The 144,179-nt window shown below is 47.0% G+C and overlaps 2 protein-coding genes across 5 annotated transcripts; one reads left to right on the top strand and one right to left on the bottom strand.

Moving 5' to 3' along the window:
* Positions 1 to 42,733: 42,733 nt before the first annotated feature.
* zgc:152830 (uncharacterized protein LOC767682 homolog) lies at positions 42,734 to 95,444 on the bottom strand. Its single transcript, XM_038785164.1, has 17 exons — positions 95,278 to 95,444; positions 87,013 to 87,054; positions 85,960 to 86,056; positions 84,338 to 84,403; positions 80,183 to 80,265; positions 79,656 to 79,764; positions 72,177 to 72,301; positions 71,666 to 71,765; positions 69,789 to 69,864; positions 68,067 to 68,152; positions 64,779 to 64,883; positions 63,504 to 63,579; positions 62,952 to 63,070; positions 51,134 to 51,226; positions 47,218 to 47,275; positions 45,350 to 45,531; positions 42,734 to 43,322 (listed from the first exon to the last, which is right to left on the bottom strand). Exons 1-17 carry the CDS (start codon positions 95,295 to 95,297, stop codon positions 43,188 to 43,190), a joined length of 1,572 nt encoding a protein of 523 aa, XP_038641092.1. The 5' UTR covers positions 95,298 to 95,444; the 3' UTR covers positions 42,734 to 43,187.
* A 338-nt stretch (positions 95,445 to 95,782) lies between these two features.
* On the top strand, positions 95,783 to 141,090 carry fahd2a (fumarylacetoacetate hydrolase domain containing 2A). 4 transcript variants are annotated; one of them, XM_038785169.1, is made up of 9 exons: positions 95,783 to 95,867; positions 107,856 to 108,152; positions 113,341 to 113,557; positions 114,012 to 114,071; positions 116,333 to 116,432; positions 127,072 to 127,180; positions 130,701 to 130,788; positions 132,163 to 132,249; positions 140,824 to 141,090. In XM_038785169.1, the coding sequence occupies exons 1-8, from the start codon at positions 95,845 to 95,847 to the stop codon at positions 132,223 to 132,225; spliced, it is 957 nt and encodes a 318-aa protein (XP_038641097.1). In that variant the 5' UTR covers positions 95,783 to 95,844; the 3' UTR covers positions 132,226 to 132,249; positions 140,824 to 141,090. The 4 variants fall into 4 exon arrangements, with proteins under 4 accessions (XP_038641097.1, XP_038641094.1, XP_038641095.1 ...); XM_038785166.1 differs by having other exon boundaries at positions 116,333 to 116,495; XM_038785167.1 differs by lacking the exon at positions 132,163 to 132,249 and having other exon boundaries at positions 140,824 to 141,087.
* Positions 141,091 to 144,179: the final 3,089 nt, after the last annotated feature.

The following is a 144,179-nucleotide window of genomic DNA, read 5'->3' as shown; positions in this document are numbered from 1 at the left end:
TATCATCTGCACATTTTGCTAAGTTACACTCTGTCCCTGCTTGCAGATCATTAATATAGATTGTTAACAGTTGAGGTCCAAGGACTGACCTCTGCACCACCCCGCTAATTACAGTTCACCAGCGAGAGGAGGACCCATCTATCCTGACCCTCTGCTTTCTGTTAGGCAGCCAATCCTCAATCCAATCTAGCACTGTATTACTAACATATTGCGAAAAGATTAATACTGAATCAGTAGAATCAAATTCAATTAATTGATTAATTGTTATTGTATAACATTAATTTGTTGAGAATTTTAATAATTTTTGCTGTAATGCTTGAAATGCAATGCTTACCGGCTCCATTGTTGAAGGTTGTTTTCAAACAAAGAAACCATCAAAGACAATGTGAATGAGTTCCTCTTCGCGCTTTTACCTATCCTATCGCATTTCTGCTTCCTTTTTATTTTATTGTGATACAACTCACCGAATCTTTCGATCTATCAAAAGGGTAAAAGAAGGGAACCAACTATTTCTGATAGGTAAAAGGGTCATTAATTTAGTCATTTTAATGTAAATACTAAAGCCCAGTTTGAAATTCATTTTAAAATAGATTTCATCATAAAACTTCAAGCATAACTTAGATTACAAAAACACACAGCTTGCAGTACGAAAGCACAGAATTTGAAATATCTAAAGGCTAGCTAGAAGTTATGCGACATTTTTACTGACAGGTAAATTGATCCATTGTTCTAATGAACAGAATTTCAGATAATATTGCAGTCAGCAGAAAAACCAGTAAAAACTAGAATTGATTAAAAGAATATATCACATTCCAACACAGGATAAGCATCTAAAAAGCAACATGCCTTCAGAAATGTTTATTATTGATGATTGACAACTGACCATCCAACCAAATGCATTTGAAACCCATCCAAGCCAATGAGCACATTGCAGGGGTAGGGACAGGTGGAGTCAGACTGATAAATCTCCTTAAACATAGAGGTCTGGGCAGCCATTTTCCATCCAGGATCACTCTATACCTTTTACCTAACTACTCGCTATCCTTATTTCGTATTTTCATATTTCCACTCTACCTCTTGAACTTTGCGCAAGCTGTTTTGCTTTGAGCAAGAACCATTACTGTATTTTGAAAGTTAAATCTGTTTAAACCATGAAGCCAATTATTTCTCTTAAAGTCTTTTGCTGGCAAGGGCTTTATTGAGAACATTTGATTTTTATCCACAAGAAGATCTTAGTCTCTCAATTATAATCAATAGGCATACTAAAAGATTTTTATTTTGCATCCGAGAAGTGTAAATTAAATTCTACTGAGTTTTGAAATTATACTGAGTTATACGAGACTACACTTAAACTTCACGGTAGATTCCTGCAGTCACCACCCACACATGGACACTACCCCAAACCATCCAAGTGAGGATACCCCACTGTGGGGTCTCTGGGGGAATCCCCCCCTCTTTTGCTCCCCATAGTACCCCACACCCTCCCAGGACCCCCACCAATCATCCCTGCAACCTCCCAGAAGCCCCTACTTATCTGCCCTGTGCTCCCCCACCCTTCAAACTCCCCTCCACATGGGCCTGCCCTTCCCTCAGACCCTAACCCATGGCAGTGCTACCCTTGCGCTCGGGAACAGTAAAAGTCAAGGGATTTGAGCGAGCTCCGCTTTTTTACAGCAATTATGATCTGGGTTTTTGAATGGAGTGAGAATTTTTAATTTGTTCTTTTTTCCACCCAGGCAGAGCTCCTGACCTTGGCAGTGTCAAGGTGCCAGCTGGGTAGTGCCAAGGAGTCTGGGTTCCGGAGGGGCCAGGGAGCCATGCTGAATGTACCCTGAGTACCCAGGGGTCTCCAATGGCCCGGGAGACCCGTTGGGTGTTGTACCGCCTGGTCCATGTTTGTGTGGACTAGCACTGATCGGCGCCCGGCTGCAACCTCCCTGGGTAGGCCAGAGATTCTATGGAAGCCAGTGGATCCCGGGCAGGTAGGTCAAAAACCTATTTACGACCTACTTCCATGAGCGTCATTTGGTCCTGCCTATTCTGGGCGGAGTTTAGACTCTGACATCTCACAGGACTTCGGTGAAGCCCGTGAGGCACCGAGGCTGTCAGGAGGTCCGATGGAAGCCTCTCCTGGTATCATCCAGCCACGTTGTACTCTCACTTGAGCACAATGTGGCAAGAGAATCGCCCCCAGAGTTTTTGCTGGTCCTTGAGCCAACTTTGGTCCTTGTAGTTCTTTGGAGCTAATTTCTACAATTGAAACAGTGATGCACTTTAGAATCTACAGTTGACAGGGTGGGTGGATTCTCCTTTGGCCGATGCCGCGATCGGGATTCACGATCAGATGGAAAATAGAGGGCGCAATTCTCCGCACTCACGACGGGTCGTAAATTTTTACGGCCACGCTAGTCTGACGCCCTCCCGCTATTCTCCCCCCCACGCCCGACTCCCGACACGAATCGCTACCGCCGTTTTTTACGGCGAGCAGCGATTCTCAGCTGGCCGATGGGCCGAAGTCCAAGCCCTTTACGGCCGTTTTTATGAACGGCAAACACACCTGGTCTGGCCGTTCGTAAAAACGGCCGTAAAGTTCGGATCTTGGCAACCATGGCACCGATTGGCACGGCAGTACCACGGCCGTGCCAAGGGTGCCATGGGCCCGCGATCGGTGGGCACCGATCGCGGGCAGCGGGTCCGATTCCCGCGCACTTTGTCCTTCTGCCGCCCCGCTGTATCTATTCGCGGGGCGGCTGAGGGGCATCCCGGCCCGCGCATGCGCGGGTTTCGCGCAAATGCGCGATGACGTCATCCGCGCATGCGCGGGTTGGAGTCTTCCAATCCGCGCATGCGCGGCTGACATCATGTGACGCGTCAGCCGTCGCAAACTCTGGCAAGCGGGCTTAACGAAATTCGTTAAGCCCGCGATGCCGGAGTTCACGGCCGCGGCATGCTAGCCCCAACCGGGGACCAGAATCGGTTCCCGGTCCGGGGGGGGGGGGGGGGGGGGGGGGGGGGGGAGGCTGGCGTCAAACCCGCCCGTTTTTGACGCCAGCCTTACGATTTCTCCCTGTTTGGGAGAATCGCGGCCAGAGCATCCCTCGACAAACGGGAGCAAACCCAGTGTGATTGTCTAATCCCCTGTGGTTGCGAACGACCCCCCCCTCCAACTGGCAGCATCATGAAAATCTGATTAACGGACTGGAAGTTCAATTTCCCACCTGCCCCCGTTGTGCTTCACCCCTCAGAGCTGGAAGTCACACGGGTGACATTTGGTAAGCAAACCTTTAAAACATTTTAGGCTTTCTGGGGCGTCTAAGCCTGGACCTTCAGGAAGTGGTGGGAAATGACTTGGTGGCAAGTGCATGGACTCAGAGTGTCCCACTCAGGGTTGGGGTTCCCAGGCTGAGACCAACATTGCTCCTTTAAATTCATTTAAAGCCACCCCCCAGCTGCAACCTATAGGCTCCTAGCTGTTGAGACTGCCGACTGCTCACATTACCTGCAAATCCTCTGAGGGCTACTGGCAGCCTACCTAGCCCACCCTCTGGACACCCACATATCTCAGCAGTGGATGGGTGTGGCCATGGTCAATCACCGGCCCATCAGGTGTTGGCACTCCTCAGTGCACTCCTTAGAAGTGTATCCCTACAGTAGAGGAAGCAGGGGATGAGCAGAGATCACCCCAAACAAAGGATACATGCATCCTTTGAGAACCATCCCCTCTCAAAGTAAAAGCCTCACCAGTGATGCTATTAGCTGACCCACTCCTGAGGATCACACAATGTCTCTAAGCCCTGGCTGTCCATTGCACCAGTGATCTCATCCATCTTGTCCTCAAATGTGACCAGTTCACTGTCACAACCTGTGTTGTACCCAAATGAAACACTTTGATCTGACCAAAATGTGGCAACTACAGGTTCGCACCAGGCACGATGGAAGTCTTTAAGAGGTGGAGACAGGACACTGACAATTAGGGGTTTCTACACAGAAAAAGACCAGCTGAGGTGATATGTCTGTGCACAGTTTTCTAGATAGTTAATGATGCAACCTCCAACCAACAGGTGGTGCAAGACATCCTTCACATGACTTGAGATACCCGCCAGTTGGTAGTAGGACATTTGAGAGGATAGTCAGTTTTGAGTAGTTCCAGTAGAATTAATCGAGTTCATAGGGTCTTCTTGGAGCGGGGTAGAGATGGGGGGGGGGGGGGGGGGGGGGGCTGACGTTACCCAATCTCTCGGGGTATTATTGGGCGGCCAATGTGTCGATGGTGCGCAAGTGGGTAATGGAGGGAGAGGGGGCAGCATGGAAACGGATGGAGATGGCGTCCTGTGGAGATACAAGCCTGGGGGCCCTGGTAACGGCGCCGTGGCCGCTCCCTCCTATGAGGTATACCACGAGTCCGGTGGTGGCGGCTACCCTCAAGATTTGGGGGCAGTGGAGGCGACATAGGGGAGAAGTGGGGGGCTCGATGGAGGCTCCGTTAAGGGGGAACCATAGGTTCGTCCCGGGGAACATTGATGGGGGATTTCAGGGTTGGTACAGAGCGGGCATCAGACAGCTGAGGGACCTGTTTATTGATGGGAGGTTTGCGAGCCTGGGGGAGTTGGAGGAGAAATGTGGGCTCCCCTGGGGAACATGTTCAGGTATCTGCAGGTAAAGGCATTTGCTAGGCGGCAGGTGGAGGGATTCCCTTCGCTTCCCGCGAGGGGGGTGAGCGACAGGGTGCTTTCGGGGGTCTGGGTCGGAGAGGGGAAGATATCTGATATTTACAAGGTTATGCAGGAGGCGGAGGAGGCGTCAGTAGAGGAGCTGAAAGCTAAGTGGGAGGGGGAACTGGGGGAACAGATCGAAGACGGGACATGGGCTGATGCCCTGGAGAGGGTTAATTCTTCCTCCTCGTGTGCGCGGCTTAGCCTCATCCAATTCAAGGTGCTGCACCGGGCCCACATGACTGGAACGAGGATGAGTAGGTTCTTTGGGGGTGAAGACAGGTGTGTCAGGTGCTCGGGGAGTCCAGCGAACCATGACCATATGTTCTGGGCATGCCCGGCACTGGAGGAGTTCTGGAAGGGGGTGGCGAGGACGGTGTCGAGGGTGGTGGGATCCAGGGTCAAGCCAGGATGGGGACTCGCGATTTGTGGGGTTGGGGTGGAGCCAGGAGTGCAGGAGGCGAAAGAGGCCGGTGTGCTGGCCTTTGCGTCCCGAGTAGCCGGCGAAGGATCTTGCTACAATGGAGGGATGCGAGGCCCCCAAGCGGGGAGACCTGGATCAATGACATGGCTGGTTTCATTAAGCTAGAGAAGGTCAAATTCGCCCTGAGAGGGTCGGTACAAGGGTTCTTTAGGCGGTGGCAACCTTTTCTCGACTTTCTGGCTCGACGATAGGGTACGGGGACAGTAGCAGCAGCAACCCGGGGGGGTGGGGGGGAAGGGGGAGGGAAAAGGTGGGGGGGGGGGGTTGGCTGTAGGACCTGCAGGAGAATGGACTTGTGGGAGGCCAGTGGGAGTGATGGGTCAGTCAGCTAGGCAATAACAACTCACAGGTCCCCCTGGTGGAGCCTGGTGGTTTCTCATCTCTGCGGCCTCCGCTAGCTTCCACGAGGCTGAGTGATCTATCCTCGGCCACACTAGTCACCTCCATGGCATGCTCCACGAAGGTTGTGAGGACCCTGATATCTGGCACCCCTCCGCCAGTCTGGGCCCTCTCCCAACGATTATGGGAGAGCTTTTCCTGAGGAGATACAGAGAGGGCATCGTTCACGTGTGGTGCATAGTGATGGGGGAAGAAGTTCGAAGGAGGGGTTGGAGGGGTTTGAGAGGGGTGAAGGGTGAAGGGTTGCATGGGAAGTGGATGCTCCCTTGGGGGGAGGGTTTTTGGTGGGTGTGGCGGCATTGGTGTCCACACACTCGTGCTGCCCGGTGTAGGTCTTTGCCTTTTTTTCAGCACTGAAGGCCAGTTCTCCTGGTCATACTCCTTGAGCTGACAGCTGCCGGCAACTCACTCCAGGCAGCACTGGGTGCCTTGTGGCTGACTCTCCAGGATCCTCAGAGGAACGGGGCATCCTTCCTGGCCTCCAAGGCATCTAGCAGCCTCCCCAGGTCAACATCTCCGAATCTTAGGGCGGGTTTCCTGAGCGCCATTGGGGTTGGCTGAGCAAGTGCAGCTTCCACTCGCTACCACACAGGGAAATTTTTCCGGAGAATTGCACCCATAGTGAGACGCTGGGAGGCGAGTTTTGGGGCTGGGGGACTGGTTTGTAGCTGGTGGCATTGTAGGGTGGGTTGTAAGGGAGATGCATGCATGCGGGGTGTCATTGGCCTCCAGGGAATTGGGGGCAGATGTGAGAAGTGAGGGATGGGATTGATGCCAAGTAACAGAAATGTTACTCACCCAAGTTGCTCAAAGGAGGTAGTTTATATTCTTTGGGTATTGCACGCCAGTCCTCTTTCTGAGGCTGCCAGTACTCACAGCTCCTGCCACCTCATCCCAGGCCTCATTCAGGATCGCAGGCTTGAGTCTCTGCGCCACCCTGAGAAAGAGGGTGTACATCCTTTCCTCAATGGGTTCCAGCATTCGGTCAATATCAGCATCCAGGTATCCTGGTGCAGGCAGGTCTTATAGAGCCATCTTCTTGGCTGGAATGATAGTCTGTGAGAAAGGTTTCTTTGGTTTCCCCCTATTGAATCATTTTAACATTTAAAACTCCTCAATTGGACCACCTTATAAATTAGATTTTGGCCAAGGGTAGTATCATGACCAGCACAGGCTTGGAGGGCCGAAGGTCCTGTTCCTTTGCTGTATTGTTCTTTGTTCTGTTTGTTCTTTGAAATACAAGGTACAGTTTCTGTCCTTCTATTTTAAACTTCTGATCCCCATTATGAATATTACCAATAGATCCAGCTCCACAAAGGGTCTGAGGCTGCTCGATTAGCTTGTGAGGATGTGCAAAGGTCCAACTCTTGATAACCAAACTGTGTTTCTCATCTAACCTTCATCCAAGGTCGGAAAAAAAACAATGGCCAATTCTGGCATCAGAGATTATCCGAAAGAACTTTCATACACAAGGTCTGAATGGGTTCCACCCGTTGTTAAACAGACTATACATTCTTGCTGATCCCTGGGATGAATATTGCCAACAGATCAAGCTCTTCTTAAGTGTCTCAGGGTATTGGTTAGCTTGTCAAGATGCATAACAGTCCAACACTGAAATACTGAAAGCAGGGTTTGCTGCTTTGAATTTCAGCCTGTTGCTTTTGTGCAGTTACGGCATCCAAAAAAACCTAATATTTTATTTCTATTGTCAATTCTTGGGATATGGGTGACACAAGCAAGTCCAGCCATTACTACACATACAGTTACTCTTGAGCAGGTGGTGAGCTGGCTTTCTAACAGCTGCAATGTGTGGTGAAAGTGTTTCTTTGGTAACTGGGGTAGCCAGTGGTGGAACAAGGATTTATTAGAACCATGTACAATACTTGGCCCACAACAGAATCATGTATTTACAGTGCAGAAGGAGGCCATTCGGCCCATCAAGTCTGCACCTTGGAAAGACCACCCTACTTAGCCCATGGCTCCACCCTATCCCCGTAACCCCACCTAATTTTTTGTTCACTAAGGGGAAATTTTACATGGCCAATCCACCAAACCTGCACATTTTTAGACTGTGGGAGGAAACCGGAGCACCCTGAGGAATCCCACGCAGACATGGGAGAAAGTGCAGACTCCACACAGACAGTCACCCGAGGCAGAAATTGAACACAGGTTCCTGGAGCTGTGAGGCGGCAGTGCCACCCTGCTACCAATATATAAGCCACCCTGAACACCTTGATTCTAACAGGACTAGACAGGGTAAATGCAGGGAAGATGTTACCAATGATGGATGTGTCCAGCACCATGGGTCACAGTCTGAGGATTCAGGGTAAACCATTTCGGACAGCGATAAGTTGACATTTCTTCACACAAAGAGTGGTGAGCCTGAGGAATTCATTACCACAGGATATAGTTGATGCTAAAATTTTGAATATATTCAAGAGGCGGCTGATATAGCACTTGGGGAGAATGGGATCAAAGGCTATGGGGAGAAAGCAGGATTAGGCTATTGAGTTGGATGATCAGCCATGATCGTGATGAATGGCGGAGCAGGCTCGAAGGGCCAAAAGGCCTCCTCTTGCTCCCATCTTCCATGTATCTGTGTATCGATGATATCATCCTTGAGTATCCTGTAATGGTTCCCTCTGATCAATAATGCAATTCCTCCTCCTCTTTTACCTCCCCTTGTATCATGCCTGAAACATCTGTACCCTGGAACGTTTAGCTGCTCATCCGTCCTTCTTTCAACTAAGTTTCTGTGATTGCGATAATGTCATAATTCCATGTGCTGATCGACACGGATTTCAACAGTCTTGACCGTCAGACTCCTTGCATTGAAATAAATGCAGTATAGCTGAGAATTCTAGCAGAGATTTGTTCACTTTGTCCCTACATTCTTTAGCAGTCTTCTTTGTCAAGTAAATATCTAATTTCCTTTCAGTAGAATTATGGAGCCTGATTTTGGAAAAAAAATGAAATGAAAATCGCTTATTGTCACAAGTAGGCTTCAAATTAAGTTACTGTGAAAAGCCCCAAGTTGCCACATTCTGTTCGGGGAGGTACGGGAATTGAACCGTGCTGCTGGCCTGCCTTGGTCTGCTTTCAAAGCCAGCGATTTAGCCCTATGCTAAACCAGCCCCATTATTTTTCTTCCCTCACTCCCACTTTCCCTGCACCAATTGTATACACCCGGCCAAATATCTATTTATTAGATTCCAGTATGTAATTCACTTCTGGGTATTTGTTACTCTGGGTCCCCTTCTCTCTGGGTTGCTCTGTCTCTTAATGTGTGTGTGTCTCTCTCTGTCCCTCTTCGCTCAGGGTCCCTCTCTTTCGATGTGTCTCTCCCTCTGTGTCCGCCTATCTCTTTGTCCCTCTCTGTATCCCCCCTCTCGCTCAGTTTATATTTTTTAAATTTAGAGTACCCAATTATTGTTTTCCAGTTAAGAGGCAATTTTGTGTGGCCAATTCACCAAACCTGCACATCTTTGGGTTTTGGGGGTGAAACCCACAAAGACACGGGGAGAATGTGCAAACTCCACACAGACAGTGACCCGGGGCCGGGATCGAACATGGGTCCTCAGCACTGTAGACAGCAATGCTAACCATTGGGCCACTGTGCTGCCCACAGTCGCTCTCTCCCAATCAGGTCCCTGTTCTGACAACAACAACTCCGGACCCTGCTTGGGCCGGCTTTATAACGAGCTACAGCTGGGTGACGTCCGCCCCCCCCCCCAACCTGGGAAGCTCATACTCCCAGGGAGAGATCGATAATGACTTCACCGTTGTTATGACAGTTTACAAGTGCTTTGAGGGAATAAGTTTAACTGCAAAGACGAAAGACGGTACTTTAACACACTGGCATATTTGATGCTTCACAAATGTGCAGCACAGCACGTATTTAGGCATTGAAGGTGAAGTCCTCTTCGGTCTTAATAAGTTATTGCATGAACAGAAAATTCAAGGAATGGTAAGAAATGTCAAACATGAAAAGTTAACTGGGTAATAAAAATACATTTCATATCATTCAGAACTTAGATTTTAGCTTCCACTGAGAAATGTGAAGATTGTTTCTTTATTGATAATAAAATTAAAACATAAAATACCCAGATGAAGTCTTCAGTCTTCTCTATTAACTAGAAGCATTCATTACAGATGTTGTAATAAGGAAACTCAATGTTCATGTTAAATATCTGAAATGCTACTTTGAGACTTGGAAATAAGCAAGTCCTATGCTCCCTGGAAAGGCACTTGGGTTGATGAACTCTTGTATATTTTAGAAATTAATGTGGGCTCCAAACAAAAATAAAGAATTAATAACTGGAAGTGAACTTAATCCTTCTTTTCCTGGCAGGTCCTGGGAAATTGCTGTCTCCCAGGGTCAACCAGTTTTTAAGCCATGCACTGTGCTTTTGAAGCAGTGGTTTTAGGAGCAGATACATTTTTGTAACCACTAAATTAAGCACTTTATTTACAATTTTACTTAAAAACTCATTTTGCTCACCTTGTTGTCCGCTGGTCCCATGCTTTCATTCTCCTTAAGAAGTCTTACAACACCAGGTTAAAGTCCAACAGGTTTGTTTCAAACACGAGCTTTCGGAGCACGGCTCCGAAAGCTCGTGTTTGAAACAAACCTGTTGGACTTTAACCTGGTGTTGTAAGACTTCTTACTGTGCTCACCCCAGTCCAACGCCGGCATCTCCACTTCATTCTCCTTCTACATTATTTTACCAAAATCAGCATGCAAATTATTGCTTTAAAAATCCTTGCTGCAATTCTGTCATGCATGTTACTTCTTTGTTCTGGATGTCATCAGGCATCAACAATATGTTCAGCATACTGCATCAGGAAATCCCACTGACAGCCAGCTGCACCAAAGCTGAACCAAAACACCCTGCATCATTCACAGTGCCCACAATTAAAACAAATGGGCAGGATTCTCTGTTAGCTAATGCCGAAATAGGGAAACGCGATTGGGCGGAGATTTGGTTCCGACGCCAAATCACGGCAGGCGCCAATTTGACACTAAAATCATAATTCTCCATCACGTCAACAGCGGTGTCAATGCGTTCCAGAATGCATTTACACTAGGCACCATTTGCATATCATTAACAAGCCCGACCCAGTATTCACCGGGGCCTCCACGATTCTCCGCCTCCGATGGGCTGAGTTCCCAACGTTCATTTGTGCTTTTAAAATTTGTGAAACTAGCGTGGCGGCTGCTGAGGAAGAGAGAAGGGGTATGGAAAGTGTCCAACATCGCCATAGTGTGCTGACAGTTGTACTGCTGGCCGGGGGTCTTCTGCCAGGGCTGGGGAGTAGTGGGGGGGGGGGGGGGTCATGAGGTGGGCTGTGGAGTCGGAGTGGACGGGCACAGAACACCATTGTCGCAGCTGGCAAGGAAGCCATGCAGCTGCGCACACGGCTAACTGCCCACTTTGAACTTAGTGCCACAGGTCGTATAGTTGTCTTCCAGGGGAACTCCCCTGGGTGACCTCTGGCCCAGCCAGCCCATCAGCTGTCTGGGCGTGGTCCAGCACAACTAGTAACATTTTGTTGGCTGAGATGACTGTGTGTAGGGAATATAATGTGTATGTGCGGCTGCAGCTCGTCAGCCTCCCGAGTGTCAATCATGGAACCGGCGAATCCCACACCATTTTTCATTGGAATCGATTGTGTTCCATGCGGCACCAGTGCTAGCCCATTAATAGTAGCGGAATCAGTCCAGGTGTGGCGCCAGTTTTCCAAGTCATGAAAGTCCATTCTTCATTGGCATCAACACTTAGTCTCAGAAACAGAGAATCTCACTCTTGTAAAAAGCAAGAGAATGGCCAGGGAAAGGATTGGGTCACTTAAGGACAGTGGGAGAATCGATGTGTTGAGTCAAAGGAAATGAGTGAGGTACTAAATAGTATTTTGCATCAGTGTTCACCAAAGAAAAGGACTTTGTGGAAGATGATTCTTGGGTAAGGTGTGTAGACAGTCTGGGTCATGTTGACATTGAAAAGGAGGTACTGGGTCTTTCGAAAGACATTAAGATAGATAAGTCTCCTGGGCTGGATGAGATTTACCCCAGAATACTGAGGGAAGCAAGGGAGGAAATTGCTGGGGCTTAATTGACATCTTTGTATCCTCATTGGATACAGGTGAGATCCCAGAGAACTGGAGAATATCGCTGTTTAAGAAAGGTAGCAGGGATAATCCAAGAAAATATAGGCCGGTGAGTCGCACATTGGTAGTCGGTAAATTATTGGAGAATTCTCAGGGATTGGATTTTACTATTTGGAAACAAATGGACTCATTAGCGATAGACAGCATGGTTTTGTAAAGCGGAGGTCGTGCCTCACTGATCAAGTTTTTTGAGGAGGTGACAAAGATGATTGATATGGGGTGGGCGGTGGATGTTGTTTACATGGACTTCAGTAAAGCCTTTGACAAGGTGCCTCATGGCAGACTGGTCCAAAAGGAGAAGTCACACGGGATCAGAGGTGAGGTGGTAAGATGGATACAGAACTGGCTCAGTCACAGAAGGCAAAGGGAAGCTGTAGAAGGGTGTTTTTCTGAATGGAAGGGTGTGACTAGTGGTGTTCCACAGGATTCTGTGCTGGGGCCTCTGTTGTTTGTAGTATACATAAACGATTTGGAGGAAAATGTAGCTGGTCTGATTAGTAAGCTCACGGAAGACACTAAGGTTGGGGGAGTGGCAGATAGTGTTGAGGATTATCAGAGGATACAGCAGGACATAGATAGGTTGGAGACTTGGGCAGAGAAATGGTAAATGTACGGTACGCTTGCCTTCATTGGATTGGGACATCGAAGATAAAAACTGGCAAGTCATCCGACAGTTGAAAAGAACCTTGGTTAGGCCGTACTTGGAATATTGCGCACAATTCTGATCACCACACTACCAGAAGGATGTGGAGGCTTTGGAGAGGGTGCAGAGAAGGTTTACGAGGTTGTTGCCTGGTCTGGAGGGTGTTAGCTATGCAGAGTCTGAATAGATTTGGACTGTTTTCATTAAAACGACGGAGGTTGAGGGGTGTGCTGATAGAGGTCAACAAGATTATGAGGGGCATGGATAGAGTGGATGGGCAGGCACTCTTTCCCACGGTGAAGGGATCAGTCACCAGGGGGCATAGGTTTAAGGTCCGTGGGGCAAAGTTTAGAGGAGATGTTTTATGTAGAGGTTGGTGACTGCCTGGAATGCGTTTCCAGGGGAGGTTTTAGAAGCAGATACATTAATGGCGTTCAAAAGGCATCTCGACAAATACATGGAAAGGATGGGAGAGAGGGATATAGCACACGGAAGTGCTGAGGGTCTTGGCCAAGGATGGTATCAGGACCGATACAGGCTTGGAGGACCGAAAGGCCCGTTCCTGTGCTGTATTGTTCTTTATTCTCTAATAGATTCCTGAATGACTTTACATCTGCAATATGTCACAATGAATTTCAGATGACAGCTATGTTCTCACAATTTGTTATCAGTATTCTTGAATTAGAAGCCAGCCTGTAACTCAGTCCCACATATTTGTTATTTCAATATTGCCCATTTGAACTCACGAGTTAAAATCTACCCTGCAACTAACTCTCATAAATCTGTTGTTCTCATCTATAAATCGGATGATTGCAGATTCAAAACCCACTACTTACTTTTGCACATAGTGAGGGGTCAAATTTGTTGAACGAGTCGAGTGCTGGGGCCTGGGTGAGGGGGCGGTGACAGAAGCTTTGATGAGGGCGGGAAACAGGAGTTGAGAATGTTGGGGGAGGAGATGAAAAGGTAGGATTTCTCCAAAGAAAAACAAACAACTATTTCTTCACAGGCTTTTTTTTTGCAGCAGAAATTGGTCATCGGAGAGCAGTCATTAGGCCCTTCCTAGCACCAAAAAAAGCAAAGCAGCTGTCAGAAATCAGTCTGAGCTCCACAGCAGCCACTGTTGCCTCAGAGATCACGACCACAAAATCCCATCTCATGGCCCCACCAGCCCATTGTTTAGGAAACCCTGGTCTAGGCCGTCAATTCAGTGCAGCACTGAAGGAGTGCTGAATGATCAAACATGTTCAAATTTATTATTTGCCTTTAAAATCAAAGCTCCGCCTGTCTTTTCAAGCGATATGAAAGATCCCATCACATTATTCAAAGAAACATCTGGCTTGATTACTCCTTAAATGGTCACTCCCTCCACTATCAGCACAAGTGGATTTTTTATGACAGCCTTCCAATTCGAAAGACCGTGGTTTGCATCATGGTGATCAACTGCATGAAACATTGTATAGTGTGGCTCAGGAGCCCCATTCTGACCTGGCAGCCTCTGCTGTATTTGTTACAGAGGAAGACAGTGGTTTAGAAAGTGCACGTCTTGCTGCCCTCAATTTTCTCTGGGCCCTATTCTCGGCTTGCTGAGTTTTTTATTTCTGCTCACCTCTTCCAATACCCTTCCACTCAGCCTCCAGAGATAACAGCTGCAAGGGACTGTATCCTAGTTGTCAGTGCCAAAACCCGCCATAATCATCATACCATATTTGTAGCAAAGTTATTTATGTCCAGAAGCTCATGACCCAGTGACCAGTTCACTGTACAAATGGTCTTTGGGTATACGGTTACCATTCATCCGGTGAATGTGACTCAGCCAGCACATACTTCGTTAGCTCAGCAATGAGTGTAATCTAATAGAATTAGCATCCTCCAAGACCTCTAATTCGGTGACCTTGTCTTGCCAAGAGATGCCGAGAAAATGTCTAAGACAGCGAAGGTGAAAACCTTTCAGCCTTTTCATCTACCTAGCATGTTGTTCAGGTCTCACCATTGTAAAGGAGTGCACTGAGAACTTGGTAGACTTGGTTTGGTGTTCTCAGTCAGGTTGTTGTTCTACAACAGCTTGGGCATACCAGCTGCAGCTTTTGGAATGCATTTGTTGATTTCAGCATCAAATGAAAAAAAATGATAGATAATTGACAGATTGCTTATGATTGTGAAAAAGATGAGGCTGTTAACAAACTCCCACGTCACATTGTTAATGCTGATATTTAGTAGTATCGTAACATCCTGCACCATGGCATTTGTCTTTCGGATGCTGATGGTCAAAGAGTCTATACGAGTCTATTTGCCATTGAAAATGCTCCTGAGGAAGGAATGTTATTCCAACATCGTCAGCACAGAGCAACTCTGTGATTTCGACTTGGCTCACCTTTATCTTGGATCCCAAGCAAGCAAGGCCGAACAGATTTCTGTCAGGACTGAAGGCATATGACAGCAGCAAAGAAAGGAATATGCTATAAGAATGTCGATGCCAAAACACAACCCTGTCTCATTGTGACTTTCAAAGAATTCTGATGCTTCCCCATCATGTCAATAAGACATGAAAACAAAACAAAACTGTGTCAAATTTTAATCTTTTTGCTAATTTTTATTTCATTGGACTTTTACTGAACGAAAAAGATTGTTGCGTCAAGTCACATGACATTATATACCAAATGAATACATGGCTGAAGAAATGGAGTAGGAGGGAGGGATTCAGTTTTTTTGGAATTTGAGATTGGTTCTGGGAAAGATGGGAATGATACAAACGGGACGGGTTGTATTGACCCGAAACATGGTTGGAGAATCGCCGAGGGGGGGGGGGGGGGGGGGGGTGAATCCCGCCTCGCCGCCGGCTGCGAATTCTCCGGCGCTGGAACAGGAACTGCACTACGCCGGTCGGGGGTCGTTGGCAACTGCCCCCCCCCGGCAATTCTCTTGGCCCCAATGGGCCGAGCGGCCACCCATTTTCAGCCAGTCCCACCGGCGTGAAGTGGACATGGGCCTTCCCGGTGGGAACTGGCTGGTCGGCCGTCGAGCGGGGTCTTCGGGGGGATCCGGCCCCAGGGGGCCCACCGATCTGCGAGCGGGCCTGTGCCGTGGGGGCACAGTAAGGCTCTGTAAGGCTCCACCATGGCCGGCGCGGAGAAGAATCCCCCTGCGCATGCGCAGGAAACATGCCAGCGGTTCTTGGCAGTCCTGCGCATTCGGCAACTCGTGCCAGTCCGGTCGGCGGCAGCCCTTTGGCGCCGGTTGGTGCGGCGCCAACCCCTCCAATGCCGGCCTATTTCCCCGGAAGTGCGGAGGATTCCGCAGCCCGACGCCGGAGTGATTCACGCCGCTCTTGGCGCCGATATGGGCTGCCCCACCATTTCCGGGAGAATTCCGGCCACTGTTTCTCTGCACAGGTGCTGCCTGATCTGTCAAGTACTTTCAGCATTTTCGGTTTTCACTTCAGACTTCCAGCGTCTGCAGCATTTTGCATTTGTAAGGTTTCTCTTAAAGTTCCAGTGGGAAATATAAAATTGATGAAGTTCCAGAAGATAATTCCTTCTCAGTCCATTTGAATTTCATCAGGCATCTCCTATAATTTGAGGTGAAATTATAGGCTTGAGTATTCAACTAAACATGGAACAAAAGTCCCAATAAGACCAAAGTGGACTGGGGAGTATTCCAAAAGAGGGTTAATATGTTTGCTGATTATAAGAACATAAGAACATACGAACTAGGAGCAGGAGTAGGCCATCTGGCCCCTCGAGCCTGCTCCGCCATTCAATGAGATCATGGCTGATCTTTTGTGGACTCAGCTCCACTTTCCGGCCCGAACACCATAACCCTTAATCCCTTTATTCTTCAAAAAACTATCTATCTTTACCTTAAAAACATGTAATGAAGGAGCCTCAACTGCTTCACTGGGCAAGGAATTCCATAGAATCACAACCCTTTGGGTGAAGAAGTTCCTCCTAAACTCAGTCCTAAATCTACTTCCCCTTATTTTGAGGCTATGCCCCCTAGTTCTGCTGTCACCCGCCAGTGGAAACAACCTGCCCGCATCTATCCTATCTATTCCCTTCATAATTTTAAATGTTTCTATAAGATCCCCCCTCATCCTTCTAAATTCCAACGAGTACAGTCCCAGTCTACTCAACCTCTCCTCATAATCCAACCCCTTCAGCTCTGGGATTAACCTAGTGAATCTCCTCTGCACACCCTCCAGTGCCAGTACGTCCTTTCTCAAGTAAGGAGACCAAAACTGAACACAATACTCCAGGTGTGGCCGCACTAACACCTTATACAATTGCAACATAACCTCCCTAGTCTTAAACTCCATCCCTCTAGCAATGAAGGACAAAATTCCATTTGCCTTCTTAATCACCTGTTGCACTTGTAAACCAACCTTCTGTGACTCATGCACTAGCACACCCAAGTCTCTCTGAACAGCGGCATGCTTTAATATTTTATCGTTTAAATAATAATCCCGTTTGCTGTTATTCCTACCAAAATGGATAACCTCACATTTGTCAACATTGTATTCCATCTGCCAGACCCGAGCCCATTCACTTAACCTATCCAAATCCCTCTGCAGACTTCCAGTATCCTCTGCACTTTTCGCTTTACCACTCATCTTAGTGTCATCTGCAAACTTGGACACATTGCCCTTGGTCCCCAACTCCAAATCATCAATGTAAATTGTGAACAATTGTGGGCCCAACACGGATCCCTGAGGGACACCACTAGCTACTGATTGCCAACCAGAGAAACACCCATTTATCCCAACTCTTTGCTTTCTATTAGTTAACCAATCCTCTATCCATGCTACTACTTTACCCTTAATGCCATGCATCTTTATCTTATGCAGCAACCTTTTGTGTGGCACCTTGTCAAAGGCTTTCTGGAAATCCAGATATACCACATCCATCGGCTCCCCGTTATCTACTGCACTGGTAATGTCCTCAAAAAATTCCACTAAATTAGTTAGGCATGACCTGCCTTTAACGAACCCATGCTGCGTCTGCCCAATGGGACAATTTCTATCCAGATGCCTCGCAATTTCTTCCTTGATGATAGATTCCAGCATCTTCCCTATTACCGAAGTTAAACTCACTGGCCTATAATTTCCTGCTTTCTGCCTACCTCCTTTTTTAAACAGTGGCGTCACGTTTGCTAATTTCCAATCCACCGGGACCACCCCAGAGTCTAGTGAATTTCGGTAAATTATCACTAGTGCATCTGCAATTTCCCTAGCCATCTCTTTTAGCACTCTGGGATGCATTCCATCAGGGCCAGGAGACTTGTCTACCTTTAGCCCCATTAGCTTGCCCATCACTCCCTCCTTAGTGATAACAATCCTCTCAAGGTCCTCACCTGTCATAGCCTCATTTCTATCAGTCGCTGGCATGTTATTTGTGTCTTCCACTGTGAAGACCGACCCAAAAAACCTGTTCAGTTCCTCAGCCATTTCCTCATTTCCCATTATTAAAACTCCCTTCTCATCCTCTAAAGGACCAATATTTACCTTAGCCACTCTTTTTTGTCTTATATATTTGTAAAAACTTTTACTGTCTGTTTTTATATTCTGAGCAAGTTTACTCTCATACTCTATCTTACTCTTCTTTATAGCTTTTTTAGTAGCTTTCTGTTGCCCCCTAAAGATTTCCCAGTCCTCTAATCTCCCAGCAATCTTTGCCACTTTATATGCTTTTTCCTTCAATTTGATACTCTCCCTTATTTCCTTAGATATCCACGGTCGATTTTCCCTCTTTCTTCCGTCCTTCCTTTTTGTTGGTATAAACCTTTGCTGAGCACTGTGAAAAATCGCTTGGAAGGTTCTCCACTGTTCCTCAACTGTTCCACCATAAAGTCTTAGCTCCCAGTCTACCTTAGCTAGTTCTTCTCTCATCCCCTTGTAATCTCCTTTGTTTAAACACAAAACACTAGTATTTGATTTTACTTTCTCACCCTCCATCTGTATTTTAAATTCACCATATTGTGATCGCTCCTTCCGAGAGGATCCCTAACTATGAGATCATGAATCAATCCTGTCTCATTACACAGGACAAGATCTAGGACCGCTTGTTCCCGCGTAGGTTCCATTACATACTGTTCTAGGAAACTATCGCGGATACATTCTATAAACTCCTCCTCACGGTTGCCTTGACCGACCTGGTTAAACCAATCGACATGTAGATTAAAATCCCCCATGATAACTGCTGTACCATTTATACATGCATCAGTTATTTCTTTGTTTATTGCCTGCCCCACCATCTCGGTACTATTTGGTGGCCGATAGACTACTCCTATCAGTGACTTTTTCGCCTTACTATTCCTGATTTCCACCCAAATGGATTCAACCTTATCCTCCATAGCACCGATGTCATCCCTTACTATTGCCCGGATGTCATCCTTAAATAACAGAGCAACACCACCTCCCTTACCATCCACTCTGTCCTTCCGAATAGTTTGATACCCTCCTATATTTAACTCCCAGTCGTGACCATCCTTTAACCATGTTTCAGTAATGGCCACTAAATCATAGTCATTTACGATGATTTGTGCCACCAACTCATTTACTTTATTCCGAATACTACGAGCATTCAGGTAAAGTACACTTATGTTGGTTTTTTTACCTCTGTTTTGAATCTTAACATCTCCAGTTTTATTCCTTTTGTTATTACTGGGCCTATTCACTGTGCTCCCCTCAGTCACTGTACCTTGTACTGTCGCCCTTATGGATTTCTGACTATGTCTTCTCTGCCTTGCACTTTTCCCCTTACTTCCTTTTGTTTCTGTCCCTGTTTTACTACCTTCCAACTTCCAGCATTGGTTCCCATCATTGGTTCCCATTATGACATCATTAAGTCGCAAGCAATGTCCATGTGACTTGGGTTGCTATGTAGATGAACATCAAAGAAGCAAAGGGTAAATAGAAAGCTAATTGCAGTGGTGTTGCGCCAGCCAGTTTTTCCTGCTTGGAAATGCAGAACACACTGAGAATTTGTGTGAAGAATAAACGAGCAAGGTCCTCGCTGAATGGAACAAAATTCTGATTAGCAGTCTTTGAACAGAAGCAAGTGACAGAGAATAAACTGTTATTGAATATGTTGTACGGTTGTATACAGCAGACAGTGGAAGACAGGAAGTGCAAGGGATTGTGGATTGAATAAAAACCTACTGTTGCTGTCTCAGTGTTGCTAGAACCCACCAGACATCTCAAGAGTTGGGGAAAGAAGTCTCATGGGATGTTATGTCGTGAGGATGGTTTTGACCCGAGTCACAGAGGGTTTGTAGACACATACCTTTGTTGTGTTTGCCATGACTCAGGACTTTGGCTGGAACATAACTGCTGGAAAATGCAACTCAAGTGCAAAATGATGGGAAGTAAAAAAATCTTACACAGCAGATGGACGTAAAAAAGATGGTTAGATTATATGTGGTCCCACTTTTGCACAGGAAGTGATGTGAAAGCTTTTAACTACTTCTTTACTTTTCTACAAATAATTTAATCCTTCGTTTGAAAAATTTGTCGCCTGCCAGTTTATGTTTCATTTGTTATTTTAGTTGGTTTATTACAATAAAAGTTCTAAAGAGTGAAAACTTGTCCAGTAGTTTTGTCAGAGTCATATTACAAATTGGACAGATTGCATTTGCTGGGGCCAGAAATAGCGCTGGAGAGCCAGACAAGCTGGATCTGCTTACAAGCGTTCCACTCACTACACACTCTCATCCCAACCAAGAAGATGCCTCCAAGTAGAGCTGCTCTCCACTACCTCCGCTTTCTGGGACGTGAGCTAGACCGGATGCTAGACACGGTAGAGGAGAGGAGGGACACCCTCTTCCTCAGGGTGGGCCTCAAACACAGGCCAACTGCAGTCAACAGTACCAGGGAGCAGGTGGCAGAGGCAGTCAGTGCTGCCAACATCACGAGGACAGGAACCTAGTGCTGCAAAAATATGAATAAGCCCCTCAGGGCAGCTCAGGTGAGTCACCACCTCTATGCCCCTGGTATCAGTCCCGTCCTTCGCTCCTCACATCAACCCCCAATCCCTTAGAGGCTAACCACACCCACCTGACTGCATCTCCCTTCCAACCCACCCTCTACCATACCCCAAAACATGTATTGCCCTCCTTGGCCAGGAGCCTTGCACACACATGCCACCAGCTACAAACCCCCCCCCCCTCCCCCCCTGTAGAACTTACGTCCATGTATCCCACCATGTCTTTTCAGTTTCCCCTAGGATAAAGTGGCCCATAACAGACGACCATGGCAGAAGACGAGACGGGACATCACTGACCTCTGTGCCCAAATCCCTACAAAGGAGAGTGCAATGCAGCTAGGGGGAGAGGCCGACAAAAGGGCAGTGGCTGACATGGCATGTGGTAAACAAGTGAGAGCCTAATGTCATGCCAATGTCCCTATAGCAAGTGAGTTACCCCTCTTCCACAGCCCACTCCATCCCAAGATCTCACCATGTATTTTGTCTTGCAGGATCATCATCAGATGAGGCCGGGCCGCCCGTCTGTATTCTCCCTGCCAGGGAGAGTGGGAGTGTTTTCCAACTCTGCAGGTAATTTTTGACTTCCTCTGTCAGACTGGTCAGGTTCCATTTGTGGATCCCCGTCAAGTCATGAGCAATTTGGATTGGGCTTGTTTAGATGGCAGTCCCACCAGTGCAGCCCCTCCCCCTTGCGGGTTTACCGGGAAGATCTCACTTTTGCTTATGTTGTGTTTGTAGCCCGAGAATGCACCAAACTCTTTCAGGAGTGTAATGATTCCTTCGATGCTGCTTTGTGGGTCCAATATGTAGAGGAGCAGGTCATCCGCACAGAGCAAGACTCCATGTTCTCTGCCTTCTCTTTGGATCCTCCTTCAGTTCTTTGCTGTTCTGAGTGCGATCGCTAATGGTTTGATCGCTAGGGCAAACAGCAGCGGCGACAGCGGGCATCCCTGCCTGATGCCCCTGTGCAGCTGGAAGTACTGGGAGCTGGTGTGGTTTGTCCAAGAAAACAAAATCCCCACTGAGAAAAAAAAGAACCCCCCCCCACGCACAAGAAGAAAAACCAAAAAAGAGATAAAACACAAAAACAAAGTCACCACTGAGAAAAAGAGCCCTCCGCCCAAGAAACAAAAAAAACCCTGAAAGAGGTGAACTAAGAAAACAACGTCCCCACTGAGAAAAAAGAGTCCTCTCATCCAAGAAACGCACCCCCTCCAACCGAAAAACAGAGGTGAACGAAGAAAACAAAATCCCCACTGCACAAAAAGAGCCGACCTGCAAAAAAAGAGTCCACGTGTTTAATTTTTTTTAAAAACCCTGCGAGGAGAACACGGACTGGAGTTCTGCTTCTTCGATGGGTTTAAAGTGCCAGTACCTGCCTGGGAGGCTTCTCACAATACAGTCAGCAGTCCCACCGCCCTGAAGAGAGAGGAAGGTAAAAAAACATTTAGAGAAAGGGACCCACGAGACAAACGAAAATGGAGAGAGAGGAAAAGGGGACCAAGGAGTGAGAGTGAAATAAAGACCCACGGGGGGGGGGGGGGGGGGGGGGAGACACCAGAGGAAAGAAAAGAAGAAAAAAACACCTCCAAGAAGACGGTGTTCTTCTTTGGTCAGCCCAAACTGCCGGCACCAGTGCGGGGGTCGCCCACGATGCCGGCACTGTGTCTGCTCCTACATTTCTTTCTCACTCAATAGCCCTTTTTTTTCTTCCCCAGTACTTTGGTAAGTGCCTTCTTATACAAAGTTCTGAGCTTTTCAAAATATTTCAATTATTGCACTTAAAACTTATTTTTGATTGTAGTGGAGAGCCTTCACGTGCTTGCTACCCATTCTGAACTCAGGCCCAGGCCCTGCCCCCGCAAATGACGGTTTTGCATGGACCCTCCATAACCGGGCACAACAAATCAGAACAGCGCTAACATGTTTTACTTTGTATTCGCGTAGTTTTATTTTAAGATGCTTTTCGCTGAAGCTCAATTTATTCCATGTCAGGTTTACACTGCAATCACTTTTTCCTATCTACTGTGCCAGTTCTAATCTCTCGTGTGGCTTTATCTGCACTCTACTCAGCTATCAAACAATAAAAATGATATGTCAGGGTACAGATTTTCAAGGAGATTAATTATAAAATTATAACTGGTTTCCAAACTCTCCGCCAATATCTCCTGGTAGAATACTAAAGCTATGCATTGCTGTTTTGAAACTAATAGCTGTTGTGCCATAGTTGGAGCTAACAGCATCACATTTACACAAAAAGTGAAACATTTTAGATGCTAGAAATCTGGAACAAAAACTGAAAATGCTGGAAATACTCAGAAAATTAGACAGCATCTGCGAAGAGGTCAATGACCTTGTATCAGAACTGGGAGATGTTTGAAAATCAACGTTCTATAAGCAAATGTGGAAACAAGGAAAAAGTGGGGAGGGAGGGAAGGAAAGAACAAAGGGGAACTGAATATGTTCTGAATGGAAAGCAGTAGTGATTAAACAACAAATGGAATGATGACGCAAGCAATAAGGAGGTGGTAATTGTAGTAAAGCCATAAAAGGATCTAACGTGAGGATGGGTGGGGGAGAGCAAGAAATTCAAAGATTTGTTCCCAAATTGCAGCTGTGTTTCTTTCTTGGCTGCATGGATTTGTGCAAAACTTGTGCCTTTCTTTGCGTTGGAAAACTCCGCAGTGCTGCGAGCCGAGAGTTGCCAAATTGACTCTTTGGAAGATGATTTGTGCCTGCCCTGCCATCTCGTGGCAGAAAGTGCTCATGCAGAAATGCCGGTGGTTTAATCCTTCATTGCTTAAATCTCATTCTTAGTCACTGACCATGTATCCGTCTGTCAGATTGTGGTGAATGTGATTAACACGGGATTATAATCTGTATATATATGTGTCTATATTGTAAGTGCAGTTGCACTACCTGACCACCAGGGGGAGTATCTCTGGGAATACTCGAGAGTTGTACTGGGCTTCTCCCTTGGCTCCGCCCAGGACTCCTCCCCCGGGAGCTGCTGTATAAAGATCAGTGCCACAGGGTCAGCCGGCCAGTTCACCGAAAGTTCAACGGCTAACAGGCTGGCTCTGTTGTAAGTATATTAAAACCGCTATTCTAATCCTACAAGCACGTGTCCGTAGAATTGTTGGTTCCAACACAGATATAGGTCAACAGGCTTGAATCATACAATAGCTACAGTGCAGAAGGAGGTCATTCGGCCCATCGAGTCTGCACCAACCCTCTAAAAGAGCATACTACCTATGCCCACTCCTCGCCCCATCCCTGAAACCTCACATAACCTCTGGACATTAAGGGGAAATTTAGCATGGCCAATTCACCTAACCTACACACATGGAAGGCTCACTGTAAACATCAAATTCAAGTACTTTGGCAACAGTAAGTAGGGCCTTAACGCAAGATAAGGCCATTTTGGGGCCAGGAGCTCCAACTGTTTGAAAGACTCGTGTACCAATGCAGTTGGATTCAATTATAGTGTTGGATTGGTGCAGTTTTTTTTTAAATATAATTTTTATTGGAATTTTTTACAGAAAATATAAAACATAACGACAAACAATGAAATGCAACAAAATAACCCATAATAACTGTAACACCCCCAGACCGTATCGACGCATGTATCACATCCCCCCACCCCCCCCCAACCCCAATGAACAACAAAAGAACTTAAAAATAAATTAAAATTAAATAAACAAACATAGTCATTTTCCGCCCCCCCCTTTCCCCTCCCTTTTCCCCTCTCCCCTCCCCCCCTCCGGGTTGCTGCTGCTACTGTCCCTGTACCCTATCGTTGAGCCAGAAAGTCGAGAAAAGGTTTGCCACCGCCTAAAGAACCCTTGTACCGACCCTCTCAGGGCGAATTTGACCTTCTCTAGGTTAATGAAACCCGCCATGTCATTGATCCAGGTCTCCACGCTTGGGGGCCTCGCATCCTTCCATTGTAGCAAGATCCTTCGCCGGGCTAGTAGGGACGCAAAGGCCAGGGATTGGTGCAGTTTTTAAAGGACAGCAGCACAGAAACAGAACTATAACCGATTCGGACCTTGACTGACTGTGTGGAGTTTGCACATTCTACCTGTATCTACGTAGGTTTCCTCCGGGTGCTCCAATTTCCTCCCGAAGTCCAAAGATGTGCAGGTTAGGAGGACTGGCCATGCTAAATTGCCCCTTTGTGTCCAATGGTTAGGTTGGGAGGCATTGGTGGGGTGCGCTTTCAGAGGGTCGGTGTGATTCGATGGGCTGAATGGCATCCTTCTGCACTGTCAAGATTCTATAATTCTACACAGTGTCTTTCACTATCTCAAGACTAAATTGCACGAGTCTCATGCATCTATCACCCGTTGCTTGCTAACCTGCACTTGATCCTGGCTAAGCCACTCCTGCTTTTCAAAATTCTCATCAAGTGAGCTCATAATTTAGGACTTCTCATTTGAAGCTTGTTCATAAAAATGTACATTTTTGTTGCTTTGCTACATTTCTAATGCAAGATACATTTCTAATGATTTAAACTCACAATTTACTCACCTGCTCCTTGAGTGAGAAAAGGTTGGACACAATCTTGAAAAATGCAAATGGCAAAAGCAGAAAAATTCCCAGCGCACCCTGTTCACAAAAATAAGAACAGTGATTATGATCCAAAGTTATTCAAACGTTACTGAATTAAAATATCTATTGACTGGAAATTCAGGTTCATGCTTGTTGACTAAGTGAAGGTATTCAGCAAATTGATCAGTTAACTGCATTTGGTTTACAAAGAAAAATTATACAATAACTTGAAACATGTACAAGTAAACTACCATTCCACCTGCAAGGAGTAATTGAGGCCCTGAATGACAGGAAATTAGTAAAGGAGATAAAAAGATAGGTCCTACTGTTACGACCCCCTGGGCTAATATGCAGTCAGTTCCAGTCCCAATTGACCCAAAGTCACGGCACCATTGAATTAACCAATCATTCTTTTGAAAAATACCTCAAGTCTTTGGCCCTTAGCTGCCCAATAATTACAGTCACTAGGTTTGTAAATGTAAACACAATTAAGTTTTTATGTACAATAAGAACTATAACAACATATGCAACAAATAGTTCAGGTTAACAAGTATTATCAGAGGGAAGTGCAGTGAAATCACACGCTTGAGTGCTTGGAATGCACTAAGATGTGGGGCGGGATTCTCCGAAATGGAGGCAGAGTGTCCGTGCCATCGTGAACACCGTCGTGTTTCACGATGCCGTGAAACGGACGCTGGCACTACCGATTCTGGCCCCGGTGCTGGAGCGGTTCAAGCCGCTCCAGCCTCCCTTCCTAGCGCCAACTGGGTGATGCGCCAACCCACGCATGCACAGTGGCGCCGTGCCAACCCGCAAATGCGCGGGGGACGTCCTCAACGCGCGGCCCCGACGCAACATGGCGCGGGGGTTCAGGGTCCGGTAGCATACCAGAATAGGGCCGGGCTGGAGATCGGCGGGCCCTGATCGCGGGCCAGACCCCATTGGAAGCCCCCCCCCCCCGCCACAGGCCGCCACCCGACCCGGCATGCAGAGTTCCCGCCGGCTGCGAGCAGGTGTGAATGGCGCCTGCGGGACGCTGCCGTTTCTGCGTGGCGGCTCGGCCCATCAAGGCCGAAGAATCGGCAGCCCATCCGCGGACAGCAGCCCACGACCGGCGGTGCGCCAAATGCGCCGGCGTAAATTGCGCTGATTCTCCGCTCCTCGGGACGGCGTGGCGCGGTTGCGGCGATTCTCCAGCCTGGCGCGGGGCTCGGAGAATCCCGCCCGAGGTCTATGTTTACAGACATTTTCAAGGTTCCTCTTCCTGTTCAGATTCATACCGATCTACATCTCCAAGGCCTTTTTCAACTCAGTGGAAAAATTAATCCTGGCATTTCTGTGGTTGGGGGGAGCAGTGGAGAAGAAATCTAGGATCCACAAAAACGTCTTGCCTGACCTTCCGAAACCTGCAATATTATCACTGGGCAGCAACAGAGGAAAGAGTAATGGATGGATAAAAGAACCGGAGGCCGAGTGGGTAAGAATGGAGGACGTCTCCTGCATGAGGTCGCTGGACCCTGGCAGCATTCCCTCCTTGCCGACCAAGCAGTTAACGAGCCCAGTGGTGATAGCCACATTCAGGTCGTGGAATGAACTACAACAGCATTTTACTCCAAGCGAGATGTCCATCTGACAATTGGGGACTTCTGCACAGACAACAGACTGACAACATTAGAGGACTGACAGAGGTTCCAACTGACCGGGGGAAACATACATACTGACCTTTATGCAAGTCAAAAACTTCCTATGTAGGGAAACAAAGACAAACCCGTGGGGACCGCAATCATCGCTATTAGAGGACTTACTGGATGCGGACATTCTAGGGGGAGAAACTACAGGGACCTGAATGGACAACTACTGGGAAGGACATGCTCACCACTGGATGAGACAAGGGTAAAATGTGAGGAGGGCCGAGGGTTTGAAACAGTAAAGCACAGGGCCAATTCCACCTCCACGTGCAAGGCTGAGCCTAATGTAGCTGAAAGTGGTGCACAAAGTGTGCTTAACCTACTCACTCGGGTTTGTCCGGATGTGGAGGACAAATGGGAACGGTGCCAAGGAGGCCTGGTCAAGCACACCCACATGTTCTAGCCATGCCCCAGACTTGTCAGGTTCTGGACAGCTTTCATCAAGGCAATGTCCAAGATGGCTGGATGAGGGTGAAGCCGTGTCTGAAAGTGGAAGTCTTTGGGGTATCAGAACAGCCAGAACTCTTTGTGGGGAGGAGGGTCGACGCCCTTGCCTCCCTAATCGCCCGCCGGAGAATCCTGCTTGGTCGGCAATCAGCAGCACCACCCCAAGCTGCGGACTGGCTGTCCGACCTTTCGGAATTTCTCTAATGGAGAGAATCAAATTCGCCATCTGGGAGTTGGAACGGGGCTTCCACAAATCGTGGGAGCCATTTACCACTCTGTTCCAAGACCTGCTTGTAGCCAACAACCCAGAAGCCATGGGAGGGTCGATTGAGAAATATAAATTGTAACTTATGTATATAGTCTTTGTATATGTTGACGTTCATCTTTGCTTGTATAAAAAGAAAAACTCTAATAAAATCATTTTTAAAATGTTGATAGCCATTGGGGTTTCACAACTGAGGCCACTGAAGTATATGCAGAATATATACAGAGCAAAGCTGCAGCTGATTTTTACAAGCTGTCAATCACAAACCACTCCGTGAAAGCTATGGCTTGCAGATAGCAGATCTGTGGGAACCAGATGCAGGCACAGTTGCTGCCCTTTGAGGAATGGACACCTGGAGCTGCAAGGTAAACATTACAGCTATAATGCTTTCCACTGTCCGTCCAGAATGCTCTTTCGCTTCCAGACACTTTTCTGGTGGTGGAAGGGGTTCCTGTCGGTTATTCCTATTACAGGGGTGCCCGGAGTAGTCCTCCATGACAGGGTCCCAAGGGGTCCTCTATAGGGGTCCCGGGGGGGGGTGTCCATCTATTATAGGGGTCCCGGGGGGGGGTGTCCATCTATTACAGGGGTCCCTGTGGGGGTGGCACGGGGGGAATCTACTCGAGGAAGTGGGGGCAGGCAGTGCTTTGTTCGGAGGGGGTGGCCCTCGGATGGTCTGGACCAGTGGTGGACCTCGTAACCGTTGCCCACTTGGATTACCACGCCAGGGCCACGCTGGCCGAAACTACAAGTGATCCGTGCTCACGTGATTCCCCGCAACGGGGACCGGAAACTCACGGGAGGCCGGAACATAGGGCGCCAGACCTTCTAACTAGATGCAAATAGGTCGCACGGGACAGAGACACTGACTCGGATTGCCTCAACAGCTGCTCACCAACTGATGTTTCAATTTCTTCTATTGAGACTACCCTCCGCAGGATTCAGAAATCGAGTTCTTGGCTCTCATCACATGCACACTTACAACTCTTCTGCAGAGCGCTAGTTTCACTATGCTGTCCCTGCCCCTGGGTTTCTCCAAAATCCAGTTTCCCAACTGCACAAAATGACAAATGGCTCCCAGGTCTTTCTCTCAGCCTTTGCCTTCTCCACCACATGACCAGCAACCTACCACCTTCTTAGGTCCCCAGGACTCCTCCTGAGCCCTAACTACTCCAAACTGCAACTAAGACCCTCTCCCAGCACACACAGATTAGTTGAAACTCGAGAAACGCATTAAGCTCCCCCACTGACATCACTTCTCAGGATTTCCCAAATGCTTTTAAACTAATTTAACTGTAATGCCCAAAACAATATATCTGTTTGGACCCCACATCTTTGGAAGCAGTGTGGACAGCACATCCCTAGTTCGAGAACATAGAACATACAGTGCAGAAGGAGGCCATTTGGCCCATCGAGTTTTGCACCAACCCACTTCAGCCCTCACTTCCACCTTATCCCCGGAACCCAATAAACCCTCCTAACCTTTTTGGTCACTAAGGGCAATTTATCTTGGCCAATCCACCTAACCTGCACATCTTTGGACTGTAGGAGGAAACCGGAGCACTCGGAGGAACCCCATGCAGATATGGGGAGAACGTGCAGACTCTGCACAGAGACCCAACGGGGAATCGAACCTCGGACCCTGCGCTGTGAAGCCACAGTGCTATCCACTTGTGCTACCGTGCTGCCCTTAGCTCTTTCTAAGTAAGCCAATCAGCTGCATGGGCAAAACCTCAGGAGGCAGCCTACCAGTGGCAGACTGAGTGGGAAAGTGGAGAGCTGGTGCTTTCTCCACACCTGACTTCACAATTACTGTCAGGCCATTCCTGCAGCTCTCGTCGTGTTTTTCAGTGAAAATCTTTTTACTTCTTTTCAAAGGACATTTCCACTGTGAGGTGCCTTCTCTCTCTCTCTCATCTGCATTGATAGCTGACTGAACACTGCGTGCCTGTCAAATTGCCATTGCTATTGGACTTCCAGCCTTCAGAATACTCTCTGTCCTTAATTTGAAGGTAAAAACACTCACTGGCCACTAATTAGCCACCCGGCAGAAATCACATTGGTCATCTGAAGCCGACAGGACCCAGAATCCGATTGCAAAACAAATATCCCGTTCACTAATTTGAGGGCTGTTAGAATTTACATAGGTAGGTAGGAGCAGCAGTGACCTGTACTGATTTTTGAAAAATATATTTTTATTTAGTTTTTTCAGTTTATAAAGTACAAAAATATAAACAGCAGTAAAAGAAAACAAGCTATGTTACATAACCCCCACGCCCTAGCAGCTAACAGTAACCAACTCTTTGAAGAAGACGATAAATGGTCGCCATTTACGGTAGAACCCTTCAGTTGACCCCCTCACAGTGTATTTGACCTTCTCTAGATGTAGAAACTCCAGGAAGTCACCTGGCCAAGCCGAGGCACTAGGTCGAGTTGCCAACTTCCATTCCAACGGGACTCGCTACAAGCGATCAGCAAAGCGAAGGCAAGAACATCTGTCCCTACCGTCCGATGTGTAGCTCCAGCGTCTGATACCCTAAATATGGCTACTAAGGGACAGGGTTCCGACTTGATGTTCAAAATCGCCTATATGGTGTCAAAAAAGGAAACCCAAGGACTCAGCAGTTTGGGACAGGACCAAAGCACGTGCTGGCCTCCTTGAAAAGCACTCGCACCTGTCCTCAAATCCTGCAAAGAAGCGACTCATTACAACTCTGGTCAGGTTCGCCCTAAACACCAGCTGAAGCTGGATCAAGCTCAGCCTCACACGAGGAATTAGCGTTCACTCTGCAAAGGGCCTCACTCTACACCTCATTCTTCAATGCCTCAGTTTCCAGGGCCCTAGTTTCCCTCCGACTTGCTTTCACCCCCTCCACCGAGACCGGGTCATCTGCCAGAATCCACCCATATATACCGGATGTTCTACCCTCCTCCAAAACCATGCACGAAAGGATCCTCCCGATCATGCATAAATGCTTCACAGCTCCAGGGTCCCAGGTTCGATTCCCGGCTGGGTCACTGTCTGTGCGGAGTCTGCACGTCCTCCCCGTGTGTGCGTGGGTTTCCTCCGGGTGCTCCGGTTTCCTCCCACAGTCCAAAGATGTGCGGGTTAGGTGGATTGGCCATGCTAAATTGCCCGTAGTGTCCTAAAAAGTAAGGTTGGGGGGGGGGGGGGGGGGGAGGTGGGGGGGGGGGGGTTGTTGGGTTACGGGTATAGGGTGGATATGTGGGTTTGAGTAGGGTGATCATTGCTCGGCACAACATCGAGGGCCAAAGGGCCTGTTCTGTGCTGTACTGTTCTAAAGACGAGAGTGGTCCTAAAGGAAGAGTGCTAAATTGGGGAAAGGCCAAGTATAACAAAATTCGGCAGGAGCTAGGGAATGTGGATTGGGAGCAGCTGTTTAAGGGTAAATCCACATTTGAAATGTGGGAATCTTTTAAGGAAAGGTTGATTAGAGTGCAGGACAGACATGTTCCTGTGAAAATGAGAGATAGAAATGGCAAGATTAGGGAACCATGGATGACGGGTGGAATTGTGAGACTAGCTAAAATGAAAAAGGAAGCATACATAAGATTGAGGCGACTCAAAACTGATGAAGCTTTGGAGGAATATCGGGAAAGTAGGACAAATCCCAAACGCGCAATAAAGAGGGCTAAAAGGGGTCATGAAATATCTTTGGCTAACAGGGTTAAGGAAAATTCAAAGCCTTTTATTCGTATATAAGGAGCAAGAGGGTAACTAGAGAAAGGATCGGCCCACTCAAAGACAAAAGAGGGAATTTATACATGGAGTCAGAGGAAATGAGTGAGCTTCTTAATGAGTACTTTGCATCGGTATTCACCAAGTAGAGAGACATGACGGGTGTTGAGGCGAGGGATGGATGTTTAAATACCCTAGGTCATGTCGGCATAAGGAAGGGGGAGGTTTTGGGTATTCTAAAAGGCATTAAGGTGGACAAGTCCCCAGGACCGGATGGGATCTATCCCAGGTTTCTGAGGGAAACGAGGGACGAAATAGCTGGGGCCTTAACCGATATCTTTGCAGCATCCTTGAGCACGGGTGAGGTCCCGGAGGGCTGGAGAATTGCTAATGTTGTCCCTTTGTTTAAGGAGGGTAGCAGGGATAATCCAGGGAATTATAGACCTGTGAGCTTGACGTCAGTAGTAGGCAAACTGTTGGATAAGATACTGAGGGATAGGATCTATTCACATTTGGAAGAAAATTGACTTATCAGTGATAGGCAGCATGGTTTTGTGCAGGGAAGGTCATGTCTTACAAACCTAATAGAATTCTTTGAGGAAGTGACAAAGTTAATTGATGAGGGAAGGGCTGTAGATGTCATATACATGGACTTCAGTAAGGTGTTTGATAAAGTTTCCCATGGCAGGTTGATGGAAAAAGTGGTCGTATGGGGTGCAGGGTGTACTAGCTAGGTGGATAAAGAACTGGCTGGGCAACAGGAGACAGAGAGTAGTGGTGGAAGGGAGTGTCTCAAAATGGAGAAAGGTGACTAGTGGTGTTCCACTGGGATCCGTGCTCGGACCACTGTTGTTTGTGATATACATAAATGATCTGGACGAAGGTACAAGTGGTCTGATGAGCAAGTTTGCAGATGATACTAAGATTGGTGGAGTTGCAGATAGCAGGATGACTGTCAGAGAATACAGCAAAATATAGATAGATTGGAGAGTTGGGCAGAGAAATGGCAGATGGAGTTCAATCCAGGCAAATCCGAGGTGATGCATTTTGGAAGATCTAACTCAAGAGCAGACTATATGGTCAATGGAAGAGTCCTGGGGTAAATTGATGTACAGAGAGATCTGGGAGTTCAGGTCCATTGTACCCTGAAGGTGGCAACGCAGGTCGATAGAGTGGTCAAGAAGGCATACAGCATGCTTGCCTTCATCGGACGGGGTATTGAGTACAAGAGTCGGCAGGTCATGTTACAGTTGTGTAGGACTTTGGTTAGGTTACATTTGGAATACTGCGTGCAGTTCTGGTCGCCACATTACCAGAAGGATGTGGATGCTTTGGAGAGGGTGCAGAGGAGGTTCACCAGGATGTTGATGGTATGGAGGGTGCTAGCTATGAAGAAGGTTGAGTAGATTAGGATTGTTTTCGTTGGAAAGACGGAGGTTGAGGGGGGACCTGATTGAGGTCTACAAAATTATGAGAAGTATGGACAGGGTGGATAGCAACAAGCTTTTTTCAAGAGTGGGGGTGGCAATTACAAGGGGTCACGATTTCAAGGTGAGAGGGGGAAAGTTTAAAGGAGATGTGCGTGGAAACCTTTTTACGCAGAGGGTGGTAGGTGCCTGGAACGCTTTGCCAGCGGAGGTGGTAGAGGTGGGCACGATAGCATCATTCAAGATGCATCTGGACAGATGTATGAACGGGCGGGGAACAGAGGGAAGTAGATCCTTGGAAAATAGGCAACAGGTTTAGATAAAGGATCTGGATTGGCGCAGGCTGGGAGGGCCGAAGGGCCTGTTCCTGTGCTGTAATTTTCTTTATTCTTGTTCTTTGTTCACTATGCAGGCCATTCACTACCTGTTTTCGATAGTAGCAGAACTGGTACTGAGGGGTAGGAGGAGGAGTCCTATTGCCGGTGGCCATCACATTGACGGCTGCCCTCACCTTCTGTGCCTCTGACGCGTTCCAGGGCTGGAGCGAGACATGTGCTGGATTTAGCAAGATGCCAATCTGACTTGCATGCAGTGCTGTGAGGGCGTGGACCAGATTACGTCAGATACAGTGGACCAGGAGCATAGCACTCTGCTCGACATCGTTTAGCGGGTCTCCCACTCTTCTCCTAGCGTAGCTGGTTGTGCAATCAACCCAATTGTCTCTTAACAAAATCTGTTACACACCAGGTGAGATCTATGGGGAAGGACCAATTAGCCTCCCCGTGTGCCTTGTGGAATATGAGCTTTCCCGCTGACGGATTGGGCCCATCAGCAGAGTAATAGATTCTGGCATACCTGGCCCAGATGGGAGCTGAGAATGAATAGTCCCTGCTGGAATCTGGAACGTACTGTGTATATAGTTTACTTTGGAATAAAACAAGTTTTTTCACGTTTTGGACTCATCCGAGGTCATTAAACTTTCATAATTTTAAAGGTCCTTAATAGTCAAGTAGGAAGAGAGACCCAGCCTGGGTCTTTCCTCATATGTACACCCACACATTTCTGCTACCATCCTGGTCAATCTTCTCTATATCCTTTCCAATGCCTCAACATCCTTCTCATAACAAAACAGCTTGCACTGAATGCAGTCCTCAAAGTGTGGCCAACAGGATTCCATGCAGGCTTCACGCAACTTACCGACTTGTCAATTCAATCCCTCTAGATATAATGTACAGTGCTTGGTTTGACTGTTTTTAAATCACATTACTGACCTGTGTTGCAATTTTTAGGATTGATATATTTTTACTCTGAGATTCCTTTCGACCCCACCCAGACTTACATCTTCCAATTAATGAGTAACTGTTGAACTTCTGGTGGCGACATGTCAATGGAGGTCGCATATTGGGTGGCACCTGCTAGAGCTTTCGTTCTTGGCTGTTTTCTTGGATTAGGGAGATAAATTTTATATGATTGATCTCCAGGAGGGTTGCAGAAACTAAAGGATGTCGAAAAACCAGGAGAAAAATACGGGACAAAAGATACGAACGACAGTCCACCGTCGAGCTTGAGTTTGGTGGGAGGAGAGGTAGCAGGAGCAAGCTTGCCGGATGGGGCTGCGCCCATTACAATGGACAAGCTAGTTCAGGGGCTGGTTTAGCACAGGGCTAAATAGCTGGCTTTTTAGTAGACCAATGCAGGCCAGCAGCGCAGGTTCGATTCCCGTACCAGCCCCCCCCCACACCCCCAGCCCCCCCCCCACACCCCCAGCCCCCCCCCACGCCCCCAGCCCCCCCCCACCCCACACCCCCAGCCCCCCCCCAGCCCCCCCCCCACCCCACACCCCCAGCCCCCCCCACCCCCAGCCCCCCCCCACCCACACCCCCAGCCCCCCCCCACACCCACACCCCCAGCCCCCCCCACCCACACCCCCAGCCCCCCCCCCCACACCCCCACACCATCCCCACCCCACCGAAAAGGCGCCGAATGTGGCGACTAGGGGCTTTTCACAGTAACTTCATTTGAGGCCTACTGGTGACAATAAGCGATTTTCATTTCATTTCATACTAGCCGAGGTGATGGCGGTGGAGTTTGAGTGGCTGTTGGCCAAGCAGTTTGATAAACATCGACAGGAAATGATGGCCTCGATCAAGGAGTTGAGCATGTGGGGGGAGGGGGTTCTGGCAGGGGTCACCTAGCTAGCCAACGCAGGTTGGCTGATGAACGTGAGCAATATGGGGGGGGAAAAGAGGCCATAACCGTCGGAGCCAGTGTGGACCAGGTGACGCTTCAGAAAGACTGGGGGAGTTAGGTTTTCCACTCAGGCTTCGATAGCTGGTCGCGGGGGTGACACTGGTGAGTGAGAGAGTTGTCAGATGGAGAATGTGGTTGCGGATCAGGGAGCAGGTACTTTATAGTAACGGGTGCTTTGGAGGAGAGGTTGGTAGTGTAGGGCAACATGTATACCCCCAATTGAGATGGGAATATACTAAGAGGGGTAGATGAATTGAGAGATCTTGGAGTACATAAGCCTCTAAAGACAGCAGTTCTGGTCAAGAAGATAGTGAAGAAAGCATATGGAATGCTCCCATCACTGATAGAGGTATAAGTATAAAAGTAAGGATTTTATGTTGGAATTGTGTAAGACACTGGTGAGGCCACAACTGAAATAGTGTGTGCAGTTCTGGTCACCACATTACACGAACAATGTAATTACACTGGAGAGTGCAGAGCAGCTTTACAAGAATATTAACAGGGCAAGAAAAGTATAGCTTCAGGGGCTGCAGTGCAGTGCAAGCCAGGGCCACCATAAGAACATAAGAACTAGGAGCAGGAGTAGGCCATCTGGCCCCTCGAGCCTGCTCCGCCATTCAATGAGATCATGGCTGATCTTTTGTGGACTCAGCTCCACTTTCCGGCCCGAACACCATAACCCTTAATCCCTTTATTCTTCAAAAAACTATCCATCTTTACCTTAAAAACATGTAATGAAGGAGCCTCAACTGCTTCACTGGGCAAGGAATTCCATAGATTCACAACCCTTTGGGTGAAGAAGTTCCTCCTAAACTCAGTTCTAAATCTACTTCCCCTTATTTTGAGGCTATGCCCCCTAGTTCTGCTGTCACCCGCCAGTGGAAACAACCTGCCCGCATCTATCCTATCTATTCCCTTCATAATTTTAAATGTTTCTATAAGATCCCCCCTCATCCTTCTAAATTCCAACGAGTACAGTCCCAGTCTACTCAACCTCTCCTCATAATCCAACCCCTTCAGCTCTGGGATTAACCTAGTGAATCTCCTCTGCACACCCTCCAGCGCCAGTACGTCCTTTCTCAAGTAAGGAGACCAAAACTGAACACAATACTCCAGGTGTGGCCGCACTAACACCTTATACAATTGCAACATAACCTCCCTAGTCTTAAACTCCATCCCTCTAGCAATGAAGGACAAAATTCCATTTGCCTTCTTAATCACCTGTTGCACTTGTAAACCAACCTTCTGTGACTCATGCACTAGCACACCCAAGTCTCTCTGAACAGCGGCATGCTTTAATATTTTATCGTTTAAATAATAATCCCGTTTGCTGTTATTCCTACGAAAATGGATAACCTCACATTTGTCAACATTGTATTCCATCTGCCAGACCCGAGCCCATTCACTTAACCTATCCAAATCCCTCTGCAGATTTCCAGTATCCTCTGCACTTTTCGCTTTACCACTCATCTTAGTGTCATCTGCAAACTTGGACACATTGCCCTTGGTCCCCAACTCCAAATCATCAATGTAAATTGTGAACAATTGTGGGCCCAACACGGATCCCTGAGGGACACCACTAGCTACTGATTGCCAACCAGAGAAACACCCATTTATCCCAACTCTTTGCTTTCTATTAATTAACCAATCCTCTATCCATGCTACTACTTTACCCTTAATGCCATGCATCTTTATCTTATGCAGCAACCTTTTGTGTGGCACCTTGTCAAAGGCTTTCTGGAAATCCAGATATACCACATCCATCGGCTCCCCGTTATCTACTGCACTGGTAATGTCCTCAAAATGCAGCCCGTTAGTTGGGTACGGGAGGGTGTCCTTTGCAAACTGAAAGAGACTCCACTCTCTCAATGTTCAGTTGGCAGAGAACCACTATAACAATGTCCAAGCAGTGACCAGAATCATAATTGAGAGGTGGATCGGCGTCCTGAAGATGTACTTCAGGGTCGCTCTGAAGGATTCCTCCAATACAGTCCTAGGGCGGTCTACCACATTTTGGTGGTCATCATCCTTCACAGCATGGTGCAGCAGAGGGGCGAAATGCTGAAGGAGGAAGAATTGTAGGTCTCAGACGACAGTGAGAGCCAGGATGGGCAGTGCATGGGGCCAGAACAGCCACAGGAGGCCGCACAACATGTTTGAGAGGGCTGCGGTGCACACGGGCAATCTAATCGCCTCAGTTTACCAGCTCGGCGGCCTGGTCACCAGCAGCTTGAACATTCTGTCCCACCCCCACTGGCCAGTCACTCCCTCCCCGTCCAGCTTCCCAGCACACCAAGCACCCCCCCCCCCACCCCCAGCACATCCCTCTGCGCTGCCCACCTGGTTCACTGCAGGAAGCTGGCCCTGGGTTGACAGTATCAGTGAGACTGGTCCAGGTGATGAAAGATGATGATCACCCACTCCGCACGAGTTCTGGAGTTCCGCATCATTTGACAAAATATGACTCTGCCATCAGCAGCACATTCCACATCCCCTCAGTGATATCTACATGCTTGCTTGCCATTCCATTTCACGGTCCCATTGTGCCCCTCAGGGGGCAGTGGTCGGGACCAGGGCTGTCATGCTGTCTCAGAGGGTGGCCCCGGGGGTGGCCTACAATGCTCTTCTGACCACTACATCAGAAGTGGACGCAGGTTGCTGTGTATCTCACCCTGTGAACTGGGTCACCTTTGGCGGCCATCCTCTAGAGCGACTGGTCCTGGCTGTCTTCTGGGTGCCATGGTTGGCATGGTGCTACCCTGTTCTGTCTGCTGCCCATGTGATGTATCAGGGACAGATGGGCAGATTTAGAGGCGCTGTGGCGTTCCAGCACCTCCCTGCGAGAGTGAATGCACAGGCCCCATCTCCTCCTCGGGGTGCCCAATGGACCCTGGGCTACTCTTGGGGACGGGTATGTGGCCGGAGTGAGCTCCACAGGCTCCACCATCACCTGGAAACTAACATTCAAACCCAAGTCCTCAGCACCGTAGTCCCAGTGCTAACCACTGTGCCACCGTGCTGCCCTGCCCAATAATAATGACCCATATTTGGAAAGGCTAAGCCTCCTGACTGTCGCCTTCTCTGAAAGTACCACCCTCCGAATCCTTGCCACCTTATGTTCCCACACAAACAACAAAATCAACCGTTCACCAGCTAAACTGTTTCGGCAAAAAGACCGGGGGCGGGATTGTCCGACCCCCTCCGCCGGGTCGGAGAATCACTGGGAGTCGGCGTGAATCCCGCCTCCGCCGGCCTCTGAATTCTCGAACCCCCCAAAAGTCGCAGAGGCGGGAATCGCGCCGCCCACCTCGGAGAATGGCGGGGACCGGCGCAACACTATGGACCTCAGGAGTGCCCGGATTTTCCCAGTCGGATGGGCCGGCGTAAATTGAACCACCTATATAACAGCGTCAACCAGTGCTGATGGTTGACACCGAACAGCGTGGAGGTAGGTCACGGCGTGGGGTGGCCGCAGGAGAAGTGAGGGCGTGGCCGCAGTCGGGGGATGTGTGGAGGGGGTGTGTCTGTGTGTGGAAGTGGCGAGTGCCGGGGAGGGGGCGAGTGCCGGAGTGAGCGGGCGAGTGCCGGGGTGAGGGGGCGAGTGCCGGGGTGAGGGGGCGAGTGCCGGGGAGTGGGGAAAGAGGGCGAGTGCCAGGGAGAGGGCGAGTGCCGGGGTGAGGTGGCAAGTGCCAGGGAGCAGGTGAGTGCCGGGGAGAAGGGAAGAGGGCGAGTGCCAGAGAGGGGGCGAGTGCCGGGGAGGTGGGAGTGGGTGAGTGCCGGGGAGGGGGCGAGTGCCGGGGTGAGGGGGCCAGTGCCGGGGTGAGGGGGCCAGTGCCGGGGTGAGGGGGCGAGTGCCGAGGTGAGGGGGCGAGTGCCGAGGTGAGGGGGCGAGTGCCGAGGTGAGGGGGCGAGTGCAGAGGTGAGGGGGCGAGTGCAGAGGTGAGGGGGCGAGTGCAGAGGTGAGGGGGCGAGTGCAGAGGTGAGGGGGCGAGTGCAGAGGTGAGGGGGCGAGTGCAGAGGTGAGGGGGCGAGTGCAGAGGTGAGGGGGCGAGTGCCGGGGTGAGGGGGCGAGTGCCGAGGTGAGGGGGGGGTGTGTGCCGGGGTGAGAAGAGGGAGAGTGCCGGGGTGAGGAAGCGAGTGCCGGGGTGAGGAAGCGAGTGCCGGTGGTGGGAGGAAGCGAGTGCCGGGGTGAGGGGAAGCGAGTGCCGGGGTGAGGAAGCGAGGTGCCGGGGTGAGGAAGCGAGTGCCGGGGTGGAGGAAGCGAGTGTCCGGGGTGAGGAAGCGAGTGCCGGGGTGAGGAAGAGGTTTTAGTGCAGCGGTGCCGGGTGAGGACAGCGATGCCGGGGTGGAGGCAAGCGAGTGCCGGGTGAGGAAGCGAGTGCCGGGGTGAGGAAGCGAGTGCCGGGGTGAGGAAGCGAGTGCCGGGGTGAGGATAGCGAGTGCCGGGGTGAGGAAGCGAGTGCCGGGGTGAGGAAGCGAGTGCCGGGGTGAGGAAGCGAGTGCCGGGGTGAGGAAGCGAGTGCCGGGGTGAGGAAGCGAGTGCCGGGGTGAGGAAGCGAGTGCCCGGGGTGAGGAAGCGAGTGCCGGGGTGAGGGAAGCGAGTGCCGGGGTGAGGAAGCGAGTGCCGGGGTGAGGAAGCGAGTGCCGGGGTGAGGAAGCGAGTGCCGGGGTGAGGAAGCGAGTGCCGGGGTGAGGAAGCGAGTGCCGGGGTGAGGAAGCGAGTGCCGGGGTGAGGAAGCGAGTGCCGGGGTGAGGAAGCGAGTGCCGGGGTGAGGAAGCGAGTGCCGGGGTGAGGAAGCGAGTGCCGGGGTGAGGAAGCGAGTGCCGGGGTGAGGAAGCGAGTGCCGGGGTGAGGAAGCGAGTGCCGGGGTGAGGAAGCGAGTGCCGGGGTGAGGAAGCGAGTGCCGGGGTGAGGAAGCGAGTGCCGGGGTGAGGAAGCGAGTGCCGGGGTGAGGAAGCGAGTGCCGGGGTGAGGAAGCGAGTGCCGGGGTGAGGAAGCGAGTGCCGGGGTGAGGAAGCGAGTGCCGGGGTGAGGAAGCGAGTGCCGGGGTGAGGAAGCGAGTGCCGGGGTGAGGAAGCGAGTGCCGGGGTGAGGAAGCGAGTGCCGGGGTGAGGAAGCGAGTGCCGGGGTGAGGAAGCGAGTGCCGGGGTGAGGAAGCGAGTGCCCGGGGTGAGGAAGCGAGTGCCGGGGTGAGGAAGCGAGTGCCGGGGTGGGAGGGGAAGCGAGAGTGCCGGGGTGAGGAAGCGAGTGCCGGGGTGAGGCAGCGAGTGCCGGGGTGAGGACGCGAGTGCCGGGGTTGAGGGAAGCGAGTGCCGGGGTGAGGGAAGCGAGTGCGGGGTGAGGAAGCGAGTGACGGGAGGGGCGAGTGCGCGGGGAGGGGGGGAGTGGGCGGAGTGCCGGTGAGGGGGCGAGTGCCGGGGTGAGGTGGGCGAGTGCCGGGGTGAGGGGTGCGAGGTGCCGGGGTGAGGGGGCGAGTGCCGGGGTGGGAGGGGGCGAGTGCCGGGGTGAGGGGGCGAGTGCCGGGGTGAGGGGGCGAGTGCCGGGGTGAGGGGGCGAGTGCCGGGGTGAGGGGGCGAGTGCCGGGGGAGGGGGCGAGTGCCGGGGTGAGGGGGCGAGTGCCGGGGTGAGGGGGCGAGTGCAGGGGTGAGGGGGCGAGTGCCGGGGTGAGGGGGCGAGTGCCGGGGTGAGGGGGCGAGTGCCGGGGTGAGGGGGCGAGTGCCGGGGTGAGGGGGCGAGTGCCGGGGTGAGGGGGCGAGTGCCGGGGTGAGGGGGCGAGTGCCGGGGTGAGGGGGGCGAGTGCCGGGGTGAGGGGGCGAGTGCCGGGGTGAGGGGGGCGAGTGCCGGGGTGAGGGGGCGAGTGCCGGGGTGAGGGGGCGAGTGCCGGGGTGAGGGGGCGAGTGTCGGGGTGAGGGGGCGAGTGCCGGGGTGAGGGGGCGAGTGCCGGGGTGAGGGGGCGAGTGCCGGGGTGAGGGGGCGAGTGCCGGGGTGAGGGGGCGAGTGCCGGGGTGAGGGGGATTCTGCACCTTCCGGGCGGCCTGACGCCGGAGTGGTTCACGCTACTCTTTGGCGTCGGTAAGGCCCGCCCCGCCGTTTGGGGGAATCCCGGCCCATGTACCTAAAGTGGGTAGTTGCCACTCGAATGGCAACCCACCCAAAACTATTCACGCTCCCAAAGAAGACATCACAAAACACTCACTCTTTCTCAAATGTATTTTACAGCCTGAAAAATCCCCAAATCTCCAAGCAGTCTCACTATCTTCTCCACCAAAGAGCCAGGTTGGAGAAATACAGCAGATCAGCATACAGAGAAACCCTATGCTCCACACCCCCCTCACTATCCCCTTCCATTTATCTGAGCATCTCAAGTGCTCAAAACTGCGGAAGCCTCAGAAGAATGAAATGAAAATCGCTTATTGTCACAAGTAGGCTTCAAATGAAGCCACATTCCGGCGCCTAGGAGAGGAGACTGGTACGGGAATTGAACCCGCACTGCTGGCCTGCATTGGTCTGCTTTAAAATCCAGCTATTTAGCTCTGTGCTAACCAGGCCCAAGTTGGATACTGTCTTTAAATTTTTTAATTAACCACGGGTGGTGCGACCTCCCCTTGGAATTTTTCTTTCTAATTGGAATGTACGTATACTGTGTATTCTGAAATACCTCCTTAAATGTCTGCACCCCCTCAACTGTGACAGTGCTGGACTCAGTCCACAGCCGCCACGCGAGATCCCCGAACGGTGTGAGCACATCTGTCCCACGTCTTCGGGGACTCGGCTCAGGTGACAGCCTGAGGCTATCCATACGGTGTGCACCATTTTTGAGAGGGGGGGGGAGCATTGCAAAAACAGCACCGCCGATTCTGCCGTAAACGGGAATTCTCCGTCCGATTGCCTAATGAGATTTCGCCGTCGGCTAATCCATCTCATTGCGTTTGAGCTTGGTAAGATGCAATAAATGCGAGGAGCAGTAATGGAAGGAGAATACCAGGCATTTTGCAGAAAAGCAGTTTAGCGGAGTTTTCAATTGGGATGTGACTAGAAGTCAAGCATCTTCTCACTGCAGTTCAGTTAAAGGTTTGACTGAGAACAGACGAGAAGCAGATTTGCCTGTGAACAGGATAGGCAATTTAAACAGGGAGTTGAGATAGACAGGAGCTTGCAGTTGCTTTCAGAAGTCAAACCACAAAGACAGTTTCCGAAGACTTCAGCCAGAGACCGGCATCGTTCTAACAGGATTCAGGGTTATCTCTTAAAACATAGAGCGAGCACTTTCGATAATCTGCATACTTTTTATACAAAAGGGATGAGTCCTGGAAATCGAGTTGAGCACCAAGTAAATAACTGTTCAGACGGCATATCCTCCGACATGACAGTTTTAAGCAGATAGTGATTGACACAGAGATTCTGGCTGAGACAATAGAAATCAGCACTGCTTTGGAAAGCAGTGTGTACTCAACGAATAACACCATGACACAAGTTGCAGCCAAAGGTTCTGGTGCATTTAATCCCCCCCACCCCACAGAATGATTTTTGGAAAAGTTCTTTGCCCCCAGAACATTTTTTTGGAAAAGATGAGATTCTGCAGTTCTGTTGCAGGCAGTCTATTCTACCATAATTTCAATAATTGTCTCACTAACAAAGGGTCAAACAAGCTGACACTCTATAAACCAAGTGCTGCACGGTGAAAAATAATTCTATGCAGACTTACGGTTTCAGGTGAATGTCAGAAAATCACTGCACCTAGACCTCAAGCTTGTGTTTCAGTCCCATGGCTTACATGCCTCAGTCATAGGGCACTGATTTGAGCAATATTTTCGACAACTGTCCAGGAGCACCCAAAAAACAGTGGAAAATATTGCTTGCTAAGTTTATATCAAACATAGTTCAAAATGATAATCATAAGGCAAGTCATAACACTTGGTTACAAATGCAACTACCTTTTGCAAGTAGAAGGTCAATATCCATTTCAGTGGTTTCATCTGGACTGTGGCTTTTTAAATAAGATCAGCCCAAACAATAGCATCTTTGTCGCATTTATTGACTTTTGAATCTTACAATTCCAACTTGACAATTCCAACTTGATTAAAGTGTTTATCCCTTAATTCCTGCACCTGATAGCTTGACCACCCTTTTCAACAGTTTTTCTTGCGAAGCTCAACTTAATTTGGAAATTTGACCGTTGTTAGTGTATGTATTTAGGTTACACAACTAATACACGGAAGAAATTAGTATTGAAAGAGAGTAACACATTCATGGGCCTACCTGAGAAACTTTGGAGAACTGATTAACTCGCCTGTCGCCAGTTTTATGAATGCTGCACTATACCAAATTTAATAACTTAACATTTCCATTAGGGGCAAGGTGAAGACGAACAGCCAACTGCATTAGACCTTGTATATTATCTTGACTAGGAATGTTGATTACAGAAGTCTTCCCAAGTGCTGAATCGGATGGTATTGTTTAATTCAGCTGTTCAAACACGATTGAGCACATATTTTGCTGCCAGTGCAACCACTGGTGATCCAGTCGGTATCCCAGGAAATGGGCCAGAAGATCCCGCAATGTCAATATGAGAGTAGCAAAGAGGTTTTTCAGAATCTATTCCATGCTGAAAGAGAAGATTTGATTTAGTGCAAAGGTTTCAAGGTAGGAACAAAAATGTAATCATTTTGAATGAGGCTGCATGTAACATGATGCTCCATCCCACATTCGAATCAACCCTTTGAAACGAAGCAGTCTACTTTCCTTTTATGTGCTTCTATAGAAATCCATTATTTGTCTCTTTTTGGAAAGGTTTCTTGCCCCCAAATTGTTTTTTTGGAAAAGTTTCTTGAAAGAGCAAAAGATACATTAAAATTGTGATCTAGCTTGGAATGTTATAGGTCAAGCCTATCTTCATCAGTTATACATGCATTGGGATTCCTCCAGCTCCACGTAAATGGGGCCTGAGCCACATGCTCACCAAGCAAGTTAGACACCAAAATATGGGGCATAGCTATCCTGCGGGATAACGGTGACCGTGATTATATTATTGCTCGTGTGTATGGTGCTCAAACGGACCAAAGGTTGCCATTTGCAGAGCAAGAGCCTAGTTTGCCTCAAAACTACCCAGGAAGAGTAAGCTTTCTAAGATTTGAGCAACAGTTGAAGCTGGCCATTTCACACTGGAAGTACTCAGCCACAATACAAGTGGTGTTGTCCACTAACACAATGCTGCCTTCAAGCTCGAATGTTCTGGCCACCACTCAAATAATTTGACAAACAAATTTCAGGTACACTGGTGATACATTCCAATGACTGGCAGATTGCATCAAACAGCACATTCTTTTGGCTGTTGCTAACAGGCAGAGTACTGCCCACACTCAAAGCAGCATGTAAGCTTACAAAACTCCATAACTAGCCAGTAATATTTTGTTTGCTGAACAAACGAGTGTCTGTGCCGCCTTTGAATGAACAAAGGCTTGTGGGTACAATAGTACGCTGGTATTTAATGAAGAAGCCACTATGTAGATTACATGTCTGCTCAGTAACAAGGTCGTGCTTTGATGTTCTACCCTGCTCCCATCCAATTAACGGTGTCATAGCCGACTATAGTGGAAAGACAATCAAGGTCTCAAACCTAGTGGTTGCTTTTCAGGGAAAAGGGGAGGGGGGGTGGTGGTGCTGAGGGTGGGTGGGGGTGCGGGGGGCGTTGGAGGCCGATGGTGTGGGGTGCATATGTTGGAGGTGGAACTGGCTAGAGCCCCCAGGGTAAGCGGAGGCCACCCCCGGGGCCACCTTCTGAGGCACCATGGACCCACCTAGTGGGTGGCTCACTGCTCTGGTCCTGACCACTGCCCCTCAGGGCCACAATGGGACCATGAAATGGAATGGCAAGCAAGCATGTAGATATCACCGAGGGGACGTGGCATGTGCTGCTCATTGCAGAGTCACATTTTGTCAAATGATGCGGAACTCCAGAACTCGTGCGGAGTGTGTGATCATCATCTTTCATCACCTGGACCAGTCTCACTGATACTGTCAACCCAGGGCCAGCTTCCTGCAGTGAACCAGGTGGGCAACGCAGAGGGATGTGTGGGTGCTGGGGGGAGTGGGGGAGGGGGGAAATTGCGTGGAGCGCTGGGAAACCGGACAGGGGAGGGAGTGACTGGCCAGTGGTGGTGGGACAGAATGTTCAAGCTGCTGGTGACTAGGCCGCCGAGCTGGTAAACACGGAGGCGATTAGATTGCCCGTGTGCACCGCAGCCCTCTCACACATGTTGTGCGGCCTCCTGTGGCTGTTCTGGCCCCATGCCCTGCCCATCCTGGCTCTCCCTGTCGTTCGAGGCCTACAATCCATGTTGTTGATGGCTTTATCTTAGCTAATTAATCAAAACAATTCTGTGTACTTCACATATCTTCAATAGTTGGGCAGTTGCAGAGAGCACACTTAAGACTAGAAGTTTTGGACATGAGTGATTGCCAATTAAATTACACAAAGGCAGGGTAAGAAATGACCAACTTGTGATTCCTCCCATTGGCGAGACTGGCAAATTCACTTTCAATTTAAAAGCTCTTAACTGGTCACTTATATACAACATACAATTTGCAAGCTATTTAACACAATGACAATCTCCAGGAAGCAACGAATGCTACCTTATCTAGGCCAGAAGCCATGATGAGGAAAGCTGCAGGGGACTGATGCCCACGTGGTGTGGCGCTGGATGGTTCGTTGTTGCACTGCAGAATCTCTTCATACTCTGATTTCCCTTTGTGAAAATCATAGTCTTCACGCCGAATGGTGGAGATTTCAAAAGGATCAGCCGCTTCATGACCAGCTAACAGGAAAAATGCAACATTAAAATGAGAAAAAAATGGTTTTGAAATAAAAATGTTTGGTCACTAACAAGTCAACATTCCTGCCATTGCAACAGACCTGACCTTAAGGAGTTGCAAACCAAGCTCGTCCAAAAGAGAAAGCAAAGGACAAGCAGGGGGTAGGGGAAAGAAAAACATGGCCGCACTTCAAATTTGTAGTCTCAATTATAGCATATCCTTAACAATACTGCGTCCATTCTCCCCGTGTCTGCGTGGGTTTCACCCCCACAACCCAAAAGTTGTGCAGGATAGGTGGATTGGCCACGCTAAATTGCCCCTTAATTGGAAAAAATAATTGGGTACTCTAAATTTATTTTTTTTAAAAACAAAAAAACAATACTGCATCAAGGTACATATTTTTTAAAAAAGAGGGCAGCACGGTGGCGCAATAGTTAGTAATGCTGCCTCACGGCGCCGAGGTCCCAGGTTCGATCCCAGCCCTGGCTCACTGTCCGTGCGAAGTTTGCATATTCTCCCCGTGTTTGCGTGGGTTTTGCCCCCACAACCCAAAGATGTGCAGGGTCGGTGAATTGGCCATTCTAAATTGCCCCTTGATTGGAAAAATGAATTGGGTACTCTAAATTTAAAAAAAAGAGAGCAACTATAATTTGTCAACATTTGTTTTTCTGATCAGTAGTATACAAAGCAAGCAGCAAGAGAGCTTTCAGCATTCACTTAACTCCACAAATTCTAGATCCGATTACTTATTGCTTTCCTTGCCACTAACTAGTTTTCCACCTTGCACTATGTACATTTATATAGGATATCAAAAAAAGGTATCAGTACACGATTATGCTCTGCTCAAGCCTCCTCCTATTTTGCATTGTAACTCTATTCCCATGGCTGCTTTTTGCTTTTTTTGTTTCCCCTAAAATTCATCAATCCAATCGTTTCAACCACTCACTAGAGGAGTCATTTCTCAGACTTCTATGGCCTCAGCCATTTCTTCAAATTCATATTGGATTCCTAAAACCCTGATCCCTGAACAGCAATAGACCAAACTCAACGTTGCTTCACAACGCCAAGGACCCGGCTTGACTCCCGGCCTGGGCCACTGTCCGTGCGGACCCCATACCCTTCCCCCGTGCCCGAGGGGGTTTCCTCTGGGTGCTCCGGCTTCCTTACACAAGTCCCAGAAGATGTGCCCACCAGGTGAACCGGACACTCTGAACTCTCCCCCAGTGCACCCGAACAGGTGCCAGAGTGCGGCGACGAGGGCATCCTCACAGCAACATCAATGTAAACCCATCCGTGACACTAATAAAGATTATTATTAATATCCTGGTACTTGTTTCCAAGAACCATTTTGATCTCACCATTCTCCAGTCCCAAATGCGAGCAAGGATCCTTGCACTTTGAACTCCTATCTCCTGTGCCTGCCTCCCTCAAACCAGAGTTAATTTTGAGTCATCTTGGACCATGTACTAACTTTGCAAGCAAATACCATAAATTTGGCATATGCCTTTCCTATATCAGATTACACAGGCATAACCAAAGCACACAAAGCTGCTTAAAAAAATCCCACATTCATCAAGGGCAAAGAAGGAAATTATAGATGTTCAATCATATCACTTACTCAAAAGTTCATTCAGAATACCCAGTGTGCTAAACACCTCAAGAGATACGGAGAGCAAAATTACTCTTACCTGCTTGAAGTTCTAGAGCAGTCTTTGCCCACTTAGCAGGGCCATTATCCATAATGATCTGTAACAAAAGATAAACATGGGAGTTCAAGGAATGTTTTTTAAAATATTTAATTCAAGCAAGATTTTCAAAAACAATATAGCAACTCCCAACCGCGTATGAGAGCCCAAGTGCACCCACAACCCCTCCCCTCCAGAACACAAAATCTTAAATCAAGACAAAAAGACAACCCCCCCTCCCTCACAGCAGATGGTAACCTGAAATAGGAGAGGTCAGGCTGCCACGGGATTGAAGCTTTCCATTGACCCCCTCATGGTGTACTTGATCTTCTGAAGCTGCAAAAATTCCATCAGGTCCCCCAACCAAGCCGAGGCCTTAGGTGGACCTCCACTGAAGAAGGAAGTGCCTCCGGGCTACTAATGAGGTGAAGGCTCGGACTTCTGCACTCGTCCCTATGTGCAACACTGGCGAGTCCAATGTTCCAAAAGTAGCCACCAACAGGCTCGGCTCCAGCTTGTTGCCCAAAATCCCTGACATTGTATCAAAAAAGGAGACTCAGAAACCAGCAAGCTTGGGCAAGTCTAAAACATGTGCGTGTGGTTCTCCAGCCCTCTTTAACACTGCTCACATCTATCCTCCACCCATGGGAAGAATCCACTCATACATGCTCTAGTTAGGTGCGCCTTTGGACTACCTTAAATTGGATCAGGCTTAACCTCGCACATGAGGATGTGAAGTTGACCCTGTGAAGAGCCTCACTCACATTCTCCCGCCATCGCCCCAACCCCCGAGTCGAAGACCAAAGCTCACCCTCCCACTTCCTCTTTACTACCTCGACTAACACCTGCTACGTTGCCAACATCTGTCCATAGACATCCAAAATTTTACTCTCCCTAACTCAGCCAATGACAGGATCCTGTCAATATGCAAGGGTGACAGAACCAGAGCAAATAAAGGAAGCTCCTTGCGTAAAAATATCACACAATTGAATACATTCCCTCTCAGAGGCTGGTCTCTGGGAGGCTGGAAATTTTCTAGCAACTAGTCCTGGTTGGCTAACCCATCCTCCAGAAACACGTCCTTAAACTCTCCAACCCCTCCCTCTCTCTCTCGCCTGAAACGATGCATCTAAGCCAGGCAGCACAAACCTATGTTCCCTGCAAATCGGAGCCAGTATTGGCCTAGAACTCAGTTTAAAATGCTGCCTATTTGAGTCTTCAAAGTGGCCATCAGCGTCTCAAAGAGAAACTAGCAGGGAAACGGGAATGGTGCAGTAACCAGGGCCCTCAGGCTTGACTCTATGCATGAAACTTCCAACTGCTCCATACAGGATTGGCTGTCTGACAGAAGGCAGAGAGTTGGGATAAAAGGTTCTTTTTCGGAATGGCAGCCGGTGACCAGTGGTGTCCCACAGGGTTCAGTGTTGGGGCCGCAGCTGTTCACCATATATATTAATGATCTGGATGAAGGGACTGGGGGCATTCTAGAGAAGTTTGCTGATGATACGAAGTTAGGTGGTCAGGCAGGTAGTGCTGAGGAAGTGGGGAGGCTGCAGAAGGATCTAGACAGTTTGGGAGAGTGGTGCAGGAAATGGCTGATGCATTTCAACGTGAGAAAATGTGAGGTCTTGCACTTTGGAAAAAAGAATCCAAGCATAGACTACTTTCTAAACGGTGAGAAAATTCATAATGCCAAAGTACAAAGGGATCTGGGAGTGCTAGTCGAGGATTCCCTAAAGGTAAACATGCAGGTTGAATCCGTGATTAAGAAAGCGAATGCTATGTTGTCATTTATCTCAAGAGGGTTGGAATATAAAAGCAGCGATGTGCTACTGAGCCTTTATAAGGCTCTGGTTAGGCCCCATTTGGAGTACTGTGTCCAGTTTTGGGCCCCACATCTCAGGAAGGACATACTGGCACTGGAGCGTGTCCAGCGGAGATTCACACGGATGATCCCTGGAATGGCGGGTCTAGCATATGAGGAACGGCTGGCGTTCCTGGGATTGTATTCATTGGAGTTCAGAAGGTTAAGGGGAGATCTAATAGAAACTTACAAGATAATACATGGCTTAGAAAGGATGGACGCAAAGAAACTGTTTCCGTTAGGCGAGGAGTCGAGGACCCGTGGGCACAGCCTTAGAATTAGAGGGGGTAAATTCAAAACAGAAATGCGGAGACATTTCTTCAGCCAGAGAGTGGTGGGCCTGTGGAATTCATTGCCGCAGAGTGCAGTGGAGGCCGGGACGCTAAATGGCTTCAAGGCAGAGATAGATAAATTCTTGATGTCGCGAGGAATTAAGGGCTATGGGGAGAATGCTGGGAGGTGGAGTTGAAATGCCCATCAGCCATGATTGAATGGCGGAGTGGACTCGATGGGCCGAATGGCCTTACTTCCACTCCTATGTCTTATGGTCTTAGGGTCTGGATCCTTGAACCACTACACCTTATAATATTTGCCGCACAATACTAACATAACAGATTAGGCAGTGCCAACTGTCATGTGAGAGTACCTATAAGAAATGGGTGTGTACATAAATATCTGTAGTGAGAGTACCTTTAACAAATGGGTGTTTATTACTGCAGTGATGTCAGAGAGTGGGTGGAGCTGGGCTGATCAATTTTTTACTTTCGTTTTAGGCTGTTTGCTGCAGGGTGTGTTTTAGTTTTGTTTTCAGTGTTGGAGCTGAAGCCAGACAGAGCAGGTGTATTGTTGATCTCTGCCATGAAAAGACTATCTCTTGATCATTTGGTGAATTCAGAATTATAAATGTTCTCAGTAGTGAATGTAAACCTAATGTTCTTCTGGTAAAAGGTGTTTTAAGTCTTATGGATGTTAAAAGGAGAGCTTAAAGGAGTACTTAGTGTTGTATTCTTTGGGGGTTGTATTTGAATTAATGGTTGCTAAGATGTTCACTCTATGTTTTAAAAAGGTTAACTTCAGTTCATAGAATAAACATTCTTTTGCTTTAAAAAATACTTTTCCATTTCTGCTGTACCACACCTGTAGAGTGGGCCTTGTGCTCTCCATATAACAATCTATTAAAAGTTGTGGGTCAGGTGAACCCTGGCCCATAACACAATCCCGACTGCCTATTCGCCGCAAAGTAGTAACATAACAGATTAGGTAGTGCCAACCCTGACTGCCTATTCCTTTGCAAAAACATCCTACGAACCCATCCCAGCCCAAACAAAAGCAGATGTCAATTTATTAACCCTAGAAAAGTAAGCCTTGAGAAGAAAGACTGGGAGACACTGGAACAAAAATAAAAACCTCGGGAGAATATTCATCTTCACCGTCCGCACCCTTCCCGTTAAGGTCAGGGAGGCATCCCTACCTTTTCAAATCGGCCTTCATCCCATCTACCAGACTAGCAAAGTTACATTTATGGAGCTTGGCCCAATCACAGGCCACCCGGATTCCCAGATAACGCAAGTTCATCCTGGCCAGAAAGAATAGCTGTCTGCACAGATCAGTTTCCACAGAAATATTCACTCCTGCCCAGATCCAGCTTTTACCCCAAAAACGAGCCAAACCTCCTGAGCAGATCATTATCAACCGCAAAAATTGGAGAGTAGGAAAACAGCCACTCAAACTCCCCTGCCATCACCTCGACCAGCTTATCCATATAATTGGCATGGCCCCACTCGGCAAGCTCCCTCCATTTTCCTCCTGTTGAGCTCACCGCCAAATTCACTGGGAGACTTTCGCTCGCCCCCTTTTTTCCCCGGATTCTCTTTCTGGGTTTTCAACAAACACACAACATTCTCCCCAAAAACCGGGTGCGAAGAGCCAAAGAGGCCACCTAACGTGCAACCGCCACCTACATGTCGGCAACCTCCTGTAACGTTAGAAGGACTGAAGGCTGGATGAGCTTATCTATTATAGTATCAGGCTATTTAGGAGGTGTCTTGAACTCACCGAGTAGTTGAAACCAACAGCTCGAATAGCATGGCCAGTCAGTGTAGCAATAGTGAACAGTTCAAAGCGGTTAGGATGGTACTCTTTAATAGCCTGTAAGAAATAACATGATAATCAAAATATTCCCAGTCAATCCTTACATTTGTCCCCAGAAGCTGGAACAGTACAATAAAGGTACAATGTTGTCTTACTTTTGTTTTTTTAACAAATGTATTATTTTATGAGATACAAGCATTAGTAGCGAAGCCAGCATTTGTTGCCAATCACGAATTGCCCTTTGAACTCAGTGGCATGAAGAGGCATTTCAAAGGACAGTTAATGAGTCAACCACATTACTTTGGCTCTGTAGTCGCCTATAGGTCAGAGTAGCCAAGGGCAGCAGTGAACCAGAAGGGTTTTTGCAACCAACAAGATTTATGGTCACTATTACAGAGGTTAACTTTAAATTCTACACTTTATTAATTGAATTTATATTTCACCAGCTGTTGTGGTGGAATCTGGTCATCAACAGCTCTCAATCATAAAAATGTTCAGACTTATTCATCCAATGCTGACAGAATAAGGCTTGTAGTTGGATGGATATTGAGGATTCCTGTGCTGTGATAACTGTTACGCTAACTCCAAGATAAGTTAACTAATAACCGTTTGTGGTTGATGGTTTTGTGAAATCAATGAATCATGAAACATAAAGGGCGCGATTCTCCGCTGCCCACGACGGGTCGGAGAATAGCGGGAGGGCCTTCCCGACGTTTTTCCCGACCTCCCGCTATTCTCCCCCCCCCCCCCCCCCCCACGGCCGCCCCACGACACGAATTGCTGCTCGCTGTTTTTTTTACGGCGAACAGCGATTCTCCCCTAGCCGATGGGCCGAGTTCCCAGGCCTTTACGGCCGTTTTCACGAACGCAAACACACCTGCTCTCACCGTTCGTGAAAACGGCCGCAAAGTGCCGTTCCCGACAACCATGGCACAGATTATACAACGGCCGTGCCAAGGGTGGCATGGGCCCGGGATCGGTGGGCACCGATCGCGGGCAGCGGGTCCGAAACCCGCGCACTCTTTGTTCCTCTGCCGCCCCACAGGATCAGTCCGCGGGGCGGCTGAGGGGCATGACGACCTGCGCATGCGCGGGTTTGACGCATATGCGTGATGACGTCATCTACGCATGCGTGGGTTGGAGCCGTCCAACCGCGGGTTAGCAACGGTCGCTAAGCCTGCGATGCCGTGCTTCGCGGGGCCGCGCTGCTAGCCCCAACCAGGGGGGGGGGGGGATCAGGTCCCGGGAGGGGGCGCGGAGGCTGCCGTGAAACACGGCCAGTTTCATGGCAGCCTTTACGACTCTCCGCATTTGCAGAGAATCGCGCCCAAAGTATAACTTCAGTTCAAACTCAGTCTGGGGACATTAGCAAGAAAATATCCATTGTTTGGTTCTGAAGAGTTCATCTGTGGAAAGCCAATACACAATGATGTCACAATAAGATACAATTTGACCCAATTTCTTGAAAAAGGATTTTTAAAAAGAAAAACTTTCCCCACCTTGCTGAGATCCTCTGTAAAGTTATGGTATGGAACAATTCTGGTATTTGCCATTTACAAGATTATAACGGGGTCTAAAGTGTTAAATAAAAATGACTGGTTGCATAAATTTATCCTCCATCGCCTGGAGGAAAGACAAAAACGGTTTAATTGATCAAGGAGTTACATAAATTCAATAATGCAGATCGATATAAAGACACTAATTCCTTTGGCAAGGATCATCAATAACGTGAGTATGACTAGAGGTACTACGGTACCTGGGAGTGTGAGCTCCCATTGGTGGAGAAGGCTTGCTGCTCCTAACGCAGCAGCTACATTCAAGCACTGGCTGGCTTGTTTTAATAGCTACCTCAGCACGGCGGAAAGCGTACCGACGAGGGAGCAGAAGCTACACATCCTCCACTCGTGCATCGGCACCACCATCTACACACTCATCGAGGACACGTCCGACTATGACTCTGCCATGGAACTGCTTAAAGGACACTTCAACCGGCCGGTAAATCAAGTTTACGCTCGGCACTTGCTGGCGACAAGGCAGCAGATCCCTGGTGAGTCGTTAAGACGATTTTTACCATGCGCTCCTTGTACTGGGGAGTAACTGCGGCTGACCTCAAGTTTCAGCTAGCGAGCACACCGAACTCTTAATCCGAGACCCCTTTGTTGCGAGTATGCAGTCCCCACAAATCCGCCAGAGACTGTTAGAGAAGGAAACTTTGAGCCTCACGGAGGCACGGGCCCTCGCGAACTCTCTAGATGTTGCGAACAGAAACGCCTGTTCATACGTCCCGTCTGCGCAGTGGCCCCCTGGGCAGCTTGGAATTCAGCTTCCCCTTCCCCTACGGACTCTGAATCGCCTCAGGCCTGCGCTGCGAGACACCCTGGAAATCACGCTGGGCCCCGTTGCTACTTTTGTGGACAGGCAAAACAGCCTCGACAGCATTGCCCAGACCGATCGGCAACGTGCAAGGGCTGTGGTAAGAAGGGCCATTTTCTGTCCGTTTGCCAGGCCAAGGCGGTTGCTGCGGTCCCGGGCAGCGACTGCGGGACATCACCCCATCTCTCTCCAAGGGCCCCGTGCGGCCCGCGAACTTCTCTGTCTCCATCCCCCAACGCCACGTGCGGCCTCCGGGCGCCGCCATCTTGTGTTTCCGACGCCACGTGCAGGGGATGGGCGCCGCCATTTTGTCCATCCCCCACCATGTGCGACCAGTGGGCGCCGCCATCATGGATCGGCTCCAAGGACCACGGCGCGGGTGACTACGCACCGCCCGATGACGACTCCGATCTTCTGCCACGACTCGCTTCAGTCACCTTGGACCAGTCTCGACCCCGTACCTTCTCTACGGCGATGACGAAGGTCTTGCTCAACGGGCAAGAAATGACCTGCCTGCTGGACTCTGGGAGCACGGAGAGTTTCATACACCCTCCCACGGTAAGACGCTGCGCTCTTCCTGTCTATCCCGCGAAGCAAAAAATCGCCCTGGCCTCTGGCTCCCATTCAGTTGAGTTCACGGGGTATGGTATAGCGCACCTCACGGTCCAGGGGAAGGAGTTTAAAAATTACAGGCTCTACGTCCTCCCCCACCTCTGTGCGGCCGTGCTCCTGGGGTTAGATTTCCAGTGTAACCTCCAGAGCCTAACATTTAAATTCGGCGGCCCTATGCCCCCCCCCTCACTGTCTGCAGCCTCGCGACCCTCAAGGTCGATCCCCCGTCCTGGTTTACATACCTCACCCCGGATTGCAAACCTGTCGCCACCAGGAGGAGACGATACAGTGCCCAGGACCGGGTCTTCATCAGGTCCGAGGTCCAACGGCTTATGAAGTAAGGGGTCATCAAGGCTAGTAACAGCCCCCGACGAGCACAAATTCTGGTGGTAAAGACCGGGGAGAAGAATAGGATGGTCATAGACTACAGTCAGACCATCAACAGGTTTACGCAGCTGGACGCGTACCCTCTCCCCCGTATATCCGACCTGGTCAACAGGATCGCACAGTACAAGGTCTTCTCCATTGTAGACCTGAAGTCGGCCCACCACCAGCTCCCCATCCGCGCGAGCGATCGCAAGTACACTGCGTTCGAGGTGGACGGGCGGCTCTACCACTTTTTAAGGGTTCCCTTCGGTGTCACAAACGGGCTGTCGGTCTTCCAATGAGAGATGGACCGAATGGTCGACCGATAAGTTTTACGGGCAACCTTCCTGTATTTCGATAATGTCACCATCTGCGGCCACGATTAGCAGGACCACGACGCCAACCTCCGCAAGTTCCTCCAAACCGCAAAACCCCTGAATTTGACCTATAACAAAGAAAACTGCGTGTTCAGCACCAACCGCCTAGCCATCCCCGGCTACGTAGTGTGACATGGAGTGATAGGTCCCGACCCGGAACGCATGCGCCCCCTGATGGACCTCCCCCTCCCCCACTGCTCCAGGCCCTGAAGCGCTGCCTCGGATTTTTCTCTTATTACGCTCAGTGGGTCCCCAACCATGCCGACAAAGCCCGTCCTCTCATCCAAACAACCACTTTCCCCCTGTCGACGGAGGCCCGCCAGGCCTTCAGCCGCATCAAAGCGGATATAGCAAAGGCCACGATGCGCGCCATCGACGAGTCCCTCCCCTTCCAGGTCGAGAGCGACGCGTCTGATGTAGCTCTGGCAGCCACCCTCAAACAAGCGGGCAGGCCCGTGGCCTTCTACTCGCGCACCCTCCATGCTTCCGAAATCCGCCACTCCTCGGTCGAGAAGGAAGCACAAGCCATAGTAGAAGCTGTGCGGCATTTGAGGCATTACCTGGCCGGCAGGAGGTTTACCTCCTCACAGACCAACGGTCGGTGGCCTTCATGTTTGACAATGCACAGCGGGGCAAGATAAAAAACGACAAGATCTTGCGGTGGAGGATCGAGTTATCCACTTACAACTAAGACATCTTGTATCATCCTGGGAAGCTAAACGAGCCTCCCGATGCGCCTGTCCCGCGGCACCTGTGCCAACGCACAAGTGGACCGCCACCGAGCCCTCCACGAGGACCTCTGCTACCCGGGGGGTCACCCGCTTCTTCCATTTCGTGAAGACCCGTAATTTGCCCTACTCCATCGACGAGGTCAGGACAGTGACCAGGGAATGCCACATCTGCGCGGAGTGCAAGCCGCACTTCTACCGCCCCGAAAAAGCGCATCTGATAAAGGCTTCCCGTCCCATTGAACGCCTCAGCATGGACTTCAAAGGTCCCCTCCTCTCTACCAACCGCAACACGTACTTCCTCAACGTGATTGACAAGTATTCCCGCTTCCCCTTCGTCATCCCCTGCCCCGATATGACCACAACCATCATCATAAAAGCCTTCCACAGCATTTTCTCCCTGTTCGGTTCCCTGCCTACATACACAGTGATAGGGGGTCCTCCTTCATGAGTGACGAACTGCGTCAATTCCTGTTCAGCAGTGGCATTGCCTCGAGCAGGACGACCAGTTACAACCCCCGGGGTAATGGACAGGTCGAGAGGGAGAACGGTACGGTCTGGAAAACCGTTCTACTGGCCCTACGGTCCAGAAATCTCCCAGTCTCCCGCTGGCAGAAGGTCCTCACAGACACCGTCCACTCCATCCGGTCTCTACTCTGCACTTCTACAAATCAAACTCCTCATGAACACCTCCTTGTCTTCCCCAAGAAGTCTTCCTCAGGGACCCCGCTCCCGACCTGGCTGGCAGCCCCCGGGCCCATCCTGCTCCGGAAACACGTGCGGGCGCACAAATCGGACCCGTTGGTCGAGAGGGTCCAACTGCTCCACGCTAACCCACAATATGCGTATGTGGAGTACCCAGACGGCCGACAAGACATGGTCTCTCTACAGGACCTGGCGCCCACCGGATCCCCGCCATCGCCACCGGCCCCACCCACCTTCCCCACAGGCTATGGCGGGACCCGCCCCCGACCCGCAACTGCTCCCTGCAGGCGCTCCCCTCCCTGGCCCGCCAACCCCATCACCTGCGTCGCCTGGAGGACTAGACGCCCCCTCCTCCCACACAAACGCCGTCTAAGGGTATTGAAACCTCCACAAGGACCGGATCATCGCTCCCGGAGTCATGGACACCCGCATATCCATCAACATCTCCGACGAAGCTCCGTCGGTCGCAGAGGACATCCAAGGCCCCCGATCGTTTGATCGAGTCGATATGAACTCTTAATGGATGTTTTTTCTTCTCTGTCTCTGTGAATAGATGCCATGTTGATAACACAACACGCTGTACATAGTTACGGGCCAGTGGGCAGCCGCCGTTGGAGTGAGGTATAGTCCCATATCACTCGTCATACTACCAGCAAATTGTCCCAACTACCAGTCATGGCTGGACGCCCAAGCACCCCCCCCAGTTCTTTTCTCAACAAGGGGTGAATGTGGTCGAATGACTAGAGGTACTACAGTACCTGGGAGTGTGAGCTACCATTGGTGGGGAAGGTTCACTGCTCATTGGCCAATGTGTTTGCATTTCATTGGTCAGGATGTAAGGTAGCTCCGCCCAACGAGGCGGGGTATAAGAACCCGTGTTTCCCAGCAGCCAACCTTCTTTCTGTACTCGAGCTGCTGGGGAAACATCTTGTTGATTAAAGCATTCAATTCGAACTACTCCTTCGTTTCAGTAGTTATTGATCGCGCATCAGTGAGGATCATCAATAACGAGGAGACATCCTATCTTCAAATTTGAGCAAAGAAGAAAACATTGAGAATTAACCATCACGCCTCCCTCCCCAGGGGTCGTAGAAATCTGAAATTGGCTTCTTTCATGGATGCAGACATTTGGACTTTTCCAGATTGAGAATTATAGATTTTTGTCAGACAAGAACAGTGACGGATAGATACGAAAGTGGAGTTGAATGACAGATCATTTGTGATTTTACCAAATTCAGGAGTTGGCTCGAGGACCTAAAATAGCATTTTTCCATTCTTGTAATATGTAAAGTGATTCTATTTATATTTTCAAGCAGGTGCAGTACACATCTTTGAAACATACCAAGACAAGTTGAGAAGATGATTAAAAGACATATGGGATCCACTGCTTAATGAACAGACACATGGACACAAAAAGCGAAGTTATGCTTAAACCTTGGACAGACAATGGTCAAGACCCAATTCTGCATTTTGACCAATTCAGTACACCAGATTTTAGGCAAGAGATCAAGGCCTCAGAAATAGTGCAAAAGTGGGCTTGTTCTCGCGCGAAAATTAGTTCCAGTTTTATAAAACTGTACTTCTTCTTGAAGCAGAGGAGGTGAAGGCAAGATTTGCTAGGTGTTCAAAATCATGAAATGTTTTGAGAGTGCAAATGAAGAAAGGATTGTGTCTCATGGCAAAAAGTTAGTAACAGAAGACACATTTTCTGCAGAGGTCAGGGTTTATGGGGAGAAGGTAGGAGAATGGAGATGATAAAAAGATCAGCCATGATCTTGGAAAGGGTGCAGAGGAGATTTACCAGAATGTTGCCTGGTATGGAGGGAAGATCTTATGAGGGAAGACTGAGGGACTTGAGGCTGTTTTCGTTAGAGAGAAGGTTAAGAGGTGACTTAATTGAGGCATACAAGATGATCAGAGGATTAGATAGGGTGGACAGTGAGAGCCTTTTTCCTCGGATGGTGATGTCTAGCACGAGGGGACATAGCTTTAAATTGAGGGGAGATAGACATAGGACAGATGTCAGAGGTAGGTTCTTTACTCATAGTAAGGGCGTGGAATGCCCTGCCTGCAACAGTAGTGGACTCGCCAACACTAAGGGCATTCAAATGGTCATTGGATAGACATATGGACGATAATGGAATAGTGTAGATGGGCTTTAGAGTGGTTTCACAGGTCGGCGCAACATTGAGGGCCGAAGGGCCTGTACTGCGCTGTAATGTTCTATGTTCTATTGAATGGTGGAGCAGACTCCATGGATCGAGTGTCCTAATTCTGCTCCAATGTCTTATTGGGGTCATTTTTTGTAGCAGATTATGCTCTGCAATACATTACCTCAAACAGTGGTGCAAGCCAAATCATCAACATCAACATTCAAAAGGGAACTGGATAAATCCTTCAAATGCCACCTTTGCTCAGGTACCAGGAAAGAGAAAATTTCATCAGCTCTTTAGAAAAGCTGAAGGTCGGCATGGTTGAATTGCCTCCTTTGGTGCTGTATCATTTCACGAGCAGTTGAGATATTAAAATAAGTGGCAGACATTTAAGCATTGGTTTCGCCATGTTAGGTGTGCTTGGAGAAAGCTTTCACATGAGCATGTGAATTAGCAGCAGCAGACCACTTGGTCCCTGCAGTCTGCTCCTCGATTCAATAAGATAATGGCTGATGTGAATTTTCTCTTAACTCCACATTGCTACCCCCAGTGATTTTGCACCTCCCTTGCTCATCAAGAATCTATCTATCTATCCCTGCCTTCAAATATTTAAAGACTGCTTCCACCAGCTCTTTTGAGGAAGAGAGTCCAAAATTCTGACAGCATTCAGAAAACAATTCATCAGTCTGAAATGGTAATTCCTTATTTGTTGAAACAGTGCCCCTAGTTTTAGATTCTCCCACAAAAAAAAACACACACCCTTGCCACATCCACTGCCAGACCCCTCTGGATTGTATATGGTTCAATCAAGTCACCCCTTAAACTGGAGTAGATACAAGCCTAGCCTGTCCCACCTTTCCTTATAAGCGCATCCTCCCATTCCAAGTTTGAGTCTGGGAAACCTTCTCTGAACTGTTTCTAATGCATTTGCATCTTTGTTCAAATAAAGAGACCAATACTACATACAGTACTCCCAGATGTAATCTCAATGCTGCAGACAATATTTCAGATGTCATCTCAATGCCCATTGGAACGGGAGCATTAACTCCCTATATTTGTATTGAATTTCCCTTTAATACAAGGATAACATTATATTGGCTTTCCTAATTTCTTGCTGAAACTGCAAACGTTTCTTTTGTGATTCATGCACGAGGACACCCAGACTCCTCTGCATCTCAGTTCTGTAATCTCACCATTTCGCTAATATGCTTTGTTTTCTTCTACCTGTCAAAAAAATATAATTTCCACAATATATTGCATTTGTCAGATCTTCACTTGCTTACTTATCCGATTAGAATCCTTTGAAGCTCCCTGGTGTCCGCTCATAATTTAATTTCCCATCTTGGTCATCAGCAAATCCAGAAACCATATCCAATGCCTTCTGGAATGCATCAGATCCTCTTTATCCACATCACTGCAAAATACATTAGGGTAATTGTGTGTGGGACACACGCACGCACGCACACACACACACACACACAGCAGCAGCATCTTCCCTTGCTGCTCACTCCTCTCGCTCTGCTGGTTCCAAACTGGCCAGCTCTATTTATGCAGGGAGACTGCTAATGATTTCTCCGCCACCCTCATTGGGGAAGCTCATACTTCCATAGGATTGTGGGATTGTCATTAGTCCCGAGCCAGTGGTAAGCAGGCAGGTTATAACAGTTCATGGTCTTGCCCCAGACTTGCCGGGGACTGGACAGCCCTCTTCGAGGCGATGTCTAAAGTGGTGGGGATGAGGGTGGAGCCAAACCCGAAAATGGCGGTCTTTGGGATATCAGACCAGCCAGATCTCTTCATGGGGAGGAGGGCCGACGCCCTTGCTTTTGCCTCCCTGAATGCCCGTTGTAGAATCCTGCTCGGCTGGCGGTCAGCAGCACCACCTAAAGACTGGCTGTCCGACCTCTCGGAATTTCTCTTGGAAAATGGAATTCACCATCGTTCGATTGGAAGATGGCTTCCTCAAAACATGGGAGCCATTCAACCGACTGTTCCAAGACCTTTTTGTGGCCAACAAATAAGTAGCCAGGAAAAAGTAGCCAAGGCAGGGGTGTCCAGGGGAACAAAAAGCGGTAGCCAAACCCAACAAGAAAGAAAGGGGGTAGCAGAGATCAAGGGGAAACAGAAGGGAGAAAAAAGACAGGAACACAAACTGGGGGGAAAGCACAGGTGAGGATAATGGTCACAACAAACATAGTAAGGCGAAAAGAGAAAGATAGAAAGAAAGAAAGAAAGAAAGAAAGAAAGAAAGAAAGAAAGAAAGAAAGAAAGGGAAGAAGGAACGATCCATGGCTGATGCAACTGTACAGAGATAAAAAAAACTAACCAAGTGTGAACAGCATCAGGGGCACCACACAGGTGCCCCTCCCACCCCATTTTTAAAAAAAGGTGGGGAAAGAAAACCTTTCTCATTAAGTGTTTTTACTTCCTTTGGTTTTGTGTGTATATTTGCAATCATACCATGTAAAAAATTCAATAAAAATATTTTTTAAAAATATATATATATTTTCATTTCACAAAACCAGGTTGACTCTGTCTGATAACCTGTGATAATAAACTTGAATTTATCCTCGCACTGCGCTATGATGTCTTCAAAATGCTTCCGAAGTTATTCCTTGGCTGACATTGCTGACTGGCCTGTAATTTCTCACTTTGTCTGTTATAACCTGCACGAGACCGACGGGGTTGGAGATATCAGTCGCCCCATGAGTCCAGCGGAGTACGTGTTCCTCCGCTAAAGGGGAGAGGACCCATAGAACATACAGTGCAGGAGGCCATTCAGCCCATCAAGTCTGCACAGACCCACTTAAGCCCTCACTTCCACCCTATCCCCGTAACCCAATAACCCCTCCTAAACTTTTTGGACACTAAGGGCAATTTATCATGGCTAATCCACCTAACCTGCACGTCTCTGGACTGTGGAAGGAAACCGGAGCACCCGGAAGAAATCTACAGACACTCCGCACAGACAGAGACCCAGCAGGGAATGAAAGCTGGGACTTTGGTGCTGTGAAGCCACAGTGCTATCCATTTGTGCTACTGTGCTGCCCAGAGGACATTTATGATCGAGTTCTATATAAAATGATGGCCAGATGGAACCAACAGCGCAGACTTGGCTGGGATCTGATGTCTATTGTAAGTATTTTTTTTTTTTAAATTTAGATTAGCCAATTATTTTTTCCAATTAAGGGGCAATTTAGCGTGGCCAATCCACCTACTCTGCACATTTTTGGGTTGTGGGGGCGAAACCCACGCAGACACGGGGAGAACGTGCAAACTCCACACGGCCAGTGACCCAGAGCCAGGATCGAACCTGGGACCTCAGCGCCGTGGGGCGGTTGTGCTAACCACTAGGCCACCATGCTGCCCTATCTATTGTAAGTATAATTGCTTCACAATAAGCATAGTGTTCTTCCAACGGCTTGATTCGTCTGACTGGGGACGTGGATAAAACTGGGTGCCTGCTGATGCCGCTACACCGTCATGCAAACAATTACCTCCTTTCTCCTTCTAGACTAAGGTTGGAGTAAATGTATTTTTTGATTGCAAAAATGCCTTTGTTCGGAAGGTTGGACAAGTTCGACGTGAGCGCAGAGGATTTGATACTGTACACACGAGTTACATTTTCCAGGTGAAACCGTCACTGATTCTGATCGACAGACAGTGATATTACTGACTGCCTGTAGAGCTCACAATTGTGGGGTGATTAAGAGCCTTGTATATCCTTTGTACACCAAGACTGGTAATCCTAGTGGCATAACACTTCAACACTTAACTGTCCGTTATGCTGCAAAGATAACGTTTTAACACGGCAGAGAGAACCCCAGGGCTGGAGGTAAAAATAAAGGCCTACACAGGTACAGCAGTCTGCCCTTTGAGTGTAGTCTGCCTGTGCAATTTTCCAAAGAGTAATGGAAAATGTATTGAAAGGATCATTGCGAGTCTGGACAACGCATTAGTCACAGGTGCAACTGTACTGGAACATTAAAGTAATTTGGACAAGGTTCTCCATTGTTTCTCAGAGATGGACGGTATTATTGGTCATGAAATTGCCAATTATGGGAATACGTGGCATATATGCCTCAGGTGAACAAAGTGTCATTCTGTTTTAATTGGCAACCTGGGCAACAAGTCAAATAAACAAACTGGTTCAGCTTTAACTTAAAGTAGCCAGCTTGTAGAAAACTCTCGAGATGATATTGATCTCATCAGTACATTTATATAAAAATGTTCAGTCCATTTCTCCTCCCTTTTGTCACCAGCCTTCAGTGTATGATTCAAACCAGAGAACAGTCTTCCACTAAACCAAGACTTCTAAAGAATCTCTCTCCACCCCACCAGATAAACAAAGATTTTCCAAAAGGTCTTGTGTCGTTAGGAAGTGAAACTTCTCCTCCTTTATTTTCGAACTTCAAAAAGGAATAAATCAAGATTTTCTGACCAACTAGTATTGTAGAACAACACACACCTTTTCCTTCATGGAACACAGCAAGTCTACCATTGCCATCCGCCCCTCTGCATCTGTATTTCCAATCCGAATTCTTCTCTGAGCACGAGATATGATCAGCTCATCTGCTACATAACAATCTAGACCAAAAGAAAGCAAATCTATATGGTTCAGACAGCAAAACATAATTGCTTGCGTATAGTGTTAACACAGATTGAACAGTGACAGAGGCCTCAAATGGTTTAGTAGAATCTTGGAGGCAGACACCAAGCCGGAAATGGAAACCATTGCCATCTAATGTTTTGTTGTGTTTCCGTTTGCTCGGATCTGAAATGGACAATGACAGCACAAACATCTTGGCAAACTTTCAGAGCTTCTTGCAAAACAGGAAATTTGTTCGTCATGTTTTCATTATGATCTAGTGGTAAAACAGCACGGCACCCGAGTGGCAAGAAGTATTGATGCAACCAAATTTAACACTTGTTGCAGCTCAGTAAAATGGAACAGCAAAATGGCAAACTGTTCCAAAAATGGCATGCTTGTGGAGACCATACATTTTGAGATTCACATTACCTGAACCAACACTGTTCCGAACCATTGTCATTGCACCAATTACTTTTATTCCTTTGGGTTTCAAAATGGATAGCACCTGTGTTGGAAGGCAATTTCAAATTAGTATAACTGTACTGTCTGAAGTAAGCATGTATTTATGTAGCACCCGATCATACTAAAACATTCAAAGTTGCTTCAGGAAGAATTAATGTTCCGAATTGAAATGCTCCCGACAACAGTCAAAGGCAGTTTATCCAATTCAGAGGCAAAATTCCAGAGAGCCAGATGATATTGCAACATGATATCAACAGTGCAGGAGGACGACATCCGGCCCATCGAGTCTGAACCGGCCCTTGGAAAGAGCACCCTACTTAAGCCCACGCCCCAACCTAGCCCTGTGACCTTACCTAACCTTTTGGTCACCAAGGGCAATTTATCCTGGCCAATCACCCAACCTGCACATTTTTGGACTGGGTGAGGAAACCGGATCTCCCAGAGGAAACCCATGCAGACAGGGGGAGGATGTGCACACTCCACACAGACAGACCCAAGCCAGGAATCGAACCTGGGACCCTGGAGCTGTGAAACAACTGTGTTAACCACTGTGCTGCCCACCATATGGCTGTCAACAAGTCCATACAGCTTCAAGAAGGGTGCATTACCCATGCACACATGGTGGCCAGATAACCAATGCCCTAAATCATAGGCCCAACACAGAATTGGACACTTCAAATCAAACCACAGTCAACAGCCAGAGCCGATGGGAATTTAAACAGCCAAGTTCAAATACACTGGTCTGAGACAAGGAGATTGGGGGTAGGCTTGCTTGTCTCGGACCAGTGTATCTGAACTTAGTCTGTTGGGCCTACCATTCAGGCCATTGGCTATCCCCTTCTCGCTACTGTGTGTACTTGCTGACAGCCATACCATGTTGCAAGCTCAACTACCTCTCTGGAATTTTGCCTCTGAATTGAACAAATTCCCTTTGACTGTTGTCAGGAGTATTACAACTCTGAACATTAATTGTACCTTTCAAACAGGTGGGCTTGTTGGGGTCGTCAGTCACCTTTACAACTGCAACTAACATTATTTGTGAATGGCAGTCAATGCCATTTCTGTAAAAAAACGAAATGGATTGGTTTCTCTCTGGAAGAGAAATAGCGATATAAGCCAACACCCTGCTACTGCAGAGTGCACAGCAACAGACAGAGAAGCAAAAGCATGGCTCAGCCAAGTTATAGATATCAATTACAAATAAACAGATCCTCATGGAAAAAAGGCAGTTGGAGAAAATACCTGAAAGAACCCTGCAACGGCAGCAGCTCCACATTTGTCTCTGTGCATCCCTGCCATGAAACCACCAGCTTTAATGTCTGCACCACCAGTATCATAAGTTACCCCCTGAAGACAAGAAAATATTTGAGCAATATCAGACTTCCCAACGCAAAACTTACATTGGATAAAGCAAATGTTACAGTTTTCAGTCAACTACTCTGTAAAATTTATTTTCAATAAAAGGCTGACTGAGGAATTGTTCTCACTTGATCAATGCAGAACACCAAAAGTTTGACAGTTCATAAATGATTCTAACATTTTCCACAGCACCACGCAACATTCAAGCCCATGCAAGCTACTAAGGACAGAAGGATGAAATACACAGTCTGAAATGTGTTTCTACTAACCCTTACCCTACACTACAGTGGAAGGATCCTCTTGGTCGAATCCTGTTTGTTCCCTTGTTCTCTTTTCAATTGGTTATTTTTCATGATTCCAATTTTGGTCCATGGATAATTAATAACTTTAAAGCGAAGTAATTTACCCTTTAATTCAAATAGAAAGATGTGCTTGGCTGGTGGTCAATGATCTAACAACAAGGGCTGGGTCCTGTTCAGGGGCAGACGGTGATTGTTTCTGGTTCTCCTGTCTCTGGCACGTTCCTCAGTGAGACAAGATTCCATTTTAACTTTCAGTTTTTGAAATCTGACAAGTGGAGGTTAAGGACCCCAGCTGTAGTTTCTGCATGAAGAGATCTGGCCAACTCTTTCTCTCAAAAATGCCTGCGAATGTTTGATCGCTGAAAAGAGCCTACTGACCACTCCAGGGATGAGAGTAAGGTCTGAAGAAACAAAGCGTCTCATCACTCCAGGAAAGGCGAGAGTTCAGTGTTTTAAAACTGCAGGAAAGTCAATGTAGGCTACACCTAATGAGACTCTAAACCTTACTCATACTGGGAAAAAAGGATGCACTGAAGAAATCCTGAAGGATTATAATTACTGCATATTTCAACTTTGTTTCTGTGATAAATAAAAGTTGCATTCAACTTACAAACCTAGAGGATATTAATTACTGGGCAGTTAAGGTCCAAAGATTCTGCAAATGTCATACGAGTTATTGGTTAATTCACTTGCGTTGGGACTCCAGGATCTGGAATCGACCAGGCACAAGACCAGGGCTTCGTAACAACAGTAAAATTAAATGGCACCCTTACCCCACAATAAAATGGAAATTTGAATCCCAAAGAGTTCAGAATGTTATCCTTCGTTTATTGGTCTTCTTACTGCTCCCATCAAAAAGGGCATCCCGTGAGGCTTCAGGATGTGCTCATTATCTGGCAGCCCACATGTTGTAAAAGACCTGCTGAAATCTGTAGATTCAGTCAGATGCCAGCAATGGATTGAGTGCATGAAAGTCCTGAACTTTGCGTACTCGTCACAACGCCTGGACCGTTTGGAATAGTGTTGGAGCTACTAATCCAAAAGAATACTAGGTCCCAAAAGGACAAATGCAAACCCCCAACCCACTAAAATACCTCAACAAGATCATGAAGAGCGACGTACATTGTCAACTATGCTGGGCGATGGCCTTGATCCCTCCACAAGTTCCCACCCCCATCAACCTAAGTACAGTGAAGTGAGGACTAGCAGCAGTCAAAGAAAGGCATGGCAGGAGACAATGGTCTGAACAGCACGGTAGCACAATGGTTAGCACAGTTGCTTCACAGCTCTAGGATCCAGGTTCGATTCCCGGCTTGGGTCACTGTCTGTGCAGAGTCTGCATGTTCTCCCTGTGTCTGCATGGGTTTCCTCCAGGTGCTCCATTTTCCTCCCACACTCCAAAGATGTGCAGGTTAGGTGGATTGGCTATGCTAAATTGCCCTTAGTGTCCAAAAAGGTTAGGTGGGGATACGGAGATAGGATAGAGATATGGGGATAGGTTGGAGTATGGGCTTAGGCTCTGTCCAAGAACTGGTGCAGACTAGATGGGCCGAATGGTCTCCTTCTGCACTGTAAATTCTATGAGCTAGTTGAAACCTTGCAAGCCAATTGATGATCCAGCAACACTTCTGTGCATGGAGTGACAAACTCACAGAACACCGAATTCTACAGTGAAGTAAACCTCTTGGCCAGGCCGCAATCGCTCAAGCAAATGAGGGCCTGTAACCAAATGATACTTGCTCCAAGCAAGCTCTTGCCCTCACAATGCAAGAGGCCAGTTTTGGTGCAACTTTCGTCGTTTCGTCATTGGCCTGTGACATGGTCTGGATTAAAAGCCTGATCCGGAAATCGACAAGTATCATTCGCTGCACTAAAACTCTAGACCTGCTTTGTACGATACGGAGAAATAGATGGCCACATGTCCGCCTTGGTGTTGAAGTTGACTCAGCGATGGATTGCCATGATGATCAGTACAGAAACCAAAGCCGGTTAACATCCACGAGGACCATATTGCCACCGAAGTCACGCAAATTTCGACATACGGACAATCTTGCCTGCAAACAGCCACCACCACCTTCAACAACATTGAACAGGAATCTCAACATCATGTCTCAGTACTTCCAGAAATGAGACTCAAACAAACCGTCCGAACACAAGTCACCGCATTTCATCTGCAGCAACTTTGTACGGCAACGAACAAACATCTCATGAAAATGCCGATAAAGAGGGTCTCTCATTTTGATATCCCACGAAGCTCACGGGCATTCCTAAACTGTTTCCATGCAAACCAAGGCAAATGCAGATAACCTAATGCACAAGTGGAAAACTAAAACGTGTCCTGTGTGCAGGACTATGGTCACCCTCAACAACCATGAAACACAAAACTCAATACCCGATTCAAAGGCAAAGGAGGCATCACAATGACATGCACCGCCACCCCTGACAGAATATCCTGGCGTGACCACAATATAAAATTACAGTTGTTCCTGTCGCCAGCTATATAAAAGGAAGAACAATAACATTCAGATTACTTAACCCACATCTTCATGCATTTCTCTTCTATTGCTGCACAGTGATCGGTATTTCAATGTCTCGCTGACCAGAACTGCATATGCAACTACACTGTGGTCTGACGATGAATTATACTAAGGCTCATGTAGAGGAACATTCTATTGGCTTTGTTGATTGCTAATCCATGGTATTTAGACATGTTGCGAGCTTGGTCGAATTCTTCAATAGGAGATAAAATGTGCATATAACCATTGCAAATACAGAGAAATGTAGTACAAATATCAGGTTGCCACATCCCTGAGACAATTAAAAACAGCACATGAAGCACCGGCCTGCTGCTTTATCACTGTACTCTTACCTTGCCAACAAACATGAGTGTTTTGTCAATGATACCCTCTCCTGTATATTGCAGCTCAATAACTCGTGCTTGATGACGCACTACATCTGTAGGGGTTTCAGGGAGAAATAATATCAGTATTTGGTGTAACAGTGAAACTTAGACCAGTTGGGAGCAGGATGGTAGTGACAGAATTAGCATGTAGTTTTGGATCAAAGGCTTTTCTAAATTCAGATGATGATAAGAACAATATTTTTATTGTTTTAAACCATCGCAGAAAGGCATGCAAATATACTTTACAGAATAGGGAGGTCTTGGGCTTGGTCTTTGCCTAGTGATGAATTATCGTACACTTTAGGAGACTACGGTGGGAAATTAAGGAATGAATTGAATGCAAGTGTTTGCAAGGTTTGCAATACACAAAAAACATTGGTGGGGGTGGGGGAGGAACATGAACCATAAACATGTTTGGACAGAGGTAGTTACTGCTGAGTTGCAATATTAACTGGTCAGCTGCCGTACTCTGGACATCATTCCATCTGGAGCAAGTGAAATACTGTAAATTTTATTTTAGGGCTGCAGGGAAGCAGTTGCCAATTTCAATCCTCTCTGAAACAGTTTAAACCATCCCACCATGACTAGTTCAACAAGTTAGCAAAGTATCCAGGGCATTAAGCAAACAGAGTTCTGACACCACCAATCTGAAAACAAATATCAACTGGAAATATTCAGGTGGTCAGGGAATGTCTGAAGAAACTAATGTCAGTTAACATTTCAAATATAAGACTATTCCTGAGATCAGAGCAGTCCTTTGACAGACCAAAATTAATTTTTCACAGACTTTGTCCTGCTGAGTATTTCTAGTTTTGTCAATTCTGGATATTTATGGCTGTAGATTAGTTTGAATCTTCAGCTCAAAAGGTGCATGAAGATATGAAATATAGCACTACATGAATATCCATCTCCTGGACCCAAACAGCTCGATAACCCCTTTACCAAATCCCACACTTACTAAATTACGTCAACACTTTTGCATGCATACGTCAAAGCTGTCAGTGCAAATGAACCACAGTTCACTGCTGTGAGTCACGTGTATCAAGGTGGGTTCCCCTTCTTCACACGATGTAGGTGAAATAATGTGACCTCCTATTCCTCAGTTGGAACAATTATTCAAGCCAAATTATGTAGAGACAAAAGCCTCTGGAAAAAAATCATTACAACGCAATCCTAATTCAGTGTGAATTTAAACTCCACGACTACTTGAAATTAATGACTCCCTTTTTTTTATTAAATAAAAAGCACAGCAACTGATGGGGACCACTATTTGCTAAATGTGGTTATCTGCCAATGTCAGTTTTACACCTCAAATCAGAAACAATGGGAGAGCAAGTAGCTGTTATAACAAACACCAGTATATACGGAATTGATTATTGATTGTAATGAAGCAAAAGTTTTGACAGCATTCAACCACTCACTGCCAAGTGCTTATTAGCCGTGACAATTTTGTGACATGCTCAACAGATGAAAAACAAAAATGGCAATTAGAAAGACTCCAGAAATTTTTGAGACTAAAAATTCTTGGGAGGCAACAGAAACTCAAACTAAATGGGTATTGAGAGTCAGAATTCAAAGAATGTGAACTTCTGGTTCAAATGGATTCCAGTGTGGAACAGCTGAACAGCAACATATCTCATCTTTAGGAAAAATAAAGAAGATTCAATTCAGTCTATCCACCAACTTTACCTTTGGCACAGCGATTGACTGCTGCCAAGCACGGGTACTCCTCTTCCAGTGTTGTTAAATCACTAATCACTGAAACCTAGCAGCAGAAAAGATCAGCAATTTGTACTGGCTTGTTGACGTTGATGGAATTCAAAAAAATTCAAAGACAGAAATTTAAACATTTCACATCGTTCATGGACTTCTTCAAAATGGTTTGCAGCATTTATTTATTGAAAAACAATTTATTAATCCTGCTTTTTGAGAAAAACATTGAAATGCATAAGTGACAAGAGTCACAACCGAAAGCGGAATTCAATTGTGTGAACTTGTAACAGAGACAAGATTCAAACACACAAGTTACTTAACATTCATCAAAGAAAGTTTAACTATTTATCTGGGACAGTTCAAAACTCCAAACTCTCACTCTCAAACCGAGCACAGAAAGTGGTCGGAGGTCAATCATTTCAGTCCCAGGACATCACTTTTCAAGGTAACGCCCTTAGGCCAACCATTTTAAGATGCTTTACCGATGTCTCTCCCCTCCGCCTCCTGCAAGATTAGAAGTGGTGATCTTCGTTACCGATTAGACAATGTCCAGCACCATTCATTATTGCTCAGATACTGAATCAGTTCAGATATCCTTGTGCAGCGACTGGACAATATTCAGCTTGGGCTGATGTTTAATATAGAAATGTCACTTGCCACTCAGTGCCAGGAAATGACCATCTCCAACAATAGAGAATCAAACCACTGCCCCTTGACATTCAAGGGCATTGCTCAATCCCCCACCAACATACGGGGCTTTAACTATGGGCTAAAAACTGGACTGTAGCTAAAAGAACAGATTATATGTTAGCAATCCTGCATCCAGTAACTCACCTCATAAGATATAGGAGCAGAATTACACCATTGGCCCATTGAGCCTGCTCCACCATTCGATCATGGCTGATATGTTCCTCATTCCTATTCTCTTGGCATCTCCCCATAATTCCTGATCACCATATTAATCAAGAAATCCCCTTATTAATCAAGAACAACAGATTTGTGCTGGAGGTGATATTATTTACAGGGCTACAGACCAAGAGGTGGATGGTGAAATCAGACAGAATAGTTCTTTCTCAGAATATCAGAAGTAGGAGCAGGAAGTTTAGCCTCTTGAGCCTGTTCCACTGTTCAATACAATCATGGCTGATCTCATCCTGGCTTCAACTCCATCATCCTGCCAGTTCTCCATCACCCTTCAACCCATTACCATTTAAAAATCTGTCCAAGTCCAAAATTTACTCATTGGACCAGCACTGGACTGCATTCTCAACAGCTCCAACAACACCCAAGAAGCGTGGCACCATCCAGGACAAAGCAGCAAGCTTGACAAGGGTAAACATTCACTCCCTGCAGCACTGATGAATAGTGTATACCATCCACAACATGCACTTCAGGAACTCAAAGCAGAAGCACCTTGAAAACACACAACTACTAGCATCAAGATGGATAAGGGTAGCAGATAAATGAAAAACCACCACCCGTCAGTTCCCCTCTGAGCCACACAACATCCTGACTGGAAAGTATATCGCCATTCCTTCACCCTATGGGTCAAATCCTGCAACTCCCTCCCTGAACAGCACTGTGGGTGCACTGAAATCACAGGAACTACAGTGGTTCAGGAAGGCAGTTTACCGCAACTTTTTCCAACGGCAATCCAGGATAGGCAATAGATTCTGGGCTTGCCAGCACACTCGCATCATGTAAATGAGTTTTAATCAATGGCTGGGGCTGCATCATTTTAAAAATCTATTTCATGCCAATTTCAAAAGGAATGTATACTGTACAGAGGAAAAAAAGGGGCCATGCTTTGATGTTTCACAAAACAAAGAAACACTACTTCAGTGAAAACTTACAGAGACAACAGAATTACTAAAAATACCCTGAACATAGTCAGCCACTTTTGGAGCTGCCATTCGCTCTGGGTCAGATCCACCAATATCTCTGCATACAATTCTGGAAAAAGAAAGATGGGTGATCTTAGTTCAGATAGTCGATATCGCATAGCAAGTAATTAAACAAATTAAACAAAAACTTGACAGGAATTAAGCTAATATGATCCACCAGACCTATAGATTTTCTGCCGCCAATTCAGATGTATTCTTGTAATCACAATTTCACTTCGGACAAGGAAAATAAAACAATTCAAATTACCGAGGGAGCATTGCGGAGAGCATTATTGATCATACAAGTAATAATGCAAGTCAAGAAGCATAAAAAATCCTTTGGATTCTAAATAGGTCAAAGCAGTCTTTGAATTAATCTAGGTGTGAAGCAAATTTGTATTAAAGTTAGCGAGGTCAGCAACAAAATAAGAGACTTTATTTTTCCCAGACAAGGTTACTTTCAAACATGCATGAACCTTACCTGCCTCTTTCTAGCGCCGATGACAACCGCACAAGTTTTGTCCCTTCCTCCTGACTGGAGGCCCATACACCCAAATAATCGATTTTTGTGGCCTTCTCTGGGTATCTCTCACGAATCTCCAATGGCTGCATAAACATCAATGATGGAATTACTTCACCTGTCAGGCAAGACTCTCCAGATAATTTTAATGGAGATCAGAATCAGTCAATACACCTCTCCTTTCAGGTCCCATGTTGGCGACTGTTAGAGGTGAAAATATTAACACGAAGGCCTGATTATAAGTAAAAAGCAGTTTATTATATCTGAATTCTGGGAGAAGAGGCCCGAGACGCCGCAGCCTATTGACAACACCTTTTCTCACTTGAGCTGAGGCTCACATGGGTTAATATACAGATTCAAGGGGCGGAATTAGATGTATTCTTATTTACATACAATCAATCAACTATATTCGCGTCACACTTCATCACATGCAGTCAATCAATTTTCTTAGCATCCCAGTTATCACAGATATGGTTAAAGTGTGTGTTGTCTTACTTGCCCCTAACTTCATGAAAAAGTCACTCAAGATTAACAAAATGATGTCCTGTCTGCAGCTGGAGTCCTTGAGCTTATCAAGGACATATAGTACTTCTTGTTCTGTGAAGCTGTTATCAGCAGCTGTTGAAATATTCCCTAGGTTCTCATGAGGTAGTTTACAGTTTGTAACTTATTGTTAAAGGAAAGTGGCTAGTTCAGCCATTTTCTGTCTTTAATATTGCTAAAATAGCTAACAGCAATTTTGTGTCCTTTCTGATATTAACAAGCATTGTGTATACACTATCTATTTCTACAAATCACTTCTTGTAAACAGGCATCTAAACCAATGAGTACCTTTTTCTCATCAGAACTATTCAAACGTAATATAGGAGCACAAATGTAGCTACAGCGCCACCTATAATTTATATCATTGTCCAGTATCAGAAAATACCCTCCAACAGCGATTATGAATTGCCATGGCTGGTCCATTATGGTATTTGGCAAATTATCGCAGTAGTTTCAAGCTAATCAAGAAACTCTCCAGCTCTTACCATGCAATAATATTTGAAGGATTGCAGGCTGAAAAATCAACCTGTTGCACCTACAGTGGTCATTAAGTCCTGAAGAGGGACTTAAGCTCAGAGCTTCCAGTCCAGAGGTAGATGCTATCTCTGAGCTAAAGTCAATATTTTTCCCGCTTCTGGACTGTCATAGAAAGATTCAACAATGCTCGTTAAGAAAACATAACAAAGCTTTATTTACAAATTACAACTGCATGCAGAAATGGCTGGAACTTGAAGTCAGAGAGCAGTCAGCAAAACTGCTGTTTCCTTCTCAAGTTCGCGCTTTCACAGAGAATCAGCTCAGTATTTATACATTATCAGAATCAGGATTACGTGACTACAGCTTGGTCAGGAATTCGATCAGAAGTACAAACATAAGCAATATCATAAAACAGGTGTCACCTTGCTGACCTTTCAGGACTCTATGTCTCATACCATTATCTTGTCCTTTGATCGCATGTTTAAGAATCGGAGGAGACGTGTTCTGACCCTATCTTGTCGTATTTAGACTGCTTTGGGTTATGACGAGTTATATTTATCAGAATTTATACGGAGCCCAGGCATTTCGGAACAGCTTGACCTTCTCTGATCTTATTCAGGCTTTAGGTCATGCGAAGTCAGCTTTTCTTACACTGTACCCAGTAGTTGACCAGTTTTCCCATCATGCCATTATTTACTTCGTACAACATCACATCTGCACCAAGAGTTTAATGTGGCTTCGTGTGAGGTTATCCATTTTGGTAAAAAAAAAGTAGGAAGGCAGTGTATTATCAAAATGGAGAGAAACTTCAGAGTGTTTCGGTTCAGGCAGGTGGAGCAGCTAATGAGGAAGGCAAATAGATATTTGGCCTTTATAGCTAAAGGCATAGAGTATAAAAGTAGGGAAGTGTTGGTGAGACTGTACCTGGAGTACAGTATGCAGCTTTGGCACCATTATTGGAGGGCAGATGTAGTTGCATCAGAGGATGCTCACTAGATTGATTCCAGAGATGAGGGGATTGTCTTATCAAGAGGGATTAAGCAGTTCAGGCCTGTACTCCAGAGATTGAAGAATGAGAGAGAAATTGAAGAATATATGATATTAAAAAGGTATTGACAAAGTAGACAGAATGGCTGCTTCCTCTTGTGGAACATCTAGGACAAGAGGTCAGTTTTAGGATAAGGAATAGCAAGCATATTAAAACAGAGATGAGAAGAAATTACCTCTCAAAAGGGTTGTGAAACTGTGGAATTCGAACCCTGGAATACGGTGGATGTTGGGAGATTCAGCAAATTTGAGAAGATTTTTTTTTAAAAAAGTAATGGCTTGAAGAGTTTATGGAGAATGGGCAAGAAAATGGAGTTGAGGCTGGGAGGAGTTTGGCTTGATTGCATTGAATAATGGAGTATGCTGGAGGGGCTGAATGAGTTCTTATGAGTGCTGACTCCATATGCTGAAACCATGCAGCTGCATTGTCCGTTGGAAAATTTGGACAGAACGCTTTTTAAAAAAAAACATATTATTAGGGCATTTGTAGTTTTTATAATAATAACAGCAACATAAACATGGTACATAAAACATTTCCATCCCTATAACGCTCTTTGCACCCACAATCAATGAAACAATAACCTAAATCGACCCCCCCCCCCCCACTTAGATTTCCGCCTCTGCTGACATTTTAATTTTCTCCGAGAAAGTCGACGAGCGGCTGCCACCTCCAGGCGAACCCTAACATTGACCATCTCAGGGCAAACTTTATTTTCTCGAGACTGAGAAATCCAGCCATGTCACGAACACAGTTCTCTAATTTCAGGGGCTTCGAGTCCCTCCACATTAACAGTATCTGTCTCTGGGCTCCATAGAGGCAAATGCCAAAACATCAGCCTCTTTCGTCCCCTGGACTCCCGGCTCTTCCAATACTCCAAAAGATCGCCTCTGGACTCGGCACCACCCTGTTTTAAGTATCGTGGACACAGCCTTAGCAAAACCCTGCCAAAACCCTCCCAGCTTTGGGCATTCCCGAAACATATGGACATAGTTTGCTGGACCTCCCCCGTACCTCGCACACTTGCCCTCTACCCCAAAGACCTTGCTCATCCGGCCACCGACATGTGTGCCTGGTGAACTACCTTAAATTGTACCATGCTATGCATGGCACATGATGAGGATGTGTTAACCCGGCTGAAGGCATCCACCCACAGACCAGACTCTATCTCGCCCCCTGGATCCTCTTCCCACTTGCCCTTCAGTTCCTCTATCTGGGTTTCCTCCGACTCCATAAGTTCTTTGTCCCTATCTGATACCTTGCTCTCTCCCACCCATGCCCTGGAAACTACCGTGTCCGTATCCCCTGTGGTGGCAGGAGCGGGAAGGTCGGAACCTGCCTTCTCAGAAAATCCCGTACCAGCAGATATCTAAACCCATTCCCTGCTGGCAGTTCAAATTTCTTCTCCAAATCCTTCAAGCTAGGGAAGCTCCTGTCTAGAAATAGGGGCGAAATTCTAGGCGCCAGCTGTTTTCAGAGGCTGCCGGCGGGATTTGCACAGCGCCGGTTTTTGGCCGGTCAGAGATTTAAAAACTCTGCGGGAGCGGGATTAACGCCGCTGCCGGCCGATTCTCCAACCCTGCGTGGGGTCGGAGAATCCCGCCCTAGATCTCCCATTCTCTCAATTCCTACTCTCTGCCATCTCCAAAACCCTCCATCCAGCCTTCCCGGCACAAACCGATAGTTGTAAATCAGAGCCCAGATCAACGCTCCCTCCGCTCGCCTATATTTCCTTCACAGCCCCCAGACTCTCAGAGCGCAACTGCCACCGGGCTTGTGGAGTACCAGGCCGGCGAGAACAGTAGAGGTGCTGTTCTCAGTGCCCCCAAACTTGGGTGCTTACAAGATGCCGCCTCTACTCGCTCCCACACTGGGACCTTTGCTGTTCGTAGTATATATAAATGATTTGGAGGAAAATGTAACTGGTCTGATTAGTAAGTTTGCAGACGACACAAAGGTTGGTGGAATTGAGGATAGCGATGAGGACTGTCAGAGGATACAGCAGGATTTAGATTGATTGGAGACTTGGGCGGAGAGATGGCAGATGGAGTTTAATCCGGACGAATGGGAGGTAACGCATTTTGGAAGGTCTAATGCAGGTAGGGAATATACAGTGAATGGTAGAACCCTAAAGAGTATTGAAAGTCAGAGAGATCTAGGTGTATAGGTCCTCAGGTCACTGAAAGGGCAAACACAGGTGGAGAAGGTAGTCAAGGCATACGGCATGCTTGCCTTCATTGGCCGAGGCATTGAATATAAAAATTGGCAAGTCATTGGGGCAGCAGGGTAGCATGGTGGTTAGCATAAATGCTTCACAGCTCCAGGATCCCAGGTTCGATTCCCGGCTGAGTCACTGTCTGTGTGGAGTCTGCACGTCCTCCCCCTATGTGCGTGGGTTTCCTCCGGGTGCTCCGGTTTCCTCCCACAGTCCAAAGATGTGCGGGTTAGGTGGATTGGCCATGCTAAATTGCCCGTAGTGTCCTAATAAAAGTAAGGTTAAGGGGGGGTTGTTGGGTTACGGGTATAGGGTGGATATGTGGGTTTGAGTAGGGTGATCATGGCTCGGCACAACATTGAGGGCTGTACTGTGCTGTACTGTTCTATGTTCTATGATGCAGCTGTATAGAACCTTAGTTAGGCCACACTTGGTGTAGTGTTCAATTCTGGTCGCCACACTACCAGAAGGACGTGGAGGCTTTAGAGAGGGTGCAGAAGAGATTTACCAGGATGTTGCCTGGTATGGAGGGCATTCGCTATTAGGAGCGGTTGAATAAACTCGGTTTGTTCTCACTGGAACGCCGGAGGTTGAGGGGCAACCTGATAGAGGTCTACAAAATTATGAGGGGCATAGACAGAGTGGTCAGAGCCTTTTTTCCCATGGTAGAGGGGTCAATTACTGGGGGGCATAGGTTTAAGGTGCGAGGGGCAAGGTTTAGAGTAGATGTACGAGGCAAGTTTTTTTACACAGAGGGTAGTGGCTGCCGGAGGAGGTGGTGGAAGCAGGGACGATTGTGACATTTAAGGGCATCTTGACAAATACATGATAGTGAAAAATGAAAATCGCTTATTGTCACCAATAGGCTTCAATGAAGTTACTGTGAAAAGCCCCTAGTCGCCACATTCCGGCGCCTGTTTGGGGAGGCTGGTACGGGAATCAAACCGTACTGCTGGCCTGCTTTAAAAGCCAGCGATTTAGCCCAGTGAGCTAAACCAGCCCCTATGTATCGGATGGGAATAGAGGGATACGGACCCAGGAAGTGTAGAAGATTGTAGTTTAGTCGGGCAGCATGGTCGGCACGGGCTTAGAGGGCCGAAGGGCCTGTTCCTGTGCTATACTTTTCTTTGCTCTTTGTTCACACAGACCCCCCCACAAACCACCCTCTGGGGGCATCATAATAATCTTTAAGAGCCTTCTAACATTGCCAGCGAGTTGCCTACCCTTTACAAGCCTCGTCTGGTCTTCCCCCATCACCCCCGGGACACAACCTGCTATCCTTGTGGCCAGTATCTTAGTCAGAAGTTTGGCATCCACATTCAATCGGGAGATCGGCCTGTATGAACCGCATAGATCAGGGTCCTTCTCCCGTTTCAGAATCAATGAGATCGAGGCCTGCGACATTGTGGGGGAAGGACTCCCCTCTCTCTTGCCTCATTAGATGTCCTCATTAAATGTCCTCACCAGCAGTGGGCCCAATATCTCCAAGAACTTCTTGTAGAATTCCACCAGGTAGCCGCAAGGCCCTGGGGCCTTGCCCAACTGCATGACCTCCAGCCCCTCCATTATTTCTTCAATTTCAATTGCGGCTCCCAGCCCTTCCATCAGTTCTTCCTCCACCCTCGGGAACCTCAGCTGACCCAGGAACTGCCTCATCCCCTCCACCCCAACCGAGTGTTCCGACTCATATAACTTGCTATAAAAGTCCTTAAAAACCTCATTCACATCCACCTGGGTCCAGGACCACATTCCCACCCCTGTCCTTTACTCTTCTACTGACCTTTTCCCCATACTCATACAATGCTCCCCTTGCCTTCCTCAGTTGTTCCACCGCCTTCCCTGTAGATAACAGCCCAAATTCCACCTCTAACCCCCGCCGCTCCTTCAGGAGCCCCACATCCGGGGCTTCTGACTATCTCCTATCCACCTGGAGTGTTTCCCCAACCAACCTATCCCTCTCTGCTCGTTCCACCTTTTCTCTATGATCCTGTATCGAAATTAACTCCCCTTGAACCACTGCCCTCAGAGCTTCCCACACCCTGGCTGCCGAGATTTCCCCTGTATCATTTTTTCCAAATAGTTCTGGATGGACTTGCTCACCCGCCCACACACACACACATCCAGCCTTCATGACGTGCGTTGCCCTCTCTCCATACTGACCCGTAGATCCACCCAATGTGGGGAATGATCCGACACTGCGATTGCCGAGTACTCTGTATCCACCACCCCCGGCAGCAGAGCCCTGCTCAGGATAAAAAAGTCAATACTTTGTTGACATGGGGAAAAAAAGAAAATTCCTTCACTCTTGGCTGTCCGAACCTCCTTGGGTCTACTCCCCCCATCTGCTCCATAAACCCCTTTAATTCCTTCGCTATGGCTGGCACCCTTCCTGTCCTAGATTTTGACCGGTCCAATCCTGGTCAATGACTGTATTGAAATCGCCCCTCATGATCAGATTATGTGACTCTAGGTCCGGGATCTTACCCAACACCCACCTCATAAATTCCACATCATCCCAGTTTGGTGCATATACATTCACAGGTACCACTCCCATACCCTCAAGCTTCCCACTCACCACAATGTACCTGCCCCCTTCGTCTGCCACAATTCTCCCTGCCTCAAATGCCACCCGTTTGTTAATCAGGATCACGACCCCCCTGGTCTCAAGAGTCCTGCCCGGAATGGAATAAATGGCCGACCCACCCCTTCCTCAATTTGATCTGGTCTATAATCTTTAGATGTGTCTCTTGTAACATTGCCACGCCAGCCTTCAATCCCCTCAGATGCGCGAACACGCGAGCCCTCTGAACCGGCCTCCGCCGTCCTCAACCTCCCTTTTATCCCCTAGCAACAGTTCCTCCCCTGTCAGCAGAGCAGCTCCCCCCCCTCCCTCCCCCTGGTAACAGTGCCAGAAACTCAACCCCCCCATATCAAACTTAGCATCTGCTCACTCCCCACTTCTTCCGTCTAGGTGCTTCCGTCACCTAGCCAGCCTGATATCTCCCGCTCATGGTACCAGACATTCGATCTCCCCATTGTGGACAGAATGCTTTTGCATGTGACTTGATGGTGATCAGTCAGCAAAAGGGAATATACTCATACAACAGAAGCCTAAAACAGACAAATCATTTTAGATAATCTAATACAATACCCTACTTACCACATACAAAGCATGCAGAGCTCCAAGCAAAGTCACCAAGGGAGCTTCCTTGAAAAACTCTTCAGGAGGACAAACCAAAATGGGCTTCATCATGCCAGCCTTCAAAGCACTAGGGTGACAGGAGGGAAGCAAATAAGGTCTGTGACCTATCGTGCAACATCTCAGATTTTTCATAACAGACGATAAACATTGTCGAACATCAACATGGACTTATTGCAAGTTTGGCTGTACTGAATACACTTTGTGCTAGGCAGAACTCCCTCTATGTCATGACCCAAGTCTTTCATTTCACTCAGTCAGTGTGGTCAGAAGTTAAAATGGGATCCTTAACAATACTGATATCCTTGCACAGTCCAATTTCCCTCATAAAAAAGCATAAGCTGGTGTACATTCAATATGTCTCCCGACAATTCTTTTACGACTTTATTACTTTATTGAAAGACATCACGAACATTCCAAGACTTCCTACCGAAAAGAAAGATAGAGAGACAAAAAGGTAGATTTTGTTCATAAACTGTACCACATACCGCTTGATGCCAATGACAGCCGCATCACTGAATCTCCGCACATCATCGTAATCCCTGTTGAGGGGCCCAGTTGGCGCAAAGACCTGTACAAGAAGATGGCACAACTCAATTATCTTGTCATTTGAAGAAATTCATGCCTCAACTTTGTGCTGGTAATATTCCTTTACAGAATCATGGAATGATGAAGGCCTTTGACTGGGTGGAGTGGAATTATCTGTGGGAGGTCCTGTGACGGGTTAGGTTTGGGCAGGGCTTTGTTGACTGGGTTCGGATGCTGTACCAGGCACGGGTGGGGAGTGTGCAGACAAACCGGGTGAGCTCAGACTACTTTAAACAGCACCGGGGGACAAGGCAAGAATGCTCCCTCGCCCCACTGTTGTTTGCCTTGGCCGTCAGGCCATTGTCGATGGCACTGAGAGCGTCAAAGGACTGAAAGGGGCTAGCCCGGGGAGGGTGAGGGAACACAAAGTCTTGTTATCTGCAGAAAACCTACTCATGTATATTTCTTTTTTAATAATAAATTTAGAGTACCCAATTATTTTTTCCAATTAAGGGGCAATTTTAGCGTGGCCAATCCACCTATCCTGCACATTTAGAACAGTACAGCACAGAACAGGCCCTTCGGCCCTCGATGTTGTGCCGAGCAATGATCACCCTACTCAAACCCACATATTCACCCCATACCCTTAACCCAACAACCCCCCCCCCCCCCCCCCATTAACCTTATTCTTTAGGACACTAAGGGCAATTTATCATGGCCAATCCACCTCACCCGCACATCTTTGGACTGTGGGAGGAAACCGGAGCACCCGGAGGAAACCCACGCACACAAGGGGAGGACGTGCAGACTCCGCACAGACAGTGACCCAGCCGGGAATCGAACCTGGGACCCTGGAGCTGTGAAGCATTTACGCTAACCACCATGCTGCCCTTTTGGGTTGTGGGGGTGAAACCCACGCAGACACGGAGAGAATGTGCAAACTCCTCACGGACATTGACCCAGGGCCGGGATTCGAACCCGGGTCCTCAGCGCCGCAGGCAGCAATGCTAACCACTCTGCCACCGTGCTGCCCTCTCATGTATATTTCTGACCCATTGGGGGGGGGGGGGGAAATGGGAGAGATTATGCGGATCCTAATCTCTGGTTTTTGGGGTACAAATTGAACATGGGCAAGTGCGAGGTTTTGCGATCCAAGTGAGGGGGCAGGAGAGCAGACTGGGGGAGTTGCTGTTTAAAGAGATGGGAGGATGTTTTTGTTACTTGGTATTCAGCTGGCACAGGGATGGGAGCAGCTACATGAATTAAATTTGGCCCGGTTGATTGAGCAAATGAAGGAGGACTTTCGGAGGTGAGACATGCTCCCGTTGTCACTGGCGGAGAGGGGGAGCAGACCGTAAAGATGACTGTTCTCTCGAGATTTTTGTTTGTTTTCCAGTGCCTCACTATTTTTAGACCAAAGGCATTTTTTAAAGCAGTGAAAGCGGCCACATCTGGGTTTGTATGGGCAGGTAAAACCCCACGAGTAAGGAAAGTGCTGCTGGAGCGGGGCCCGGTGAGGGGTTTGGCTCAGCCGTACTTTAGGAACAATTACAGGGCGGCAAATATCGCTGTGATCAGGAAGTGGGAAAGGGGTTCGGTGTGGGAGCGGGTAGAGGCGGCTTCATGTAAGGACACAGGTTTGAGGGCATTGGTAACAGCTCCTCTGCCGTTCTCGCCGGTCCGATACTCCATAGGCCCGGTGGTAGTGGCGCCCCGGAGAGTTTGATGACAGTGGCGGCAGCATATGGGAGTGGAGGGAGCGTCGGTGAGGGCTTAAATTTGTCGTAATCACCAGTTTGTCCCAGGGAGATTGGATGGGGAAAGTTCCAGAGGTGGCAGAGAGCAGGGATTGAGGCGCTGGGAGATATATTTATTGATGGGAGCTTTCCATGTTTGGAGGATCTGGAAGAGAAGTTCAAATTACTGGGAGGGAATGGATTTCATTATCTGCAGGTGTGGGATTTTGTTCAAAGACAGGTTTCGATCTTTCCGCTTCTACCTCCACAGGACAAGGTAGTGTCTAGAACGGGAGTGGGGGAGGGGAAGGTATCGGAAATCTATAAAGAACTTATGGAGTGGGAGGAAACCCAGTTAGGTGAGATAAAGCGTAAATGGGAAGATGAGTTGGGAAAGGAGTTAGTGGCGTGTCAGTGGGAGGATGCTCTGAGCAGAGTCAACATGTCCTCATCATGCGCCAGGCTCAGCCTGATACAATTGGAGGTGGTTCACTGGGCACACATGACGGTGGCCCAGATGAGCAGGTTTTTTGGGGTGGAGGACAAGTGTGCGAGGTGTACAGGAGGGCCCCGCAAATCATGTCCACGTGTTTTGGGCATGTCCAAAGCTTAGGGGATTCTGGCAGGGATTTGCGGATGTCATGTCCACGGTGCTAAAAATGATGGCGACACAGAGTCCAGAGGTGGCGATTTTTGGAATGTCGGAAGAGCCGGGAGTCCAGGGGGGCGAGAGAGGCTGACGTTTTGGCCTTTGTCTCCTTGGTAACTCGAGACGGATCTTGTTAACGTGGTGGGACTCGGAGCCTCCGAAATCGGGGGTGTGGGTTAGTGACATGGCTGGGTTTCTCAAGCTTGAGGAAATTAAGTTTGCCCTGAGAGGATCAGCGTTAGGGTTCCTTAGGAGGTGGCAGCCATCGACTTCTTTGGGGGAAACTAAACGGTTAGCAGATTCAATAAGTGGGGTTTAGGCATTAAAGGGGGCAGGGGGAGTTAGATTAGTTTAGGCGGGAACAGTGAGAAGTGATGGGGGGAGGGGCGGTATTACGCACTGAATTATGTTTACATTTGTATCTCTTGTTGTTATAAAACCATCAATGCTTGAATAAAATGTTAAAAAAAGAATCATGAATGATCACAGAAGGCAGCCATTTGACCAATCGTTATCTGCAGTTTATTAGTATTGCGCAATTCATTTCATTCCCATACCCTTTCCTTTCTAAAATCTTTTCCCCTCCGATGTTACTCTGGAATCTGCTTCCATCGTTCTTTCAGAGGATGGATTTCAGCTCATAACTTGGGCAGATTATTTTTCCTCACATCACCTGAAATCGCTGTCCCTGATTAACGACTCTTTCTACAGGATATTTTCTTTTTTGCCTGTTTACTCCACCACAAAACCTTCAATGATGTTGACTATCGCCATCAAATCTCCTCTTTAAGTTTTTTTGCTCTCAAGAACAGCCCCACCTTCTCCAATCTCTCCACATGATTAGCCTCCCATTCCTAATACTTGGAAGATTTTCCTGTATCCTAATAATAATGTTTATTGTCACAAGTACTGCAATGCAATGAAGTTACTGTGAAATGCCACTAGTCACCACATTCCGGCGCCTGTTCGGGTACACAGAGGGAGAATTCAGAAGGTCCAATTTACCCAACAGCACTTATTTCAGGACTTGTGGGAGGAAACCGGAGCACCCGAAGGAAACCTATGCAGACACAGGGGAGAACATGCAGACTCCACACAGACAGTGACCCAAAGGGAATCTAACCTGGGACCCTGGTGCTGTGAAGCAGTGCTAACCGTTGTGCTACCGTGCCACCCCTATAAAAGATTAATTGCTAATTAATCAGGATAGACTGGGTAAGCAAATGTGACACGGGTTCCGAAGATCGGCCAATTGGCAAAAGTGGGCCCCGCGAAAACAAGTTTGAAAAACACTGCGTTAAACAGTTTTGCATCCACTGAGAAACCCCATTAGCAAGGCAGCAAAGATGCTCAAATACAGCTGGTTATAAACCATTTTTTCTGTATTTCATGATAAAAGATGTTCAAATTAATTTCCTTCAGATAATTATTTTGTACATTGCGTCCAGCATTGTTAGCCGTTCCTTCAAGAAGAAATCAAACTCGTACAATCTGAATGCCAAGTTGGAAAAAAGAAAAATAAATAAATCTCATCTGTAATCTTCAACAACAGTGAGCAAGATTTATCCACGTGTTTGTGAGGCAATAGCAACACAGTCTGCTTTATGCTGTGGCTATTTCTAATAACAAACAAAATCCTGAGCAAGGTTATGACACCGGCAGCTGAGACCTTTGAATATGCTGTGCAACATGTGCAAAAAGAACTCCCACCATCTGAAAAGGTTGCTCACCACTCTAGCTCCTGGAAAATCAGGAGCATGAACCAATACCACTTCCTGTTCCACTGAAGCATCAATCTGGAAAACATTAATTTCAGTCATTAATAAACTGTTTAGACAAGTAAACGAGCGGCAGCCGCCAGTTGGTACATCAGATGAACAATGAAGAGCTCAAGCAGCTCAACATGGGAACATGTTGTCATTACCCAGGGAAGAATGTACTTGCCGCCAGGGGTCCCAAGATTGGATTACTCAGGTGACGGCACTGATCTGTGAGAGGAGATCTAGTCGTATGCACCTATATTTTCTAGAGTTCAGAAGAACGTGAGGTAATACCATTGAAAAATGTGATTCTGACAAGTTGCCCAAAAGTTGTTTCCCCTTGCCAGCCCATTCAGTCCTTCAAATCAAAGTCGCGCATCCAAGTTTCTTTACCTCTCAAAATCCTTTCATGTGTTGCCCGCTCCCAAATCCACACTCAAATTTCCTCTAATCTTCTGATGGTTGGCTCTCGGTCAGCAACATCATCTCAAGACATCAGCTTCCACATCTGCGCTAAAGATGCTGAGATCTCTCAACATCAAGTCCCTCAAATGCTCCACATCTAATTTGTAACATACCTTGGCCACCATCCAACTGAAAGTACTCTCAATAGATATTAAAGACTGATGCCATTTTCTTTGCGCCCCACCACAAATCGCCACCGTCTCCATCCCTTTCACTGGCAACTGCGCAGCCATACCATAACACTCACAACCTTGGGAGTCATAGAGATGAGCTTCCGACCACACATCCTCCACAACACAGTTACTGTTGCCACAATGTTTCCCTACTCTGCTACTGCCCTCTTACCATCTGCTGCAGAATCCCTCATCTATGCCAGAATCTAGAATATTTACACACACTGCTGGAGAGTCTCCCACCTTGCACTCTCAATTACTAAAACTCAAACCAGTATACTAAGCTGCACTAAGTGGCATTCACCGATCATTTGTGCTCACTGAGCTACACTCTATCCTGAAATGTCTGAATTTTCAGTGGTTTCAACTCACTCGTGGTCTCATATGTTGCTTACACTCAATTTCCTCCACTTGGGGTCTCTGAAATCCTCCAATTCTGCCCTTTGGGTAGCACTTATTTCAAATTGCTTCATTATTAGCACTCATCCTTAAAAACTGTCTAGGCCTTAGATGTCTTCTCTAACTCAGTCCATCACTCTACATGCCTTTCCCCTCTTTAAGATGCTCCTTAAAACCTTGCTCTTTGACTTAGTTTTCATTTATTTATCGTAATATCTCACGCAGCCTGGTAAGTTCTGTTTGATAGTACTTCTGTGAAGGTGTAACACAACACATTACTGCATTAAAAGATGCCATCTTCATCATTTTGCTCCCCTCTGCATTTTTATTCAATAGCTTCAGTGTTCTTAATCAAAACAATTTTCACACCACACAAGATCATTTTTCTGTTTCTTTCCTAAATGCAAGTCCAATGCAGAGATCATGACACTCAATGTGTCAATACCAGCATTGAAAGGATTAAAGAGATGAGTTTGATCAGATCAAAATGGCATTTTCGTGAATGCTAAATGCAGACAGAACACAACTCCAGCACTAAAATGCTCATGTACTTACTGATTTGTAGTAACCAAGTGGAACCTTCAAACATTGTAGATCTCCAGAAAGCTTGTCAATAGTGCTTGTTACTAAGACAACACCATCAAAGGTTGGTCTGAACATCAAAAATGCCAATTTAGTCCTATGGTTAATTGCACTCACCACAAGTAACAGATAATAAACATAGAATTTTCGCAACATTTACTGAGAGATTATGAAGACACAAATCTCTGCTTAGACAAATGTATTTAAATCAACCAACAGCCAGTTATAGAAGTACTGAAACTGGGTCCATCAAATGCACACAATTTAAAACAAGGAGAAACTATGTTCTATGCTCTAAAACAATATTTTCAAAACCAAAAAAAAAATGAACATGTTTCCACCCCATGAGCCCCTGTCAGTACAATCTTTCTGCATACTGTGCACCTTATAAGTAATTGGGGGTCGACTTGCCACTAACTTGGCCTCCTGAACCATCATGGAGAAGAAGCATGAAGTTCCTTGAACCCAATGTTGGCAGTACTCGTCATCATACTCCTCAAAACATTCAAGCAGAACTCAGTAAGCATGCAGAAAACTGAACAAAGCCTCACAGTGCAGTCAAGTGAGCAAAACTTGTCTTTCTCTGCAAAATTTGGATCTCCTAACTCTACTCTCACTGCCTCTACTGCATTTAAACTGAACCCATCTTTCACAAAACATTAAATTGCTCAGAGGAGGAATGATGTTGAAAATCCCATTACAATATAAAAGGAGCTCTGTATCCATGTCAACATTATACTTAACCACAACAAAACAGATTTCGATTGGACAGGCAAAAAAAAAACTTGTCAAGACCGAAAAAAGCATTGAAAACTTAAACAACCGTTGCATCTAGATTCCATGTTTTCAGATTAATTTGAAGCTATGAAAAATACTTCTACTAATTTAAGTGGTACGTCCAAGAGAAAGATTGAGCATCACTTGAATCTGATGCTTTCTTCCATAACCAAGTTCCTCAAACCAAAATCCAAAAAGTGGTGTCAAGTACAATCAGATAAGACACAACATCAATCTTATTATACTCACACTTCGGCTTTTAACTGAGTTGTGAAGAATAATTCTGGAACTCTGCAAGACAAGTTAATTTTCATTAGAGCAAGCATCTGGCATTACACAAATGTCATTTGACAAACATAAACAAACGCATCAAAATTTCAGTTTTCTGCATTCAGGAACTGATTACTTGCAACTTCCTTTTACCAATCAAGGTGGAGGGGGTTATGTTGGAGAGTATTTTCACTTGAACTCAACATGACATTTGGGACAACAATTATGGAGGTTTTACTTCTTCTCCCCAACTGGTTTTGTCTGCAGAGTATTAGGAGCAAGTCATGAATGGGGTGAAGTTGCATATGCATATTTATATGGTCCAATACCTCCCTCCTCCCCGTAAATGCTCATGATCCACACAGAACGGTTTTAAACAAAATGCAACCACAGGGTGTCTGATGCGGATATCAAAAGATTGCTCTTCTTTTAAAAAACACTAAGTAGGAGGCTGCGATACGAGCGCAGGAGAGGTAACTTTTCATGAAGCTCCGGCTCTGCCATCTTTTCATCCGTTATTTAGTCATGATGCGCATTTCATACTTTTCTTGGGCAACATGGCTTTTCTGATGGGTCTGTCTGAGAAAGAGTACGGTAGCACAGTGATTAGCACTGTTGGTTCACAGCACTACAGTCTTGGGTTCGATTTCTGCTTAGGTCACTGTCTGTGCAGAGTTTGCACATTCTCCCAGAGTTGTGTGGGTTTCCTCCCACAAGTCCCAAAAGACTTGCTCTTTAGGGGAATTAGACATTCTGAATTCGCCCTCAGGTGTACCCGAACAGACGCCGGAGTGTGGCGACTAGAGGCTTGTCACAGTAACTTCATTGCAGTGTTAATGTAAGCCTACATGTGACAATAATAAAAATTATTAGCAGAGATAAAATGCTGAAATCCATGTCCCTTTGGTTGTTGTCAGAGTGGACTGGAGTGGGGCCCAGCTGGCAGTGGAGCAATTGCTGCTGAGCAGGCTTTCACCTTGGTGGTGCAGTTTGCATCTGGATGATGGCCTCCTTTGAAGTGGCTGATAATTTCTGCTCTGTGGTGCAGGTCATTAGAGCTCACTTGGAGGTAATATGGGGTGAACTTTTAGAAGAGTGGTGAGGGCACACGAGAGAAATCTTGCACCCCAGAGAGTCAGGAGGCACCTCAATGTTAAAATTCTGCTGCATGGTGTGTCAATTATCTTGCTTGGTTTGGGAAACGGGAGCCAGGCTGGATAACCCCCCCCCCCCCTCCCCTGAGCTGGGTTCCCAGCGAGAGGTTGCAGAGTTTGAGGACCGACTGTCACGCTTTGGTAATCTTGATTTGGAGGCTGGATACATGGGATTCTGTGGAGCAGAATGCGAGGCCAGGAGGTGGTGGAGCCCACCAACTCACTGGTCCTGTACAGCCTTATTCTGGATGAGTTGGAGGTGGCCAAATGGTTTGAGTAATTCCTCCCAACCGGGGCCTAGACTGTGGTCCGCCCGGGTGTTGGAGACGGCCTGGTAGAAGTAATGGTGCCTCGTGCTTGGATCAAGGGAGTCCTTGAGCTCATTTATCCTGCCGTATAATTCGCCGTCTTGTACAACACTGAAGCTGTCTTTAAACTGTTCTATAATCCTGAACATTAGCCTCGGATCATCATTTTGTTGACTTTTTAAAATGGTCTGTATTCTTGTAGGGGGGAGTGTGAAATGTGAGCGTGATGGCCTATGTCATTGATGATCTTGTTCTATAGCCTATGTCATTGATGATCTTGTTCTATAGCCTATGTCATTGATGATCTTGTTCTATAGCCTATGTCATTAACTAGTTTTTGAAAAATCATCGAGTCCATTATGGAAAGTGGGATTTGTGCACAGTTTATACCTTTGTTATTGTGTCTAATAATCCTGGTGGTTGGGGGAGGGGAGAGAATTTTGTCACCCAGTATCTTGTTAATGAAGGCGACTAGTGGAACTGGAGTGGGCTAAGTGGATATGGTTAGCTCATTTGTCCTCACAGATTCAGAATAGCAGGAGGCGTTATTGTTTCTGATTTTTATTTTGAAATTTGGAGATGCTTTCCATTAAGAATCTACGTCTTCATCCTTCTTTGGACTGTAAGAAGTTAAAGTCCAGGTTAAAGTCCAACATGTTTGATTCACACAATAGCTTTCAGTGCACTGCTCCTTCCTCAGGCATTGAAGAGGCATGTTCCAGAAACATATATATAGACAAATTAAAAGATGCCAGACAATGCTTAGAATGCAAGCATTTGCAGGTTATTAAGTCTTTACAGATCCAAAGATAGGGGTAACCCCAGGTTAAAGAGGTGTGAATTGTCTCTTGCGTTGTCGCGCGTCCTGAAGGCCGCCTTGGAGAACACTTACCCGGAGATCAGATACCGAATGCCCTTGACTCCTGAAGTGTTCCCCGACTAGAAGAGAACATTCTTGCCTGGTGATTCTCGCACGATGTCCGTTCATTCGTCGTCGCAGCGTCTGCATGGTCTCGCCAATGTAGCACGCTTCGGGACATGCTTTCCTGTAGCCTATGAGCTAGACAACGTTAGCCGAGTCGCACCGCGTACCTGTTGAATGGCGTTCTCACGTGTAATGGTGGTATCCATGTCGATGATCTGGCACGTCTTGCAGAGATTGCCATGGCAGGGTTGTGTGGTGTCGTGGTTGCTGTTCTGAACTCCATGATACACTTTGGGGTTCTCTAAACCCTGGCCCATAACAAGTCTGAGAGGTGATCTCACTGAAAAATACAAGATCCTGAGGAGAGGTGACAGGGTAGGTATTGGGCAGATGTTTCCACTTGTGGAACCAGATGAGAACCAGGGAACACGTTTGAAGAACAGGAGGTCAGCTTGAGGAGAGTTTTTTCTCTCAGAGGGTCGTTAGTCTGTGGAATTCTCTCCCCCAGAGAGCAGGGGGATTTCCTCTGTTCACTGTTTCCTCCCTCCCCCCAAGTTCAGGGGTGAGCCGACACGTTCCCCACCCCAGAATGAGGGATCCTCCTTGGCCCACTGTGAGGTCGATTACAGCAGGCCCAGGCTGGTAAAAACCTGCAGTCATTCACTCCCACATGCTTCCCGGTCCATTGGACCGGAGAATTAAAAGGGCCCAGAGACTGTGGTTATGGGCCCGCTGATTAATGTAAATGGATCATTCAGGCTCATTTGCATCCATCAGCATCCCCCTGCTGATGTACGGGTTCAAGCCCCAATCCCACCACCAACGGAAGCCAGAGCATAATCATCAGTTGAGCGTCCGGTATGAACCTCTGTTTCAGCGGGACATCCGATTGTCCATCCAATCGCGATCCGCGCTGTCAGCATTGCAGGACGGAGAATCCAGTCCCTGGTGTTCTTAATAACCCAACAAGTTATGCCTTGTAGAGAGTCAACTCTTCCTCCTTGTGTGTGAGGCTCAGTCTCATCCAATTTAAGGTGCTGCACCGGGCCCACATGTCCAGGACTAGGATGAGTAGGTTCTTTGGGGGTGAGGACAGGTGCACCAGATGTTCGGGGAGTCCAGCGAACCACGCCCATATGTTCTGGGCATGCCCATAACTGTAAGAATTCTGGAAGGGGGTGGCGGGGGGGGGTGTCGAGGGTGGTTGGATCCAGGGTCAAACCAGGGTGGGGACTCGCGATCTTTGGAGTTGCGGTAGAGCTGGGAGTGCAGGAGGCGAAAGAGGCCGGTGTCCTGGCCTTTGCGTCCCTAGTAGCCCGACGAAGAATTCTGCTACAGTGGAAGGATGCAAGGCCCCCAAGTGTGGAGACCTGGATCAGTGACATGGCGGGATTTATAAAATTGGAAAGGGTCAAATTTGCCCTGAGAGGATCAATACAAGGGTTCTATAAATGATGGCAGCCTTTTCTGGACTTCCTGGCTCAAAGATAGGTATCTTAGTCATTAGCAGCAGCAACCCGGGAAGGTCAATATGTCACATGAACTAGGCTTGCAGCACCTCAGCTCAAGTTGCATCAAGCCAACCTACACACAAATTCAAGCAGGTAGCACCCACATTCTCAGAGTATAAAGCCATACACATCCTTCAACATAAAACCCTGTCACCCACCCACCACTGTGGTTGGTGTTAAGTTTCCAATTCTAACAACAAGGTTCCAAAAGAAAAGAAGGTCCATATAGAAGATGAAACTCCTTCCTTGTACCAAAATTAGGTGAAAGTGAAGGATTTTCACTTGCCACCTATCTAACCCCTACACACCCCCAACCCCCTACCACAAGGACTACCCTTCCTAACACTGAAAATAGTAGATATATTTAACTTCACATGACCACCAAAAGAAGACCAGGGAAGTGTTTTTCCTTTGTGATACGCTGACCTGCAGGTTTGCTGTTCACAAAGGATCAAACATCAACATGACCAGCGTAGCCACCTGGGTTGGCCACTTCCCTAGTTTAAGATGAAGATTCGCAAAGAATGCAGGGAAAATGGACAGACTCAGAGAAGCAAGCAGTTTGCAAAGTTTTCCTGTATATTTGACTCGAAGAAAGCAGACAGCATTGAAACCAGCAATCTGAATATTAATGAGCGATTCCCGTGCACAATGGTAACAATCGAGAACGGTCAAAACAAGTCAGACTCCTCGACGCCAGCAGGAGTCCAAGACAAAAGAGACTAACGAGCACCCTAGGAACGCCTAGCGATCAGGGAACAGCCCCGGTATTGGGGGAATTCAAACCGATCGATTGGTACGTGATCCAATCGATTGGAGGCAGGAATGGGGTCCGCCCAAAAGGGCACGAAGCCCCTGGGGCCTATAAAAGACAGGTCCCAAGTTCAATTCAGTCTCTTAGCTGGCCCTCCCAGCAGAACATCTTAGCAGCTTGGAAGAACCGTGAGGAGAGGCCTAGCTAACAGCTACACCGACAAGTAAGTGTCCAGTCAACGCACGCTACGAGATAGCCGCTCCTGACCCTTAGTCCGTACCAGTTGGAAGCCCGCAGCCCCAGGATTGAACAAGAGGCCATTGTTCCCTGACCCAGTGGGTTCTTTTCCAAAGATAAGTATTGGCCTGCAGTGGTAGAGATAGTTTTGTAGTATTTATGCATGAGTAGCGATTAACTGTGTATATAATAAACGTGTTTTGATTTGAACCTTACTAATTGGTGTACCAAGTTATTGATCAGCACAGCACTTGAACTTGAACCTCGTGGTGGTATCATAAAGATACCGGGCGACTCTAGAGCAAGGTAATAAAACAGTGCCAATTGAGTGTAAAGTACACTCACCAGAACGAGCAACACCAGAAAAAAAACGATGACATCCAACATTCTTTCTCAGCCTCAGGCTTGCCTCCAGAACTAACCCTCAAGTCACCACTCTGATAGATCCTGACACCCCCACATCTCACACGTGCCAAACAACTTTGCATGAAAAAGGTTAGCCAAACTTTCTGAAATGATTGAATGGACTAGGCATGTACAGCGTGCCTGCAGACAAAGATGCTCCAGCAGTAGCCCAGTCACTTCCACAATACAACATAAAATCACAGACAAGGAAGCTAGCATACAGAACATGGGGTAAATCTGAAAAATCACAGGACGATCCAACAAAATACAGAGGGTGGTCTGCTGAGGTGGCCTGCTGAGGTTTGCACGTTTTAGATTTAGATTTAGAACAGTACAGCACAGAACAGGCCCTTCGGCCCTCGATGTTGTGCCGAGCAATGATCACCCCACTCAAACTCACGTATCCACCCTATACCCGTAACCCAACAACTCCCCCTTAACCTTACTTTTTAGGACACTACACTACGGGCAATTTAGCATGGCCAATCCACCTAACCTGCACATCTTTTGGACTGTGGGATGAAACCGGAGCACCCGGAGGAAACCCACGCACACACGGGGAGGACGTGCAGACTCCGCACAGACAGTGACCCAGCCGGGAACCGAACCTGGGACCTTGGGGCTGTGAAGCATTGATGCTAACCACTATGCTACCGTGCTGCCCCTCATAGCTTATAGTACTGTGGTGCATTCTTCCATAGCAAAGCTTTGATAGAATTACTTGTTCAAGTGCAAGCCATGAATAAAAAAAAAATCACATCCTCTGAGAGTCAAACAGACATTTCAGCATATCCTCTCCTCCAAATGAAACAATGCAGGTAGAAAAAATGCATTCCAGTTAGTACAGGATGAGTCCAAGAGGACAAGGCCACAACAATTAAACTGTAACTGATTGCTTCCAAAGGTTGCTTTCAAAGTTTGAGGTCAAATCTCCAGCACTGAGCTTGCAAAATGAAGTCAGACTTCAAAGAATCACTTCTGCAACCTTATTTCCTTCTCTTCCCCCACCAGAGTATTAGAAAGACACCGTGAAACCATTTATCAACTGGCAGTTGGAGGCCATCAAAAATTCCAAATTATTTACGGTCAACAAGATTCAAAAGTTTAATGGAAAGTTGGAAATACAACTCATCTGTTTCAGTACAGTACTAAGTTGGTATTTTCTCTTCAATTCCACACAAGCAAAAATGTTCCTAATTTTTCCTTAAATTTATACAAAATAAGCCATGCAGTCGATTACAACCGTACGCCTCATCAGCTTGTGCCAAGTCAGTGACCAATTTGAATAAGTTCATTTCTCTCCAAGCAATTTTTTCGAAGCATACTGCATAAAACTCAAGTTAATCATAAATTACTTGAGGGTTTCTTACATCCTCATCAGCTTACTCTTAAAAGCATTGGAGCTCAGGGGACGTGTGTCAGAAAGGCAGAAGACTTGAAAAAAATTGAATGAAGACTGGTTCACATTTTTACTGCTTGGCTGCTCCTTCATTGAGCATTTGAATCTGTTGCTTTTGACACAGGCATTTCTGTAGGTGTATTGGGATACACGAAGATGCATTCACGTGAAAATGGAATTTTCTCAGCTATCACGAAGCTTTGTTTAACACAAATTTGTGAACAGATCCCCTGGAATTTGCCTTTTTTAAAAACTAGATCCACAGAATGGTCTCAACACACAAGGAATCCTGTCATTGTGCCTGAGCTGGTTCTATGCAAAAATTCTCTTCTTTCCATTCCTTCGGATTTTCCCCGGAACACTCCAAATTTTCTCTTCAGATATATAGCCTCCTATGCATGCCTCAATCAAATCTGCTACTGCACTTTGAACAATGCATTCCAGATCCTAACTACTTGCTGTGGGAGGAGGAAGAGATTTTCTTTGGGTATCATTGTTTCTTTCAGCAATGTGTTCCGGTTCTCAAACCATCAGTCTATGTGAACAACCTCTTCCTATATGTTCTGTAGTGTACAGGATCATAGAATTTACAGTGCAGATGGAGGCCATTTAGCCCATTGAGTCAGCACCAGCCCTTGGAAAGAGCACTCTATCCCCATAACCCCACCTAACCTCTTTTGGACACTCATGCCAATTTAGCATGGACTGTGGGAGGAAACCAGAGCACCCGGAGGAAACCCGTGCAAAACGTGCAAACTCTGCACAGACAGCGACCCAAGCCGGGAATCAAACCTACGATCCTGGAGCTGTGAAGTAACAGTGCTAACCAGTGTGCTACCGTGCCATCCACTGCAGCTGCTTCACAATTACAAAGCTCCCAGTTAGAGAGTTGAACACCAGTTTTGCACGACTTCCATCGTTTTTGAACTTTGTAACTCAAACTTTACAAGCAATGTACCCCCATTTGAAACGGTCTCACTGTTGTCATATAGGAAACGCAGCTGCCAACTTAGAGAATATCACGCACATCAGCAATCCAATAACGACCAGGTAATGTGCCTTTTCTGGGCCGTCGGATGTTTCGGGAAAAAGTTTTTAAAAATAATTGCCAGACCACAAAAGAGACTAACAGCCACGCCACGAGTGTCAGCGGAACTCAAATCCTATGTTTCGGCAGCACCCACTTCTAGAATAATCACCCCAGCCCACTTGAAAATGAAATGAAAAATCACTTGTCACAAGTAGGCTTCAAATGAAGTTACTGTGAAAAGCCCCCAGTCACCCACATTCCGGCGGCTGTTCAGGGAGGCTGGTATGGGAATTGAACCGTGCTGCTCGCCTGCTTCAAAAGCCAGCTTTTTCACCCACTGTGCTAAACCAGCCCCGAAATCAGCCACTTCCAAGAATGTCAGAACCATAAGCAGGGAAACAGATAATAAACAAAAAATACATTAAAAAATAAACGTTAACGAACGGCACCCTAATCTAATACTCCACCGAGTAGTGATCTGACGCCCTTCTAAAACACCGGGTGAAAGACAACTCTCCCACCTCAACGAAAAACTCGCCATCCTGCCTCAGCTGCAATCACTTCCAGCTGAACCTTCAACTGAAAAGCCCGCTGACACTCCGGCCTGATTGGCTCCAGCTCCTTCCCCCTCAGATATTTGTTCCCTTCTCCACAAGTTCCTCCCTCCGCTCCACTCTGAGCCCAGACTGCAGCCAACCTGACTGGCTGAGCCCAGACTGCAGCCAACCTGACTGGCTGAGCCCAGACTGCAGCTAACCTGACTGGCTGAGCCCAGACTGCAGCCAACCTGACTGGCTGAGCCCAGACTGCAGCCAACCTGACTGGCTGAGCCCAGACTGCAGCCAACCTGACTGGCTGAGCCCAGACTGCAGCCAACCTGACTGGCTGAGCCCAGACTGCAGCTAACCTGACTGGCTGAGCCCAGACTGCAGCCAACCTGACTGGCTGAGCCCAGACTGCAGCCAACCTGACTGGTTGAGCCGGCACCAATCCGGACTCCAGCCAGCTCGGCTGGACAGAGCCGTGATTGGCTGTGTTCAATCCCCCTTTGCTGTCAATCACAGGCTTGGCCACAAGCAGCCCGGTGAATGCTCGACATCGGAACAACAAGGTAAACTGTGGGGTATGTGTTGAAATTACAGAGGGTAACTGTTTCCAGAGCTGCGCAGCATTTTTGACATCGGTTTAATTCACTTGTTGTGTGTTGGCTCACTTTCTGACCTTACTCAAGAAACGCCTAGGAAAAAGATACATATATTTTGCATAAAGCGGCAATGGCTTCATATAACCTAGCGTTGTTAAAATAGGTAACATCCTGTTGAATCAGAACTACGACCAGTAAACTCCTGGTGTATCTAGCTTAAACTCCAAGCAACGCAATTGACAAAACATCGGGATAGGTCACAGCTTGGGCCAAATTGATAGTCAATTGCTATCGTCACTGCCCAATATGCGGAAATCAAATCATTAAAAATGTAAGATTCTGAAGCTTCTGGTGCACTGCCAGCCCATTTGGTGCCTTGGACAGTCAGCATGCAATATCCACTGGCACAATTGGGGCCTGTGACCAGTGGGTACTGCAGTGCACGTCACGTTTTCATCATCAATACTTTTCTGAGGGCCACAGAGCACGAGTTTGTAGAACAGAAAGAAAACTTTATTTACAATAACACATATACAGCAGAAACTCGCTTGCTGCTCATTCCTCTCTAGCTCAGTGTTCTTCAAACTTTTTTCCGCGGACTGATTTTTACCAACCGGCCAACCTTCAGGACCCACGCCGGCTGACCTTCGCGATCCACGCCGGCTGACCTTCGCGACCCACGCCGGCCGACCAGCGCGACCCACCATTTTCTCTTACCTTGTTTGCTGCTGACAAAAATGGAGGAAATGGTTTTGGGTCCCGTTGGCCCTCGTACACGCTCCTCCAATGGAACCTGTTGGATGAAGGTGTCAGAAAGTACGGAGTCTCCATCTGTCCAAAGTTCTGAATTTTTTTAATGTAAAATTTTATCAAATAAAACCCCCCCCCCCCCCGAACTTGTAAAAAAAATGAATAAACTAAATGAAAAAAAGAAAAATTAAATGAATAAAAACCACAAAAGAACTTGCAAAACAAATAGCTGCAACTGTTTAAAAAAATAGCGGCCGCACTGCGCATGCGTGCCCGATTATCGGCGTGCATGCGCATTTGCGCATCAGCGGCAATCATTGTGCGCGCATGCGCAAAGCGGCCAAATTTTTTTTGACATGTTCACGACCGCAGGGATTTGCGCGATCGGGAGCGCCGCAGACAACGGCTCCGTGACCCACCCACGATTCGCGCCCCCGACTTTGAACAACACTGCTCTAGCTGGTTCCATTCTGGCCAGCTTTATTTATGCAGGGACCTGGTATTGATTTCTCCGGCCCCCTTCATTGGGGAAGCTCGTACTCCCTAAGGATTGTGGGAATCCCATTAGTCCCCAGCCAGTGGTAAGCAGGCAGGTTATAACATTGCCCCCCCCCCCCCCAAAGTCAAAGGAATCCACTGAAGACCCTGGCGAAGGAGGGCATCGGACTCATTTTGCCGCAGGCCGGACACCATTTGCACGAGTCGCTGGATCGGGCGGCGTGTAACGAGATAGAGAACAGCGCTTCCGTGATGAATGGCATAACAGTTGTATATCCATGGCCCATGGGACCAAGGACTCCCCTTCTGAGGCGTCCTATGTCTCCATCTCGGAGTCGAAGTCCAAAGCCTCTGTCATCTCCGCATCCCCATCTACACGTGGTTCTGCAACGACCTGTGCAGGCTTTGAGTGTGGCGCCAGAGGAAGATCGTGAGGAACACCCTCCACTGTGTCGGACCTCTGCGGCTGTAGAAGTGAGCTCCCGGGGCAGGGAATCTTTGGAAGAGACGACCTTCTAGACCGTGGTCTACATGCTTGCGCTGGAGATGACCCTGGGCTTGCATCTGTTAAGAGATCGGGCCCGTTCGTCGAAAGATAATGCCAGGGACCCACTGGACATCACCAGCAAAATTTTGAATGAACATCAGGTCACCAGGCACAAACTGCTGAATCGGCCGATGACGAGAAAGGCCATGTCCCTGCCGTTCTTGAGTGTGGCGTACTTTTGCACCAATATCCGAGAAAACCATGCGAAGGCAGGTGAGAAGTCGCCGGCCCTTTAGGAGTTCCGCGGGAGCTACCCCAGTCATCGCATGTGGAGTGGTCCTATATGAAAACAACAAACGAGCCAGTCTCGTGTCCATAGAAGCCAGCCCACACTGGGACCAGCAAAAAATGGTCCTGGTTGGGATCTTGGAGCTGCAAACCAAGTTGCGGCCTTTACTATTGTCGAATTAAACTTCTGTTGGATTTCTCCTGAGCTTTTATACTGGCAACAGGACAGCAACGGTTGCGATCCTAGACGTCCTGCCCGCCCCACAATTCCCCAACACCAGAACGATGTCAGTGAGACTTTAAAATTGCTGCCTTTGATGCGCGTGTGGAAGACTGGGTCAAGTACACTGAACGGATGCAGTATTTCTTCCAGGAAAATGGTATTGTTAGAGATGACCAGCAAAAGGTAATACTCCAGAGGGCAGCACGGTGGCGCAGTGGGTTAGCTCTGCTGCCTCACGGCGCTGAGGTCCCAGGTTCGATCCCGGCTCTGGGTCACTGTCCGTGTGCAGTTTGCACATTCTCCCCGTGTCTGCGTGGGTTTCGCCCCCACAACCCAAAAATGTGCAGAGTAGGTGGATTGGCCACACTAAATTGCCCCTTAATTGGAAAAAATAATTGGGTACTCTAAATTTATAAAAAAAAAAGGTAATACTCCTGACCACCTGCGGGGCCCCAACTTTCAGCATAATGAAGAACCTTACCTATCTAGTGGCTCCTGACTCAAAAACTTTGAACAAACTCATCGAACTTGTTGTGAATATTGTGACCCCATGCAGAGATGCTGCTTCTCTGGTTACGGAGTTTTTGACATGCTTTCACAGGTTAGGCAAGCATTATGACTACGTCCCATCCCTCCCTGAAAAGTTGAGAGATCGGTTGGTGTGTGGCATAAACAATATTGCAATCCAAAGGAAGCTATTAGCGGAACAATCTAAAACAGGCCAGAGTAAATCATGCCTGAGAGAATACGGAAAATGGGGTTCAGGAACTCCAGGGTTCATGGACTAGAACGCTCACAGCATTGTCCTGTCCTCATTCAGCCGGGTGACGCCCCCCCCCCCCCCCCCCCCAGCAAGCACTTAGACAACCCAGTTCCCTCCAAAATAGCGCCATGGTCAGACCCACTGGCTGAACATTTCCCAAGAAGAGAGTGAGAAATACGCAAAGCTGTGCTGCGCTTGAGGTAGTAGGAACTGTGGTCGAGGCCACCAGAATTACCGGCAAGTGGGTTAAACTGGCCAGCTGACACAAACACCCCGAGCCAAGACGTTGCACATTGCCCCACCTGAGAAAGACAACTTCATGCAATTAAACTGCATCAGGTACCCCAAAATAACCCAAATAATAACACCACTCCAAGTTAATGGTCACTCCTTACATATGGAAATTGGTACTGCTGTTTCAATTATTGGACAACAGACATTCCATAAGTGCTGACTGGGAATCCAGCACCTAGGCTTGAAAGATACCAAGACCCAGCTGGCGATATACACCAGAGAACCATTGAACATCATTGGGTGGTGGCTCTGGCTACCCACGGACTGCAGCTGGTCCGGCTACCACTGGTATTGGTGCAGACACCCAGGTCCAAACTCCTTGACAGTGACTGGTTACGCCGATTCCCCTTGGAATGGCAACAAATCTTCTGGGTGGGTACTGGCGGTTGGACAAAGTTCTCTGAAAGTACCCAGAAGTTTTCCAGGACGGCCTGGGAAAGATAAACGTGGCTACAGCTAAAATCTATGTCGTCCCAGAGGCCCAGTCCAAATATTTTAGGGTTCATACAGTCCCATATGCCCTGCTGTTGAAGTGGAATGATGAGCTGAGCTGCCTGGAGAACCTTGGCATCATATGCCTGCCCAGTTTAGAGTGGGCAGCACCAGTGGTCCCGGTGCTGAAGCCAGACAAGTCGATTCGACGGAGTGGAGACTATGAAATGATCGTCAACAAGGTTATTTGCATGAACAGGAACTTCATGGCATGCGTAGAGAATCTGTACGCAGTTGGCTGGGGGCCGCTCCTTCAAAAAACCAGACAGGAGTCAAGCATATCTCAAACTGGAGTTAGGCTCGGCAACTAGAAAATACATCACCATCAGCATCCACAGGGAGCCTGTATTATTGCCTGTACAGGGAGTACAATAACACCCAGCTTCCATTCAGGCTGTTATTTGTGTTTGCAATTTTCCAGCGAGTGATGGAGAACATCCTCCAAGGGCTCCTCAGGATGGCTGTCAAACCTTGACGATGTACCTATCAGTCGCCACCGAGAAGGAACACCTGGACAACTTAGAAGAGGTTCTTTGGTGTATTGAGAAAGTAGGGGGTGTTGCAGAAGGATTTGGACCGGTTGGAAGAGCGGCAAATAAGTGGCAGATAGAATACAATGTGGAAAAGTGTGAGGTTGTGCACTTTGGTAGAAAGAATGGAGGCATAGACTATTTTCTAAATTGGAAAAGGCTTAGGAAATCAGAAGGGACTCGGGAGTCCTAGTTCAAGATTTTCTTAGGTTAACGTGCAGGTTCAGTCGGCAGTTCGGAAGTCAAATGCAATGTTAGCACTCATGTTGAGAGGGCTAGAATACAAGAGCAGGGATATACTTCTGAGGCTGTATAAGGCTCTGATCAGACCACATTTGGAGTATTGTTAGCAGTTTTGGGCCCCAAATCTAAAGAAGGATGTGCTGATCTTGGAAAGGGTCCAAAGGAGGTTCACGAGAATGATCCCTGGACTGAAGAGCTTGTCAAACGAGGAGCGGTTCAGAACTCTGGGTCTGTACTCGTTAGAGTTTAGAAGGATGAGGTAGAATCTTCTTGAAACTTGCAGAACACTGAGAGGCCTCGATGGAGTGGACATGATGTTTCCACTTGTCGGAAAAACTAGAACCCGAAGGCACAGCCTCAGACTAAGGGACAATCCTTTGAAACTGAGATGAGGAGGAATGTTTTCAACCAGAGGGTGGTGAATCTGTGGAACTCATTGCTGCAGAAGGCTGTGGAGGACAAGTCACTGAGAGTCTTCAAGACAGACTTAGATAGGTTTTTGATTAATAAGGGGATCAGGGGTTATGGGGAGAATGGGACTGAGAAACATATCAGCCATGATTGAATGGTGGAGCACTCAATAAGCCGAATGGTCTAAATCTGCTCCTATGTCTTATGGTCTTATATTTGGCGTAACGCATCAGTAAGGACTGGTTGCACCTGTCGAAGGAAGCATCCCGGCCATCCAGGGAGCTTCGACACCTGAGAATGCAACAGAGCTGAGGTTGTTCCTGGGACTTGTAAACTATTATGTGAAGTTTATGCCAAACCTGGCTACTTTGTTGGCTCCTCTTCATGTACTCCGAAAAGAAGAACCAGAAATGGATATGGAGTGCCACAAGTGGAAAAGCATTCGCCAGAGTGAATCGGCAGCTGGTGAAGTGACAACTGTGATCTTCAAAATGGTTGACACATTACGACCCTTTGAGGCTGCTCAGAACCAAAGTGAGTTAAAACCAAGAACAGAGCTCTGTCCCAGAGATTTTTGGTAGGACAGTCAGGCAGCAGCTGGAGTTGCTCCTGTTATGGGTCTCCACAATATTTAAAGATGGCTTGAAGACCTCACTGACAAAAAGCCCCTCGCCATATCTCCCCCCCCCCCCCCCCCCCGCCACCATTTTTTAAAAGGAGTACTAAACGAATCTGGGGAGTCCCCCAGGAGGCCGTTGCAATCTACTTAAAACTCCCTGATGAATTGGAAATTAAAGCAGGCAGGGCAGCAGGGTGGTTAGCATAAATGCTTCACAGCTCCAGGGTCCCAGGTTCGATTCCCGGCTGGGTCACTGTCTGTGTGGAGTCTGCACGTCCTCCCCCTGTGTGCGTGGGTTTCCTCCGGGTGCTCCGGTTTCCTCCCACAGTCCAAAGATGTGCGGGTTAGGTGGATTGGCCAGGCTAAATTGCCCGTAGTGTCCTAAAAAGTAAGGTTAAGGGGGAGTTGTTGGGTTATGGGTATAGGGTGGATACGTGGGTTTGAGTAGGGTGATCATGGCTCGGCACAACATTGAGGGCCGAAGGGCCTGTTCTGTGCTGTACTGTTCTATGTTCTATGTTAAAGGAGATTAGGATTAATGATGTGCTCACCTTCAGGAGCAGGCCAATTAGATAGCAAACTGATTCGTGCCCGGCAATTTTGGCTTTGCGTACATCCGACCCAAGGCATTCTCTTGCAATGAAGGCCAACATATTATTTGCCTTCCTAATTGCTTGCTGCAGCTGCATGTTAACACTCAGTCACTTAGAAACAAGAACACACCAGTCCATTTAGGCAGCAGTCTTTCACCATTTATAACAATAATAATCTTTATTGTCTCAAGTAGACATACATTAACAGTGCAATGAAGTTACTGTGAAAAGCCGCTAGTCGCCACATTCCGGCTCCTGTTATGAGTACGCAGAGGGAGAATTTAGAATGTCCAATTCACCTTACAACACGTCTTTTTTGGGACTTGTGGGAGGAAACCAGAGCATCTAGAGGAAACCCACGCAGACACAGGGAGAACGTGCAGACTCCGCACAGACAGTGACCCAAGCCAGGAATCAAACCTGGGACCCTGGCGCTGTGAAGCAACAATGCTACCCACTGTGCTACCGTGCTGCCCACATTTCTTTCCATGATATTCCATCTGCCATGATTGGCTCTCCCACTTCGTCTTTGTATCCTCCTCACAATACACATTCTCACCTAGTTCTGTTTCAGCAAACTTGGATATACTACATTTTGCCCTCATGTCCAAATCATTGATATGGATTGTAAACAAGCTGGTGTTTCATGAATGGAAAGTTGGGGTGCAATTGTGATGATAGGGAGCAGCAAAGACATAAAGGAACTTAAAAATGAGGTTGGTTGCTGTGACAACTGAAAAACGCAAGGAATTTGGATTGGTTTATTGTCGCGTGTACCGAGGTACAGTGAAAAGTATTGTTCTGAGTGCAGCTCAACAGAAGATTCCGTACATGAAAAGAAAACTTAATAGGGCAAACGTAAAATACACAATGTAAATACATAGACACAGGCATCGGGTGAAGATGTGTGAAGAGATCAAATCAGTCCATAAATTCATCAGCCCATAAGAGGGTCGTTTAGTCTGGCGGAGAGGAAAGAGCGACAAAGGAATTTTGATTTTCTCTCCACCAGGAAAGCAGTGTACCAACTCCACCAGACACGTGGGACCCGATACGAACACGGAGACAAAGTCAGCCGCTTATTGGCACACCAGCTGAGAAAGTAGACAACCACCAGAGAAATTGCACAAATCAGGGATACCAGAGGCACATTAGAAACAGAACCAGAAAAGATCAACAAAACCTTTTAAGGCCTTCTACCAAGGCCTGTACACCTCAGAGCCCCCAACGGGGGAGTCTGGGATGAAACGGTTCCTTGCTGGACCGGACATACCAGTTGTGGGGGGAGGGTAGAAAACAGGGCCTGGAAGCACCACGAGCACTGGGGGAGATCATGAACAGCATTTGCTCTGTGCAGGTGGGGAAGGCACTGGGACCAGACGGGTTCCCTGCAGACTTCTACAAAAAGTTTGCGACAGCACCGGCCCCGCACCTGCGGGAGATGTTCATAGACTCGCTAGCTAGGGGCAAATTGCGACCTACGCTAGCACAGGCCTCAATCTCGCTGATGCCTAAGCAAGATAAAAACCCAATGGAATGTGGGTCATACAGACCCATCTCACTACTGAACGCAGATGCCAAAATACTGGCCAAAACCTCAGCTAAAAGGCGAGAAGACTGCGTACCAGAGGCGGTTGCAGAGGACCAGACAGGCTTTGTCTAGGGTAGACAGCTAACCTCGAAAATCAGGCACCTGCTGAACATGATAATGACCCCCATCCGGGGATAGAATACCAGAGGTGATCGTCTCCCTAGATGCAGAAAAGGCATTTGACAGGATCAAATGAAAATACCTTATAGAGGTACTGGAGCGGTTCACCTCCTGGGTGAAGCTTCGATACAATGCTCCCCTGGCGAGTGTACGGGCCAACAACACCAACTCCCAATACTTCCAACTGCACAGGAGCACCAGACTAAGATGCCCACTGTCACCGCTGCTGTTCCCTCGAGTGATTGAGCCATTAGCAATTGCTTTCAGTGCAGCAAAAAGCTGGTGGGGGATCCGAAGGGGTGGCAGAGAGCACAGTGTCTCACTCTATGCAGATGACCTGCTCCTCTATATTTCGGACCCACAAAGCAGCATGGACGGAATCATCGCTCTCCTTAAAGAGTTTGGCACCTTCTCGGGCTAAAAACTCAACATGAGCAAAAGCAAGATCTTTCTGGTCGACCAACAAGTAGAGGGGGCAAGGGAATGATAGCCGGAAGGAGAGCACGGAAACAACAACAAACTTGACAAATACAGTAACAGAGAGCAAGGAAAATACGGGCAAAAGACGGGACGAACGGCCGAAGCGGAGGTGAACACGGGACGAGAACGGCAACAAAAACAAAAACCGTCCGGGAGAAGCAGATCAATTCTCGTATTGACCTTTTTGTATTGGGACTGCCGTTTAAACAAGCCCAACATAAATTCTGCTACCTGGGGATCCAAATAGCCCATGACTGGAAAGGGATCCACAAATGGAACCTCACCAGTCTGACAGAGGAAGTAAAAAAGGACCTGCAAAGATGGAATACACTCACGGGGAGAGTCCAGACGATCAAAATGAACGTACTGCTCAGGTACCTCTTCCTACTTGGATCTATCCCGATCTATGTCCCCAAGGCCTTTTCCAAAGCACTAGACAAGCTATATATTGGGGTTCGTATTGGGGGGGGGGGGGGGGTGAAGAATGCTAGGATCCCAAAGAAGGTCCTACAAAAAACAAAATCCAGGTGAGGGCTAGCCCTCCCAAACCTAAAATTCTACCACTGGGTGGTGACAGCCGAGCGAATAAGGGGATGGATCAAGGAGCCAGAAGCCGATTGGTGCGCGCAGAGGAGGCCTCCATCAAGGGGACCTCCCTCTGGGCCCTCGCCATGGCGCCACCCAAAAAATATTCCAGCAGCCCGGTGGTGATAGCCACCCTCCAGTCCTGGAACCAACTACGGCAGTAATTTGGCCTGACCAAAATGTCGGACAAAGCTCCCATCTGCAACAATCATAGGTTCACACCAGCGCTGACTGACGCCACCTTTAAAAAATGGGGACACGACGGAAAGACAATTAGGGACCTATATACGGCAGGATCGCAACACTGGATGAACTGACAGAGAAATTCCAGCTAGCCAGGGGGAACGAGCTAAGGTACCTGCAACTCAAAAACGTCCTACATAATGAGACAAGGACGTACCCACAACCGCCACTACTGGAAGAATTACTGGATGCAAGCATCCTAGATAAAGTGAACTGTAGCGACATGTATGAGCGACTGGTAGAAAGGGACGACACCGTACTGGATGCAACAAGAAAGAAATGGGAGGAAGACCTGGGGACTGAAATAGGGTGGGGACTCTGGAACGAAGCACTGCATAGGGTCAACTCCACCTCCACGTGCGCAAGGCTCAATCTGACACACCTAAAAGTGGTACATACAGCCCACTTGACAAGAAACCAAATGAGTAGGTTCTTCCTGGAGGTGGAGGATAGATGTGAATGGTGCCAAGGAGGCCCAGCCAACCACGCCCACATGTTCTGGACTTGAGGGGTACTGGACAACCTTCTTTGAGGCAATATCCAAAGTGGTGAGGATGAGGGTGGAGCCATGCCCGAAAGTGGCGGTCTTCGGGGTATCAGACAAGCCAGATCTATCCCTGGGGAGGTGGGCGGATGCCCTTGCCTTTGCCTCCCTGATCGCCCGCCATAGAATCCTGTTCGGTTGGCGGTCAGCAGCACCACCCAAAGCTTCAGACTGGCTGTCTGACCTCTCAAAATCTCTACAAATGGTTAGGCGACGGCTTCCACAGAACGTGAGAGCCATTCACCCAATTGTTCCGGGATCTCTTTGTGGCCAATGAACAAGCAGAAGAATAGCCAGGTAACCAAAAATCATTAGAATGTAGCCAAGGCATGAGAGGGAGGGATAGACCGGGGTGGGGGTGGTTGTGTGGGGGGAGAGGGGTGTGGAACAGCTCAACCTAAGAGAAAAGAAAGGCGAACCACAAGAAGGGGGGTGAGGGGCGAGGAAGGAGACCGGGAACAATAGAGGGGAACCAGAGGGGGGGGGGGGGGGGGCAAGGGAAGGAGAGCACGGAAAACAACAACAAACTTGACAAATACAGTAACAGAGAGCAAGGAGAATACGGGCGAAAAACGGGACGAACGGCCGAAGCGGAGGACGACAACGGCAACAAAAACCATCCGGGAGAAGCAAGTACCAACACCAACACCAGATCCGTTCTCGTATTGCCCTCTTTGTATTGGACTTAACTAATGTAATGTTTTCCCGGCCCCCAAATGTATATGTACCTCCCGAGTTCCCCCCCCCCCCCCCACCACCCCACAAACAGGTGTCCACTTATGTGTTAAAAATAATATTGCTGACTGTGCAGAGTTGCTGTTGTTGAGCTAGTGCACAATATCCTACCAGTTTTTTTTCTTCTCTTCTATATATGTATATATATATATATTTTATTCTGTTACATAACTGTAAATATACTTTGTTCAAAAAACCAATTAAAACATTTCTTTAAAAAAAAGAGGGTAATTTAGGAGTCTGGTAAAGGCGGGGACTATTGGATTCCAAGTATCTGGCAATTTAAGGGTTAAAAGCCTGCGGTTAAAATGTATTTATTAACTGAAGTGGTCAACAATAATCCTGTTTTGCAGGGCCCAAGTGCTTCTTGCAGCCAGAAGGTGAAATTCACAAAGTAATGTCTTTTAAAGTCTGGGCTAATGGACTGTGGTTTGACTGGGAAAGTCCCTGGGATGTTGTACTTTGTAGCCAGCAGAGATTATTTATTTCTCAGCTGATGGAGTCCAGGAATGCAGAGACATTTTGAAAACCTTTCGGGAGTCAGTTTTTGGAGAAGCTTTGGAGACAGGAGTTGAATTCTGATCTGCCTGATGTTGAGTCCACAGTTCTCCCACAGTAAGACAGATTGAGAGCTGTATGTTTCTTTTGTTTAATGCAAATTGAGTTGTAGTGTTTCTGGGGTAATTATAAGCTTCTCTTTTCGGGTATTTTGTTTTAAAAATAACAAAGCCCTATTACTTCATGCAATCAGTCCTGGAGCGAATCATTCTTTCCGCAGTCTTAGAAATAAACTATATATTGGATTTTTGGTTTATCCCAGCCACTGTTGGGGCTTGGTCTGGGATCGTAATAATGTGTCAAATTTGAAGTGTTGGGGACAAGGATCTGATGTAGGTCAGTGAAACAGGTGATGGGTAAATGGAACATCAGATTGCATTGGAGATGGGTAGCAAAGCTTTGGATAACTGACGGGATAGGTGAATGGCTCATTTCCGTACTATAAATTTTCTATATTTTAAAGTTAACTGTGTGTGGAGGGTGTGAGTTCAGGCAAGGAAGCATTGGAATCAGCAAGTCTATAAATCACAAAGGCATAAATTAGGATTTTGGCAGCAGTTGGACCGAGGTAGAGGTGAAAGCAATTGACGTTAGCAGTGGAACTAAATGGTCTTTGTGGTGGACAGAATATGGTGCTTGAATTTGAGCTTTGGGTGAAATGGAAAATGAAATTTGTGGCCAGTTTTGCTCAGGGTGAAAACTCCAGTAAGATTCCTCCTTGAACCTTCTGTTCCATTGAAAATGGACCATCTCTAATTTGAAAGCAGACCTTTCCTTATATCCTAACCATAGCTATGATTGTCACACACCTGCAGCTTAATCAGTGTCTTGAAAATTATGATGGAAGTTGAATAAAGAGCTATTTTTCTGTCATGAAGTTCTGACAGTGATCAAATGACCATATTCAGTTTTATCATGCAGATCCTTCCTCAAGCAACCACAATTCTACAATTGGTCCGAGCCAGACCTGGGAGCATTTGCTTCAAGTACCCTTACTGTTTTCAAGTGAGGTATTTATCTGGATCCAAGGCTTGGAGGATGAGGCTAATCCAGTTCCTGACAGTTGCCGATCAAAATGAAGTGAGAGTGGGAGTTGAGAAGGATGGAGAGAATGTTGTTGATCTGAATTTATTTGACAGTTCCCTACCAAGAACTATGAAGGAGTTTCTGGGTAAGGGAGAGAGTGCCATGGAAACTGCAAGAAGGTATTTTATCTTTTTGTTCACTTTGTTCATTTTTTTCATTATTAAAATTGTTTCACAACATATCACATTGATTAACTGGATGAAAATTGAGTGATTCTTTTTATGTTGTCTTTTGGTTTGCTAAATATTTGAAGTACAATTGGTAAAATTCATCACAAGTTATCGGTTTAACATAATAAAACACAAAATGTTGAAAATACCAGTCAAAGAGTTGGGGCAACATGCGTGGAGAGAAACAGAGAGTGGAATTTTTCAGCCCCTCCCATAGACAGGATTTATCAGTCCTGCTGAAGTCAGTCAGTGGGCATTCGAGTGGCTCACCACGCCCATGGGGGGAGGGGGAGATCAGGGCTGGAACATCCTGACCAGAGTTTCAGGTGAAGGGTCATTAACTTGAAACGTCAACTCTGTTTGTCTCCATCGACACTGCCTTACCTGGTGAGTATTTCCAGCATTTTCTGTTTTTATTTCAGATTTTCAGCATTATTTTGTTGTTGCTTTGTTTAGTGACGTTATACTGTAGTTTGTGAAGTGATGGCAGTTGGAAGTCATAACTCATGTTTGTTGATGTCAACGATGAGAAAAAAGTTCCTGATTTCTGATATAATTTTAGTTGAATGGGAGAATAAAATCAGTGTTTTTCGGGAATTTTAGTTGAATGGGAGGAGAATAAAATCAAACATTGTGTTTTTCGGGAACATTTTGGTTCCACAAACTGAACAGAGTCTGTAAATCTTCTTTGTGTAACTGTGACTTTACAACTTTTTAAAAAATGTATTCATGGGAAGTGGGCATCGCAGGCTGTGCCAGCACTATTGCCCATCTGTAATTGCCTTGAGGGGGCAGTTAAGTCAACCACATTGCTGTGGGCCTGGAGTCACATGCCAGAACAGGTAAGGACGTCCCTAATGGACATTCGTGAACCAGATGGGTTTTTATGACAATCGACAATGGTTTCATGATCATCATTAGACTTTTAATTCCAGATTTTTATTGAACCTGCAGTGGTGGGAATTGAACCCGGGTCCCCAGAGCATTACTCTGGGTCATTGATTTACTAGTTTGGTGATAATACCACTCTGTCACCACCTCCCTCCCCACCAAATAAAGCAATTCATAAGCTTCTGTGGATGGTTAATTTCTGTGATCACAGACATGGGTCTGAAATTCTTTGCAGAGCTTTGTAAACACTGCTCTCTGAGGTATTCTCTTCTACATCATACTGTCAGCTGATGGAAGTGAGGTTAGAATGCTTGTGTTAATCACAGTATGCAACCTGTCTCTTAATGGAAGTGTGAGTTTCTAACTAACTAAATTTGCAGATAACTAAATTGGCAGGGTTGGGTATGGGGTGGGGGTACAGAGAAATGGCAGTCAATACTGAGAGGACTTCATCAAATTCTAAGGCAAAATTAATAAACCCGAAGAATGGGCAAATAATTTGCAAATTAATTTCAACACAGACGTGCAAGGAATTATACTTTGATAAGAAAAATAGTAGGTTTTATGTTACTTGCAAAATAAGAATCTAAATTGGGTAAAGGAGACATGGAAGGAAAAATTGTTAAAGTACTGTAAGTATTGACTCAGGTTAAAGGCCATAAAGAAAAACTCTGGGGACAGAATTGAAAAGGAGAGAGATTATACTCGACCTGTAATGATCTACACTTGAAATACTGTTAAAGTTCGGTTCATCATATCAGCAGGCATCCAGCACCTGCAGGTGGAGTTGGAGTCCAACCATGTGCAGGAGCAGGTGGTGGTGCCTGCCATGCATACCACCTAGGCCAACACCACACGGATGGCATCAGAGGAGGAGGCCTTGGGGGCGAGGGTTTCGTCCATGAATCAGCATGTCCAAAGCAATGGGCACTCTGTGCAGGCGGTGGCCGAGGCCCAGGATAGGGCTGCCCTCTCACAGTCACCTGGACGTTGCAGGGAAACTCCTAAGCATGACCCAGTCACAGCAGACCATGGCTGAGAGCATTGGCGGCATTGCCCAGGCATGGCCAACGTGGCACAAACCAAAGGGAGGTGGCCCATTCCCAGAGGGCATAGTCGCAGCGTGATGTGGCGCAGTCCCAGATGGAGGTGGTCCACCCCCTGTGCTTCATGGCCACGAGCCTGCAGACCCTGATCAAGATGGCAGCGGGTGTCCAGGACTGGCAGTGCCAAGTGGTGGGGAGCCTCAGGGGATAGCCCCGTTCGCATCCCCTTTCCATGGAGTAGCCTAATGGCTATCCCAAGGGAGATGGTGGTGATGCCAGTCACCCCTGTGCCAGAACAATGTAGCACCTCTGGGATCCCCCCCCCCCCCCCCCCCCCCCATTCCTGGCGCATCAGATGGGCAGCGGCACCACATCACCTGAAACACTCGAGCAGCAGTTGAGCCCATCGAGGCCTGTCACCCCAGAAGACTGTTGCTAATTGTGCTTTTACTTAATTTGCTCTGTTTAATCACCTTGCTCTAGAGTCGCCAGGTATCTTTATGATACCACCACGAGGTTCAAGTTCAAGTGCTGATCAATAACTCAATACACCAGTTAGTAAGTTTCAAATCAAAACACATTTATTATATACACAGTCAATCACTACTCATGCATAAAACACTACTTACTAGACTATCTCTAACACTAAAAGGCCAATACTTAGCTTTGGAAAGGCCCACCAGGTCAGGGAAACAATGGCCTTTCGTTCGATTCTGAGGCTGCAGGCTTAAAGCTGTTATGGAGTGCGTTGACTGGAGACTTACTTGGCTGGTGCAGCTGCTAGGCAGGTCTCTCGTCGTTGAGGTCACGGTCAAGAGTTGTTTCGAGGGCAGCACGGTGGCACAGTGGTTAGCATTGCTGCCTATGCCGCTGAGGACCCGGGTTTGAATCCCGGCTCTGGGTCACTGTCCGTGTGGAGTTTGCACATTCTCCCTGTGTCTGCGTGGGTTTCACCCCCACAACCCAAAAGATGTGCAGGATAGGTGGATTGGCCACGCTAAATTGCCCCTTAATTGGAAAAAATAATTGGGTACTCTAAATTTATTTTTTTTTAAAGTCGTTTTGAGCTGCTGAGAGACCCTGCCAAGAAGAACGAACTGAAATTGGGGACTCTATTTTATAGTCCCCAGGGGCTTCGCGCCGTTTTGGGCGGTCCCAGACTTGGTTCTAAGTGATTGGACCGATTTCTCCAATACTGGAGCTGTTCCCTGATCGCTGGGCGGTTCCTATGTGTCCGTTGGCCTTCCTTTGTCCTGGCACCCGCTGGTCAATAACTCAATACACCAGTTGTTGGTTTAGTCTGGTTTAGTCTCGATTACTCTTAATGTTTCCAATTGTTCCTGGGGATCGCTCATTAATATGCAGATAGTTGCTGGTTTCAGATCTGTCTGGGTTTCTGTAAGTCCTAATACACAGGAAACCTTGTACCTGCTTGTTTCCCTGTGCTTGACTGAATTTCCCTGCATTCTTAGCGGGCATCCATTTTGGAGTGGGAAAGTAGCCAACCCAGCTGTCAACAAGACGCCCCCCCATAGGGGACCCAGGTCCCAGGGTGGGAATCATAGCAAGCCGCCTCCACGAATGATGCACCGTCTGGGGCTCCACCTAGACGTAGCTTTCGGGCCATGTAATGACTGGCCAATGAGATTGGCCAATTAGAATACGAGTTCCCTGATTAGTGACCCAATCAAGGAATCCCTATTTCTGTATATAACAGGGACTGTCAGATCCTCTGCACTCCCGGTGTAGGCAGCAGACTGAATAGTCATGGGTGTTCAGCTGTTGGGTTTGTAAATAAAAGGAATTCTGGTGATGGGACTTCTGCCTCCGTGGACTTATTACAGGCCACAAGGCCAGAAAAGTAGACATCAGTTAAGTTGGCACGGTGCAGGGCATATTAGCAATAGGGGTCAGGGCACAAATCTATATATATTATTTCACTTTAAACAATTGAAAACAACATTACAACCTGTGTTGGTGCTCTGTCAGAAGGGTGTGAGGGGTGGGCTAGTCTGGACTGGCTACAAAGGGGGCGTGAGTGAGAGGCTTGGCTCAGGGACTGCAGTCCAGTCAGCGCTCCGGTGTCCCATCGCCCCCCCCCCCCCCCCCCTCCCCCCCCCCCCCCCCCCGGATTCGATAGGACCGTCTGCTGGAATGGTCCGTCAACCCAGGGCCCACACCCCGCAGTGCAACAGGTATGTATCGGAGGAGGTTGGCTGGGGGATGCGGTGTTCTTGCCCTTGGCCAGTCTGGCCTCCTCCTCCCCCGGAGTCGGTGAAGCGATCAGAGCGTCCTGTGCACGTTGATGGGTTCAATTCCCGTACCGGCCTCCCCGAACAGACGTCGGAATGTGGCGACTAGGGGCTTTTCATGGTAAATTCATTGAAGCTTACTTGAGATAATAAGCGATTATTATTATTAATATTAAGAGGGGGAGTAAAATTAAGACTGAAAAGCAAAGAAAATGTAAATGATACAAGCTGTCTTTTCAATAGGATGAAGGAGATAACTAAAATAGATATTAAAAAATGTATTGTACAAAGTCAACAGAAGGCAAGAGGTGTGAAAAATGTATAGAACATGTTCAAAAGAGTTACTGCAAACCCAAATAATTGAAAGAAGTGGATGGAAAGATCTTATTAAGGAATAACATCTCTGTCCTAACATAATTTATCTTTATCTATTTCTATTTTAACAACATTCGCTCAATGTAACCTGTCAAATACCAGGATTGCTGATCAGGCCCAATATCTCATGTTGAGTTTGAAATCCTGGAGCAGTAGAAGCTTTAATCTCTATCTAACACGAGCTGTAACTGACCTGGAAACATTTGATGGATATCTCAATGTTAACTTCCCAGTGCTTGCAATTTAATGAGAACAAAGTTCATGAAAAATAATTTTAAAAAGAAAATCACAGAATGATTTAGGTAACCTGGCTTTCTCCTGTACAGTGCTTCTCATTCTCATTACACCTCCGCCTTGGTAAATAGTTCCTGAATGCAGTGATGTCACACTTAAAAATAAAACATGAACGTCGAGAGTGTGAGGAGTTTCTCACCATTGTTATTATTTTGGGTTGTTTTGTTTGTTCAAGTATTGGTGCTGCGTGAACAGGTTGTGAGTCTGCTGTCGGTCATTGTGAATAAGTGTTACTCCTTAAATTTGACAGTCACCAGCCAAGATTTGTTGTATTTACAGAGCCCTGCATTGTGGAAAGCATACCCTACGACACTCTGAAATAATACTTCTGTCACCTATAACTAACCCAGACAAAGTGGTGTGTGTTGGGATGAATTATATGGATCACTGCCTGGAGCAGAATGTGCCAAACCCCAAAGAGCCAATTATATTCAGCAAATTTGGTAGTTCCATCGTGGGACCCTACAGTGACATCATTCACCCAGCAGAGAGCAATGTAAGTGTGTTTTTGTTCAAGTTGATGGAGGGGAGGTGCGCGAGGGTTGATCTAACATGAACAAGAGGGGAGTTCACAGGACGAAGAGGTCAAGGTGTTCATCTTGATGGGGGTTAAAGTATCACCTGTCAACCGTTCCGGCTCAGTGGTCAGCTTTGGTCCACTTAGAGACGGATTACTTGTAGTCTGAGGTATATCCACCTGACAAGGTAGCTTCACAGTTATGCCAGATCTTTCATTGAATTCTGGTGATGCACCTAAATTGTCTTTCTCTTTCAGTTGCTGAGTCAGAAGATGTATGCATTTGTGCAGGTTCTGTATTTATTGTACATGTAGACAGAAAATATTTTGGGACTTTCGATTCCTCTTCATTTGAGCAGAGCTCGCTGCATAGATTAATTATTTGCCTGATATTCATCAGCAGTTCTCATTTGTGTTTTGAATCCTTGTGCAGGAAGTGGACTGGGAGGTGGAGCTGGCGTTTGTCATTGGGAAGAGAGGGAAGCATATAAAGGTTGGTCCATGTCACCATCTGTTCGTTATTTTTCCAGGCTATAAACTGGTAAGCAAGGCGGAGCTTACTTAGGGCCGGTAACAATCACTATCCTAATTCATCTCTATCAGACTCTCACCTTCTCCAATACTCCATTCAAGTGTAAGGAGACGCCATTGGGATCTGGCAAAATTCACAATTGAATCTAATGCTATCATTCTGTGAACTGATAATATGGCAGATGAAGGAAAAGATCCAATGCCGAACTGAAAGAAACAGAGCCCACAGAAGCAGAACTTCAGAATTAAAATGCACCATCTGGCAGTTGCTTTGTCTGTCTGTGGGGGTAACCATGTTTCAGAATTTTACAAGTCCAATTAACTATTTGTAAATGATTACACGTTTTGAAAATTAGGTGAATGACCGATTAGTCTGTTTTTGAGTGAGAAAGGAATATTGAATAGGACAGTAAGAGCTTCCTGCTTTTTTTTGGAAAGTGCCATGGGATCTTTGATGCCCCTGAACAAGGAAACAGGGTCAGAAATAAACATCTGATTTAAAGTCAATAAGTGCTTCTTCAACATTGGCAAGTATATGAGCAAAGATGATGCTCTATGGGGCTTAGATTGTTGACCTTCTGACTACAAATAATGACATTTGGACTGCTTTCAGAAATTCCTGCAGAATGAAGCAATAAGTCAGGGCTGAGGTATTTCCCAGCTTGGGAAATGGTGCCTGCTCCACAGGGCCTAAAAGACTGGGAGACAATGGAGCCTCTTAAATAGTTAACTGTATCAGTGCAATTTCTCACATTTTTGGATTGAGTAACAAAGATAAACAGACAATATTCAGTGCAGGACACAATAAGGCTTGAAGGAAGGAGAGAACATAAGAACTAGGAGCAGGAGTAGGCCATCTGGCCCCTCGAGCCTGCTCCGCCATTCAATTAGATCATGGCTGATTTTTTGTGGACTCGGCTCCACTTTCCGGCCCGAACACCATAACCCTTAATCCCTTTATTCTTCAAAAAAATATCTATCTTTACCTTAAAAACATGTAATGAAGGAGCCTCAACTGCTTCACTGGGCAAGGAATTCCATAGATTCACAACCCTTTGGGTGAAGAAGTTCCTCCTAAACTCAGTCCTAAATCTACTTCCCCTTATTTTGAGGCTATGTCCCCTAGTTCTGCTTTCACCCGCCAGTGGAAACAACCTGCCCGCATCTATTCCCTTCATAATTTTAAATGTTTCTATAAGATCCCCCCTCATCCTTCTAAATTCCAATGAGTACAGTCCCAGTCTACTCAACCTCTCCTCATAATCCAACCCCTTCAGCTCTGGGATTAACCTAGTGAATCTCCTCTGCACACCCTCCAGCGCCAGTACGTCCTTTCTCAAGTAAGGAGACCAAAACTGAACACAATACTCCAAGTGTGGCCTGAGAGAAACTGAATGAAGTCGGAGAGTCACAATTAGATGCACCATGGCTAGATTTTTTTTTAAAAGATTGTACGAAGTAGTTTTGAATTTTGAAATTTCCAGTACTGGCCTGGTGGTATTTCATTTTTCTCAGTCCAATTTCTGGTCAGCATTGTACTTCTATCCTATAGAATTCATCACTTCACCGTTGCGAGTCCAACAGCGTTCTGTTCTCAGCTCTGTATCCGTCATTAGAGATAAAATCCTAAATCCAGCTGGATTCAAGCACGAGTATTAAATAGCACTATTTCCACTCCAGATTTGGGCAGACTGTTCTGCACATTGATTGGGCGTCAAAGATGGAACACCAGGGAAATGGCAAGCCAGTTCGAAATAGTATTTTGGAAAGCCAGCTCCCTTCTTTTCTTTCACAGAATGTCAGAGTCACTGGCACGGTCAGCATTTGTTGCACAACCTGAATTTACCTTGAGATGGTGGTGGTGTGCCACCTTCTTGAACAGCTGTAGTCCATCAGTAGATATACTGACTGCTGTTAGGAAGGGAAAATTCACAGTGAATCAGACTAACAAGGGTCAGATTTCAGAATGCATCAGAACTTGATATAATAAAAGGGAAAGAACCTCAGTGAATGCGTCTGTGGAATTGGCGACTACATGAAATTGAGGCTCGATGGGAGCAGAAATCTCAATACCTTGACATTTATCACTATCCCCTCAGTGCTCAATATTTCAAAACTCTATTCCAGGTTCTAAGTGACCAGTCGGTGACAGGATATTCAGACAAAAATGAGCACTGTGAATTGAATATTGGGCTGGAAATAAATGCCATACTCTGTTCACAGAAAGAAGAAGCTATGGACTATGTGGCTGGATTTACCATCGCAAATGATATCAGTGCGCGTGACTGGCAGATGAAGCGAAATGGCAAGCAGTGGCTCTTGGGTAAAACGTTTGACACATTCTGTCCTTTGGGACCAGCTATAGTCACAAGAGATGCTCTCTCAGGTACTCACAGATCACTGTATCTGGAACCATACAGTATGGACCATTGCATAAAAACAGTTGTCTGATATACCATATCATCCCTATGTTTGGTGACCTACATTGGCATTCTGTCCCAAAATACCTTGACTAGAATTCTCATTCTCATTTCCAAACCTCCCCATGGCTCTTTTTATATTTCTCTATAACTTCTTCCTGCCCAACAACTATCCAAGTTCTCAGCATTCCTCAATCTCTGGTCGTCTTTTAATTTCTGTCCCCTGAAGAATCGTATCAGTGAGCCATCAATCATCTGTACTACTTTATTTTCAAATGATTTTTAAAATATATGAGAGCCTCTGATATATTTTCTGTTGTTTCTTGAAGCATGGTCAGATACAGGGCAGGATTCTCCGGTCGATGATGCAGAAATCATGTTCGGCGATCGGCCAGAGAATACCCGTTTCCGACGAAATCGGGGGGGGGGGGGGCGCTGCTTTCACGTTCCGCCCCCTCCAAAGTGGCATACTAACCGACAACCTCAGGACGTTGCCTGAGGCCCACCCCCCGATGCTCTTTCCCCGACCGGCTGAGTTCCCGACAGTGTGGGTATCTCATGGTCTTACCAGTCGGAAACACAGTCGGGGGAGGGCCGATCCGCGGGCATGGTGACTATGGCAGGGGCTGGGGGCACTGATGGGGGATGGTCCGGGGCCAAAGGGGGGGCACTTTGGAGACCGTGTCCACATGTGGCCGGCGCCATGTTGCACAGCATGCGGCTGCAGGCCTCTGCCATCCGCGTGCACGGTCATGGACCCGGTAATTTTACGGGCCTTATCGGCAGCTAAAGCCGGGTGCTCTACGCCACCTTCCTGCTAGCCCGCAGCCAAACAGAGGATTGATGACCATTTTGTATTGAATTTTTGGAAATAAAAGGCCACCTTTCCCACGCCAGCGTCAAGACATAGCCTGAGAAACAGAGAATCCAGGCTCAGTCTATCCAGGCCTAGCATTTCCCCAATTTCTTAATTATCTCCCATTTGATTTTTGATGCTGTGATGGATTTTTTCATATTTTCTTTAGTTGTCATTATTCACTGTCAGGAAACAATGGCAGATTTCAATGTTTATATTTGTGGGTATTAGAAATAAGGCATTGCTTTAACTAAATTTTATTTCTGTGGTTCTGTATTTGAAAGGGTTAATGACTCCAGTTTGGTTTCATATGCCTGTATGGTAATAAGATTTGATGACCTTAAAGCAAACCGAGTTTAAAGGAAAACCTAGGTTTTTGCTTAGCAACCAGGGGCAACCTTAACTCAGAAAGGCGAGAGAGAGAGAGACACCATCCCAAAAGAGTCCAGGAACCAGGGAGTCTGGGACAAAAGACTATCTTGGGAAGACAGTAATATTTTAGTACAGCCTGTGCAGCATCAGCGTTCTGTCAGCATGACTGGGTACCTGAGAGACTGTGTTGAAGTTTGAATGCACATGCCAATTCACGGCAGTGGAATACTGAAAGGAGAGACTGAAATCCTGAAAGTGGATCTTTGGTGCAGGTATCTGAGAGGAAGTGTTGTTTCGGAGAAGATTCTTAGGAGTGTTTTCTTTGAGTGGAGTCTGGAAGCTGAAGTTCCAGTCAGACCAATTGACTTAGTGTGACAATCAAATCAATTTTGATGAGAAATCCAAAGATGAGCAGCACGGTAGCAAGCATAAATGCTTCACAGCTCCAGGGTCCCAGGTTCGGTTCCCGGCTGGGTCACTGTCTGTGCGTGGGTTTCCTCCGGGTGCTCCGGTTTCCTCCCAGAGTCCAAAGATGTGCGGGTTAGGTGGATTGGCTATGCTAAATTGCCCTTAGTGTTCTAAAAAAATAAGGTTAATGGGGGGATGGGGGGGGGGGGGTTGTTGGGTTACTGGTATAGGGTGGATACGTTGACTTGAGTGGGGTGATCATTGCTCGGCACAACATTGAGGGCCGAAGGGCCTGTTCTGTGCTGTACTGTTCTATGTTCTATGTTGGGCTGGACTCTATAGTTTGGAGACTATGTCCCAAACTGCGTGGGAACCGTGCCAGAAACCGTTCCCCGTTTTGCTGGTGGCTTGCAGAAAGGCAGCGTAGAGCACCCGGCTCTAGCTGTCGAAACGGCCTGGAGAATTGCTGGGTCCATGGCCGCACATGCGCACGGCGGTGGCTTGCAGGCTCACACGCCCCCAGTGCCGAATATGTCCACCACTGCTCGCGGATTGGCGTTCCCCACCTGTGGTGGCGCTGGACTGAGTCCGCAGCCACCACGTCGAGTTCCCGACGTGTGAGACCACACATGTTCCACGCCGTCGGGAACTCGGCCGGCTGTAGGCGGAGCATGGGGGCCAAAGATACATGGTGCGTTAGAAGGAGCGGAGCATCGCGGAAGCGGTGCCGCCCCCGGTTCTTATGTCGAGAATTTGGATTCTCCAGCCTGTCGCCAACTGGAGAATCCAGCCTGTTGTTTCAGGGGGGCATCTACCACATCTTTCCAGAGTGTGCTGTGTCTGACCACATATCGTCTGTTGGTTTATATGTATACTTACTGACAACAGTAGAGTACAAGATATTTTTCTCTCGTGTTATCCTTAAAAATCTGCGCACATGTGTAGTGGGAATGAAGGAGCAGTGTATTATCGTTCATCTTTTTGTTTAATACATGTTTAGTTCTTTAGTTAAAAGTTAATTGGCAGAAACTGATGACAGAGGCAATTGTGGACTGAATTCCCACATCAGTGGATGGAGAGAAGGACTAGAAGTGCTCGTAAAGGCAGAAACAGAAAGACAGAGAAGGCTTGAGCTGAAGCTGCAGCAGGAGACAGCATGGCGGAGGACCGGACCTCTGGTTTTTTGACCCAGCGGTCAACGAAGCAGCTGATGCAAGTTATTCAGGAAGGCTTTGCTAAGCAGAAACGGGACTGCTTGGACTGGATAAAAGAACACAGTGGTGCAGTGGGTTAGCCCTGCAACCTCACGGCGCCGAGGTCCCAGGTTCGATCCCGGCTCTGGGTCACTGTCCGTGTGGAGTTTGCACATGGAGGTGGACAGGGCTCACAGAGCACTCGCAAGGAAGCCGCGAATGGGAGACCCCCCCGCCCGAGGGCAGTGGTGGTGAGATTCCACAGGTACTTGGATAAGGAGTGCATTTTACAGTGGGCCAAGCAAATACGTGAGTGTGGAGGTGGCCAGGAGAAGAGCAGGCTTCAACCAGATTAGGTCGATCCTTTTTAAGAAAAAGGTGAAGCTCGGACTGTTGTATCTGGCCCATCTCTGGATCACGCACGAGGAACAGCACTTTTATTTTGAGTCGCCTGCACAAAAAGGAAAGGACTGGTGGTGGACTGAGAACATTTGAACTTTGCTGCAACGTTCTTGTTTTTTTTTTTGATTTTTCTGTTCTTTTAAAAAAATAAGTTTCTCGTTTTGTGGAAGCTGTTTGTAATGCCTTTTGCATTGATTTGGGACCAGCGGTAGATCTGAGCGAGTTAAGGTTTTCATTTGCACTGTTGGGGATGGAGGTGTGCTTGTTTAGATCTTGGTGTTTTCCTGTCGGGAAGTTGTGTGGGGATTGTTTGATGTTGGCGTATGTTTGAATGAACGGGGGGGGGAAGAATAGGTGGGAGACTATCCGGCGCCAGGGATGGCAGCCACCAAGTTAGCTGGGCGGGCTAGCTCACAGAAGCGCAGTGGGGGGTGTGTGCATAAGTTTGGTTTATTAAAAGGGTTGGGTGTTGTTAGTAGGGGGGCGTAAATGTTCTGCTGACGAGTGAGGGACTTGGGCTCAGGGACAGTGAGGAGGTTGGGGGCGGAGGCTGCCTGGGGGTGGACCGATGGAGGCACTGAGCATGAGCTGGAGGCAGGCCCAAATAAAGGGGATGGCTGATCGGCGATGGGGGGGGGGGGGGGGGGGGGCAGCAATGAGCCCCCCAACTTGGCTGATCACCTGGAATGTTCGAGGGTTAAATGGGCCAGTCAAGAGGGCAAGTGTGTTCACGCATCTTAGGGGACTGAAGGCTGACCGTATTTTTTTTAAAAGAACAGAAAAATCAAAAAAAAAACAAGAACGTTGCAGCAAAGTTCAAATGTTCTCAGTCCACCACCAGTCCTTTCCTGGTACTGTTGCAGGAGACGCACCTTCGAGTAACTGACCAGATTAGACTGAGGAAAGGCTAGGTCAGTCAAGTCTTTCACTCGGGACTAGACTCAAAGACTAGAGGAGATTCTGATCAATAAGCACGTGGTATCTGAAGCGGGTAGAATAGTCTCCGATGTGGGAGGTCGGTACATTCTGGTCAGTGGGAAACTGGAGGGGGTGCAGGTGGCATTAGTAAATGTGCATGCGCCAAATTAGGATGATGTGGAGTTTATAAAGAGGATTGCTGGGGAAGATACCAGACCTGGACTCGCACAGGTTGGTCATGGGAGGGGTCATCAACACAGTTATTGACCCTGGCTTGGATAGGTCAAGCTCGAAAACGGGTAGGGTGCCAACAATGACAAAGGAACTAAAAGGGTTCATGGAGCAGATTGGGGGAGGTGGATCCATGGAAATTTGGGCAGCCGAGGGTGAAGGAGTTCTGCTTCTACTCACACATGCAGAAAGTGTACTCCCGGATTTATTTCTTTATTTTGAGCAGGGCCTTACTGGCAGGGGTGATGGACACGAGTACCCGGCGATCACAATCTCAGACCATGCTCCGCACTGGGTTGACCTGCAGGTTAGTAAAGACAGTAGCCAGCGCCCGCAATGGAGGTTAGATGTGGGACTTTTGGCTGACGAAGGGGTGTGCAAGCGGCTGAGGAAATGTATTCATAACTACCTGCAGGTCAATGACACGGGGGAAATTTCAGCAGCGGTGGTCTGGGAAGCACTGACGGCAGTGGTCAGACGGGAGCTGATCTCGATATGGGCACATAGGGAGAAGGTGGACAGGGCAGAGACAGACCGACTGGTAAAGGAGATGCTACAGATCGATAGGAGGTATGCGGAGACCCCAGAGTGAGGGCTTTTAAGGGATCGGCAGAGGCTACAGGCGGCGTTCAGCTTGTTAACCACAGGGAAGGTGGTGGAACAGCTGAGAAAGGCGAGCGGGCGCGATAAATGAGCATGGAGAGAAGGCCAGCAGAATGCTTGCACAGCAGCTCAGAAAGAGAGAGGCAGCGAGGGAGATGATGAAAGTAAATGACGGAGATGGGAACCTGGGGCGGCATTCTCCGACCCCCCCACCAGGTCGGAGAATCGCCCGGGGCCGGCGTCAATCCCGCCCCCGCCGTGTCCCGAATTCTCCGCCACCCGAGATTCGGCGGGGGCGGGAATTGCGCCGTGCCGGTCCCCCCGCGGCGATTCTCCGGCCCGCGATGAGCTGAAGTCCCGCCGCTGACAAGCCTCACCCGCCGGCGGAAATCAAAACATCTACCTGACCAGCGGCGCGGGCGGGCATCGTGGTCCTGGGGACAATCTGACCCCAGGGGCCCACCAATCGGTGGGCGGGCCTGTGCCGTGGGGGCACTCTTTTTCTTCCGCCTTCGCCATGGTCTTCACCATGGCGGAGGCGGAAGAGACCCCCTCCCCTGCGCATGAGCCGGGATGACGTTAGCAGCCACTGACACTCCGGCACATGTGCAGACTTACGCCTGCAGGCGAAGTCCTTTCGGCCCCGGCTGGCGTGGTGCCAAAGGCCGTTCCAGCCAGCCGGCGAGCGCCAACCACTCCGCCGCGGTCCTAGCCCCTCAATGTGAGGGCTTGGCCCCTAAAGGTGTGGAGACGTCCGCACCTTTGGGGCGGCCCGACGCCGGAGTGGTTCATGCCACACCCAACACACCGGGACCCCCTGCCCTGCCGGGTAGGGGAGAATCCCGGCCCTGGTTGGAGATTCAGCAGGGATGAATAAGGCGTTTAGGGATTTCTACAGTAGGCTGTGCAGGTCGGAACCCCCTCCGGGGCCGATGGGGATGAGGCACTTCTTGGAGGGGCTGAATTTCCCAAAGGTGGACGGGGAGCTGGTAGAAGGGTTGGGGGCCCCGATCGGGTTGGAAGAGAGTGGAGGATCTGAAGGCCATGCAGTCGGGTAAAGCCCCGGGGCTGGACGGGTACCCGGTGGAATTTTATAAAAAGTTCTCTGGGATATTGTGGCCTGTGTTGATGAGGATGTTCAATGAGGCAAGGGAAAGAGGGGTGCTGCCCCCAATGATGTCACAGGCCACGATTTCACTGATTCTGAAGCGGGACAAGAACCCAGTGCTGTGTGGGTCCTACAGGCCGATATCCCTGTTGAATGTGGATGCCAAATTGCTGGCCAAAAGTCTGTCCTCCAGGATTGAGGATTGTGTTCCGGACGTTATTGGGAGGACCAGTCGGGGTTTGTTAAGGGTAGGCAGTTTGTGGCCAATGTAAGAAGGTTGTTAAACGTGATCATGATGCCCCCGGAAGGTAGGGAAGTGGAGGTAGTGATCACAATGGATGCAGAAAAGGCTTTTGATCGGGTAGAATGGGATTGTCTGTGGAAGGTACTGGGACGGTTCGGATTTGGGCGGGTCTTTATTGACTGGGTCAGGTTGCTGTATCAGGCTCCTTTGGCAAGCGTACGGACGAATAAGACAACATTGGGCTATTTTAGACTGCACCGGAGGATGAGACCGGTGTAGCCACCTGGGGTGGCCACGTCCCGATTCCAAAATGGATACTCGCAAAGAGTACAGGGAAAAATGGACAGCACTAGAAAAACAAACAGGTCCAAGGTTTCCTGTGGATTGGAACTTGCAGAACCCAGACAGAACTGAAACTACAAGCCATTAGCATAGTAATGAGCTATCTCCGGGGACAAAAAGAAACATTGAAACAATCGTTACCAGGACAGACTTCCCGGTGCCAGTGGAAGCTAAATCAAAGGCACGCCAACGGTTACCTAGAGCCCGCCCAACGATCAGGGAACGACCCCGTTTATTGGAGAGAATCGATACAAACGATTGGGACATGGTCCAATTAATTGGGACCAAGTCCGGGGTCCGCCCAGAAGTGCACGAAACCCTGGGGGCTATAAAACAGAGTCCCTAAGGTCAGTTCGCTCGCTTGAGAACTCTTACTTTCTCTATCTTCACCTTGGCATTTGGCTCTGTGACGAGAGGCCCGCCAAGCACCAGCCAACTAAGTCTAAGGTCAACGCACGCTACGAGATAGGCGCCCCTAGCAATTATTCTATACCAGTTCGAAGCCAGCAGTATCAGAACCGGACAACGGCCATTGTTCCTCTGACTGAATGGGCTACTCGAAGCTGTATAGGCTTTTAGTAGTAGTAGTTTAGCGAGTAGAGTTTATGCATGAGTAATAATTGACTGTGTGTGTGCAAATAAATGTGCATTGATTTCAAACTTACGAACTGGTGTATTGAGTCATTGATCAGTATTCGGCTTTGAACCCTGTGGTGGTATCAGAAAGATACCTGGCGACTCTTGAGCAAAGGTACTTAAAACAGAGCAAATTAAGGAAAGCATAACGAGCAACACAGGGATGCCCCATCGCCCCACTCTTGTTCGCGCTAGCTATAGAGCCGTTGGCAATTGCTCTGAGAGACTCAAGGATCTGGTCCAGTTGGGCGGCGGGGGGGGGGGGGGGGGGGGGGTGGTGGAGCAGAGTCGCGCTGTATGCAGGCGACCTGGTTCTGTATGTATCGGACTGCAAATATGTCACTTTTCCCCATATTTAGCTGATATCCCCGAAAACCAGACGACCTGGTTCTGTATGTATCGGACCAAATATAAGGGATGGAAGAAATCATGAGGATTGTAGGGGAATTTGGCCGGTTTTCGGGGTATAAGCTAAATATGGGGAAAAGTGAGATATTTGCAGTCCAGGCGAGGGGACAGGATGCGCGATTGGGGGAGCTGCCATTTAGATTAGTACGGGGAAGCTTTAGGTCCCTAGGCATTCAAGTGGCGCAGGAATGGGACCGGTTGCATAAATTAGATCTGGCCCGACTAGTAGACCAAGTGAAGGACGATTTTCAGAGATGGGACGCGCTCCCGCTGCCACTAGCTGGGAGAGTGCAGAAGGTGAAGATGACGGTCCTCCCGAAATTCCTGTTTGTATTTCAGTGTCTCCCCATCTTTATTCCGCGGTCCTTTTTTAAACGGGTCAACAAAGTGATCATTAGCTTCATTTGGACGAGCAAGACCCCACGAGTAAGGAAGGTAATGCTTGAGCGGAGTCGGGGAGAGGGCGGGCTGGCGCTGCCAAATTTTAGTAACTATTACTGGGCGGCAAAGATAGCTTTTATCAGAAAGTGGGTGGTGGGGTTGGCATGGGAGCGTATGGAGGCAGCTTCATGCAAGGGCACCAGTTTGGGGGCATTGGTAACTGCGCCTCTGCCGCTCCCGCCGGCACGGTACTCCACCAGCCCCATGGTGGTGGCGACCCTGAGAGTCTGGGGGCAATGGAGGAGACATATGGGAGCAGAGGGAGCATTGGTCTGGTCCCCAATCTGTAATAATCACCGGTTTGCCCTGGGAAGTATGGATGGGGGTTCCGGAAATGGCAGAGAGCAGGGATTGAGACGATGGGGTATATGTTTATCGAGGGTAGCTTTCCAAGTATGAGGGCGCTGGAGGAGAAATTTGGGTGGCGAGGGGAAACAAATTCAGGTATCTGCAGGTGCGGGACTTGCAACGTAAACAGGTGTCAACCTTCCCGCTCCTACCGTTAAGGAGCATTCAGGACAGGGTAGGAGAAGGGAGCATCTCTGACATTTACAAGGAACCTATGGGATCAAAGGAGACGCAGACTAAGGAGCTGAAGTGCAAGTGGGAGGAGGAGCTGGGAGGAGAGATAGAGGATTGTCTATGGGCAGACGCGCTGAGTAGAGTCAACGCGTCCGCAACATGTGCCAGGCTCAGCTGATACAATTCAAGGTCGTTCATCGGACTCACATGACAGTGGCCCGGATGAGCAGATTCTTTGGGGTGGAAGGTAGGTGTGTAAAATGTACGGGAGGACCAGCGAATCATGTCCACATGTTCTGGACATGTTCGAAGCTTCGGGGATTTTGGCAGGGGTTTGCAGATGTCATGTCCACGGTGTTAAAAACAAGGGTTGCACTGAATCCAGAGATGGCGATTTTCGGGGTGTCAGAAGACCCGTGAATCCAGGAGGAGAGAGGCAGACGTTGTGGCCTTTGCTTCCCTGGTAGCCCGGAGACGGATACTATTAGCTTGGAGGGACTCAAAACCCCTGAAGTCGGAGACCTGGCTATCGGACATGGCTAGCTTTCTCTGTTTGGAGAAAATCAAGTTTGCCTTGAGAGGGTCACTGTTAGGGTTCGCCCGGAGGTGGCAACAGTTTGTCGACTTCTTCGCGGAAAATTAATAGTCAGCAGAAGGGGGGGGGGGGTTAGTTTAGCTTAGAGTAGGGGGTTAATAAAGGTGGGACCTGAAAGGGGGGGGGGGGTGTGACGGCTTTTGCACTATGTTTATAGTTTCATGTACATTGTTTATTTTGTTATTATAATACCAAAAATACCTCAATAAAATGTTTATTAAAAAACGAAGTTAATTGGCAGTCCTGCAACTCTGTTCATTGACATATCTAAACAAAAAAATACAAGTTACAGTCTATAATGTTAGGGTTCTACTTGGAGACCTATCTGTCCAGTGGTGAGAATATGAAGCAAGGGTTAATAGCTAGAACAAGCCAGAATTAATGGGACAGATTAGTGGAAAATTACAAATAGGGGAGTTGTTATTGAATTCGTGAGCCGACTCATGACTGTAAGCCGAATAGCCTTGAGAAACAAGGAAGATGGCTGGATGACGGAATATGAAATGTGGGAGCCGCTTGCAATTATGGCTAACACCTGCTGTTTATGCTAAGACTGCTACATACTCATGTGCCAATAGATAACTTTAAAGTCTGTAAAATCATGTATCGAAACTATGGCAAAAACAAGTTTATGCTTTGTAATGGGGGCAAGCTCAAGTGAATGTAAGGGACAGCCCCTTAAAAATACATATAAAAAAAGGATGTTTTGAGCAATACTTTGGCACTCTCCGAGGTGGTTCTTTGGAATACCTAGAGGGCTGCCCCGATCGCAATAACGAATATTCTGAAGTACGGACGTGTTCGAGACCGTTTCTTCCGGATTGAGAGACAAGTGAATTAAAGACACATTCACAGTGGGAACATCAACTTTTGTTCAGGTTTTGCATGGTCTCATCCACTATGCTCCCCCATACTTCTCTTATCTGGTCCTGTTCTATTTCCATCACCAAAGTGATGTAATTGCCGTTTTGTTGTTGGGTAAGAGAGGTGTCCTGTAAACATGGTAAAACCTTTGTAACCTTTTCCCCCGGCACCTCTTATTGGTTTATTTGGGGTTGGTTGAAATCTCACATGATAATTCTATATCCCACAATCCCACTGATTGGCCCTAATGTCATCTGGATTATGTATCCTGTATTGTTAAGTAAAGGCCATGACAGCTTAAATTGTTCCTGCTTTGTTCTCTCCAACATTTGCTCATTCTCAGGTAAGAAAAAAAATTGTCTTTCATCTCCTGCTTCATTTTAAACCACTCTGTTACAGATCCTCACAACCTGGGGATTCGTTGCCGGGTAAATGAAGAAGTGATGCAGGACAGCAATACCAACCAGCTAATATTTAAAACAGAAGCACTTGTTACTTGGATGTCACAGTAAGTGTGATTGTATGATGTCCCTGTTTGCTGCTGTGAACTGTACACAAATTCATCTGATATTTAGCCTTCAACATCACAAGAATTAAAACAACATTGTACAGCACTTTTCAGGTGGAATATGGTAGACATCCAACGGGAGTTTTTAAAATGGTGATGCCATATTTATGTTTTATTCGCAAATTGATTTTCACTGGTACAGAATAGAACAACAGAATCCCTAAGAGGAATAATTTAGGGGAGAAACTAAAAGTTGCAGTCAGGAAGATTTTTTTAGGTGACTTTTGAAAGAAGAGTGAGGGGTCACACGGAGATAATTTTGGAAAACAGTTCCAGAGGAGCAAAGCAATAGACCACAGCCTCTATACCTGTCTTACAGCTCCAGTTATTCTCCACTATGAAACAGAGTTTTACAGGATTATAAAAGTAATACCGTAGTGACACAGTGGTTAGCACTCATGGTGCCAGGGACCCGGGTTCAATTCCAGCTTTGGGTAACTGTGTGGAGTTCGCACATTCTCCAGTGTCTGCGTGGATTTCCTCCAGATGCTCCACTTTCCTCCCAGTCGAAAGATGTACAGATTAGGTGATTTGGCCATTTTACAAATGCCCCTTAAGTGTCCAAAGATATGCAGATTCTGTGGGGTTAAGAGGATAGAGCGGGGGAGTGGGCCCAGGTAGGGTGCTCTTTCACAGGGTTAGTGTAGACTCAATGGGCAGAAAGTTTTCCTTCTGCACTGTAGAGAGTCTGTCGTTCTACTGTGTGCCAGTGAAAATCAATTTGCTAATAAAACATAAATATGGCATCACCATTGAAACAACTATGTACATGGATGTTTATTTGATGCTGTACTTTCTTCCTCAATCTTACGCCTGAAAAGATCATGCTTTCCCTGCCCTCGTTCTCACAGCAAGAGCAATGGGAGCATGACTTCCTTGTGTATACTTCTTTCCTGCCCTGTGGCAAAGAAAAACTATGTTCCTCTTCATCTACCCCCTCAACATTTAAGTCAGTAGTCACTGATCAAGACGAGTAAGAGATTTTGTGACAAGGGAGAGGGAAGGTCAGAGGCAACCAGACAGAACAAAGGTTAACATTCCCACTCCGCAAAGCAATAGTTTAAAGTTAAGAGACTTTCCCCAGTGATACCAGATAGACATGCAGTCGGGCAGCACGGTGGCACAGTGGTTAGCATTGCTGCCTCACGGCGCCAAGGTCCCAGGTTCGATCCCGGCTCTGGGTTACTGTCCGTGTGGAGTTTGCACATTCTCCCTGTGTTTATGTGGGTTTCACCCCCACAACCTAGATGTGTAGGGTAGGTGGATTGGCCACGCTAAATTGCCCCTTAATTGGAAAAAATGAATTGGGTACACTAAATTTATTGAAGAAAAAAAAAAGACATGCAGTCAAACCTGTGACTCGCACAAGATAATGACTTGGAACTAACTGCAACCGCATTATTAGCAACAGGGGCATGCAAAACATAGACCATGTTATGCAGAGGTACCACACTCTACCTCACCCAACCCTCAACACCCTGCAGCTGCAGCTGCAGTGCATCACTGCCAAGGGCCTGTTTATTTTGATGCTAGCCTCCATATCTGGTTATTCCAGCTATCTGTCATCTGACAATTCGGTTGCCAGCTGCAGGCAAAAGAGGCAGGATTATGATATTTGGGAGCTCTTTTGGTCTTCATCAAGATAGAATAGAATAAGTAGAGGTAGGAGTGGACTATTTGCTCCTTCCATCCTGTAATAACATCACAGTTGATCTGATCATTGTCTCAACTCCACTTTCCTGCCTGTCCCCTGTAACCCTCAACTCCATTGCAGATCAAAACTCTAACTCAGCGTTGAATATATTTAGTGACCCAGGCTCCCTGGAATAGAGAATTCAGAAGATTAAGAGAATTCCATTTAAAACAGATGAAGAGGGAGACTGCTTATTTTGAAACCATGCAATTTCGAGATTCTCAAAAGTGGGAAACATCCTCTCAGTATCTACTCTGTCAAGCCCCCTCAGAACTTTAACTAATATAACCGCTCATTCTTCAAAATTACAATGAATACCAGCTGCACCTGCACATCTATTCCTCAAAAGACAACCCGTTTGACCCTCGTGAACTGTGTCCGCACTGCTTTTAATGTGTGATGTTGCCTCCTTATTGCCAGCATAGAGGATGTTGAGGAACAAGTGGAGAACATTCGGCTGGGGGAATGTTTGGATTTCGGATGGGAAAACGAAAACAATTTGTAGAACTGTGAGGAAAGGCTACTTTACCCCAGGAGTGATGGCTCTGACCAATAGGTTAAAACAACTTTCATTTCAACACAGAATTAACCACATTCCCATCATAGAAATAGTTTTACAATGAACAGATGAACAGTTCTGAACTTTATACTAGAAAAGAACAGCTAACAATTACCCCTGAACCACTGCTACTCAATTTCCCATTAAACAGCAAGAAAAGAAACATACAGCTCTCAATTTACTTCTGTGGACTTAGCGTCAGGCAGATCAGAATTCAACTCTCTCCAAAGCTTCCTCCAAAAACTGCCTCTCTAAAGCTTTTCAAGATGGCTCTCTACATACCTTGGCTCCAACTAGCAAAGACCTCATCTCCCCAAGAAGGCTGCAAAGCACATTAACTCCCCTGGGACCTTCCCAGTCAAACCACAGTCCATTAGTCCAGACTGAAAAACACATTCCTTTGTAAATTTCACCTTCAGGCTGCTAAAAGTATCCAGGCCCTCAAATTCATTTTTTTAAATCATGACCACTGCAGCCAAACATACTCTAACCCCAGGCTTTTAACCTTTAAATTGTCCAATACTTAGAATCCAATATTCTTAAACTCTTCCAGTCGTCATATATTACACATCATAAAAGTAACCAATTAACTGTGAAGTCCCTCAGAACATCACAGATATAAAAGGTAGTTTATTATAATTGATTTGAACAGTTCTGAGAGTTAGTTGTTCTTTCGTATGGCTGGGGGTGCAGTCATTGTTAAATGTTGAGGTTAACAGTTCATTCAAAGCTACCAGGATTCTCCCAGAAATGAATCACTCAGGAGCAGTGTTTTAATTTGTGGGTGATGGTCTAACTTGGATGGCCACAGTCACAATTTGATCAGTTGACTGCAAACATTACCAACCACAATTGATAAGTCACCCATCTGGCCAAGTCCCAGGTTTCAACCTTCCAGAGAAAATTGGAACAACCTGAACTTGTTCAGGACAGACCAAGGTAGAACATGAACAGTTCAACATCAGAGTAGGTAATCACAAGCATTTGAATTTTACCTTCAGGAATCGTTCCCAACACAAACTGAGCAGTAAAACAGATAGGAAAAAGTAATACTCATTATGAGTGCGTTTTGGTTTATGGTATTTGATTCATATTGCCACCTGACCACGATTAGCAGTGAGTGCAGAAAAGCCAATTACGCTGCATTGCTTTCTTTATTACCAGAACACCACTTCCACTTTCTACTTGCTGTGAATTAATTTCTTTAGGTTTGTGACCTTGTATCCTGGAGATGTTTTCTTAACTGGAACACCATCTGGAGTTGGAGTGTTCAGAAAACCACCTATATTCCTCAAAGTGAGTAGTGCTGATTCTTGACTCTTAATAATGAAATGACTTCACCAAGTTAGTCATTATGCATGAGGTGCTTTGAAATATTTGAGAGGTGCAGGGAAGCACAATAACAATGCGTCAAGCATGTCTCCACTTCAACACTAATAAAACATTTCTGTTCCATACTCAATGATAAGTAGATAATGTTCCACATTCAACTATCTCGTCCACATGACCAATAATCATTTAAGAGCTTTGAAGTTGAATGTTCGTGGTCTACTTGACAAATGGGAACAACGTGGCAGGGTATAATCCTATTAACATTTGATGTCGACGTGGGCACTTTCCAGCAAGTGTCTTTGGATCATGGTAAGATCCAAAATCCTGGCTGCGATTTGCCTTTCTTGCCAAGGTGAACTAATTATGCCAATTATTTTGTTCTCCTGGCCATTTTTTTTGTTGTAATGTGGCTAGTCAGAATAATGTGCAATTTCGAGAAGATGAGATCCCAGAAGCTCTATAATGGAGGGGGGGGAAATCATTGATAAAAGCAGCTGAAGATGGTTGGGTCAACAATACCTCTCAGGGGAACTCCTGCAAAGACTATTTAAAGACAGCAGCCCCAAAACCCCTTCCCCCACCACTCATCACATCCCCATCCCAGATGACTTGATACAAGGTGGACATTGAGAGAGGTGGCTAGCTGTCCACGTGGAGGGCAAGAGAGTCTGGATACATTAAACAAAAATCCACTTATAGTTCCAGGCGATGGATGCAAGTATGAAAACTAAAGTCTGAAGCAAAATAAATTCCACTAGGCAGAAACACAAGCAAGATCTAAGGTCAGCATACAGTTTGTAACAAAAAAGGTGTATGAACAGCACCTGTCATTCAGATGAACCCAGGAGTTTTGAAAAGTTGAGTGTAGGAACGGTGCGCTGAGCAAAGTTTCCATCATAAATTTAGAGAGAGGAATGGTACAGATGAGTCCTTTTGGAAAAACCTATTGATGAACCTAATAATTGACAAATGCACGGTGGTCGAACCATCAGTGGTCGCTTTGGAAAAGTGAGGCAAGTGACTGAAACAACAGTGACCAATCTTAAATGCCTCCGATAAGCACATTTGGAATAAATCCTCTCCTCGATTTATAGGATCTTGGTGTCGTTTATTTTATGAATGTGTGTAGATTGGAAATACTGACTGATAGATCAGTAAGGTGACTGACCCAAAATGTTCAAAATTATAAGGATCCTAACAGCATGTCAGTGAGCAAACCGGTCACTTTCCAATGTTTGTAATCCAAGTTATTTATATAGTTTTGTAATAGGCACAAACTCTTAAGTGTCACCAGAGTAAATGAATAAAAAGTGCTCATTTTCTTCGAATTCTTTACAGCATGGAGACACAGTGGAATGTGAAATAGATGAAATTGGAACCTTAAGAAACGTGATCATTTAGGGATTCAGACTGAATTCACAGAAGGTATCCAATTATTTCAATCGCAAATATTTGATTACCCGAAAGTGCTGGAGGGGTTGCGGGGTGTCTGGATGACGATAAAGTAGGGTTAAATAGCAGAGATCTATGTGGATATTGGGATACATGGGAGGAAATAGAGTTAGTGGACCATTTGTTTGAGGAGGCAGCAGTCTGATTCGCACGCAATCTGATCAGAAATGAAACATTCAGAGACACATGATTCAAAGGATTAATGATAAAGTAAGACCACCCAGCAGGTCCGTGTATGTAAATTAATGCGAGTTTATTGTAGCCATAGAAAACAGCCGCTATGATGACGTACACACAATAAATTCCCGTCGGGACTACCAGTCCCTGTCCGGGCTGGCTTTTACATAGTCCTGTGACGAGCTGAGCGGGCCTCCGCCCACTGGCGCAGGATTTTTCAAATCCATGGTCGCGACCCACGGGTGTGTCGCGGGCGGGTATTGAGAGGGTTGCGGAGCGATCGGTCGTGGCGCTCCCGATCGTGGGAGGAGTGCCTAACAGCCAGGACGGGCTTCTAGATTGAGAATGCCGGCAGCAGCACGGTGGCGCAGTGGGCTACCTCTGCAGCCACACAGTGCCGAGGTCCCAGGTTCGATCCCAGCTCTGGGTCACTGTCCGTGTGGAGTTTGCACATTCTCCCCGTGTTTTCATGGGTTTCGCCCCACAACCCAAAGATGTGCATGATAGGTGAATTGGCCACGCTAAATTGCCCCTTAATTGGAAAAAATTAACTGAGTATACTAAATTTATTTTTGCCTGCCTGCCAGCAGCCACAGCATTATGCCTTGTTCCATATGATTGGCACCCAGATTATCCAATGGTTTATTAACTTTCCTAAAGTCACATCCGACATAGACTTGTTCCGCTGACCAATAGGAGGAGCCAGGGGTGGTACGTCTGGTGTTGGGTCCGTTGGAACTCGGGGCCTGTGAAGGACACAGAGATGATTGTGTGAGGGATGTGAATGATGGGTTACAGTGCTGGCAGTCAGCACCAGTTCACTGGCTTCCACAAGTATTTCAATGCCTACGCCATCATAGGGAAAAGGAATTATATGATAGCTACATGAACAGGGATTGCAGCAATTTGCTTGTTCTTCAAATTGAGATTCAAGAAAAAGGCGCCAGCAGCAATCACAGAAAATAAATTATGTGTCGTTCTCCTTTGGGGTAGGGCAAGTGGAATTTAAGCACCAGCATGTGAAATCTGTGTGAATATTTATAACCTTTGCAATCATGTCACAATAATGTGTATTATAAGTTATCCGTCTTCACAAATACAACTCATGGGGCACCATGTGCTGCTTTAAAAAAAAAGAGAATACCGTCCAGAAGCATGCCCCCCCTCAGGCAGATACAGCAGTGCACAGACCATCAGTGGGGCTGAATGCCACCTCCTGACATGAGTGCGCTATCCCAATACCGTCTCATCCTAACATCAGTGCGCTGTTCTAGTATCGATCCTCCTGTCATCAGTGTGCTGTCCCAGGACCAAATTTCTTCTTTAAAATGGCAGAGTCTTCGCACCAGAAGCGGTGAGAGAGCAGGTCACGAGCCCAGCATGTGCACTGATGTCACGCGATCCGTGCTTTGGCTGCAAAATCCTGAAGGAGAAATTCGCCCATTTTGTAGCTGCCAGCAAGCAAGCAAAAGGACACTGAAGAACTGTAATAAGGAAGAGAGGGTCAGAGAAACAAACAGGCCAGGAACTCTCAACAGAATCTGTTGCAGAGAGCTTCCTCGGAGACTCCACTGTAGGACAAAGCAGTGCTGGTATGAGCTCCTCTAATGAACAACCCATTTAGAAAAAGCTGAAATCGGAAACAAAGCAGTGTAAAGATGATTTCTTGAAATATGACTTTATTGATTGTGCCAATGCAAATCAGGTTTCAATGCCCATGTGCGTTATGTGCAAGGAAGAATTGGAAAATGAAAGATTAAACATTCAAAACTTCAAAAGCATTTCAAGAAGAAGCATGGCGAGTTAGAGGTCAAACTTCTTGATTTTTTGCAAAGCATGCAGCGAAAACTTAAATCATCAGCTGAAGCCCTAAGCACAAATGTAACAATGAATGACAAAGCAAGTGAGATCTTGAAGACAAAGCAGTCTAAACTGTCACATTAAAGTTAAGCAAAACAGTCAGTCACGAAGTTCAGACAGCAATGGTCACAAAGGTTGGCCGGCGTGGGTTGTGAAGGATGGCCGGTTCTAAAATGGATCCCTGTGGGACTTGTGGGTAAGCTTGTATTCCACAAGTCCCACAGGGAGATCGATTAGGGTTTCCTCGTGGGCCTCGTGACAGAACATATAACAAAGTGCAGAAGGAGGCTATTCAGCCCATCAAATCTGCACCGACCCACTTAAGCCCTCACTTCCACACTATCCTTGTAACCCAATAACCCCATCTAACCTTCTTGGTCACTAAGGACAATTTATCATGGCCAATCCACCTAACCTGCATTGTCTTTGGACTGTGGGAGGAAACCGGAGCACCCGGAGGAAACCCACGCAGACACGGAGAGAACGTGCAGACTCCACAGACAGTGACCCAGCGGGGAATCAAACCTGGGACCCTGGCACTGTGAAGCCACAGAGCTATCCACTTGTGCTACGTAAATTAAATGCTAACGTTTTAATTAAACTTTTTTGTTACATTGGCAAACATAGAATTTACAGTACAGGAGGCCATTCTGCCCATCGAGTTTACACCAGCCCTTGAAAGTGCACCCTACTTAAGCCCACACCTCCATCCTCTCCCCGTAATCCAACCTAACCGCTGGACACTACGGGCAATTTAGCGTGGCCAATCCACCTGACTTCCACTTCTTTGGACAGTGGGAGGAAACCAGAGTACCTGGAGGAAACCGAAGAAGGCACTGCGAGAACGTGCAGACTCCGCACAGACAGTCAGCCAAGCCGGGAATCAAAACCACAACATTTCAAAAATACTTTGTTGGATGTGGACTTGGAACATTCTCAGGTCATGAGACAAAGTACAGAAATATAAACACTCTTTCAAACATTAATTGTTGAGTATTAAATGCGGAACTGTCTCCCACATTCTCAATTGTTCAGCTGAAGCTTAATTCTTACAAACTCAAAATTAGAGCTTCTCTATTATTGAACTCAAGAGCTTTATAGTTAGACAAGTACTTTACCTCGACACACATTTTAAGTGTGAGGGTTTACATATTTCTATTATCCATTTACTTTCGCTCAGGAAAGCTTAATTTTTCTATGTAACTTTATATCATCAGCAAACGTAGATGTGTTACTCTTAGTCACTTCATCCAAGTTATCAGTAGAGTTTGTAAATAACTGAGGCAACACTACTTATGGTACCCCACTATTCGCTAACTGCCAACATATGGATGTCCCATTTGGCCCAACTCTGCCTTTTATCTGTCAACCAAGCCTCTATCCATGCTAACATATTACCTCTTATCTCCATGCGCACGTAGCTTGCCTATTAACCTTTTGGGTGGCACTTTATCAAAAGCCATTTAAATCCCATGTATATTACATCTACTTGTTCTCTTTTATCCACCTTGCTAGTTACATCCTCAAAAATCTCCAACAGATTTGTAGAACAGGATTTAGCTTTGAAAACATTTATTGATTTGTTCTAAGTGTCATGGTACCAAGGAATTCTAAAAAATCACAACCAATGCATCCACCATCTCTTCAGCTTTGCAACCCTCATGTGCAGGCCTTTATCAGGCCCCGGGGATTGAAAACTAATACTAAGAATGTGTGCAATGCCTCTGCCATTTCCTCATTCCCATGATCGTTTCTCCTCTTTCTCATTCTGACTGACCAATGTGAAATTTAGCCACTCTCTTCCTTTTTATGTACTGAAAAAGTTTACAATCTGTTTTTATATTCCTCGGCAGTTCACTCCCAAATTCTATCAAGCATTTGGTTTCAAAAACACTCCCAACCCTTAGACTTGCTACTTTGTTTTTTTTTTGCAATATTGTAAGCCCCCCAACTTCCCAAGTGAATCACGGAAGTCTTTCTTGGTCAGTTTTTGTTTTTCCTTGCAATGAATTTTTGTTGGACACATGTTTCTTTGAATGTTTCCTGTTGTTCATTGACAGCCATACCTTTTAGTAATTTATCCAATTTACCATAGCCATTTCTCCCCTCATACCTGTAATTGGCTTTAACTTTAAGATTCTTGTTTGTGATGAGACAATGTCACTTCCAAATTTAACCTGGAATTCAATGGTACAAACAATCACTATTTAGCAGCTGATCTTTTACTACAACATTACTAATTAATCATTAAACAATACTAGATCTAACAAGTTGGTCCAAAAACATATTGGCCAAGAAACCCACAAATACATTACACAAACTCATATTGTCGACTACTCTTGCCAATTTGTTTGTCCCAGCCAAAATGAAAATTGAAGTCCCCCACAATGATTACATTGCCTTTCAAGGTCTTGATTTTTTATTTATTTCATGCGCAGCCAATGGGATAACTACTGAGTGGGGGGCTATACATTATTGCCACCAGTGTTTTGACTCATGCTATTTCCAATTTCTACCTGTATCAATTATACTTCATGATCTTCTGAGGTCATATCCATTTTTTTCTGAAGGCTTTATACCATCTTTTAATATCAACGCTACTCCTCCGCTTTTATGGCATTTCAGTTGTCTTTTTGAAATATTATGTAGCCTTGAATATTTATTTCCTAATCTTGATTACCTTGGAAACATGTCTCTGTAATGGTAACAAGATCTAAATAATTTGCCTTTGTTTGTGACACTAGTTCAACTATTTTATTGCAGGTGCATTCAGATAAAGAGTGTTTAATTATATTTTGTTTACTTCTATTCCTTGAAAGTGTTATTGCTGTTTGTACAACTTTTGTTCAACTCACTATCCCTTCCTGTTCCATTTTGCTAGTCTTTAGCAACATGGCTCTATTCCTGTGATGCCTCTATGTTTCTCTTGGGATTTCTCAATATCCCATCACCCAAACCCTCCCCGCCTAGGAGTTTAACTTTAGGACTGAGTTTAGGCAGGACCAAACAGTGATTTTTTAAAAAACTGCTCTATCCAAATACCAAAGAAATAAAACATTTTTAAAAATAAAATGACTGACAGTACTATGTGGGGAACCAAAACATCACTATCCAGTGGGTTTCAGTCACGGTTCATGATGAAACAAACTAACAGTCTCATTTGACAGTTGTATTAAGGGAGAAGCATGCATGTATGATGTATGCAACTGATGCAAGAACATAGTAAAATATCAACCAGTGACTTTTAACAACACTATTTTGGGAAGAAATGAAACATTTGCTGTCAATAGATTCGAACAATCACATGTTCCTGATTCTTCTTCCAGGGTTTAAAACTTTGCACTATGTTTGAGGAATATTAAGTTCATAGTTAAACCTTGAATTAATCTCACCTGTTTAGTCAGCAAGAAGATTTATCCCTTTTATTAATCAACTGCTTATGCTGAGATGCCAGCTACAATATGAACAAACCTGATTTGACTGTGGAAGTTGCTTTATCTCATGCTGTGAAAAATATTCAGCACATTTCAGCAATTCCTTTATTTATTTTGAGCAAGTGGCATCCCAGGTGTACTCTTGAAAGGCTTACAATGTCACATCAAAATTTCCAGAAGGCACAGAAAAGGGCATTAATTAATCTCAAAGCACAGGAAATGTAATAGAAATCTTGAATGTGAACTTGAATGTTGACTTATAGATACATCGCACATGTACTTAGACGTTACAGCAAGGCAGTGGGCAAATAGTGAGGGTTAGTTTTTGGAACCATTCTTGCTAATAATTTACACCCATGACTTGGATTCTGAAATCCAAAACAGATTGGCCTTTTGCAGATTATGCCTCATCAGGAGGCAATGGAATCAGAGGACACAAAATGACTTGTACATAGCGATGAATGTTAATGCAAGCAAGATTAAAGTGCTGCATATAAGCAAGAAAAAGGGCGTCATCATTCTCTTCACCAGCTGTCCCTCAATGTGAGGATGACGTCTACTCAGGGTTGCAAATTTCTTCCATGGGACTTCATGTGACTGAACAAGCAGATTTCCAACCCACAGAGACATGGTGGTATGCTGAGTTCAGGATTTTCTCTCTTTTCTTTCCTGTGTCACCACTCTGGTTTATCATTAAGATGTTTGTACTCAAAGCATGCAGTTTGATAGACAGCCGTCACCATTTTGAATGATTGGTGGCAAAATCCTCCCAGTTATTAATATAAATGCAGCCAAGCATTTTCCTTTCCCTACCTGGGCATGAATTGACCATTTGAAAGATGAAGAAGCAGGACCTGGCAAGGTCTTATCGGCTATCTGAACATAATGTCCAGACCATCATATTTTACTTTTCACTTTCCAAGCTTTAATGCTTGTTAAACTGGCTTCGAGAAGGACACCAGAGTTTGTTCGATGGTCATCTCAATCCAGAGATAACAGCAGAAGCACTGCTGTTTGAATTTCGCGAGTGATGAGACCATCAATTCACAAGACACGTGATTGGAAGTGAACAGTGGTTTTAACAGTCTTACAACTGAGCCTGCCTGCGACGAGATGAACAAGCAGCAGGCTCACGACTGCAGGAGGAGCCATGGGCGGAGCCAAGGGTGGAGCCCAGTACAAACTCCTCATCTCCCCCTATGGGCAGTCCCGCACAATGGCTGGTATACAGAGCCCACAAGGACACAGTACATATGATACAACACAGTGTGAATTACTAGGTTTATAATTCACCACATTCACCCATTCACCACATCAGTCCGGCAGGGGTGATGGGTCTAAAAGCTGAGCCGGTCCGACGACCGAGTCGTCCTTTGGGATCGGCGAAGTACCGGGGTTGCAGCCTCTTCTGGTGGCTGGGTGGTGACGGCCGGTGAGGGTACAATAGTGGACTCCGGGGGTAATTTGGTCCGAGCTTCGTACCCGACTGGTTCGACGGGGAGCGCCGGAAACTCATAGGTGCGGGGGCGCGGAGCACGGGCAGTGAACCTGTAGGTGCGGGGGCACAGAGGGTTGTGCGGGGTGTAGTGTGAGGGGTACCTCGGCGGTAGTGGTGATGGGATTAGATCCTGCAGGCGCCAGGTCCTGGAGGGAAACAGTGGCCTTGAAACATCTGAGCCAGTGTAGAAAGATTTATTTCGCCTCTGCAGCCTGCGGGTCGAGTTCTAGTCGGTCAGGTTTGAGGGCTGATTCCATAGTCGTTTTCTTCAAGTTTCCTGCGACGAGACGAACTGGCAGCAGGCTCACGACTGCAGAGCTTTATACTTCCGGTTACTGGGAGGAGCCATGGGCGGAGCCCAATACAAACTCCTCATCTCCCCCTATGGGCAGAGCCGCGCAACTGCTCGTCTTCAGAGCCCACAAGGACACGATACATATGATACAACACAGTGTGAATTACTAGGTTTATAATTCACCACAGCGAGCATGCAAATTAATGGGTCGCCGTGCCATAGTCCAGGTGTCACTGCAGTGCAGGAGTGTGGTGACGGCAACTGCTACTGCACAGTAGGAAATTTGGTAGCTTGTCAAACACTCACTCGCTGCCAGAATTTATATAAAGCTGAGCTGACGCAGTTGATCCAGTGATGGATCTCATCATTGGTGGTCTTTTCAGAGAGGTGGCTGACAAGGTATGGAAGTGCTCATTGTATTGCAGGGTCTTTTGTTCAACACCTATGGGAGGTGGAATAATTGACAAACCAGATCTGGTTTTATTTCTGAGTTCTGTTTTGGCAACACTCAAGGTCAGGCTGAATCTCTCATATGCAGAATGAAAGCGATCCAGAGTGGCTTGCAAATCTGGTACAGTGTACAACTGTATGTCTATGATGGTCAGATTAGTTTAGGCACAAAGGTGACTGAAGATAAATTTTCCATCCAGGTGGCATTTAATATTATCAGAGGGGAGTTGATCTGTTGTGGAAATACTTGCAACACCAGTTTTAACTGAAAAGCCACTGTGAAGAAGAAAATATTTCTGTTGTATTCTGTGAAGCAGGATTGTGGGAGCTGTGTGTGCACGTGTGACAAATTTAAAGAAATTTAAGACAGTTGGGCTGCAAGAATTGAGAACATCAAAGGGGCTAGATGCAAAAGCAGGCATTTGAGGTGGAGAAGACCGAAGTTAGAGATGCTAGAGGTGAACATAACACGGTTAGAAATTTGCAAGAGATTTGGATTTTTAGCTGTTAAACTTTCAACGGGAACCAACAGGTTTTACAACTTATGGTCAAAAGTAAACTTGGGAAAGGTTATTCAGTTTTATTTGACCCAAGAGTGAGGACAATAGCGAACATGAAAGATCTTCATATTTTGAAGACAGTTACGTGTGGAGAAATGTTGCAAACAATGCTTTTAAAGATGAAGGAGAAAACATCTGAGGAAATGTTGGAAACTGAGTTAACGATGGGGCCATGTAAGACTCTGCAGTGTGCTTTACTCTGCAGAATAGTGTGAAAAGCAAAGTGAACAATTTCCAGCAACGCATAAAAGTACCTATTGTTTTCAAAAACAGGTTTTTGAACAAAATAATCCTCTTCAGGGCAACGAGAGAGAGAAAAACATATCAAGTTCACTGCAACAAAAGTGGGTGCCTTGTGATAAATTTACTGTAATTTTTATAGATTAAATATGTATCGGGACTGTTGCCCAAAATTTTAACTGTATAAATGTAATCTTGTGCATTTAAGTTTTAAAATTTCCAAAAGTGTTACTGTAATTTCTGACTCCAGATTTCAGCATATGTAAATTATTGTAATAAAACAAAAATTGAAAATCATTCTGATAGCTTTCCAAGTTCCGTTTGGGATTTGTTTAACACAGCACACAGCATCTGCCACATCATAACAACACTGTCAGGAAAATATAAACAATATGGTGGCTATCACACAGCCTTGCTTGACCCCTGTCCGGATTTTGAAGTTGTCTGTTCAGATCTCCCACTAAAGGTAGTTGCAGTCATAGCACCTTTCAGCCGTTTCTTTAACATATGATTTTTTTTTTGAGTGCAATGCACACATCTTTGGATCAGGTCAGTGAATGCAATTAGGAGTTTCTGGTGTTTTTCTCAACATTTTTCCTGGATTTGTCTGGCAACAGAAACCATGTCAAAGGATTCTCTGGGAAATTTGGGAGGATTTCCTTAGCTACAGGTCCAAAATTGCCCTTAGTGTTGGGTGGGGTTACTGGGTTATGGGGATAGGGTGGAGGTGTTAACCTTGGGTAAGGTGCTCTTTCCAGGAGCCGGTGCAGACACGATGGGCCGAATGGCCTCCTTCTGCACTGTAAATTCTATATATGTAAGACAATGCTGCTCAAACGCAGTAGTCTGGATTGAGAAGTCGAATGCAGCTGACTTAATTTCATCCCACAGTTCTGAAATTGACTTGGATGTGCAAAGATTTGCCAGGTTGGTTGCGAGCTGCACTTCGAATCCCTCTCTTTGTTTGGCTGATTTTGGGCTGAGATATTGATCCTCTTGCTCTCGGACTATTGGTTCTCGTTATGTCTTGGTGCTCGGTGAATGTTCACCATCGATTTAAGTAAGTCGATGATTTGTCATTATCACCCCCCACATGGATCAAGTGATGCAGATATCACTTAAATCTTGGATAATCCAGGAGTGCCGGTGCTTTGATTCATAATGCTTCGATATATTAATTTTAATTCCCCTTCTAACAGAAGAGATGTTCGTTACAAGAAGATATAATGTCTCCATTTGTTTTTTAAATTACCATTCTGACAGAAGAGGATATTCGTTATAACGAGGCCATGATCAGCTCTTCGTCTTGATGACACCATTTACACTGTCTTTTCCCAGGCTATTTTCCCAATGGTTCCTCTGCAAATGTTTAGAGTCACAGGCAATTCTGCATTAAAGTTGCCAGAAGGATAATCTTTTTTGGGGGGATGGCATTGAGGGTTTAATAAAAAAATCATGAATATAAGATTTTTGCAACAGCTTCACTGGAGTCGAAGGTCGGTGCATAAGTGCCCATTAGAGTGGTTTCTGGATAACAGTCGTGCTGCAGGTAATATGTATGTCCTGAGCCTTTCATTTTTACTTTGGGGGAAGTCTGGCAGTGCATTCAAGATTCTAATCAGAATGGCAAAAAACCAAGTACGTGAACGCACTTTCCCTTTCCTTTGCAGTAGAAGTGATATCCTCACTATTTATTCTTTCATTTGTCCCTCCCCAGGTCGGCAGGTCTCAAAGGATGGTGATGTCAATTTGGGGTCTCAATTTCTCACCTAATATAGTTCTTCTTTCCAGATCGTCACTTGTCTCCCCCCCACCGACGGTTGCAACATTTAAAATCGCAAATATTTGTTTTCATTCTTTGACCAAGTAAATGGTGATCCCACAACTTTGGAGAAAGTGGACAGCCCATTTTTAAAACACCTGTTATGATCCCAGTGAATCCTGTCCACGATTTCACCCATCACTTTTCGTTTGTCTTTCATGCTTCGTGCCAAAAAATCAGATTCAGCCACTGATTTCTATAGTTTTCACCCATATTCATAGTTTTCTCCCATATGCTGCCAAGGGGCAGCACGGTAGCATGGTGGTTAGCATAAATGCTTCACAGCTCCAGGGTCCCAGGTTCGATTCCCGGCTGGGTCACTGTCTGTGAGGAGTCTGCACGTCCTACCCGTGTGTGCGTGGGTTTCCTCCGAGTGCTCCGGTTTCCTCCCACAGTCCAAAGATGTGCAGGGTTAGGTGGATTGGCCATGCTAAATTGCCCTTAGTGTCCTAAAAAAATAAGGTTAATGGGGGGGGGTATTGTTGGGTTACTGGTATAGGGTGGATACGTGGGCTTGAGTAGGGTGATCATTGCTCGGCACAACATCGAGGGCCGAAGGGCCTGTTCTGTGCTGTACTGTTCTATGTTCTATATTCCATAGACTGTAGTTAAATCTCACAAGCCTGAAAATCACTTCAGATATCTTTCTAATGTCTCAACCTTCCTCTCAACTATACCGTGAAGGGGCCTCACGGTAGCATGGTGGTTAGCATCAATGCTTCACAGCTCCAGGGTCCCAGGTTCGATTCCCGGCTGGGTCACTGTCTGTGTGGAGTCTGCACGTCCTCCCTGTGTGTGCGTGGGTTTCCTCCGGGTGCTCCGGTTTCCTCCCACAGTCCAAAGATGTGCGGGTTAGGTGGATTGGCCATGCTAAATTGCCCGTAGTGTAAGGTTAATGGGGGGATTGTTGGGTTACGGGTATACGGGTTACGTGGGTTTAAGTAGGGTGATCATTGCTCGGACAACATCGAGGGCCGAAGGGCCTGTTCTGTGCTGTACTGTTCTATGTTCTATACAGATCTCTGTTCTATCTTTAACCTCAGACTTTTTGGAAACTTTTTTTCTAGTTTTGTTAACTAGGTGCTCATTACTCTATGGTATGGGTTTTCTTATAGCAAAGCTGAGAGAGATGTTCCATCTCTGAACACTCTTTCTAGTAGAGCTTCCTTCTCACTCTCCAGTTATCTCCAATCGGTCTGGCTTTCAGTTAAAACTCACAAAGGAAATACCCTCCACCTGAAAAGTATTGCTAATGCTTCGACACCAACTCTATACTTCACCCCACAGCCCTTTTGAAGCAGAATAGAAACACAGTTTGAACTACTGGAGGGGGGGGTTGTATTGTTAAACTGTTGAATTTTTGTTATACTTTAAAAAGTCTCCCTTATGACAGGACAAGACAAATTCTTGTTTAATGTGGGTATTATGGGGCGCTGTGATTGTCCACGTGATATTGAGTTGGTGGTCAGGTTTTTGTCGCATATCAAACCACAACGCCACTGCATCCTCCTTCCGCTTTCACTACCAATGAAGCGGATAACCTTCCTGGGGTGCTGTGATTGTCCTT

This window comes from Scyliorhinus canicula, chromosome 26 (genome assembly GCF_902713615.1).
Source record: "Scyliorhinus canicula chromosome 26, sScyCan1.1, whole genome shotgun sequence".
Classification (NCBI taxonomy): Eukaryota; Metazoa; Chordata; class Chondrichthyes; order Carcharhiniformes; family Scyliorhinidae; genus Scyliorhinus; species Scyliorhinus canicula.
The sequence above is the reverse complement of the archived record's forward strand: the minus strand, read 5'-3'. Positions and strand labels throughout refer to the sequence as shown.

Excerpts from the sequence above, each read along its gene's own strand:
- fahd2a (XM_038785165.1), top strand. The coding sequence starts at position 95,845 with ATGCTCGACATCGGAACAACAAG. Across the intron at positions 108,153-113,340 it reads GCCATGGAAACTGCAAGAAG|AGCCCTGCATTGTGGAAAGC; the intron begins GTATTTTATCTT and ends TTGTATTTACAG. Across the intron at positions 130,789-140,823 it reads AACCACCTATATTCCTCAAA|GTTTTTGAACAAAATAATCC; the intron begins GTGAGTAGTGCT and ends TTTCAAAAACAG.
- zgc:152830 (XM_038785164.1), bottom strand. The coding sequence starts at position 95,297 with ATGGCGAGTTTTTCGTTGAG. Across the intron at positions 84,404-85,959 it reads CACTTGGTTACTACAAATCA|ATTGATGCTTCAGTGGAACA; the intron begins GTAAGTACATGA and ends AATGTTTTCCAG. Across the intron at positions 80,266-84,337 it reads ATTTTCCAGGAGCTAGAGTG|GTCTTTGCGCCAACTGGGCC; the intron begins GTGAGCAACCTT and ends CTTCTTGTACAG.